The sequence below is a fragment of the Salmo trutta genome, chromosome 24 (genome assembly GCF_901001165.1).
Source record: "Salmo trutta chromosome 24, fSalTru1.1, whole genome shotgun sequence".
Classification (NCBI taxonomy): domain Eukaryota; kingdom Metazoa; phylum Chordata; class Actinopteri; order Salmoniformes; family Salmonidae; genus Salmo; species Salmo trutta.
In genome coordinates this window covers 31,069,135-31,199,799 of record NC_042980.1, presented here as the reverse complement: position 1 = coordinate 31,199,799, position 130,665 = coordinate 31,069,135, and the positions used below count along the sequence as shown (strand labels likewise).

General features: G+C 44.2%; 9 protein-coding genes across 17 annotated transcripts in view; 7 read left to right on the top strand and 2 right to left on the bottom strand.

Moving 5' to 3' along the window:
• The first annotated feature begins 26,166 nt into the window (after positions 1–26,166).
• Positions 26,167–39,566, top strand: LOC115161100 (hydroxyacid oxidase 2-like). Of its 3 annotated transcripts, none has more exons than XM_029711843.1 (9): positions 26,167–26,357; positions 27,474–27,534; positions 36,073–36,225; positions 36,371–36,522; positions 36,638–36,927; positions 37,244–37,462; positions 37,905–38,063; positions 38,151–38,220; positions 38,614–39,566. In XM_029711843.1, the coding sequence occupies exons 2-9, from the start codon at positions 27,515–27,517 to the stop codon at positions 38,667–38,669; spliced, it is 1,119 nt and encodes a 372-aa protein (XP_029567703.1). In that variant the 5' UTR covers positions 26,167–26,357; positions 27,474–27,514; the 3' UTR covers positions 38,670–39,566. The 3 variants fall into 3 exon arrangements, with proteins under 3 accessions (XP_029567703.1, XP_029567702.1, XP_029567701.1); XM_029711842.1 differs by having other exon boundaries at positions 36,055–36,225; positions 36,638–36,921; XM_029711841.1 differs by having other exon boundaries at positions 36,055–36,225.
• Positions 39,567–40,302: 736 nt separating this feature from the next.
• si:rp71-68n21.9 (kelch-like protein 9) lies at positions 40,303–56,459 on the top strand. Of its 2 annotated transcripts, XM_029711838.1 has the most exons (9): positions 40,303–40,520; positions 41,479–41,532; positions 42,041–42,374; positions 42,913–43,045; positions 50,259–50,455; positions 50,812–51,634; positions 51,760–51,873; positions 54,156–54,364; positions 54,814–56,459. In XM_029711838.1, exons 2-9 carry the CDS (start codon positions 41,528–41,530, stop codon positions 55,099–55,101), a joined length of 2,103 nt encoding a protein of 700 aa, XP_029567698.1. In that variant the 5' UTR covers positions 40,303–40,520; positions 41,479–41,527; the 3' UTR covers positions 55,102–56,459. The 2 variants fall into 2 exon arrangements, with proteins under 2 accessions (XP_029567698.1, XP_029567699.1); XM_029711839.1 differs by lacking the exons at positions 40,303–40,520; positions 41,479–41,532; positions 42,041–42,374; positions 42,913–43,045 and adding an exon at positions 48,163–49,031.
• A 737-nt stretch (positions 56,460–57,196) lies between these two features.
• Positions 57,197–59,064, top strand: hsd3b1 (hydroxy-delta-5-steroid dehydrogenase, 3 beta- and steroid delta-isomerase 1). The gene is made up of 3 exons (XM_029711840.1): positions 57,197–57,590; positions 57,828–57,992; positions 58,141–59,064. Exons 1-3 carry the CDS (start codon positions 57,440–57,442, stop codon positions 58,947–58,949), a joined length of 1,125 nt encoding a protein of 374 aa, XP_029567700.1. The 5' UTR covers positions 57,197–57,439; the 3' UTR covers positions 58,950–59,064.
• Positions 59,065–59,651: 587 nt separating this feature from the next.
• On the top strand, positions 59,652–63,976 carry pla1a (phospholipase A1 member A). Its single transcript, XM_029711833.1, has 11 exons — positions 59,652–59,960; positions 60,169–60,382; positions 60,554–60,731; positions 60,823–60,931; positions 61,390–61,491; positions 61,661–61,753; positions 61,991–62,146; positions 62,583–62,672; positions 62,853–62,961; positions 63,157–63,312; positions 63,409–63,976. The coding sequence occupies exons 1-11, from the start codon at positions 59,891–59,893 to the stop codon at positions 63,497–63,499; spliced, it is 1,368 nt and encodes a 455-aa protein (XP_029567693.1). The 5' UTR covers positions 59,652–59,890; the 3' UTR covers positions 63,500–63,976.
• Positions 63,977–64,174: 198 nt separating this feature from the next.
• LOC115161095 (popeye domain cAMP effector 2) lies at positions 64,175–75,927 on the bottom strand. 3 transcript variants are annotated; one of them, XM_029711836.1, is made up of 5 exons: positions 75,172–75,927; positions 74,277–74,763; positions 73,018–73,126; positions 72,457–72,913; positions 64,175–65,051 (listed from the first exon to the last, which is right to left on the bottom strand). In XM_029711836.1, exons 1-5 carry the CDS (start codon positions 75,173–75,175, stop codon positions 64,957–64,959), a joined length of 1,152 nt encoding a protein of 383 aa, XP_029567696.1. In that variant the 5' UTR covers positions 75,176–75,927; the 3' UTR covers positions 64,175–64,956. The 3 variants fall into 3 exon arrangements, with proteins under 3 accessions (XP_029567696.1, XP_029567695.1, XP_029567694.1); XM_029711835.1 differs by having other exon boundaries at positions 72,317–72,913; positions 74,277–75,927; XM_029711834.1 differs by having other exon boundaries at positions 74,277–75,927.
• Positions 75,928–76,231: 304 nt separating this feature from the next.
• Positions 76,232–78,084, bottom strand: cox17 (cytochrome c oxidase copper chaperone COX17). Of its 2 annotated transcripts, XR_003869172.1 has the most exons (5): positions 77,994–78,084; positions 77,359–77,479; positions 77,137–77,246; positions 77,018–77,058; positions 76,232–76,452 (listed from the first exon to the last, which is right to left on the bottom strand). XR_003869172.1 is itself a non-coding variant. In XM_029711837.1 (4 exons), the coding sequence occupies exons 2-3, from the start codon at positions 77,469–77,471 to the stop codon at positions 77,162–77,164; spliced, it is 198 nt and encodes a 65-aa protein (XP_029567697.1). In that variant the 5' UTR covers positions 77,472–77,479; positions 77,994–78,084; the 3' UTR covers positions 76,232–76,452; positions 77,137–77,161. The 2 variants fall into 2 exon arrangements, 1 of the variants encoding a protein (XP_029567697.1); XM_029711837.1 differs by lacking the exon at positions 77,018–77,058.
• Positions 78,085–85,169: 7,085 nt separating this feature from the next.
• LOC115161093 (potassium/sodium hyperpolarization-activated cyclic nucleotide-gated channel 1-like) lies at positions 85,170–89,723 on the top strand. Its single transcript, XM_029711832.1, has 10 exons — positions 85,170–85,485; positions 85,740–85,926; positions 86,637–86,741; positions 86,842–86,985; positions 87,200–87,361; positions 87,450–87,543; positions 87,714–87,841; positions 87,989–88,135; positions 88,406–88,643; positions 88,965–89,723. The coding sequence occupies exons 1-10, from the start codon at positions 85,301–85,303 to the stop codon at positions 89,138–89,140; spliced, it is 1,566 nt and encodes a 521-aa protein (XP_029567692.1). The 5' UTR covers positions 85,170–85,300; the 3' UTR covers positions 89,141–89,723.
• Positions 89,724–92,764: 3,041 nt separating this feature from the next.
• On the top strand, positions 92,765–97,227 carry ska3 (spindle and kinetochore associated complex subunit 3). Of its 2 annotated transcripts, none has more exons than XM_029711831.1 (10): positions 92,765–93,055; positions 93,176–93,240; positions 93,356–93,527; positions 94,351–94,789; positions 94,961–95,252; positions 95,385–95,567; positions 95,691–95,876; positions 96,072–96,191; positions 96,308–96,438; positions 96,645–97,227. In XM_029711831.1, the coding sequence occupies exons 1-10, from the start codon at positions 92,950–92,952 to the stop codon at positions 96,649–96,651; spliced, it is 1,701 nt and encodes a 566-aa protein (XP_029567691.1). In that variant the 5' UTR covers positions 92,765–92,949; the 3' UTR covers positions 96,652–97,227. The 2 variants fall into 2 exon arrangements, with proteins under 2 accessions (XP_029567691.1, XP_029567690.1); XM_029711830.1 differs by having other exon boundaries at positions 92,774–93,055; positions 96,072–96,163.
• Positions 97,228–112,691: 15,464 nt separating this feature from the next.
• The window catches only part of LOC115161091 (serine/threonine-protein kinase LATS2), a 20,562-nt gene continuing 2,588 nt past the window's right edge, over positions 112,692–130,665 (top strand). The window contains exons 1-9 of one of the 2 annotated variants that reach the window (XM_029711827.1): positions 112,692–112,944; positions 119,948–120,587; positions 126,305–126,437; positions 127,100–128,622; positions 128,995–129,237; positions 129,375–129,714; positions 129,882–130,064; positions 130,170–130,276; positions 130,398–130,665. The exon at positions 130,398–130,665 is cut by the window's right edge and continues 2,588 nt beyond it. In XM_029711827.1, coding sequence (XP_029567687.1) covers positions 120,231–120,587; positions 126,305–126,437; positions 127,100–128,622; positions 128,995–129,237; positions 129,375–129,714; positions 129,882–130,064; positions 130,170–130,276; positions 130,398–130,665 — 3,154 coding nt within the window. In that variant the 5' untranslated portion in view covers positions 112,692–112,944; positions 119,948–120,230. Of the gene's footprint in view, positions 112,945–119,947; positions 120,588–125,003; positions 125,874–126,304; positions 126,438–127,099; positions 128,623–128,994; positions 129,238–129,374; positions 129,715–129,881; positions 130,065–130,169; positions 130,277–130,397 lie in introns of those variants that run through there. The other variant, XM_029711828.1, reaches the window with a different exon arrangement.

The following is a 130,665-nucleotide window of genomic DNA, read 5'->3' as shown; positions in this document are numbered from 1 at the left end:
GTCAGGTCATAAAAGCAGAGACATATTGAAGGCCTACAAGACTTCTACGTCCCACGTCTGCTTGTCTTCTCCTCGGTCATGTCACATTTCATCTGCAAATCTCCTCACTAGGAGAGATGCCTGAGGCCAGCAGGCTGAAGCCCTGACTCCACTCCAGGGGCAGACAGCAAGCCTTGGCAGAACACTACTGCAACTATAGCAACCCATGTCAAACAAGCCTCCACTTTAGATGGTGAAAGATAATAGCTTTGATCAATTCCCAAATGGAGCAGAAGATGTACTGTATATATACAGTAATGCACCATTTATTTCACCGTTATGTTAAAATTTTCCAAAAGCCCCCCAAAATCATTGTTTTCACTAAAATACCAAATGTGACTACTGAACAGAGTAAATATTTCCCTAGTTAAACCTCTACACAATATCTGGCATTCCTGATGACGTGGATGTGGATTAAGGCAGCCTCCCGCACCTCTCTGATTCAGAAGGGTTGGGTTAAATGCAGAAGACACATTTCTGTTGAACGTATTCAGTTGTACAACTGACCACGTATCCCCCCCTTTGCCTTTGCCTTTCCCAATACATGTAATGTACAAGCAGACAGTGTATCTTTCCTGTGTGAAAGGCCTCCGCCTACTGGCCAGACTGAGAAATCCCTCAGAGAGCAGGGCCCCCATCCACCAGGCTCTTCCCTGAGCAGGAGAGACAGAGAAAAACAACGAAGTGTCATGAACAGAGTTAACCATCCATGACCGTTCTGAGAGAGCGATAAGGAATCCCAACGCCGACCACAGTTTACTGGTGAACGAAGCAGAGGCGCGCTACACTAATGGCAACAATACAGAGTGATCAGGCTTTAATGTGTTCTCAACCCAGGTGGATTGAATATCATATTGAGGGAAAGTGTGTGTGAGCGCATGCATGTGTGCGTGCGTGTGGCAGTGTGTGCGTATGCATGTGTGAGGGAAGGAGGGGTGTACTGTATTCAAGAGAAGGTGCATCAAGTGTGACACTACATCTGCGCATCAGCAGTCCCATCCATCCATGAAAACAATCTTCAATCCCGCTAATCAAGGGCCCTGGAAGAAGAGGATTCGGGTCAGGAGCAGTGTAAATGGAGCTGGGTTGCCGTGGAAACCGAATACAGTACATATAAATTACGTGATCTATTGGTGCCATCTGGAATAGATTGGACCTGGGTGCCGTCGCTGCCTTCCTCTCTCTATATGAAGGGATTCATTACTGTATTTATTTGTGCAACTAAACCCTGGTCAGCGAATGAGATTATGTAGTGGGGGATTGAGAGTAAATCCTAAACAAACAGAGCTATTAAAGCTGAATCTCAGCTATATCCTGAACAATAATGCATTTACAAGGCAAGAGTTTTCACTTTTCACAACCTCTCATTTTCCAGAAATTGAAACCAGACCCAGAGAAAGAGAGAGTTCCCTGCTATGTGCACAGTAGGGGGAGGGACCTGGCCAGTTTAGTTATCATAGTTTAAAAAATCTCAAGTGAGGGAGAGCGAGAGATGGAGATGGACAGAGAGAGAGAATACTTACAGAATTAATGTACTTCTCCATACAAGCAAGTTCTGTCAATCTAACTTTTTCTGAGCATTCTAGCTACATTCTTCATTTCATCATCCCTTCGAATCCTTTCTCCTGCTCTCAGAAGAACATCATTCTCTCTCTCTCTCTCTCTCTCTCTCTCTCTCTCTCTCTCTCTCTCTCTCTCTCTCTCTCCCTCTGCTCTATCTCTCTCGCTCTCTCTTTCTCTCGCTCGCTCGCTCCCTCTCTCTCTCTCTCTCTCTCTCTCTCTCTCTCTCTCTCTCTCTGCTCTATCTCTCTATATCTCTCTTTCTCTCTCTATCTCACCTATTTCTTTAGCATCATCTCTTGCTCTTATTATATATGCTGTACAATTCTGTCTTCAGGTTTTTCTGTGTTCCTCTGAACAACTCTCTTGCCTTTCTCATGCCCATCAGTGTTTTCTGTGTTCCTCTGAACAACTCTCTTGCCTTTCTCACCCCCATCAGTGTCATTTTCACTTATTAAAAAACACTCAGGCAAGCAAACTCATGTTAAACTCAATCATCTCTCAGTCAGCAGTAGCTAGTGAAGACTGGCTCTGGATCTGGCCTCCTCTCCATCAACAGACCGGGAGGAATTTTTATCTACTGTTAGTTACTCACTGCATGCTTTTTCCATCTGAGCCGTGTCCAGAGGCCTGCTGTACTGTACTGCTCTCTGCTGTGAAGCCTCCTCCAGGGCCTCTGCTCTGTGTTCAATTCTCCAACCTCTACCTGAGCAGAGCCAGCTATGCTGTCCATCATGTACTGTACCGTACTGTACTGTCCATCATGTACTGTACTGTCAATCATGTACTGTAGTGTACTGTACTGTCCATCATGTACTGTACCGTACTGTACTGTCCATCGTGTACTGTAGTGTACTGTACTGTCCATCATGTACTGTACCATACTGTACTGTCCATCATGTACGGTACCGTACTGTACTGTCCATCATGTACTGTACCATACTGTACTGTCCATCATGTACTGTACCATACTGTACTGTCCATCATGTACTGTACCGTACTGTACTGTCCATCATGTACTGTACTGTCAATCATGTACTGTAGTGTACTGTACTGTCCATCATGTACTGTACCGTACTGTACTGTCCATCATGTACTGTACTGTCAATCATGTACTGTAGTGTACTGTACTGAACTCAGCTACACACATCTGTGTGAGATGTACAGTATGCTTTAAAAACATGTGCGTATTGTATTTCTTCATGAGATATATGTGAGTTTATATATGTGTGTGTGTGTAACAGTGCAGTAGGCCTAATGCTCAGATGTATCTTTACATTCTTGTGTTAGTCTTGGGAGTGTAAGTCAGGTCCTGTCCTAGCCCTGTGAGTGAGACTGGTGATATCCTTGACCAGCTCTGAGTGAGTGAGACTGGTGATATCCCTGACCAGCTCTGAGTGAGTGAGACTGGTGATATCCCTGAACAGCTCTGTGTTTGTTTCTGATTGTAGCGGACCGCCAACCTCAAAGCCTTGTTTCCATGTGTGTATCAGCGCCAGGAAGGACCAATCAGGGTGTTGATCAGGAGCGAGGGAGAAAACTGCCAGCTATCACGCACACACTCAAGATGACAGGCCCAGATCGCAGACAGGAGATAAGAGGGAAATAAAGTGAGACAAAAAACTGGACCGAGGTAGCTACACCCCCACCCCTTTACCCCACCTCTATCCACACCCCCACCCCTTTACCCCACCTCTATCTACACCCCCACCCCTTTACTCCCACCTCTATCTACACCCCCACCCCTTTACCCCACCTCTATCCACACCCCCACCCCTTTACCCCACCTCTATCCACACCCCCACCCCTTTACCCCACCTCTATCCACACCCCCACCCCTTTACCCCACCTCTATCCACACCCCCACCCCTTTACTCCCACCTCTATCTACACCCCCACCCCTTTACCCCACCTCTATCCACACCCCCACCCCTTTACCCCCACCGCTATCCACACCCCCACCCCTTTACCCCACCTCTATCCACACCCCCACCCCTTTACCCCACCTCTATCCACACCCCCACCCCTTTACCCCACCTCTATCTACACCCCCACCCCTTTACTCCCACCTCTATCCACACCCCCACCCCTTTACCCCACCTTTATCTACACCCCCACCCCTTTACCCCACCTCTATCCACACCCCCACCCCTTTACTCCCACCTCTATCCACACCCCCACCCCTTTACCCCACCTTTATCTACACCCCCACCCCTTTACCCCACCTCTATCCACACCCCCACCCCTTTACCCCACCTCTATCCACACCCCCACCCCTTTACCCCACCTTTATCTACACCCCCACCCCTTTACCCCACCTCTATCCACACCCCCACCCCTTTACCCCACCTCTATCCACACCCCCACCCCTTTACCCCACCTTTATCTACACCCCCACCCCTTTACCCCACCTCTATCCACACCCCCACCCCTTTACCCCACCTCTATCCACACCCCCACCCCTTTACCCCACCTCTATCCACACCCCCACCCCTTTACTCCCACCTTTATCTACACCCCCACCCCTTTACCTCACCTCTATCTACACCCCCACCCCTTTACCCCACCTCTATCCACACCCCCACCCCTTTACCCCACCTCTATCTACACCCCCACCCCTTTACCCCACCTCTATCCACACCCCCACCCCTTTACCCCACCTCTATCCACACCCCCACCCCTTTACCCCCCCCTTTATCCACACCCCCACCCCTTTACTCCCACCTTTATCTACACCCCCACCCCTTTACCCCACCTTTATCTACACCCCCACCCCTTTACCTCACCTCTATCTACACCCCCACCCTTTTACCCCACCTTTATCTACACCCCCACCCCTTTACTCCCACCTTTATCTACACCCCCACCCCTTTACCCCACCTTTATCTACACCCCCACCCCTTTACTCCCACCTTTATCTACACCCCCACCCCTTTACCTCACCTCTATCTACACCCCCACCCTTTTACCCCACCCTTTTACCCCACCTCTATCTACACCCCCACCGCTATCTACACCCCCACCCCTTTAACCCACCTCTATCTACACCCCCACCCCTTTACCCCCCCTTTATCTACACCCCCACCCCTTTACCCCACCTCTATCCACACCCCCACCCCTTTACCCCCCCTTTATCTACACCCCCACCCCTATCTACACCCCCACCCCTTTACCCCACCTCTATCTACACCCCCACCCTTTTACCCCACCCCTTTACCCCACCTCTATCTACACCCCCACCGCTATCCACACCCCCACCCCTTTACCCCACCTCTATCTACACCCCCACCCCTTTATCCCCCCTTTATCTACACCCCCACCCCTTTACCCCACCTCTATCTACACCCCCACCGCTATCCACACCCCCACCCCTTTACCCCACCTCTATCTACACCCCCACCGCTATCCACACCCCCACCCCTTTACCCCACCTCTATCCACACCCCCACCCCTTTACCCCACCTTTATCTACACCCCCACCCCTTTACCCCACCTCTATCCACACCCCCACCCCTTTACCCCACCTCTATCCACACCCCCACCCCTTTACCCCACCTCTATCCACACCCCCACCCCTTTACCCCACCTTTATCCACACCCCCACCCCTTTACTCCCACCTCTATCCACACCCCCACCCCTTTACCCCACCTTTATCTACACCCCCACCCCTTTACCCCACCTCTATCCACACCCCCACCCCTTTACCCCACCTTTATCTACACCCCCACCCCTTTACCCCACCTCTATCCACACCCCCACCCCTTTACCCCACCTCTATCCACACCCCCACCCCTTTACCCCACCTTTATCTACACCCCCACCCCTTTACCCCACCTCTATCCACACCCCCACCCCTTTACCCCACCTCTATCCACACCCCCACCCCTTTACGCCCACCTCTATCTACACCCCCACCCCTTTACCCCACCTCTATCCACACCCCCACCCCTTTACTCCCACCTCTATCTACACCCCCACCCCTTTACCCCACCTCTATCTACACCCCCACCCCTTTACCCCACCTCTATCTACACCCCCACCCCTTTACCCCACCTCTATCCACACCCCCACCCCTTTACCCCACCTCTATCTACACCCCCACCCTTTTACCCCACCCTTTTACCCCACCTCTATCTACACCCCCACCTCTAGCTACACCCCCACCCCTTTAATCCACCTCTATCTACACCCCCACCCCTTTACCCCATCCCTATCTACACCCCCACCCCTTTACCCCATCCCTATCTACACCCCCACCCCTTTACCCCATCCCTATCTACACCCCCACCCCTCCACAGCTTCCACTCTACCTCTCCAATCAACACCAGAGGAACAGAGACATCGATGGAGAAGGAGAGTGAGCACAGAGTCTTTGGAACCTGTCCACAACACAGCTCAGTGGATCGGGCATGTCAACACCATCAGTGTAACATCTAAGGTAAGTCCTAAACACGGGCCTGGGATTCTGAGCTGATTTCGATTATCAATCTAGAATCCAGACAGAGACCAAGAGAGTTAAGGAGAGTCTGTTTGGAATAGATACAGATTATCAGCACTGATGATTTCTGTTGTCTCCCTCCCTCTCCTCCTTGGTTCTCATCTGGTCTTGATTTTTCTCTCTGCATCCTCCTCCTGTCTCTTAGTGCTGCAGCGCCTTCCCAGCCAGCCAGGAACAAGCCAGGAACCAGCCAGTCAGCCAGCAACCAGCCAGCCAGGAACCAGCCAGCCAGGCCAGACCCAGGGAAAGTCGAGAGGAGGCTCTGCCTAATTGGGCCTCTTCCACAGAGCCAAGAGGAAGTGGAGCTGCCAGGTCCCCTTTCCCTCACGATCCCTTACCCTGGCTGGGCACAGTCCGCCCGGGGCTGGGCCCCTTCAATCTGGAGCTCTCTCCAAATGCGAGGTGCCAGCTCCAATCTCCCCGATTTCTCGTTCATCAATGCTGGGATGCCCTCACCCCACTATCTGGGGTTCTCACTGTGGTTATCCTTCCCTTTCTGTCTAAATTAGTTGTGATTGGGTCTCCTGTCTTGGGTTACGTGTTGACTTGTTAATGTAACTTTTTTAACAAACAGAGATATGCCTAGGAGTGCAGCTGCATCTCAATGGTTGAACGACACACACACAAACACACTATAGTACATTCCCATACAGTTCACACACTGACACGCACATGCCTGACAGACTCCCGAGGCAGATCGATGTCCACATGAAGCCGAGCACCCCGATACTCAATGTGCTGTACAGATGTGTGTTACCAGAGTTAACAGTTCAGCACAGCATGAGAGGTGTTCCCATTTCTATCTGAGACTGTGGAGCCGTATTTTACTGGCATATCTGACACTTTTGTGAAGTTTACCGTCAAGCTCGAAGACTGAGATGGCTCAGGATAAGCAGAGGATCAAAACATGAAACATATCTGAGGTCTGGTAGATACCCACACTTACCCTGTTTGTCTGGTCCATATTCTCTCTCTCTCTCTCTCTCTCTCTCTCTCTCTCTCTCTCTCTCTCTCTCTCTCTCTCTCTCTCTCTCTCTCTCTCTCTCTCTCTCTCTCTCTCTCTCTCTCTCTCTCTCTCTCTCTGAGACATAGTTAAAGTGTTAGTTTGTGAACCAAGTCCAGGTCTCTCTACTTCCCCTGGAGGTTTCCGTCGCTGGCACACACACCAGGGGACCCCTATGGAGCAGTCGCCACAACAGAAACAACACTCTGTCATGTCTGTGTGGGTCCATTGTCTTTGTACATGTGTGACCCATACTATAACAACAGCAATAACACATGGCTGATATTTTGATATCATATTAATCAAAGCTGTACTGGAGTATGTCTTTAACGGCATGTTTTGTAGAGCTACACACACACAACGTGTTTCTATATCGTGCCAATTAAGGGTTATGGCTTGTAACCATAGCAGATCCCTTGTGCCTTCAGGCACACGTTGGTCCCGTGTGGCTCAGTTGGTAGAGCATGGTGTTTGCAACACCAGGGTTGTGGGTTTGATTCCCACGGGGGACCAGTATGGAGAAAAAAATGTATGAAATGTATGCATTCACTACTATAAGTCGCTCTGGATAAGACAGTCTGCTAAAATGTTTTAAAAAATTCAGAAAGTATTCACACCCCTTGACTTGTTCCACATTTTGTTGTGTTACAGCCTGAATTTAAAATGGATTAAATTGAGACTGTCACTGGCCTAAACACAATACCCCATTATGTCAAAGTGGAATTATGTTTTTATATGTTTTTACAAATTAATAAAAAATGAAAAGCTGAACTGTCTTGATTCAATAAGTATTCAAGCCATTTGGTATGGCAAGAATAAATAAGTTCAGGAGTAAAAATGTGCTTAACAAGTCACATAATAAGTTTCATGGATTCACTCTGTGTGCAATAATAGTTTTTAACATGATTTTTGAATGACTACCTCATCTCTGTACCCCACACATACAATTATCTGTAAGGTCCCTCAGTCAAGCAGTGAATTTCAAACACAGATTCAACCACAAAGACCAGGGAGGTTTTCCAATACCCCTCAAAGAAGGGCACCTATTGGTAGATGGGTAAAAAAACTGAATATCCCTTTGAGCATGGTGATGTTATTAATTACACTTTGGATGATGTATCAATTCACCCAGTCACTTCCTTCCTAACTCAATTGCCGGAGAGGAAGGAAACCGCTCAGGGATTTAACCAATGAGACCAATGGTGACAATAAAATGGCTGTGATAGGAGAAAATTAAGGATGGATCAACAGCATTGTAGTTACCCCACAATACTAACCTAAATGACAGAGTGAAAAGAAAGAAGCCTGTAAATTGGCATGAAAATCTATGGCAAGACTTGAAAATGTCTGTCTAGCTATGATCAACAACCACCTTGACAGATCTTGAAGAATTTAAAAAAGTATAATGTGCAAATATTGTACAATCCAGGTGTGGAAAGCTCTTAGAGAGTTATCCAGAAAGACTCACAGCTGTAATCGCTGCAATAGGTGATTTTAACATGTATTGACTCAGGGGTGTGAATACTTATGTAAAATTTATATTTCAGCATTTTATTTTCAATGAATTGGCAAAAATGTCTAAAAACATGTTTTCACTTTGACGTTAAGGGGCAAAAATATCGATTCAATCCATTTTGAATTCAGGCTGTAACACAACAAAATGTGGAATAAGTGAAGGGGTATGAATACTTTCTAAAGGCACTGTATAACCATTTTTGAAGGTTCTATAAAGAACCATGCTCATAAGGTTTTAAATAGAACCTTTATGATTCTATAAAGAGCCTTTATAAAATATTCTATAAAGCACCAAAAAAGTGTTCTGCTATTGTTGCAACCTATTTTGGGGCTATATTGAACCCTGTTTTATTGTTCTTTAAAGAACCTTTGTGCAGAATGGTTCCATAAAGAACCCTCAATCTCAAAGGTTCTTTGTAGATCCTTTTGAAGAACCATACAATGTTTTTTATTCTGGTTAGCCATATTATATTGTTAAATTCCTTAGGCGTTATTGTTGTATTAATTCAGTTGAATCAGGTGTGCTGGCTCTAGAACACCTGGGGGTTCCTGAGGAGAGATTTGAGAACAACTGATTTAGTCAACAGTTCTCGATTGACACAAGGCCTTACAAGAGTCTTTCACGAGACACTGTCACCGACCATTGAAAATTAGGGAATTTATGCATTGAATTAATTGTAATGAATAAATGACAAATAAATACATTTCTATTACATAGAAAAAGTGCATCAGCCCAATGGGCGCAGCCTACATGGGGTCAATATTTTAGCCCGCATTGGGCCCACATCATGTCAATGTGGGTGGCAGGTAGCCTAGTGCATTGAACCACTAACTGAAAGGTTACTGGTTCAAATCCCTAAGCTGACTAGTTGAAAAATCTGTCAATGTGCCCTTGAGCAAGGTACTTAACTCTGGCTAAAAGCGTATGCAAAATGACTAAAATGTAAATGTTTGCAGGGAAAAGATGGGCTTATTTCAGGCAAAGTGAGGGATGCCATTCACCAGATATGAGCTGGCCACACTGGAACAATTCCTTGGGGGCCAATGTACAGCTGATGCGCATTGGCCCAATGTTGGCAGCTTAGACATGGGGCTAATATTTTAGACCGCATTGGGCCCACATCGTACCAATGTGGACATGTTTGCTGGGTTGTTGGTATGAGGACTGTTTGTACCAAATCTCCAAGTCTGTCAGCACCCATTTTTGACAAACACAGTGGCTTCACTCCAGTCCATTCTACGTCACCATACTCAGCATCAGGCTAGCAGAATACCAGAACAGCAAAGGCTCTAACCAAGAGCTAAATGGGGATAAAGATAAAGATGAAGAGGGGAAGAGCCAGGAGGTTCAGGACATGAGTATCTCTGCTCTAGAGGAGCAGTGGAGAGGTTCTCTATCAAAGACGCTTTTCCTTCCGCTCATAAATACCAAGTCAATGAATAATATCCCTCACTCCAAACGACGGCGGGCATAGAGTCAAAACCTCAGATCTGGTCAACACATGAGCTCCATCCCCCCTCACTCTCTCCCAAAGAGAAGTCCAAATCTTTCTCTGAGTATTGAAGACATTCAACATTTACTTACCCACAGTTCCTTTCCTAAGTCAGGCTTTGTGATCATTATTATTATTCATCAGTATAAAAATGGACCAGCTAGTCAATTTATAGTAAGTAGGATTCTGTCGAAGAGCAACAATGAAAGTCAGTGGCTCATCTGGCGACCAGTAGTGATGCGTGGGTAAAATCACCGGGGAAGCAAAGCCATGGGGAAAAAGCCATATTACAACCTATGTGTTGGGATAATTGTGTTGTTTATTCTACAACCTGTTAGTTCATATGCTTTGACATCGTGATATATAGGTCTAAGGCCGAGACAATCAGAAGACACAGTGGCAGAATAAATTCAACCACACCTTTGTTTCATTAGAGCAACATCTGTCCGGTGAAGTCCACAAAACATATTGCATGTAACAAACAGTTACATGACCTACAGCATGGTCAAGTAAGTTCATGTTTCCCACATTTTCTGACCACTAAACAACTATTGATTTTGAACCACGAAGAGTTACTGCAAGTCGCAAAGAAAACAGGCGCTGTCTCCACTATTCCAGCACCATTTCAACTTCAACATTTCAACATCATCAAATCACTTATGCTTAGTCTAATACTTTGACAACTAAAAGATACCAAAAACGATTTAGTCCAATCAATGTAAGCTAAATATGATGTGGCTGTCCATGGTACTGATTTGTGTGTGTGTGTGTGTGTGTGTGTGTGTGTGTGTGTGTGTGTGTGTGTGTGTGTGCGTGCGTGCGTGCGTGCGTGCGCGTGCGTGCGTGCGTGCGAGTACAGAAACAAGTTGACTCACCCTACTTGTAGAGAAACAAAATGTTTTATTTAGTAATTTAGCAGACACTCTTATCCAGAGCAACTTACAATAGTGAGTACATACATTTTAATTCGTACTGGTTCCCCTTGGGAATCTAACCCACAAGCCTGGCATTGGAAGTGTCATGCTTTACCACCTAAGCCACACAGGACCCCTATGCCAAACTCCAATGCCATCCTCCTCTTTCATGTTTCCTAAATGGTCTTTGACTTTGTCATGCAGTACACACGTGTCGTTTTTGTTGTCCTAGACTACATGGCTAAAATGCTTGCTTGCTATCCTAATTTCCTGTAATGGGCAACGATGCACCAGGCCAGCTAGTTAACAATAGCGTACTAGCTACATGTTGAGCTTCCATCCACTCAGGCTCACAATGTATGAAATTATGGTTGGATCAGAATCACCGTTATAATCATTGGTCAGTACTGAGAATTATGTAAAACTGCATGTCCTAATCCCTATCTCCATCCATGGATAATTTAGGAAAGGACGATTTTAGCTAGCTAGCTAGTCACTGGAATACAATGACACAACCAGATGCAACAATTAATTTTCTGTCAATGACGTTTGGCTTCTGATGTGATGTGATTGGTGTGAAGCCAAATCCAAAACTGGCTTCACTTGACACTTTTTTTGGTGAGCCAGGACCCTTCACAGCTGAGCTCACTCAGTTTAGCTCAAAGCTGATTGGCTATTATTTTATAATTGTTTTATCAAGGGAGGCCAAATGTTCGCTGGCTTCCCTTCTATTCAATGCTACGGGTGAAAACAATGTCATACTCTTTTTGACCAGACAGCATCAGAAAGACGGGCTACACATCCCAGCGCTGTTTCGTTCGCTGGGATGCTTTCTCTGGTGAGATACATTCAGCCTCTTGTGAATTTAAGTACATTTATGAAACAGAGAGATGAAAGATGAATGGGGAAGGCTTCCCTTGGCATCCATCAACACACGCCACTCCTAGTGACTCTATTTCTATGCTAATGACATAACCAGGATGTGGGATCTGACAGACGGAAGCTGAGGTCACGCCTGACTTAGTGCAGCTCTGGCTGCAACCCCGGGGGGCTCCAACCAACCACCCAACCTCTGTCTCTCAGAGTCTGAGGAGGGGAATCCTCTAAGACGTCTTAACCAGACAAAGAGCCCAGTGGCCTTAAACACTTCATCTGAGGATTACCCCAGGATGCTCTCTGGCTGAGCCAAGACCACGGAGAGGGGATATATTGGCCTCAAACAACCCTGCTGCTTCCTTTATTCTGTATCCTGTCTTTATCACAGAGCCAGGCTGAATAGGAGGAGCAGATTGGATTGTTTTTCTCTTTGGAAAAACGGAGCGGGTAGATGGGAGCTTTCCTTCCTTCCAACAGAGATTCAGCGCCGAGGACTTTTGCCAGCGAGCAGCGCTTTGAAAGTGAAACACTAGAGTGGTAGATCACAGAGGCCAAGAAAAATGATATTCCTCTCGTTACGACTCCCCCAGCCGATTCCTTTGTTGTGGGGGCTTCTGCTTTTAACTGGAAACAGGTCTTCCTCTGCTGTCCTGTGTTTTGGAGCAGCTAGCACAGACACACACACACACCATCATCATCATTTCTCCATCTTCTAAGGCCTAGTGACAGCTTGTTAAACCTGATGCCACATGCACGCTCTTTCTCTCTACAGGAACTTTGTCCTCACTTGTCAGTGAGACGTGGGGTGGTGAGGTGGGGGCTGTTGACTGCCATAGTAGGCAGCTGGTTGGGGGACATTGATTGTAGTGTACTGTATGAGATCCAAGGGAGGTCTGACCAGGTAGATCTGCTGCAGCACAGAAGGTGAGGAGAGGGAAACCAGAGAGAGAGAGAGACAGAGAGAGAGAGAGAGAGAGACAGAGAGAGAGAGAGAGAGAGAGAGAGAGAGAGAGAGAGAGAGAGAGAGAGAGAGAGAGAGAGAGCGAGAGAGAGAGAGAGAGAGAGAGAGAAAATATAACATCCCTTCTGAGCGTGTTAACCTGTCAGCGCCACTTTTCTCTCTCCACCTGTTACACACCATACTGGGGACTGGTATTCAATCAAACACAAGTTAAATTTGTTCTGGGATATGTCAATGACACATTTTCTTTACACTGCACTAATGCACTAATGCGCTAATGCACATGTGGGTTCATGTTCTCATCAATACCACGTTTAGAGTGTGAAACTCAAAACAAGTTCAACTGCATATTCATTCCAAGAGCATTGATGTGTCCTCTACAGAGCAACGTGGCATCTCATTTTCACCCCCAGCAGCCTGGCGCAGGGTGCTTCTGGCTGCCTGTTTTATGGCTGAAGCTGAGCCTTCCTTTCGGCTGTGTGACGGCGTTGGGAGGCCCGTTACTAACCCAATGGTTAAATGAAACACCCGTTCTCTGGCTCGGTATGGTAGACCATACCAGAGCACTGCATCCTTCCACAAGTCCATCCTCCAACACTCTTTAACGCTCATGTTTTTGATTTGCCATCTGATATTGTTGATTTGGGGAATTTCATGCTTTGTTTAATAAAACAAAAAATTGTGTAAAGCAAATCTGGCGCCACTTTCTATTTGGCAAATATTATTTTGTCTCTGTCACCCTGGTTCTATTTTCTGGAGGGGAGAGATCGGCAGGCTTCAGAGGCTGTGCCGAAGCCTGTAGCGTATGAGTGTGTAGCGTGTAGCATGTGATCGCTCATCTTTTTAGCATTAAAGGAGATTGACAGCTTTTGGTGGAAGCCGGAGGGTGGGATTTGGGACCACTTTTGGTTTAAAATACACACACACGAAACATCGACTCCCCTGTTGAACCCAAAGCGGCACAACAGATTTGTCTTCATAACAAAACAGCTGTTGACTCATTTCTTTAGAAATTTCGGGGGGCCATAACCAAGGTCCCAAACTCACATCATCTTGAAAATCGCTGAAACGCTGCCACTTTGACCCCTGACCCTTCAGTAAAGGTCACAGGACTCGTTGGTTCCTTGTCATTAGTTTTTCACTAACAGGGCCATCATAAAAGCCGGAGTTCCCATGCCTTTCCTCCACATCTGCTGCATATTGTTAAACAGAGAAAACCAGTAAAACATATTTACTTCCCTCTGCCTCTTTGAGCTAAATATACTTGTGGAGACGTGGGAGTGATTGGGCTCTGAAAAAAATGGCCTTTCTGTCTCTGTGTGCAGCTGTAACAAATTGACTGGCTGATTTTCATCAGGTGGGTTTTCTCTCAGTCCTGTGATAAATTATTGTAGCACAACATCGCATCGCAACGCAACACGTGAACTGTGCTTGAGATTGATGCCTTCGCACCGCCATGAATATAAAGCCAGAGATATTCAATTGCTAGAGTATTAGGGAATGAAACGACAATGAGCTCTGTGCTTAGAAATGGACTAAAAACTCAATCAAGATCAGATTGTTATATCCCAGATGACTGCGTTCTCTCAGAGGTAGTCAGACTTCAGAAAACATTGGCAGCTCCAGCTTAAGCACTAAAGATCCCAGACTAGCCAACATGCTGGGCCAAATAAACTGTAGTTGATGCAGTCAGACCTGGGCTTGAGACTGCATCAATAATCCAGACCAAAAAAAGACCAAGACAGCTGTGGACAAACAGAGCACATCACTTGTACAGTGTATGAGTTGGCAGAGGGCCAATGAGTCAAATTGTCCAGCGTATCGCATAGTATTTTGCATAATGTGTGAGTGGAGTGCACACAGAGAGTTGATTAGGGGAGATGTCAAAGTGGATTCAGATTTCAGCAGCAACTGATTAACCCTGAAGCCTCCCAAATTAGCACAGAGGACATGGAAAGTCTTGGAAAGTTGGAGAGAGAAAGAGAGAGACAACGACAGAGAGACAGAGATAGAGACAGAGAGAGAGATAGAGATAGAGACAGAGAGAGAGACAGAGAGAAAGAGAGAGACAGAGAGAGAGAGACAGAGAGAGACAGAGAGAGAGACAGAGAGAGATAGAGACAGAGAAAGAGAGACAGAGAGAAAGAGAGACAGAGAGACAGAGAAAGAGAGAGAGAGAGAGACAGAGAGTGCTGGAGCGTTGTTATCCTGCTCTTATTTCATAGGCATACTAAATCAAAAAATTGGGATTGAAACTTGCTGGATTTTGGATGATCTGACAGATTCATTCCAGGATATTTACAACGAACGCCAAAGTTATAACGAGTCAGGCGTCATCATGTCTTTCAAGTCGTTCATGTCTGCTTTCATCCTGTCTGTCTCTAGAGGCACGCACAAATATTCACCCCAGTAAAAAAGTGGACTAAGATAAGAGGACATAAAAGGTTTATTGTCGGCTTTATACTTTCACTTTGGATAAGGAGAGGCAGACAAATAGATTTTAATCGAGTAGAACTATAGGGAGATCTGTTCTATCTGATTTATATATAGAGGCTGGAGTAAGGCTGATGTTCAGCGTGGATAGATGCTGGCAGGACTTTAGAGAGACTCTGGCTCTGGGCCTTTGGCTCTCCTGTAAAACTAACTGACGTGACAGAGAAGTCTCCCTTGGTGTCTCAGACAGATGGCATTAACACACACAGGCCTGACAGACAGGCCTGAGAAACACACACACACCTACGGAATACACTGTACTACTTTTGTCCAAAGACATTTAAAAGTTACCCCTTGTCCCGCATGAGACCTGTCCAGAGTGCTGAACACTACCAATCAACCTTTCTTAGCACAAGAACATCAAAAGAACCCTGAAAACAACCTGAAAATATTGTGACAGCTTAGGGAGCAGTATGAACCCAGCTAGCACATAACGTTCTGAGAACCATATGTTTCTGATATCTTGATGAGAGCGTGGTTGTCCTATGGTTATTTTGCATACAACCTTCCCACAATGTTCTGGGAATTGTTCAGGATATTTGCTTGGCTTTGGAACATTCTCAGCACATTTAAGGAACTTGACAAAAAAATCGTTTTTTTCTTGGTGTTTCATTACTTTAACAGGACTTTTCCTAAAAGTTCAAACACGATTACATTTAATTTCAATTTTAGGTAATAGTAATGTTCTAAGAATGTTCTCCAACTAGTTTGACATTGGTAAGGTTCCGAAATAGTTCAGAGAACGTTAACAAACAACATTCTTCTGTGGGAATTTCAGTACTTCAGCATAATGTTTCCTACAGGTTTCCTCAAGGTTCTATTTAAAGTCATGTTCTCAAATTGTCCCAAGAACGTTAAGACAACTTTCCATGAAAACCACAAGAAAACTTTAGTAACATTCAGAGAGCGTTCTAAGAATGTTATTTAAAACATATACAGTACCAGTCAAATGTTTGGACACACCTACTCATTCCAGCAAAGCTGTCATCAAGGCAAAGGGTGGCTACTTTGAATAATCTCAAATGTAAAATATATTTTGATTTGTTTAACACTTTTTGGGTTACTACTTGATTCCATATGTGTTATTTAATCGTTTTGATGTCTTCACTATTATTCTACAATGTAGAAAATAGTAAAAATAAAGAAAACCCCTTGAATGAGTAGGTGTGTCCAAACTTTTGACTGGTACTGTACATTCCATTTTCAGCATCAACAAAACTCTCACTATCCTCTATCTTGTTAAGTGTGATTAGGTGTGTTGGTTCTGCCCACTAATTGGCCACCCCTGATCTTAATGAGTGCTTGTTTCCTTTGAAATGGGGTCTGTTTGAATAGACTAAAATGAACAGCTTTGTATGTGTAACAAAACATGGCATGCTATATCAATCTTGGTGGCGCAGTGGACTCATTCCACGGATAGAGAACAGAATATTATTTGTTTGACTCTCACTGATATCGAGTCACAATAAAAACAATTATGTGTTTGCGTTAGGGCTGTCCCCGACTAAAAAAATATATTGGTCGACAGAAAGTTGTCTGTTCTTTCAACCAATCAATTGGTCAAATTCTTTAAATGTGTATTTTTCCATATATAGACACACCCTATGTGTTTTAATAAAATCAACGATATGCATTGACCTTGTCTGATGGTTTTACGGTTTGATGAATAAGACAAATGCCTCAAGAGGGCGCCAGAGATCAAGATAACCAGAAGAAGAAAAAACTTCACCTGACCCAACTGTTCTCCTCCCGCTCCTGCTGGCTTTCGCAGATTCTGCCATTACTCTCCTGTCATGTGGTTAATCACAATTCTATGAAAATCTAAATGAAAATGATACAAACCTAAAAAGTAACTTCTATTGCCATTGACAACTATGTAAAAATAGCCTACATAAAGCCAACAAATAAAAACATTGCAGCTTGCAGGTAGAAAAAATAAATATCCTATAAATCACATTGTCTACTTATGGCCTGTCTGCAACGAACTTGAAACATTATATCAATTATTAACTGGGGTCCGACCAGAAGCTTGCCCTAGCGAACTAACAACATTGTGTAAAATATGCAGGGCCCTCAGAGTTTCCTGTGCCAGTGAGCTCGGGACAGACACAGCTGTAGGCTATTTCCGCAAGGGATAAGAAGCAGTGCTTGACTTGGGCAGGAGCTCACCAAAGCTGAGTACCAGCACCTCAAATGTTCTACTGCTTGAGCTCCTGTTCCTCTTATAGAATATTAGCTCAAAAGTATTGTGGAGCTCCTGCACCTAAATATAGACAGTACCAGCACCCAAAATGAGTACAGGCACCTATTTCAGTCCAAGTCAAGCACTGAAAAGAAGTAATCAGGTAGGCCTGTTTTATGATGTTTCCACTGGATCAGAGCATGACATTTTTCCCTTTCACGCTGAGTGATTATTGAAAGGGAGAGAGCTGGAAAGATTTTTCAAAAATATTGAGGAACTATTGCAATTATCAATGGATGTAAAAACAGACTTTGTTTTCTCTATGTGTTTACCACTATGACAAGGTAGGTCCCCACTGTATGTGTTTAGCACTATGACAAGGTAGGTCCATATCCGCCACGCTGATCCTCAACACGGGGGCCCCTCAGGGGTGCGTGCTTAATACCTTTGTCTACTTCCCTGTTCACCTACGACTGCGTGGCCAAGCACGACTCCAACACCATCAAGTTTGCTGACGATACAACGGTGAGACGGCCTATAGGGAGGAGGTCAGAGACCTGGCAGTGTGGTGCCAGGACAACAACCTCTCCCTCAGCGTGAGCAAGACAAAGGAGCTGATCGTGGACTACAGGAAAAGGCGGTCCGAACACACCCCCATTAACATCGACCGGGCTGTAGTGGAGCGGGTCGAGAGTTTCATGTTCCTTGGTGTCCACATCACCAACAAACTAACATGGTCCAAACACACCAAGACAGTTGTGAAGAGGGTACAACAAAACCTATTCCCCCTCAGGAGACTGAAAAGATTTGGCATGGGTCCCCAGATTCTCAAAGTTCTACAGCTGCACCATCGAGAGCATCCTGACTGTTTGCATCACTGCCTGCTATGGCAACTGCTCGGCATCTGGTCCCGTGTGGCTCAGTTGGTAGAGCATGGTGTTTGCAACGCCAGGGTTGTGGGTTCGATTCCCACGGGGGACCAGTACGGAGAGAGAGGAAAAAAAAAAATTGTATGAAGTGTATGTATTCACTACTGTAAGTCGCTCTGGATAAGAGCGTCTGCTAAATGACTAAAATGTAAAATGTAAATGTAAAAAAACATTACTTTGAGAAGCTCCACAGGTCATTAGTCGTGGTGCGTTAAGCCAATCAGAAATACTATCAGATCCCCAAATGTACACATTTATATGCCTATGTTTAGCCTATGGGCCTACTTCTATGCATGTGCGTCCTTACTCGACATTGACAGGAGCGCTGCAAACAAAAGATAATGACTAAATTGACAAAACTCGTAAATGGAATTAAATAAACCAAAACTTCTTCCTCACAAGTGTAGAATAGGTTGTACACTTTGCAAACAATGTGTCCACTCTGACAATGATAACAGGAAGACTGGAATAATAATATTGAGTGCATTAACAGAAATTCCCCTAACCAAAGTAACAAACTTTGTAGATGAGAACTGATAGGAATTAACAGTAAATGTACTTCTGGTGATATATGTAAAGGGAAATTGATATACACTAACAATCAAATGCAAACAATTCACACAATGATGTTATGAAACAATGAATGTGCACAAATTGGCGGGAGAGAGCGCATTCTGGAGAGAGAAGTGCATTTTTATTTTAATTTTAAATTTATTTTTTCACTTTTATTTAACCAGGTAGGCTAGTTGAGAACAAGTTCTCATTTACAACTGCGACCTGGCCAAGATAAAGCACAGCAGTTCGACAAACACAACAACACAGAGTTACACATGGAATAAACAAACATACAGTCAATAATACAGTAGAAAAAAGAAAAATCTATGCACAGTGAGTGCAAATGAGCTAAGATAAGGGAGGTAAGGCAATAAATAGGCCATGGTGGCGAAGTAATTACAATTTAGCAATTAAACACTGGAATGGTAGACGTGCAGAAGATGAATGAGCAAGTAGAGATACTGGGGTGTAAAGGAGAAAGATAAATAAATAAATACAGTATGGGGATGAGGTAGTTGGATGGGCTGTTTACAGATGGGCTATGTACAGGTGCAGTGATCTGTGAGCTGCTCTGACAGCTGGTGGTTAAAGCTAGTGAGGGAGATATGAGTCTCCAGCTTCAGTGATTTTTGCAGTTCGTTCCAGTCATTGGCACCAGAGAAAGGCAGCCAAAAGAGGAACTGGCTTTGACCAGTGAGATATACCTGCCGGAGCGTGTGCTACGGGTGGGTGCTGCTATGGTGACCAGTGAGCTGAGATAAGGCGGGGCTTTACCTAGCAGAGACTTGTAGATGACCTGGAGCCAGTGGGTTTGGCAACGAGTATGAAGTGAGGGCCAGCCAACGAGAGTGTACAGGTCACAGTGGTGGGTAGTATATGGGGCTTTGTTGACAAAACAGATTGCACTGTGATAGACTGCATCCAATTTGCTGAGTAGAGTGTTGGAGATTATTTTGTAAATGACATCGCCGAAGTCAAGGATCGGCAGAATAGTCAGTTTTACGAGGGTGTGTTTGGCAGCATGAGTGAAGGATGCTTTGTTGCGTAATAGGAAGCCGATTCTAGATGTAATTTTGGATTGGAGATGCTTAATGTGAGTCTGGAAGGAGAGTTTACAGTCTAACCAGACACCTAGGTATTTGTAGTTGTCCACATATTCTAAGTCAGAACCGTCCAGAGTAGGGATGCTGGACGGGAGGGCAGGTGTGGGCAGTCATCGGTTGAAGAGCATACATTTAGTTTTACTTGCATTTAAGAGCAGTTGGAGGCCACGGAAGGAGAGTTGTATGGCATTGAAGCTCGTCTGGAGGTTAGTTAACACAGTGTCGAAATAAGGGCCAGAAGTATACAGAATGGTGTCGTCTGCGTAGAGGTGGATCAGAGAATCAGCAGCAGCAAGAGCGACATCATTGAGAGAGAAGAGAGTCGGCCTGAGAATGAAACCCTGTGGCACCCCCATAGAGACTGCCAGAGGTCCGGACAACAGGCCCTCTGATTTGACACACTGAACTCTATCAGAGAAGTAGTTGGTGAACCAGGCGAGGCAGTCATTTGAGAAACCAAGGCTGTTGAGTCTGCCAATAAGAATGTGGTGATTGACAGAGTCGAAAGCCTTGGCCAGGTCGATGAATGCGGCTGCACAGTAATGTCTCTTATCGATGGTGGTTATGATATCATTTAGGACCTTGAGCGTGGCTGAGGTGCACCCATGACCAGATCGGAAACCAGATTGCATAGCGGAGAAGTTACGGTGGGATTCGAAATGGTCGTTGATCTGTTTGTTAACTTGGCTTTCGAAGACCTTAGAAAGGCAGCGTAGGATAAATATAGGTCTGTAGCAGTTTGGGTCTAGAGTGTCTCCCCCTTTGAAGAGGGGGATGACCGCGGCAGCTTTCCAATCTTTGGGGATCTCAGACGATACGAAAGAGAGGTTGAACAGGCTAGTAATAGGGGTTGCAACAATTTCGACAGATAATTTTAGAAAGAGAGGGTCCAGATTGTCTAGCCCGGCTGATTTGTAGGGGTCCAGATTTTGCAGCTCTTTCAGAACATCAGCTGTCTGGATTTGGGTGAAGGAGAAATGGGGAGGCTTGGGCAAGTTGCTGTGGGGGGTGCAGGGCTGTTGACCGGGGTAGGGGTAGCCAGGTGGAAAGCATAGCCAGCCGTAGAAAAATGCTTATTGAAATTCTCAATTATCGTGGATTTATCGGTGGAGACAATGTTTCCTAGCCTCAGTGCAGTGGGCAGCTGGGAGGAGGTGCTCTTATTCTCCATGGACTTTACAGTGTCCCAGATCTTTTTTGAGTTTGTGCTACAGGTTGCAAATTTCTGCTTGAAAAAGCTAGACTTAGCTTTCCTAACTGCCTGTGTATATTGGTTCCTAACTTCCCTGGAAAGTTGCATATCACGGGGGCTGTTCAATGCTAATGCAGAACGCCACAGGATGTTTTTGTGGTGGTCAAGAGCAGTCAGGTCTGGAGAGAACCAAAGACTATATCTGTTCCTGGTGCAATTTTTTTTTAAAGGGGCATGCTTATTTAAGATGGTGAGGAAGGCACTTTTAAAGAATGACCAGGCATCCTCTACTGACAGCATTGTGCATCTGGACGCATGGTCAATCCGACGTCTGCAGGGGCCGTATAGCATTTACGATGATACGGCCTCAGCAGAAGTCAGGGCATTCATACTTCTTGCGCTTCGCGGAGCAGTGCTGAGCTGTTGTCAAAGAAGTGAGTTTGTGTTTTCTACCGTCAGCCAATCATGTCAATTCGGAGCTATACAGAGCCCTCCAGATTGTTACAAAATTTGGGAGGCGCATGGCAAAGCCATACGGAACTTGATTTGGCTTCTGCATGCCTCTGGAGGCTCTGCAATCGCATCACACCCTCCATATGGAGCCTCCGACCACATTTTCGGATCAAGCATAAATTGGCTTTTAGTCTAGTTCTCCACAATGGATTAGTTCACTGAGATGGGCGCAAATATATACAGTATATATTTATTACTGCTCGACTAAAACAATCGAACTGTCACGTCCTGACCAGTAAAAGGGGTTGTTTGTTATTATAGTTTGGTCAGAGCGTGGCAAGGGGTGTTTGTTTAGGGTGTTTCGGGGTGTTTTGGTTTCTGTTCTATGTTAGTGTATTTCTATGTTTGTTCTATTTGTTCTATTTCTATGCGTAGTTTATTGGGTTGACCTTCAATTGGAGGCAGCTGTTCCTCGTTGCCTCGAATTGAAGGTCTTATTTAATAGAGGTGTTTTTGTCATGGGATTTGTGGGTAGTTGTTTCTCTGTATAGTAATTTTGTCCTTACGAGACAGTTTTTTTGTCGTTGTTTTGTTTAAGTGTTTTGTATCACGTTTCTTTATAAATAAAGAAGAAGATGAGCACTTACATTCCCGCTGCGTTTTGGTCCACTCCATACGACAAACGTGACAGAACTACCCACCACCAATGGACCAAGCAGCGGAGGATGGAGCAGCAAAGGTATTTGGAATCGTGGACATGGGAGGAAATTTTGGACAGGGCAGGACCTTGGCACCAGGCTGGGGAGTACCGGTGACCTAAGAAGGAGCTGGAGGCAGCGAAGGCGGAACGGCGTCATTATGAGGCATTATACGCACAGATTGGCAAGTGTGAGAGGCAGCCCCAAGAAATGTTTTGGGGGGGGAACACGGGAAGAGTGGCTAGGTCAGGCAATAGACCTAAGCCAACACCCCGTGCTTATTATGGGGAGCAGCGGATCAAGAGAGCACCGTGCTATGCGGAAGTGCGCACGATCTCGCCCATGCACACGCACAGTCCGGTGCGAGTGATCCCAGCCCCTCGCAAGTGCCGTGCTCGAGTGAGCACTCAGCCAGAAGGGGTTGTGTGCTCCAGACCTCCAGTGCTTACTCATGGCCCAGTGTATCCAGTTTCCGCTCCTCGCACTAGCCTTGTGGTGCGTGTCCCTAGTCTGGCGCCTCCAAAGCCAGCACCACGCACTAGGCTTCCAGTGCGTCAGTCCAGTCCAGTACATCCTGTTCCTGCTCCTCGCACTAGCCTTTTGGTGTGTGTCTCCAGTCTGGTACCTCCAGTACCAGCCCCATGCACTAGGCTTCCAGTGCGCAGTCCCCGTCCAGAACTTCCGGCGACAGTTTCCCGTCCAGAGCTTCCGGTGACAGTGCCCCGTCTAGAGCTTCCGGCGATGTTCTACAGTCCGGAGCCTGCAGAGGCGGCCCACAGTCCGGCGCAGCCAGAGTCGGCCCTACAGTCCGGAACCGACGCAGCCAGAGTCGCCCTCCAGTCCGAGGTCTCCAGCGACACCCTCCAGTCCGAGGTCTCCAGCGACGCGCCTCAGCCCGAGGTCTCCAGCGACGCGCCTTAGCCCTGAGTCTTCAGCGGGGGTGGACAGGTTAGGTTGGGGACTAAGGCAGGGGCCTGAGCCACCTCCGTAGTTGGAGGATTGGGGAGGGGGGGTGTAGCACGGGAGCCGTCAGTGATGGTAGCCACCCTCCCTTTCCTCCCTTTAGTTTGGGATTATTTTTTGTTTGTTTTTGGGATTATTGTATTAGGTTTTGTTTTGTTGTTTCAGGTGCATCCGGGGTCTGCACCTTGGGGGGGGGGGGGGGGGGGTACTATCACGTCCTGACCAGTAAAAGAGATTGTTAGTTATTATAGTTTGGTCAGGGCGTGGCAAGGGGTGTTTGTTTAGGGTGTTTCGGGGTGTTTTGGTTTCTGTTCTATGTTAGTGTATTTCTATGTTTGTTCTATTTCTATGCGTAGTTTATTGGGTTGACCTTCAATTGGAGGCAGCTGTTCCTCGTTGCCTCGAATTGAAGGTCCTATTTAATAGAGGTGTTTTTGTCATGGGATTTGTGGGTAGTTGTTTCTCTGTATAGTCATTTTGTCCTTACGAGACTGGTTTTTCGTCGTTGTTTTGTTTAAGTGTTTTGTATCACGTTTCTTTATAAATAAAGAAGAAGATGAGCACTTACATTCCCGCTGCGTTTTGGTCCACTCCATACGACGAACGTGACACGAACAACAGCCTAACAACCAAACAATTGACCAGTTGACTAATTGGGGTCAACCCTAGTTTGCATAATTAATGCTTAAGGAAATTAATTGAAAGTTTCATGTGAATTTTCATGTGTCCTTGGAGTTCAATAAAGTGTACCCAAAATAAGCTAGCAGTGTTATGAAAAGTCTAATTGAAACATTCAGTGAAAGTTATTTAAAAAACCTCAATAGTGTTAATAAAACCTCCATGGAAAACTTTCAGGAACCATAGTAAAACATTCTCAGAACCTCCCTGCAACCAAAAGATTAATGTTCAATTTTCACTTCCGTTCTCAGAACGTTAAAACTATCAGTTTTACCAGTCAGGAAACGTATAGCTTTATTCCCAGAACCAATTGGAAACCAAAAATGTACATTCCCACAGCTTCCAAGGAACCAAATGTGCTGGCTGTGGAAAGTCTCCCCTGCAGTTACTGTAGATGAGAGGAGTGAGAATACAGAGTATAGATGAATCATGACGGCTCATTGTCAGTTAAACTGTGAGTTATGCTCCCTGTCTCTCCCAGGCATTAAACACTGGAGACATCCATCATTCATTCAGTACATGACATTTACAGCAACTCGTGTGTTCACTTTAGGGCTTTTTCACTCTACTGTTCACTCTACAGTAGAGAAGCAGAGAAACAACTACTGTATATCTGTGCCTGTGTAACAGATGGGGCTTACACCTGCTGTCACTGCATTGTGGATTTCTGTATAATGTGTTTATTTTGATTGCCGCATTAGAACAGGTCTCCAATTTTTTAAATTTTTTTTATCAGAGTAAAAAGTTTAAGAACTTTTATTGGCCTAAAATCTGACCATCTTCTGTTCCCAACTTTTACCCTCACAATTTAGTCAACTGCATGTACAGTTCACAACGCAATCTGTTGGGTGGGTAATCTGCCACACATTTGACTCCTAGTCCCTGGTCACATACTGCTTTCCCCTGATCTAAGAACTGTGATCAACAGCCAGCCTTATGGCCTCAATGCAAGGTGGAATGAAACAATGAGACGCAAACACCTGAGACTACAAACCTATGTAATTTAAGAGGGCAACTTTGACAGAGGTATAGAAAGAGTTGAGGATGCTTGCCAGGGCAGGAGAACACCTTAACAATTCAACAAACATGTTCTGGACTAGCCAAGCAATAGCCTGAGAGAGAGACAGCATGTGGAAGAGGTTTTCTCCCCTCCTCTCCTAACGTGTCTGAGGAGTTGGGAGCGAGATAGACGCAGTGATAGGCATCAGAGCCAGCTGTGGAATAACACAATTTACACGTCACTTAGAGCAGGTAACAGAGCCATGGCCCTCAGAGGGGCCGCCAACGTGTGAGACTTGGCCAAAGCTTTGGAGTCCCAACCCCAGTCTCAACCCCCAGCCCCTGGTCTGCACCTTCACAGTCTTCGAATTAAAACAAAATAAAACACTCAGCAAAGAGCTGTTTTAAGAGACCTGGCTCTGTTACTGCAGCGGTAAAATTGACTAAGAATAAACCGAATTCCAAGGTAGTAATGAAATAGAGAGACAAAATCTAATTTAGCACCACTACACCCACTGCTGTTTTAGAACGCTTGAACAACGTTTCAGGGAGTTTTGTTACGTTCGTGGCAAGTTCAGACACAGTGACATTTATTGAATTCACTCTTATTTTCTCACTCTCTCTCTGTGTCAATCAATCTCTGTTTCTCTCTCGCTCTCTTTCTCTCTACTCCATCCTCCTTTCTATGTAGTGAAAAGATGTGTAGTGTGGGTATACAGCCTCCTTTGTAGGACATTTCCAGAGGACTTTGACAGTAATGATTTACAGTCAGCGGGGTACTGTGCACATGAAAAAAATAAGACAATAATGAATCAAGAATACAAAAAGCGGTAGTCATTCAACTGTAACCAGGAGGACAGGATATACATGAATGCACACGCACACTGTCTCGTAAGTAATGTGACTGTCGGTCACTCACCCACTCACTCTCACTCACTCATTCAGTCACCCACCCATCCATCCATACACCCATCAATACAATTGAAGAGAAGGGTTGCTATGCTATCCTATCTGCCCCCCTTTATCAGGCATGTACAAAGAGAGAACAGGGGCCCCATACTGCTGACAGGGGAGGTTAGTATTGAGCCAGTGTGTGTGAATGAGTGGTGGGGGGCGGTATCAAAGGAATTCTCCCAAATGGAGTGAGTGGAGCTAGAGTTGCCCTGCCCCTGACACTGTCCTGCCCTGCACACTTGTGTCATATGAGAGGTGACAGGCTACGAGAGCAAACTAGGACAGGTTAAAGGACAAGGTAAGACACCTCACATTTTCCTCCTGTGTGGTTGCCCCCAGGGCCTTTTTACATCAGCTACTGTAGGACTACATCTATTAACATAGTAGAGACAGGGAGAGAGAGAGAGGGAGAGAGGAGAAGACACTGTAAACAAAAACCAAAACAAGATGTACATTGCTCAGTAACGACATCACTGCCTGTATCTTTGGAAACTGATATGTAGCTGCTTTCTTTGATAAATATCAAAACATCTGAAGTCATAGTTATTTACATGTCATGTGATCTACAGTAAACCAAACCTTGAATTTTTTTCAAAAGGTCATTTTATTTTCTGTTATATGTATGCTATTTTCCATAGACGTTTATTATAATACACACAGCTGCTCTTCTAGAAATGTACCATAACAATGTGCTTTGAAGTCCCATTGAGAGTGCCGAAATGACCCACATTGACAGGTGTATAGAGGGAGGTAACTTATCATTCACAATCTATAGGACACAGGTTAACATTCATTTAACATCATGTTCATCGAACGTGACTGATATTTGTGGAGAAACATTACTTTAGAACTGATCGGATCTGAACCTTACCTGCAAGTCTATCTTGCAAATTCTATAGAAGACATAATTGAGGGGAAATAGTATGATCATTGTTTAAACAACTCATTTAAAGGTTTTTGATGTCAACTCATCTAAAGGTTTTTAATGAAGGCCTCAGAATTCACAGTAGGCCGCTATGCATTTGAGATACAGTATTATGTCAACAGCCATTTTCATTTGAATGGCAGCTCAGTATACAGTATACTGTTGCTGAACAGTAGGTATTGTACATGTCATGTTCTCTCGTTGAATGTGTGATAGCCTGGCATATTATACAGGTAGAGATTGAACAGCTCTGTTTATAATCCCTTTACTCTGTATTGCACTGCCCTCAGGTGTTCATAGATCACATTGTTGTCAATCACAGCATGGGAGTACAGCATGTACAATCAAAAATTACACACACCGCATAACAATAAGCATAATTGAGTTTTTATGATTTGTGTTTTTTGGCATTGTTTTATTGAAGGTTGACTATATTTTTTTTGCTTTTCAATCTGGGGAAAAATAATTAGTATCTTCATTTTCTTCCAGGTTATGACTCTGCCAGGAGTATTGAAGTTCATTCAGAGACAATGAGCACCAGCTGTAAACGGTGAGTGGTTCTCCATGGATGGTTACTCAGGTCAACAGGTCAACTCAGTGACTGTCAGATACAGTGACATACAGTAAACTCAGATAAAACTGCACAATAAAAACCTCTGTCAGGCAAACTCAAAGATAAACCAGTGTCAGTTGAGGAGTCACTAACAACCCTGTGATAATTTGGTATGTAGACTACAGTAGTTGTTCAGGTTATTGTGTGCAATGTACTCCAGGTCTGTGGTAAGTCACTGACCACCCTACTATACATGTACTGTAGTGCTGTGTGTTACTGACCATGCTGCGGCTTGCCACATTCTGTGTGTTTTATGTGTAGGCCTAGTATGTATGTCCCCATCTGTGCTGTAGTATGTAACGTGCAACCCCCCTCCCTTCTCTGTGGCTTGCTGTGCCATCAGCACAATTCCAGCCTCTGTAAGCACAATAACGCCAAAGGTCACGGCGGGGTCACACTCACTGCCAGTGTTAATCTCTATGATAGTTTTATTTAACTCACACAAAAGCACACAATCACACAATTGGAATAGATCTAACTCTGAGCTGCATTGCTCTGTTAACCAGACATTCCCGAATGGATTTGTGTGTGTCTATGTCACTGAGGACTAGAGTGATTAGTTGTATCAGAATGATATTAGTAGACCCTTCATAATGTCATTTGACACATTGCTGTGTGTGTTGCATTTCAGCTGTTTTGCTCACATGAGCACCTCTATTGATTTTTTTTCATTTTTTTTCGCAGATTGACATTTCATGAAATGACAATGACTAGATGAATACATTTATTTAAAAAAATGTATACTGCCTGTTAAATGTCCAGACCAGTCTAAATCCACTTTTTCTTACTAAAAGTGGATGGCCAGAACTTACCCATGCTGTTGCACAACGATTTAAATCAATGAGTCATCGTTTTAGTCAAAGTATGATATATTTTCGCTTTAAGTGACAAATCCGACCTGAACACTTCCTGCAAATCCATGTGAATGCAGTGTTTTTTCTTATGCTATTATATCCAAATTCTTTTCAGCCTACATTTAGTTTCAGGGCTGAGTTTAATTTGAATGTTACCATCCACCAGCATGGTGTTGTTTATTAATCAGAAACAGCTGCAAAGTTCTTCCCCTTCATGACTGAGATGAGCCAAACAGCCTTGTGTCCACTTGGCCGCCTGAGCCATGGAGAAAATTAAAATAGTGGGTGCAAACTTGTGTTTTTGCACTAGGGCTGTTCTAGTCACAGTATTACCGCAACACCACAGTCATGAGTCAACACCACAGTCATGAGACCGCAGTAAAATTCCATGTGACCATTGAGTCACAGTAATCTCCTGTTATGCACTCTGGACATGCATTGGTAGTATGTACCCAACTTGCTAACTACCATCAGGTCCTAATGGCCTGGTACTCAGCACTCTATTGTCCCTCTAACCACTCTGATGTCAATGCAAATGTTATCAAAAGTCACATCAATCACTTGTCATCAAAACAATATCACACATTTTTAAACTCACCCCACTGTGATGATCAATTTGAAGAAAGAAGTTCAACAGCAGGTTGAAACTGAGTGTAAAACATGGTAATTGTGAATGTTGTTTTCAAGCCTAACTCAACGAAACAGATTTGACTTTGACAAATTAAGCACTGGGTAGATGCAGGAACAGGGTTGGAGAGCCCATGGTATACAGTTTGGGCGGAATATAACCTGTCGCGCAGAGCATGCTCCTCACACAGTAGTTGATGCTTGGATTTAAATAAGTGTTCTCATATCTATTTGTCAGCTTGCTAATATTAAGCACATGATCTGCTATAAAACCGAAGTAGCCTACCAGGCATCATTGAAAAACGGACGGCGGGAAAGCTTGCTGCATCCATTCTCTATTCCAGTGCATACAGATGACATGCATTTTTCCTTTGCCCCTGTTCCTGACCATTTAAATTGAGAATAGTCCTTTGCCCCTGTTCCTGACCATTTAAATTGAGAATAGTCTGATCCAGAACATTCCAAACATGCTCAGTGGGTGACATTTGCAAGCAGGCCATGGAAGAACTGGGACATTTTAAGCTTCCAGGAATTGTGCACAGATCCTTGCGACATGGGGCCATGCATTATCATGCTGAAACATGAGGTGATGACGGTGGATGAATGGAATGACAATGGGCCTCAGGATCTCATCACGGTATCTCTGTGCATTCAAATTGCTATCAATAAAATGCAATCGTGTTCGTTGTCTGTAGCCCATACCATAACCCCACCGCCACCATGGGGCACTCTGTTCACAACGTTGACATCAGCAAACCACTCGCCTACACGATGCCATACAAGGGGTCTGTGGTTGTGAGGCCGGTTGTACATACTGTCAAATTCTCTAAAACGACGATGGAGGCCGCTTATGTTAGGGAAATTAACATTAAATTCTCTGGCAACAGCTCTGGGGGACATTCCTGCAGTCAGCATGCCAATTGCACACTCCCTCAAAACTTGAACATTTCAGTGTGGCCTTATACTGTCCCCAGCACAAGTTAATGATCATGCTGTTTAATCAGCTTCTTGATATGCCACGCCTGTCAGGTGGATGGATTATCTTGGCAAAGGAGAAATGCTCAATAACAGGGATGTAAACAAATTTTGTGCACAACATTTTTGAGAAAAAGCTTTTTGTGCGTATGGAACATTTCGTGGATCATTTATTTCAGCTCATGAAACATGGGACCAACACTTTACATGTTGCGTTTATATTTTTGTTCAGTGTATATATATATGAGCATTTTATAAATGGTATAATTGGGTGAAATGATCCCGCCGTCACCCCAAGATTAATGGTTTTGACCACTAAAGTTTTGCTTCACTATTCGCTCCCCTGCTTTGATTGGTGTAACAGCTAGAAACGACAAGTGTGTAAAGGGTGAAATGGCACCATTGAAAGAAAATTCAAGGAACTTACCGTATATAGTGCCTTCAGAAAGTAGTCATACCCCTTGACTCATTCTATTTGTTCTGTTACAGCCTGAATTAAAAATGTATTTAAAAAAAATCACACACATAATGACAAAGTGAAAACATGTTTTTAGACATTTTTGCAAATGTATTTAAAATAAAATACAGAAATATCTCATTTCCATAAGTATTCACACCCCTGAGTCAATACATGTTAGAATCACTTTTGGTTGTGATTACAGCTGTGAGCCTTTCTGGGTAAGTCTAAGAGCTTTGCACACCTGGATTGTGCAACATTTGCCCATTATTCTTTTCAGAATTCTTCAAATTGGTTGTTGATCATTGCTAGACAACCATTTTCAGGTCTTGCCATAGATTTTCAATCAGATTTAAGTCAAAACTGTAACTCGGCCACTCAGGAACATTCACTGTCTTCTTGGTAAGCAACTCCAGTGTAGATTTTGCCTTGTGTTTTAGGGTATTGTCCTGCTGACAGGTGAATTAATCTTCCAATCTCTAGTGGAAAGCTGACTGAACTAGGTTTTCCTCTAGGATTTTGCCTGTGCTTAGCTACATTCCGTTTCTTTTTTATCCTGAAAAACTCCTCAGTCCTTAACAATTACAAGCATACCCATAACATGATGAAACCACCACTATGCTTGAAAATATGGAGTGTGCCCCAAACATAACACTTTGTATTCAGGACAAAAATGTATTGCTTTGCCACATTTTTTGCAGCATTACTTTAGTGCCTTGTTGCAAACAGGATTAATTTTTTGGAATATTTGTATTCTGTACAGGCTTCCTTCCTTTCACTCTGTCAATTAGATTAGTATTTGTAGAGTAACTCAAATGTTGTTGATCCATGCTCAGTTTTCTCCTTTCACAGCCACTAAACTCTGTAACTGTTTTAAAGTCTACATTGGCCTCATTGTAAAATTGTCATGCCCTGACCTGAGAGAGCCTTTTTTATGTCTCTATTTAGGTTTGGTTAGGGTGTGATTTGGGTGGGCATTCTATGTCCTTTTTTCTATGCTTTGTATTTCTTTGTTTTGGCCTGGTATGGCTCTCAATCAGGGACAGCTGTACATCGTTGTCGCTGATTGGGAGTCATACTTAGGCAGCCTGTTTTCCTTTGGGGTTTGTGGGTAGTTAATTTCTGTTTAGTACCTGACAGAACTGTTTGGCTGTTGGTTTCTTGGGTTTTTTTGTTCAAAGTGTTCTATCTTTAATAAATTCATGATGAGCACTAACCACGCTGCGCCTTGGTCTACTCTCTTCAACAATTGCCGTTACAAAAATCCCTGATCGGTTTTCTTCCTCTCCGGAAACTGAGTTAGGAAGGACGCCTGCATCTTTGTAGCGACTGGATCTATTGATATTCCATCCAAAGTGTAATGAATGACTTCTCCATGCTCAAAGGTATATTCAATGACTGCTTTTTTTACCCATCTACCAATACGTGCCCTTTGCGAAGCATTGGAAAACCTCTGGTCTTTGTAGTTGAATCTGTGTTTGAAATTCACTGCTTCACTGAGGGACCTTACATATAATTGTATGTGTGGGGTACAGAGATGAGGTAGTCATTCAAAAATCATGTTAAACACTATTACTGCACACAGAGTGAGTCCATGCAACTTATTATGTGCCTAAGCACATTTTTACTTCTGAACTTAATTAGATTTCCCATAACAATAGTGTTGAGTACTTATTGACTGAAGACATTTCAGCTTTTCATTTTTAAACTTGTAAACTTTTTGAAAAACATAATTCCACTTTGACATTATGGGATATTGTGTGTATGCCAGTGACCAAAAAATCTAAATTTAATCTATTTTCAATTCAGGCTGTTGTAACACAACAAAATGTAGAAAAAGTCAAGGGGTGTGAATACTTTCTGAAAGCACTGTAATTACTGAACATGTCATTTGCGGCGTTCATGAGCAAAGTCATTGTAGTCTATCATTTAACTTCCCCTGTAAGAACCATGAGCATGGGCTTGCTTGGTGCCGTGTTGCTCAGTTAGTAGAGCATGGTGCTTGCAATGCAAGGGCTGTGGGTTTGATTCCTACAGGGACCAGTATGAAAATGTATACACTGTTGCTCTGGATAAAAGTGTCTGCTAAATGACTAAAGTATAAAATGCTTTACTGCAGCCTACCTACCAAAGGTTGCACCATGTCCATTACAATGTAGAAAAACACGTATCTTTCAATAGTTATCAATATGACCAGAGTTTCATCTTATTCTTTATAACTCTTTCAATGGCAGATTCACGGCTGCAATTTATGGAGGATGCCAAAACTTAAAATAGCAATAGATGGCAAAGACAGCGCAGTGGTTTCCATCTGTGGGAAGTTTTCCCTATGACAAATCCAGCTCTAGAGCCAGCTGGCTAATCTTTTGAAAAAAACACAGCGACAACAGAACATTAGCTAGCTAGATAAGATTAGCAAGACAGCTAGCTAGCTAGGTTTAGATTAAATTTATTTGCACCAAAGAAAATAAGTGATATACAACAATACAGATAAAAACAAATACATTAAAAAATGGTGTGCAGGTGGGTTTGGAAGCCCAAAGGCTTATATAAAAACCACAAAACAATATACAATACATAAGTACAACAAAACCCACCAATCATAAATGTACAAATAAACCGATTAGCAATCACAAAAAATAATAAACAGTATATGTTTTGTTGAAATGTGTGTGAGTGTGTGAGAGTTGGGCTATATGGAGGAGATTACTGAGTAGTTTGGTTCATCAGGCTGACCCCCAGTCTTCATTATTGAGGAAATTTTGGCAATGTGAAGATAAGAATTCCAGAGTATGGTATCTCTGTATCTGAGAGAGAATTGACTACGTGAGGTGTGGCAGAGGGGAAGGTGAAGGTTATCGCAGCGTCTTGTGTTATATAGATGGATTTCAAAATTAACCTGGAAGAATCCATGGAAGGGGTTAGGTAAACTGTTTTTGAGGAATGAGTATTTGTAGATGAAAATGCATAATTGGCGTACATTGATGTCGTATATAGACAATATTTTGAGTTTCTTAAAGGTGCAGATAGAGCCAGGTAATTAGAGGAGGTGGCCAGTCTTGCAAATTTATTTTGTAAGATGAGTAATTTTTGTATGTAGGAGGCATATGTACTGGCCCAGACAATATAACAGTAAATGAGATATGGGTAAATTAAGCTATAGTAAGGAAGCAAGACTGATGAACCAAACCATTAATCTTCCTGATGACACCAACAGATTTCATCACTTTGCTGCAGACCAACTGAATATGATCTTTCCAGGACAACTTTTCATCAATAAGAACTATGAGGAATCTAGTGGGTGTGACTTGATCCATATCAGTCCCACCAATTGGGATTCTGGCTTTTTCTTTTTTACAATATTTCTTGTTCTTACTAGTGAATACAATAAAGTTAGATTTTTTTGAACATTTAAAGATAATTTGTTTATCTGAAACCATTGAGAAAATTTGGTCATGCCTGAGTTGGCTTCATTAATTGGTGAATCAAAATTCTTGTGTGATAAAATCAAATTGGTATCATCAGCAAAGAGAATGGGAAGTAAGACATTTATTTTGTATGAATTTTTTATTGAACCTTTATTTAACTAGGCATGTCATTCTTATTTACAATGACGGCCTACCCCGGCCAAACCCGGACGGAGCTGGGTCAATTGTGCGCCGCCCTTTGGGAAATAACTATATAACCAATTATATGTATAATCAGCTATATACGGTTAGCATGCTAGCAAGCTACACTGACAGCTGTCAGTGCCCTATTTGTTGATGTTTATCAACTCCACATGAAAATTCCAACACCTAATTTGTGAATATGTATAAATAGCCTTCGTCATTCTTCGGAGATGAAACCTAAATGTGCATTTCCTCTCTAGGACATTACATTGAAATACTGGCGTACACCCTATCCTATCCAATGCCGTAGAGAAAGAGATAGGTGAAGTCAAACTAGCCCGGTTCATTGGAAAAGGTACATTGCTAATATTTTGTGGTAGCCAGGCTCGGCAAGGGAAGATTCTGCAAATGGAAAAGCTTATTTGGAAGAAGATTAAAAGCCATGTCCCTTGTGCTTATGCTAGCTTGAGGAGAGTCATCACTGGGGTCCCAATATCTATGTCCATAGATGATATTAAAGAACATGTGAACGGAGAAAGAGTGATAGAGGCCAAAAGGTTGAGCTGTAGAAAAGAGGGTCAAAGAAGTGAAAGCTTATCAGTGCTGCTGAGGTTTGAAAAGGTTTTACCTGGAAAAGTACAGATAGTTTCAATGTCAGAGAATTTGTCCCATCCCCATGGCCGCGTTTAAATGCCAAAGAATGGGTCATGTAGCTGTTCAGTGTAAAGGAAAGAAGAGATGTGCCAAGTGTGGAGGGGAACATGATTACGGTGAATGTGGAAGCAATATGAAGGTCAAGTGATGTAATTGTGGGGGGAACATAGTGCAGCATTTGGTGGATGCCAGGTGCAAAGAGAGGCTCAGAGATATAGAATCATTCATGATGTATCATATGCAGAGGCTGTAAAGCAGATTGGTGGAATGAATGTGCTGTGTCACTTTGACACTTTGGTAGTGAACATAGTTTTCATTGGTAAGGTTATCAACACGACTCGGTTTGTGGAAAGCACAAATGCCAGGTTGAAGGTTATAGTGGATACGACAAAATAGTTATTAAGGGTAACATATGTTACTGTTGAAATGGTAGAAGTTAGTAGGGATTTATTTGGTCTTTAAATGTTATTTTCTTAGTAGTACAGAATTAAGCAGACCATGATTGATTGCACACTCCAGCAAAGTAGGTGGCGGCATGCACCTTAAACATTTGTTTGTGGACCGCCATGATATCATAGAAGAAGAAGAAGAAGAAGAAGTAGTGGCGTCAGCTTCCTCTGGGGGGGTCTATAATAGTTAAACTACTCAAATTAAGACAATGAGATTCATAGGCTGCTGTAATTATTTTTTAGAAAAGGAAAAAGATGAATATGACTGCACTGTTATGTTTTCTGGCATTTTGATTGTGTAGATTTTTTTCTCTGTTGTGATAATTGCTTAGTATTGTACTAGTCCAGTAGGCATATTTGCAAAAAACGTGTGTTGACAAGTTGGCTAGTTATGTATTGTGTCCGTAATTAACTTTAGGTTATTTGAGGTCATCTCTGTGCGTACAGACCCAAGCCCAGCTGTATTTCCAATGCAGTGTGTAATGCAGTGTAGCTTAGTTTTATTCACCATCCCAGCAGCGCAAAAGACTCGCTGTTGAGCCAAAATCATTTGGGTCGAAAGTTCCGAAAGCCAGGTTATGGTGACACCACAAAATCTTCCACACTGTATTCTTGTGAAATATGCACCAGAAGCTGTTTGCAGTTATTGTATGTGTTTCAATTGCACAATTTACAACTCCTTTCAGCTCACAACAAAGTACAGTGTTTTTACTGTGTTAAATCTCCATCAATGCCATAACTATTTCTCCAGTTCTGCTTTTAATACAGGCTTACCTGATAGTGTAATTGACATATTGATAACATTGCTTTACATCTGCTGTCCCTGACAGTGATCATATATCCCACAGAGAGGGGATCCGCTGTGCTGAGATGGCTATGGTATGTCTCACAGACTTTGAGGAGTATGCCAAAGAGCACCTCTCCAAGGCAACCTGGGACTACTACGCAGCCGGAGCAGACGAGTGCTGCACCAGGGACGACAATCTGCTGGCCTACAAACGGTAGGTACCTCTCCCTGTCCTGTAAACTACAAGACATACAATTCAATGTCACAAAAACCACTCAACAACACCACACGTCAAATTGGAGTGCTAGGAAGATCTAGTAACAATGTGACTCAAAATAATCAATTTGTCTCTGTCCCAGGATCCGTCTGCGACCACGGATTCTACGGGACGTGTCAGTGAGTGACACCAGGACCACGGTGCAGGGCACAGAGATCAGCTTCCCTGTGGGCATTGCCCCCACTGCCTTCCATTGCCTGGCCTGGCACGAGGGTGAAATGGCTACTGCCAGGGGTGAGCACTAGGAGGGGTTTAACAGCTGTAGAGGTTGAGCTCTGCAGGTCAATAGCTTTGTTGTCACCGAGTATCCTAGCGGTGGTCAACTCAGAATCTCTCTCTCTTTCCTCAGGTACGGAGGCAGTGAACACGTGTTACATCACCAGTACCTACTCCACCTGCTCTGTGGAGGAGATCGTGGCTGCAGCACCTAACGGCTACCGCTGGTTTCAGCTCTATGTGTACCGGGACAGGAAGCTGTCTGAGTCCATCGTTCACCGTGTGGAGGCCCTGGGATACAAAGCCTTGGTCCTCACCGTCGACGTGCCCTACACTGGGAAGCGCCGCAACGATATACGCAATCAGTTCAAGCTCCCGCCGCACCTCAAGGTCAAAAACTTTGACGGGGTCATCCAGGTAATGGTAAAATAAACATATTTTTTGCTTTCTTTTCAAGATCAAATATTTTTAACAGTAATGATTTATCCGTAAAATCATATTGGGACCATTTCTCGGACAAAGTTTAATCATAATTTTGGGCTAAGAAGCACTTTCAATGAAGAATCTCTATTGAACATTTAGTCCTTTTTAGTCCAGGACTAGGCTTAATCTGTGTCCAGGAAACTAGCCCATAGTGCGCATAGTACAGAGACAGTAGCTGCATTTCCCCTGAGGCGTCCTTCTGTGTGTATATGTTACTGTACTGTATATGTTTGTGTACTGCATTTTATGTCTGTAGGAGGCTGCGAGTTCTGAAGAGTATGGTATCCCTTCCAACACCCTGGACCCCTCCATCAGCTGGAAGGACGTATACTGGCTGCAGTCTCTCACCCGCCTGCCCATCATCATCAAGGGCATCCTGACCAAGGAGGATGCTGAGCTGGCCGTGGAGCACGGCGTCCAGGGTATCATCGTGTCCAACCACGGAGGACGCCAGCTGGATGGAGGGCCCGCCACGGTAAGAACGGGGACAAATTACACCACCTCGTCCTCATGTCCCCTCTATTTCACTCTACAATCAGCAAGCCAAACAATATTTAGTTCATGAAATGGTGATATTAAAGGACAGTTAATATGAGGCCTCCTACTGTACAACAATGGAGGTTGAACTCTAAGGGAAGATCTCAATTGCATACTTCTCACATCCTCTCTCCTTGTCTCCTTCTCAAAACCCATTGGATGAGATGCCAGTTCCTCCTCTCTGACCTTCTTCAATGGGTTTTGAGAAGGAGGCTAGGAGACTAGGAGAGAGGACGCGAGGAGTATGCAATTGAGATCTTCCCCTAGAGCTTAACCTCCATTGTTGTACAGTAGGAGTCCTCAAATGAACTGTCCTTTGTGTCATGGCTAAGTAGGATTTTCTTCTCTACCTCCCTCTGCTCTCTCTATCTACCACACAGATAGATGCCCTATCTGAGATCGTGGATACGGTGCAAGGGCGTATCGAGGTGTATCTGGACGGGGGGATTCGCACCGGTAGTGACGTGTTGAAGGCCGTGGCTCTGGGAGCCAAGTGTGTGTTCATTGGGAGGCCAGCCGTGTGGGGCCTTGCCTATAAAGTAACTATTAACGTTTTGTGTCATCGACCTATTAAGTTAAGATACTGAGAGTAACGAATGTCTTGCTGCCTGTGTTTGTTCCCTCAGGGTGAGGAGGGAGTGAGGGAGGTACTACAGATCCTCAACGATGAGTTCCGTCTGTCAATGGCTCTGTCTGGTGAGTGAGGAACAAAACTTCTTACATATAAATGAAGGATATTAATTTGAGCCAGTTTGCTACAACAGGAAAATAATTCTACAGCAATAGGAAATGTGAATTATTATGTGGATTATAATTAATGGACATTGTTGTAGGGGTTGATATATTTTTCGTTAGAAGAAATCAAGTCTGAATTTTCAAAGTGGAAATGACAAACTTTTGAAGCCTTTTTAAACCTCAAATACACTACACATTTGCATTTCCTGCTGTGCAAGAAAATTCTTAGCAACAAATTAAGATTCTACATCTGTAATTATATTTTTCCAGTCTGAGATTAAAAATCCTTAGCTATCATTACATCAACCTCATAACAATGCAACACTAATGTTTTGTTGGTCTTTCCTCCCCCAGGATGTAGGAACGTGGCTGAGATCAACAGGAACCTCATCCAGTTCTCTAAACTGTGACTTGACAGCAGGGGTCGCCAGAACCAGCCTGACGACTATGACGACGCAGCAAAACGGAGCAGTCTTCTCAATCAGTATGACTTCGAACTAAACTGGAATTTGGGACAACAAAACAATACCTGTCACATGAATCATAATGAACTGAAACTGAATCTGACATCAATCTAATACATCCTCAACTTTAATAGTTGAATCCAATGTGGCTGCCTGAGTTCTTGTGGGGAAATGACTGGTCATTTCAATACAAGCAGCTTCCATATGATATAACCAGCAAAATATGGTTATCACTCAGCTGAGATATGTTGACATGATATAGATCATGCCGTTTAACCTATTCCTAACTCTCAATGGCTGCAGGCCCAGTGTTAACCCATGTATGGGTGAGAGAGGCCTGATATTGTGTCTCTGATATGGTGACTAAAGTTTAGTGAATTGTGAAGGTGGTCTGCTTTTAGATCAACGTCTAACAGAGATCCCTCAGTCAAAGCAGATCTGAGGGTGAAATTATTGATCCCTTCTGGTTTGATTGTAATAACTGTTCTGGATGGTGAAGTGGAATACGGTTGTGAATGCAGCAGTGAGAGGAGTGTGGTTGATTGGTTGATAGAGTGATGTAACATGGCCGTTTGGCATTCCAGTTCCTAATCCTCTGAGAACAACAGTGTGATTTGATGTAGAACACTGGAGACACAATGACATAAACTCATAGAAATAAGAATGAATAGAATGGACTTGGAAGCGCTAACCCTGGCAATTGACTGGTAAACTCATGGGTACACTTGCAATGGCTGCCTGGTGTTATGATACAATAATTTCCATGGTATTTTGGAATGTTCCATCAACTGATTCTGGAGTGCTGTGATAATGTAGAATGTTCATTAAAATGATGCTAACTGATGTGGCTCATGCAATGGAGTGTATTCTTATAATGTCAGTTGAGTTGACTCAACAAATCACAGTACAGATTGAAGGGATTCTTCCTGATTTTACATCCTGGCATGGGTACACTCAAAATGGCTGCCAGTCCACCCATTATGCCATCATTGACTTGAATTGAGATGCCCTTTTATGCCCACTACTGTAAAACCACATAGAGAGTAAAATATCATATTTTAGAAGACTTTATGCCTCGTATCTTTCATTCAGTTTGATTTGATACCAAAAAATGTTATGGTGTTTGTTATTTGTTTCCCCTTACAATTGAACTCACATTTCTTTAGACACTAATTACTTGAAACATGAGATTATAATAAAAAAAAGATTAAAAGAAATAAACTTAAGACACTGTAGTGCCACATTTGACACTAAAGAAGTACAGTATAGGAGTCTCTGGAGTTTGAAAGGATGAGGAACAAGTCATTGTATACATCTGTCAAAGATGGTGGTTAAATGAAGATGTCCCACTCAGGTCGTTTACCGTGAAAAATGTTTTCAGTTTTGGTCTGCTTAGGGGGTGGCTCTCCCATATGCACCAATGCATTAGTAGCTGAGTCTGGTCTGCTTCCTTCATTGTCTGTATATGAACCAGAAACAAATTACATGTGCGATTTCTCGCTTTCTCTTCCATCTCTACATCTGTCTTTACAACACCTAATGTGTCAAAATAAGGGTGGGGAGGGTTAAACGAAATGAGCGAGAAAGAGAACTGACACAGGAAGTGGCTGAGCTCTCGGTTAGCTGTGCTGCTGTTTACCACGCTTTACATAACGGTTCCACTCTGCATCCAGCTGCTGCAGGAAAACATTTAGTGATCTGTAAAGCATTAAACAGATTGCTGTAGGTTGGTTATGTGTGTATCCCGGAAGAAGGCCGTCCGGTTAGGGAGAATCTGTTGAAAATAATAACTTCAAGGTAGGTTCCTTTCCTCTCATGTTTGTTAATGCAGGTGTAAAGTGTGTACACTTGATATAGAGCACAAAGTCTTGCACAGAAACTTCCATGATCCAAAAATAGAATATAAACAGAAATTATGAATATGTAGTGAGGTGTAAGTTCAGAGTTCAGAGGCTACTGTTAGATGTAAAAAAAATACTATGGTAATCCACTAGAAACATCAGAAAATGTATTGAAGTTACACCATAGCAACATACTGCAACATAAATGTTGTGTGAAGTTACAGGAATGTCTTAACATTTACAGCGTACACGTACATGTACACACTAACACAGAGACAATATGGTAACGATGTGATCAAGAAAGCCCCACATTGCAAACATGCACCTCTAGCCCTGGGCCTGATCTGATGAAGTGAGTCATACTATACAGCATTGAGTACCAGACAACCTGTAATGCTTTAGTTAGAAGAAGTGTCAGAGTCAGGCGCAGGACACATGGATGAGTGTAAACAATAACGTGTTTACTAAAATCATAATCAAACTTCTTCCACATCCAAAATACAGGGTAGGAGAAAACACCTCCAACAATCACAAAACAGGAAACAATCACGGACAAGACAAACAGGGAAGCCAGAGGGTTAAATAATGAACATAATCAGGGAATCATAAACAGGTGTGAAAAATAAAGACAAAAGCAAACGAACAGGGAAACATAGATCGGTGGCAACTAGTAAGCCGGTGACGTCGACCGCCGAACGCCGCCCGAACAAGGAGAGAGGCCGACTTCGGTGGAAGTCGTGACACAACCTATGTATGAAACAAAGACATACTCAACTGTTTCATTTCCCAAATTGTAGCTTGTTCAGAGTGAAGAGGCTTTGAAAGAGAGAATAGAAAAGTATATTGTACTGACAGACTAAACATGAATTTAATCCTGACCTGTTTTAGTTTTGTCTCATGTCTCTGTTTCTAAGGAACCTTTCACAGAGGGGCAGCAGGAAATCCAGCAAGACACCAACTGAGATGGGGTAGGCTGATCCGAATATTTGTCATTTTTAGGTTTAAGTATTTTTGTCAGGGGCACAACTTTCACTGGGGACGGGAGACATGTCCCCACCACATTCTGAAATTGCATTTTTGTCCCCCCCAGTTTTATAACTGGAATGTGATACATAATGAGGCAACGGGGTGCTTTAGGGCCATGCAGACGCCTCCGAGCGGTCGGGTAGGCTGTTTGGAGCATTTATCCGACTGGATAAAAAAATGTATTATAATTATGCCCCCCCCCCACTTCTAAAACCAAAGATGCGCCCCTGATTTTTGTATATGAATCAATGTGAAAATACAAAAGACTAGCCACTGTAAACCTTTATGTAAACGGACAAAAATCCAGTATATGCACTTTCCAGCACTGAAGATATGAGTTTATGTGAAAAACAATGTCATAGAAAGATTAATGTGATAAAGGGTGGAGTTAACTTATACTGTAGCTGAGGATGATACAGCAGCTCTCAGACCCCTGTCGTTTTGTTCCAGGGGCAGTGGAGAGGAGAAGGAGAGCGTGCAGGGGAGGTTTCACAGGAGACTGTCTCGTCTGGGGAGCAGAGGCTCTCTCAGAGAGCCACCCAGACCTCCACCCCAACCTGTCCAACCCCCAGCCACATCTCCGCCCCCAGCCCCGGCCCCAGCCCCGGCCACAGTTGACAGTCCCACTCCCCCAGCAGCAAAACCTCCAACCCCTACAGCCCCAGCCCCTAAACCCTTGGAGCTTCCCCCAAAACCCACTGATATAAGCCTGAAGCCAAGCCTCCCTCCAAGGCCTCTAACCAGGTGGTTCAGCAGCAATGAGCATGGCACCACAGTCCTACAGGTACAACCCAACCAGCCCTCATACACCAGGCAGAGATATTAAAGGTGTAATAGGGTTATCCCACATAACAAATACTACATTTTACTATAGAATACTATAGTACTTACTATAGAATTCTATAGTATCCTTTAGTAAACTCTAATATACTGGAAAATACTATACTATACTATACATTGTAGCATCCCTCAATCGTGTAGTGCTTATAAATATAATTTTGTGGTATTCTGTAGAATATTATACTACACACTGTCGTATCCCTTGATCGTGTAGTGCTTACTGTAGAACAAATACACTACAGTAAATACTACATTATACTACAGTCATATCCGCAAAAATACTGCAGTAAATACTACGTATAAAAATATTACAGTATACTATAGTCTTTTTTTCGTAGGATTATTTAGCTGTGAGGGTTGCCAAGATGTATAAGAATCCAAGGACGATTATTTCAGTAATCTATCTGAATGGTTGCTAACACCATTAAACATGGAGCGGATCGAGACCATTGATGGAAGATGAATGTTATTCTTCCTTCCAGGGGTTTGAGTTGTTCCGTGGTGATGAGACTCTGTGTGATGTCATCCTGGTGCCTGGGGACAGCAGTGACACCTTCCCCGTGCACAGAGTCATTATGGCCTCTGCCAGCGACTACTTCAAAGCCATGTTCACTGGTTAGTCTGTGATAAATAACATTCAAAGAGGGCTTTCAATTTGTGCAATACGTCAATATATTTTTATATGCCAAATTATTTCACTGGTGATTGTTTTAAAATGAGAAAAAATAAGGAACCCGCACACTGCTCTTGATAGTATCACTGCTCTTTAATAAGCTTTACGTATCGGCCTCACGGCCTTCTCAGAGCTTTGTGAGTTTTTTAAATTAGCACCCTCAACCTAGCCCCGCCCACATCCGTTCCACGCATCGAATGGGGTTGGAGTCAAAGGAAAACAAATAAATGCTACCAAATATAACAATATGCATTTCGTAAATATTCTAATAAAGTGTGGACATAAAACCCGTCTGTAAAACCACATTGAGGACATCGACCTACCAAGCAAGTTTTCATAAATCATTGGGTACAGCGCGAGAAAAACGTCAGAGTAATCTGAAAGCAGCACAACAAGGCTCCACGAAGGAAAAGATGTAGGAGAGGCAAGTGGTCAAAGAGTGGACCAGGAACACAGGCTGTGGACAGCTACAGCAGAACGCGGTCATTAACCTCTCCAAAAAGGTCTGACGTGCAAATCTCAGTCTTATCTAAGGGCCTCTCTTTTGTACCTACATGTACAGACAAACCATTTGATACGAAAGTATATCTGTTTATATTCTTTCGCAAGAAGTAAACTTAAGCACGTGTTTTCTCAAAATACTGTTTCGTGCCTAGAAACTCAACAAAGAACTGGTACCCATTTTAAGCCCAAATGCAAATTCTGTCCTATGGTTAACAACTCCTCAATTATAGTCGAACAAGATGCCATGTCAGTGTAACAGTTTAGCTTCCGTCCCTCTTCTCGCCCCTACCTGGGCTCGAACCAGGGACCCTCTGCACACACCAAAAACAGCCACCCTCGAAGCATCGTTACCCATCGTGCCACTAAAGCCGCGGCCCTTGCAGAGCAAGGGGAACAACTACTTCAAGGTCTCAGAGCGAGTGATGTCACCGATTGAAACGCTATTAGCGCGCACCCCACTAACTAGCTAGCCATTTCACATCGGTTACATCAGTATATACAAGAAAAACATACATTCAGAAGAACCTCACTAGAACAGAAGAACAGGCACTTAATGAACTAATGAAAGACTCATCTTTGTTTATTAAACCTGCAGACAAGGGGGGTGCTGTTGTCGTTTTAGACTATGAAAAATACAAAGAAGAGATTCAGAGACAACTCCGTAATGAACGTTTCTATAGAAAACAAAGTGTTGATCCCACACAGGTGTTCCAAAGGGATATATGCTCTAATCTGGAGCAAGCCCTATTAAATAACCTTATCTCAAAACCTGAATATGAATACCTTTGCTGTAAATGTGCCATACGTCCATGCCTGTACATTTTGTCGAAATTACACAAACCTAAAACACAACAAGGCAATTATCCAGGCAGACCAGTGGTTGCAGGAATAGACTCAATGCTAGAGCGATTGTCGAACTTCGTAGACTCTTTTATTAAAATGAATGTGCAAGCATTGCCATCATATGTGAAAGACTCTGTAGACTTCATAAACAAGATTTCATAATAACGGGTTTAACAGAAGACTGTATTTTGGTCACATTAGATGTCGAAAGTCTATATACCAGCATTCCCCATACTGGGGGGCTGGCAGCCCCAGCTCATTATTTGAGAGACAGAGATACTAACGAATACCCACCAACAAATGTTATTCTAGAGCTGGCTGAATATGTTTGATGTATAACTATTTCAGGTCTGATGATGAACACTATCTCCAAACGAATGGAACATAGATGGGCTCCACATTCGCTCAGAGCTATGCTAACCTTTATGTACCGAGGTAAAGACAGTTTCAGGTTGGATATTCAATGGATATTCGCGCTTTCAAGCCTGAATAGCTTTCAAACCACTTGAGCCACAGACTCCAAATAAGTGTCATGATGTTGGAAAAATTGCGCACAACATTGCACAGGTCTTATTTTCACTAATTGACCCTTAAATTAGCTTTGAAAAGCTAATAAACATGTGGAAATGTGAGCACCATTTTGTATTGCTAGTTGAATTAGAGAACGTAAAAAAAGTACAAACTTTTTTTATATTTGAATTTCAATAGCTCCATGGTCATGTGACCTACTGACTTCAAACATGGTTCAGAATGTCCACTGACTACCCTTCTATATTGCACACCCTTTAGTTTGTCCATTTTCATCTCACACGTTTTTACATGATTTTTTTAAACTTTAGAATTTCAATTGCTTCTTGGTCATGTGACCTACTGGACTCAAACAAGGTTCAGAATGTACACTCAGTGGGCCTACATATTTCACACCCTTTAGTTTGTCCATTTTCCTCTCAAGCAATTTTACATGAATTTTCTATCTTTTTCAATGTTTCTAATTTCAATAGCTCCTTGGTCATGTGACCTACTGACCTCAAACAAGGTGCAGAATGTCCCCTGACTACCCTTCTATATTGCACACCCTTTAGTTTGTCTATTTTCATCTCGCACATTTTTACATTACATTTTTTTACTTTCTAATTTCAATAGCTCCTTGGTCATGTGACCTACTGACTTCAAACAAGATTCAGAATGTACACTCAGTGGGCCTACACATTGCACACCCTTTTGTTTGTTAATTTTCATCTCACACGATTTTACATTAACTCACACACCTATTCACTTGGGACTTCTCCCTGGGGCCTTCCTGACCTCCAGGCAGGCCCCCATTGACCTGGTGACCTCTGACTCCTGGCACCTAGGCCTACACTCCCTGCCCGCCTGCCTGCCCTCTCCTTGGGCCTGAGAGTGTATAGCTTACTCCCTGGAACTACAGCCCTTCAGGCCTCCACACCTACTCTCCCTACCCGGTCAACACCCCTCTCCCTTGGCCTTAGCGTATAGCTTACTCCCTGGAATTACTAAAACGTCTATAGTCCCGCTGTCAGGAACCACGTGCACCTGGTAACCCGTAACAGGCTCTGTGCTCCTGGTGACCCACCCTCTTTTTTCTGCTCACAGACTAAGTCCCGACTCCAACATCCTTGGCCTGAGTGCTGCCCCCAACCCCTGAGTCCGGGCTGCCCCTGCTCGGACTCTGAGTGCCCCCTGGCTTGGGATAGGCCTCCTCGTGCGTCCTGGCGTCGAAACGTCCTGGTGAACGTTTCGACTTCCACAGCGAGTTCCAACCTGATTCACTGTCCCACCAGAGGTCTGTGCATCACTAATTAGATAATGAGGCATTTGGCTACCTCTAGACTCTTATTTATGTCCCGCCGTTTACCCCCGCTTCATCAAATTTCCTCACTTTGACATAAGTGGGTCACAGCCACCCCGAAGGTGGTTTGAGTGCGAATGTGAAGGGTTGCCTGCTACGGTCAGATATCATCAAATTTACATCCATTCGAGTCACGCCCGGTGGTATCATCAGAGGCTTTTCTGTCTTACAAACTGGACATCAGTTGCCGCTACTAACCTTCAGCGGACTTTAACTGGGTTTTTACACCCAATCAACATAAAGTGCCAGCGCAATACTTATAGGCTTGAGAAGAAAATACCCCTCGCAGTATCTAGCGGCACCATCAACCAGGTGTCGGAAGAAGCAACAGAAAATAATCATCCCCTTTAAATAATTTGCTTGCCCAGTCAGCTCTTCGGGACAGAGCCATAGCAACCACCTTCACCAGCGCTTCATCGATATTCCTCACTTTGACATGAGGGGGTCACAGTCACCCCACGAGTGATTTGAGTGCGACCGCGACAGGTGGGTATGCTCCTTTGAATTTCATCAAGTTGACATCCAGTGATCCGTGCCGTGGGAACCTAGGCTTCTTCCGTCTGTTTTATGGTTCCACAGCAAATCAATGGGCGTGGATGGTACTACCCATATCAGATGTAGGCCTCCCTCCCCAGACAAGCTGGAGATATCTCTCCCCACTTCGTAGGGCATGAGCCAGATCCATGCAATGCCCTATCACTGTGGGACCAATGGGTTTAGTCTCCGCCTCAAGTCTAGTGAGTGTAGAAGAGACCTCCCCACCTACAATGTGTGGGGCCGGCGAGCGCCGTAGCTAGGGAAATCCGCGAGAAGGGCCCGGCATGTGTCCAGAGTTGCCGCCGCCAACCGCCTGACCCAACCCCCCGCCGGTCCGCCTTCGGCCCGCCAACGGACACCACCCTGACGAACCCCCATACGCAGTCCCTTGCGAGACCACACGAGAGACTGTGAGATGGGCCCGAACAACAAACTTCCAAAGGTGCTGAGAGGAGGGCAACGGAGCAACTCCCCTAGCCGCGGCTCGAGCCCTGCCCCGCTTCGCACCCCAGCCCGATCAACCCAGCCCTTAGAGTCAATCCTTATCCCGGAGTTACACGTCTTTTTTGCCAACTTCCCTTACATACATTGTCATAACATGCCAGAGGCTGTTCACCTTGGAGACCTGCTGCGGATATGGGTACTGCCCGGCGTGAGATTTGCACTTCCTCCCCCGGATTTTCAAGGGCCTGGGAGAGCTCACAGGACGCCGCCGAAACCGCAACGCTTTCCAGGGCTTGGGCCCCTCTCTCGGGGCGAACCCATTCCAAGGTGCCCTTCACAAAGAAAAGAGAACTCTCCCCGGGGCTTCCGCCAGCTTCTCCGGGATCGGTCGTGTTACCACACTGGATGACTCGCGGCGCCCATCTCAAACAGTCCGTGGACATTCTGAAAGTAGTTTGAGGTCAGTAGGTCACATGACCAAGGAGCTGTTAAAATTAGAAACATTGAAAAACATTGAAAATTCATGTAAAATTGTGAGAGATGAAAATGGACAAACTAAAGGGTGTGCAATGTGTAGGCCCACTGAGTGTACATTCTGAACCTTGTTTGAAGTCAGTAGGTCACATGACCAAGTGTAACCGATGTGAAATGGCTAGTTAGTTAGCGGTGGTGCGCGCTAATAGCATTTCAATCAGTGACGTCACTCGCTCTGAGACTTGAAGTAGGGTTTCCCCTTGCGTTGCAAAGGCCACGGCTTTTGTGGCGCGATGGTTAACGATGCTTCGTGGGGTGTCAGTTGTTGATGTGTGCAAGGGTCCCTGGTTCGAGCCCAGGTTGGGGCGAAGAGAGGGACAGAACCTACACTGTTACACAAGGAGCTGTTGAAATTCAAAAAATAATAATAAATTATTTAAAATAGTGTGAGATGTAAATCGACCAAAAAAAGTGTGTGCAATGTGTGTCTATGCCATCGGGTTAGCTAGAACCAGTTTTTAAAGTTTTAGGAGTAATGGTTAAAGAGCTATTAAAATTTGAAAAATTAGATTTGTCACTATGTTGACGGTCCCTAACTGCTGTTGGTGGACGTAAGGAAAACTACAGGCGAATATCCGTCGAATATCCAACCAGAGTCCGTGTTTACCTCGGTTCTTTATGTGGGTCTTTTTGAAGAACGTTTTGTTAATAATGAAAACGAAGTCCTGAAGTGGTATCGATATATTTACGATTTTTTTGGGCATATGGGGAGGAACGGGAAAAGAGCTGTCAGACTTTATGGCATTACTCAATGACATTGACCCCAATCGCAAATTCACTATTGAATGTGACACTAAACGTGTTCATTCCCTCGATATGTGGATTGAGAAATCAAATGGAACCCTGTTTACAACTCTGTATAGAAAATAAACGGAAAGAAATACTATATTACAGGGGGACAGCTTCCATCCTGAGCCATTCAAAAGAGGACTTCCAAGAAGCCAGTTTTTCAGACTGCGCCGTATATGCCACTCCACAGAGGACTATCTAGAAAAAGCAGCGGAGATGCGCACTAGGTTTCTAAGAAGAGGCTATTCTCCACAATGTGTGGATGAAGCTCTTAATTTGGCATTGGGGAAAACACGAGATGAACTGCTACAAAAAAGACCAACAAGAGCTAAAGATTGGTCCATGCCAACTGAACTGCCAGCCACAAAAGAAAATCAGCCAGGCTCTTTTACGCCCTCTTCCGAATGGTAGCTATAAATGCAGAGGATGCGCACAGTGCAACAATATGATGAAGTGTGAATATTTCTGCCACCCACATACGGGAAAACGGTTCCAAATAAATGACATTATTACATGCTCCACCACCCATGTTATCTGCATTATTAAATGTCCATGTGGGCTGTGCTATGTAGGTAAAACCTCTTGTTCTTTCAAAGAGAGAATCATTAAACTTAAACGTTAAATTAGGAGAAACGACAGGGATTATCCAGTCGCAGTACATTTTAATGACCTAAAGCATGACATTTCTACCTTTAGATTTTGTGGTATAGAGAAAGTTAAGATATCAGATAGGGGAGGTGATATTAATAATACTCTGAGCAAAAGAGAATGTTTTTGGATTTTCACCCTCCGGACATTATTTCCTAAAGGACTTAATGATGAAATGCCTATGTATGTTATGTTGTAAATTTGAACATGAATTATGCCCCTATTTCAGATTACGCTGACGTTTTTCTTGCGCTGTACCCAATGATTTATGAAAACGTGCTTGCTAGGTCGATGTCCTCAATGTGGTTTTACAGACGGGTTTTATGTCCACACTTTATTAGAATATTTATGAAATGCATATTGTTATATTTGGTAGCACTTATTTGTTTTCCTTCGACTTCAACCCCATTCGATGCGTGGAACGGATGTGGGCGGGGCTAGGTCTACATAAGGGCGCTAATTAAAAAAAAACTCACCGAAGCTCTGACGTAGACCGTGAGGCGGATACATACAGCTTATTAAAGAGCAGTGATACTATCAAGAGCAGTGTGCGGGTTCCTTATTTTTTCTAATTTTATTCAACTTTTACCATGCACCTGCAAAAAAGAGAGCTCAGATGTGCGAGTGACTTTTGAATTACTGGTGATTGTTTTACAATGTGTGGTGGAGAGGATTTGTCGACGGCATAAGCTCCCAAAGGATCAATGATCCTAAGTATGTAAGATTGTTTCACGGATGAGTTCAGGGCTGAGCTAATGAAAAGTCTCCCTCTTACTGTGCTTGCGCTTATCACGTCCACTCAGACCAACCACCATAAAGGGGAAATGTGGTAAGGAACAAATTCCAGAGAAAGACACTGACACCTTGACTTAAAACGTCATATTTTTACATCTCACTATGTTAAAATATACTTTCACTCTTACACCACTAACTGTAACAGCATCCACCCTCTATATCTCTCCCTTTTCCTCGCTCCCTCTCTCTAGGGGGTATGAGAGAACAGGATATGAGGGAGATTAAGCTCCGTGGGGTGAGTAAAACAGGTCTGAAGAACATCATAGAGTTCATCTACACATCCCGGCTGAGTCTGAGCATGGCCAACCTGCAGGACACTCTGGAGGCTGCCAGCTTCCTCCAGGTCCTCCCCGTCCTCGGCTTCTGCAACAAGCTGCTCAGCACTGAGGTGAGTGAATCCGGTTACCTACTGGTACTGACATTTTGTACATTTTTCATTTAACCTTTATTTAACTAGGCAAGTGAGCTAAGAACAAATTCTTATTTACAATGGCGGCCTATCGGTGAACAGTGGGTTAACAGCCTTGTTTAACGGCAGAATGACAGATTTTACCTTGTCAGCTCGGGGATTCGATCCAGCAATCTTTCGGTTACTGGCCCAACGCGCTAACCACCTGCCGCCCCACAAACAATGGGCAGGTAGATGGGTGGATTGAAGACACAGTGGAAAGTTTGGTCAATGTAAAGACAGGAGACCCTTCACAAGTTCATCCAGTCTTGTCTGTTTACCTGTTTGTGTGGCAGATCACCATTGATAACTGTGTGGAGGTGGAGCGCATCGCCGGGGACCTGCTCCTGGAGGATGTACAGGCCCACATTGGGAAGTTTGTATGTCAGAACCTGTCAGCGCTGCTACAGTCTGGCCGCTACCTGCAGCTCTCTCAGCCCAGCCTGGCCAATGCCCTGGCCAGCGACAGCCTCAAGGGCTTCTCTGAGATTGAGCTGTACCGCATCGCCCGCTCCTGGCTGGACCACGACCCCCCCACCCGCCGCTCCGCCGCCTACTCCCTGATGCGCCAGGTCCGCTTCCCCCTCATGACCCCCACTGAGCTGCTCGAGATCTCCCAGGAGGATGAGGGGCACGATGACGGCGGAGCAGCCATGATGCGCTCGGACACGGCCTGCGTCAATCTCCTGCTAGAGGCCAGCAACTACCAGATGATGCCCTTCCTCCAGCCTTCCTTACAGACGGAGCGCACGCGCATCCGGTCGGACGCCACACACCTGCTGGCGCTGGGCGGGGTGATGAGGCAGCAGCTGGTGGTGAGTAGGGAGCTGAGACTGTATGATGAGGAGATCGGCCATTGGAGGGCGCTGAGGCCTATGGAGGTTCCCCGCTACCAGCATGGCGTGGCCCTGCTCGGGGGCTTTCTCTACATCGTAGGTGGCCAGAGCACCTACGACACCAAGGGCAAGACGGCGGTGGACAGCGCCTACCTCTACGACCCGCGCTTCGACCGGTGGCTGCAGGTGGCCTCGCTCAACGAGAAGAGAACCTTCTTCCACCTGAGCACCCTGAAAGGGAAGCTGTATGCTGTTGGGGGCCGGAACGCCTCAGGAGAGATCGGTGAGTCACTAAGTGTACTGGATAGGATTTTACTGCAATCTTTTACACAGAAATATCAATAAATTGCAAGGGATTATGATCTTTAAGGTGCATGTTGAGTGAATTTATGTTTTTTACTCTTTCAGACACTGTGGAGTGCTACAACCTCAGAAGGAACGAGTGGACATTCGTGTCGCCCATGGTCGACCCACACTACGGGCATGCTGGGACAGTCCATGGTGACCTGATGTATGTCTCAGGTGAGTTTCTCAGACCACTGGTAGTTAGAATACAAACTTACCAAACTGTTAACCTACAATGTGAAGGCCTGAATTGACTGATTGTTGTCCTGATAAAATCAGCTCTGACTGGAGAGGTGAGTTAATTAATTCAAACAAAGGCTGTGTTGTTGACATGTTTTAATCCACTCTTGTCAATTAACAGCTTTGATAGACTTTAACAAAACATAGTAGTTCTGGAAGGTTCTCATTCTCATCTTGGTCGATTTCTTTGTCGGTCTCTTAGCAACTATGAGGGCCAGGAAACACAAAGACCTTTGGTTGAAATGGGTCAGAGTAGACTTATTTTCCGACGAGGTTAACCACAGCTCTCTGAAGAGCAATTGTGTAAATTTCTTGCACACACACAGACAGCCAGAAAACAGCTTATTCTGAACACATGTTTTGAAAGTGCATGCAGAAAATGTATCATTTTTAATCTGCAATCATTTAAACAGTGGCTTAGTAGTTTGAGCCCAAAAAGCAGGTGGATTCCATTGGAGGTGTTATGGAACATGTAGAGGATGGTGTAATGTGCAGAGGAGGCTGGTGGAGGACCTATAGGAGTACGGGCTCATTGTAATGGCTGGAATGGAATAAATGGAATGTAGTCAAACGTGGTTTCCATATGTTTGATACTGTTCCCTTTATTCCCTTCCAGCCATTACAATGAGCATGTCCTCCTATAGCTCCTCCCACCAGCCTCCTCTGGTAATGGGTTAATGGCATAGACATTAAAACCAGTAGATAGTGATAGCACTGACGCCATCCATGTATTCCTATGGAAAATTCCCGATGGCGCATAAAGGAAGTATTTGAATTTGAAGCGCACCATATTGCTGAATGGGGCTGAATCAGTGGAGGCTGCTGAGGAGGGGTTGGCTCATAATAATGGCTGGAATGGAGCAAATCGAATAGCATCAAACACATGGAAACCATGTGTTTGATGTTGTTAATACCTTTCCACTTATTCCGCTCCAGCCATTACCACGAGCCCGTCCTCCCCAAATAAGGTGCCACCAACCTCATGTGTGCTGAATGGCACCAGAAAAATCGCAAAGGATCATGGTGAAAGTGGCCCTAGCAAGCAAAGGATCATGGTCAATGTAGTCGTTTTCATCCTGCCTGAGAGAGTCAACCGGGAGTCTCCTCGTAGCCTGCCAGCCCGTGATTGTTCTGTTTCAGCATGTGGTCCTGTGTGACACCAAATGTAGTAGTCAGAATGGATCACCATTTAATTAAATATCTTGATTTCTAGAGAACTTTAAAATAATTCACAGTGGGGATCGAACTTGATCATAATAAACACATTTTAGAGGCCAAAACGGTCGTCTACATTTTGTTTGGCTGTTCTGGCAATCGTAGTTTACATAGGCTTTCTAGGGCAGACTAGGGCTTTCGGCATTGCTACACAGTAGCCGACTAGCAGAGCTCGTGACTTCACACTCCAGACCGGACACTGGGAGCCTGGGTAATGGCCACAGCTCTCTGCAGCACCAGACCACGTCCTTCCTGTTCAGACCCAAACATTTCTGGATTTCACATTACTGCTCCTATCCCACTCTACGCTGGTGGTTGACAGTATGTGTAGGAAAGCATCTGACCACCGGCTCACAGTTCAGTCCCCTACACAATCATTCTTTCCTTCTCATGGTCCATCCTTCAAATTTACTACCAAAGTTACACTGCCTTCCCCTTGAACTCCTTGGCTCTTTTGAAGTCAGGGGAAGAGAGCGGAAGTCAACGACCTTGGTGGAACTTCACATGATTATGCATAGTATTGACGTCAGACGGAAGCACCGAGGACACCGATCGTGTGAAACAGTGTGTCTTCCTAATGCTGTGAGACTTTCTGTTGTTTACAGAACACTGGTGCTGTGAGATTAGAATATCAGGGCCTGCTTAGAAAGTAGGAGAAAAAATGAATGGCTGCAGTATTGCCGTTGTGATGCATGGAATGTATTCTTATTTTACATTTATGGAGTTCTGTTCTTGTCTATTAATGCTCTGTATTATGTCCTGTTTAATGTTTTGTGTGGACCCCAAAAAGAGTAGCTGCTGATTTAGCAGTAGCTAATGGATCCTAATAAAATACCAAATACAAACTCTCTCTGACCGTGGTGTATGGATTGAAATTAAAATGTTGTCTTATTAAAACCATAGTATACTAGTTTGTAGACATGAAATAGTATTTTAGTAAACATGTTGTCATAGTATCTACAGTATCTAATAATGAAACCAATGTCAATTCACTGATCCAACAGGCGGAATCACACGGGACACGTTCCAGAAGGAGCTGTTGTGTTATGACCCTGAGACTGACGCATGGAGTCGCCGTGCCGACATGATGGAACTGCGTGGCCTACACTGCATGTGCACAGTGGGCGACCGGCTCTATGTGATGGGAGGGAACCACTTCCGGGGCAGCAGCGACTATGACGACGTACTTAACTGTGAATTCTACAGCCCTGAGGTGAAACAAGGCAAAGGCCCTGATTTTGGTTCCAACAATATAAGCAATTTTACCACTAAGTCCTGAGTTTGATGGTCAGGTAGCCTAGTGGTTAGAGCATTGGGCCAGTAACCAAAAGGTTGCTGGATCGAATCCCCAAGCTGACAAGGTAAAAATCTGTCATTCTGCCCCTGAGCAAGGCCGTTAACCCACTGTTCCCTGGGCGCCGACTACTTGGATGTCGATTAAGGCAGCCCCCCGCACCTCTCTGATTCAGAGGGGTTGGGTTAAATGCGGAGACACATTTCAGTTGAATGCATTCTGACTAGGTATCCCCCTTTCCCTTAAAGCTTTAGGAACTTTCTGGGTGGGCGAAAATGACGACCAAACAAGGAACCAATGGCATTTGGAGAAATGCGAAATTCTGAGACCATTTAGAGCTCAGACCTGCATTTTATATCTTTCCTCAGGTGGACCAGTGGACGGTGGTGGCGGCCATGCCACGGGGCCAGAGTGATGTAGGGGTGGCCGTGCTCCAGGGCCAGATCTACGTGGTTGGGGGCTACTCCTGGAACAGCCGCTGCATGGTGGACATCGTGCAGCGCTACGACCCAGAGAAGGACGAGTGGGACCGGGTGTTCAATGTGCTGGAACCCCTGGGTGGCATCCGGGCCTGCACCATGACCGTGCATCTGCCTGAGGGTGCCGTGGACGACGGCCAGATGCAGGAGTGCCCGCTGGACACCGCCAAGAACTGAAAGCTGAGATCAAGAACATATAAATGTAGCTTCTCTGTGTTTGTGATGCTGGAAAATGTGACTTTTTTGTGGGAGAAGTGGAACATGTGCAGTAGAATTTCTCGAATCGGTCCCACCAGGGGTTGGAACCGGTTCAGGGAACACAACAGAAAACCGGAAAATAACAAAACATTTCAAAGAACAGAAACGGAACCGGGAACGAAAGTGATCCATACTGTTCCGGAACTGAACTCTTATTTTTTTTAAAGGCATGGCAACCGGTTAATAACGTTATTTTACTTTCCTGGCATTTATTATTTTTTTTGTCCCACAAAAAAATGCAACAGTGGCTATGCAAAGCCCTCACTATATATTCCAGTGTCTGCCTGAAAGATAAATCTTTGGCTGTGATTTTGAGTGTTTAGGCTACCTGCCCCTCCCCCCTCTGAAGCATAGGCTACTGTACTGACGTTACAAGTGTGATTCAGAAGACGGGGAGAGATTTTTTTAAGTTGGAGAAGAATGGATTATCTTTTTCAATGCTAGTTAAGGATACTATAGACCCAGTTAGCAAGTTTCATGTTGGATTTATTAACTACAAAAAGGTAAGATGTTTTTTATTCTGGTGCCGCTCTGCGCACACGAGTTTGTTAGCTAACTAGCTCAAGCTTGTTAGCAAGCTAGCTCAAAGGACAGTCAGTTTCTCCGTACAAGCCGCTACTCCTAGGTATAATTCTGTGGACCTAATTCAGATAATGCATGTCATAACAAGATGCCCAGATCTTCAAGCCTCCTCCTCAACCCTCTTTCCCCACCCGTAAAATATCAGTTGCATCTTCCGCTATAGGCTACATTTCTGTCCATCACGCATGTAAACAACTAGTTTGCCTGTTCTATCTACACTGATTGGTGAAGTAATTTAATGAGCTAAATGTAAAAAAAACTGTTGCTTTCACAGGTTAAAAAAGGAACAGAAAGGAATGATATAAACCAGTACTTTTTGGGAGGTTCAAACCAGTTCAGAACTTTATTTTTGGAACGGAACAACAACAAAGTGGTTCTCTTCAGAACAAAATTATTGGGAAATAATTTTGGTTCAAATCCCTGGGTCTCACTGCCTCCTTAGCTATGTGGTTGACTGACTGTACATGTAGTTGACTGACTGTTGGTTTCCACTCCTTGAGTCTATTTTGTTGGAACTATCTTTGTATCTGAGCGACTTCTGCTATGCTCTTTAATGTGCAACACTTATGTTTTTAACTTTTGGCATTGTATTTTCAAACTTTTTTGATGGCTTAAATTTATGTTTGATAAAATAGTATTTTGTATTGTATATGAATGACTAGTGTATTTTAAGAAAATAAAATGAATACTATGAATCATCCTTTTCAAGTCAAACCAAACACCACACAATCTAACATGTCATCCCACTAACGAGTCTAGAGGGATTGATTGAGTTGAAGGGATGTGGGTTGAACATGGAGGTCTTTGCATGTTTCAGTTGTGGCCTTGGCACAGTGACATTATCCTTCATCCTCCAGATAAGACAACAGAGAGGGAGGCCCTAATACCAGACCAAGGTCTACTAACACGTCTGCTATCACAGGGAGATTATGAAACTGGAAACAAACTCAGACACCTAAAACCATCTTTTTAAAACCATCCCATAACAGACATGTCCAGTGTGTTACTCTAGAATCTTAAGCTGTTCAAAATGTCACAAAACCACCTGCAATCACATACATTTGACAGTTTATGAGAGGATAAAACTACTTCAACATATGCTACACATGACCAAGCTGATCCTAATGCAAATCCAGATTAGGTTTAAAATCTAGAATAAATGACAGGATGAATATATAGATGTTTTATAGAGCATGTAGAATCAGTGGCAAAGCCTGTCAAAATAAACCAGCCAGAGACACTAAATCTGATAAACTGACTCTGGTCAGTTTATCACTGTCAACAGGAGACAAAAACAAATTGTTAGTCAGACGTCGCCTTGACATTCAAGTCTTCTGTTTTCCATGGCTGGTCTGGGACCTGTAGCCTTGGCGGCCGTCCTTGGCAGATACTGGGGAATAAAACATCCCTGTCCTCCCTCCTCTCTTGCGTATGCCTGCCTGTAGACCTTGCCTCACTTCTCACCCCAGAGTGGCAATTACTGGCACTTCTAGCACATTCCCTCAGGCTAGAAAAAGGGAGTTTTCAGAGAGTGGTGTTAAGTTAGTGTCTGCCATGCCCTCGGGATAGCAGAGGAGTTTTAGGACGGGACAAAATCCGGAGCATTGGTCATTCCCAGTGCCTAGGAAAGGGAGTTTTCTGAAAGGGGTAGTAGGTTCAGAGTTTGGACTGGGCCATGTCTCTGCAAGGTGATGTGTGTGTGGTGACAGGAGCCTGTGGGTTCCTGGGAGAGAGGCTGGTCCGGCTGCTGCTGGAGGAAGACAAGCTCACAGAGATCCGTATGCTGGACATACATGTCCGACCACAACTCATACAGTGTCTGGAAGGTAAATGCATAAGAGCGTCTGCTAAATGACTAAATGACTTAAATGACTTAAATGTAAATGTAAATTAACCAATTTGTAAGTCGCTCTGGATAAGAGCATCTGCTAAATTACTTAAATGTAAATGTAAATACTATACCAGCTCTCCTTTTTTTCTCTCTCACTACTAGGGTTAGTGTAAATATTGATATTTTAAAACTTTTCTTTGGTTTGTTTCTTCTCTGATTGGTTTGTTGTCAGAGATCAGAGGGGACACGCTGGTAAGTGTATTTGAGGGGGACATTAGTGATAGTGAGCTGCTGAGGAGAGCGTGCAAGGGAGCATCGCTGGTCTTCCACACTGCGTCCCTCATAGACGTCACCGGGAAGGTGGTCTACAGTGAGCTTCACAGGGTCAACGTCAAAGGTATGATCAGATTTTACTGAAGCTTTGGGTTGGGATTGGCAGCAGACCTGAGTGAAATACACATGTCCAATACTTTCAAATACTTGAGCTGCACTTGAAAACGGAATTGACCCTGCTGATGTACTCATTCATCTGATATCTCCCACAGGAACCCAGCTCCTTCTGGAGACGTGCGTCCAGGAGAATGTGGTGTCCTTCATCTACACCAGCAGCATCGAGGTGGCCGGCCCCAACGCCAACGGAGACCCCATCATCAACGGTGATGAGAACACACCCTACACATGCTCCCTAAAGTTCCCCTACAGCAGGACCAAGAAGGAGGCCGAGCAGGTCACCCTGCAAGCCCAGGGTGAGGTGCTCCAGAATGGGGGCCGGCTGGCCACCTGTGCCCTCCGACCCATGTACATCTATGGAGAGGGCTGCCGTTTCCTGCTGGGCCATATGGGAGATGGGATTCGGAACGGGGATATGTTGTACCGTACCTCCCGCCCGGAGGCCCAGGTGAACCCTGTATACGTGGGGAATGCGGCCCTGGCCCACCTCCAGGCCGCCCGCGCCCTGCGAGACCCACAGCGGAGAGCTGCCATCGGAGGGAACTTCTACTACATCTCAGACGACACGCCGCCTGTCAGCTACTCTGACTTCAACCATGCTGTGTTGTCGCCGCTGGGCTTCAGCATCCAGGAGAAGCCTATCCTGCCCATCCCAGTCCTCTACCTCCTCTGTTTCCTCATGGAGATGCTGCAGATACTGCTCTGCCCCTTCAAGCGCTTCACACCGCCCATAAACCGGCAGCTCCTCACCATGCTGAACACGCCCTTCAGCTTCTCCTATCGGAGGGCTCAGAGGGACATGGGGTACGCCCCACGGTACAGCTGGGAGGAGGCACGCAAGCGGACCATGGATTGGGTGGCTTCCCAGTTACCCAAGGAGAGAGAGAGAATAAAGGCTAAATAATTGCCCCACAATCTGCTAATAACACATAACATATAGCTCACCATCCCCAGTCCAAGTGTCTAATCCTCATTACTGCACTCTGTAAAAGTTTCTATTAAAGTTGTGTGAAAACCAATCTCTGAACATGTTCTTTCCCGGTCTGTTCTCACTTATGACCACTCAGCCTGACCCGTTTGATTTAATCAGAAATGGATGGAGACTGACACTATTCTCAATCCCAGACACAATAGGCCTACATGTCCTTGACCTAGTTCTCCAGAGAGGAGGATTATTTTCTTAAATAAAAGCTGAACTACTACAGTCTGATTTGAGTTGCAGGTCTATCTCTATAGTCACATGGATGAGTATAAGGGTAGACTAGTGTGAATCCATTGCTGAAATGAATTCACCATGAGACACAGTGAGAATGTCACCCTCAGACAGCCAGAGTTTAGTATTAAAACAAACAGGCATTGATCACCAGTGAGGTCATGGATCCACGACCCCCCATATAGACTAAGCACTGGGTCCTAAACAATACACTGACGAACGACTGGAGCAGGAGAGGTATGTGGGTATGTTTTCATAAGGCTGGTTTACTGTGCCAGCTGAGCTTTGCGAGAAAGTAGGGAAGGAAATTCTCCCAACCCCCCATCTCTGTTACTGTGTAACTAACTATTTCAATGCCAGGCATTGTGAAATAACGTTGTGTTCAACTTCATTCTCTTAAGTAGATTCCTGCCCTTTTGTGGCCACTGTTGACCAGTAGAGGGTTGAATGACATTTCTAGAACCAAAGTGAGCTACAGGACTATAACATAGTTATTGCATAGCTACAAGGACTGCTGAGAGAGAAAAGAGAGTTTCCAAAGTTAAGGATCTGAGGCACAGTTCACCAACACATTTCACCAACTTAACTGGTAAAGCCAAGTTACCATTCTTGATACTCTTTCTTTCAAGACAATGGGCTGGAAACTGAAAACAGTGCAAACTATTCTCAGTATTGTAGCCTTCTACATTACATCTGCAGTAGGTAAGTACAACTCTCTATTGCAGAAGCTTCTACCTAATACATTTCTATTAAATGAATATACTAACCTTCCTCTAAGCATATTTATTATAGCATATGCCATGTCACTGTAGATGTAAAGAAGATGTTTTGTGTGCAAATGGTGCATCTGTCATTGTTGTTGGTGTTGTTCTCAAGGTTCTTTTTGGACATTTCTCCTCTGAACCTGCAGGGGAAGATGAGGAGCCCAGATCAGAATGTGCTGACTTCAACAGCACGACCTGGCTGGAGTACCGTCAGCAGGGCAGCAAGCTACAATTGCAGTACCTGCTCTTGACACGCAAGAATACAGACTGTGCCAGCCTCTTCAGTCAGGAGTCCCTCAGCAACAACACCTCCTACTTCAACTCCTCCCAACCCACCAAGATAATTGTCCATGGATACAGGTGAGGAGAAAGGGAGGGAGGTCAAAAACTTGGCAAGGTATATTCATACTCTACATATAAAACGTATAAGCTATCTCTCTCTCCCTCCCTCCCTCCCTCCCTCCCTCCCTCCCTCCCTCCCTCCCTCCCTCCCTCCCTCCCTCCACTTCCCCTTTCCTCCCTCCCTCCCAGGGCTCTGGGCAGTAAGCCGTCCTGGGTGAAGCAGCTGGCCCAGGCTCTGCTGCGGGTGCAGGATGCCAACGTGGTGGTGGTGGACTGGGTCTATGGGGCCTCACTCGCCTACAACATGGTGGTGGAGAACTACAAGGAGGTGGCCATCCAGATCTCTGTCCTCATCAACCAGCTCCAGGTTAGGGCCTCCTCATTTGTTTATGTTTACACTGACAGCAAATTAAGTTAAAAGTAATGAAAATAAAGGAGGTCTGATGTCTGTCCCACAGAACCATGGATGCAAACTGGAGTCATTTCACTTCATTGGGGTTAGTCTTGGGGCACATGTGTCTGGATTCGTGGGCACCCTGTTCAATGGCAAGATAGGAAGAATTACAGGTGAGCTCCATCTGTGTCTGACCCATTAACAGTTCCACGGGGCACCTTCTGTCTGCAGAACAAGGCTCAACAGGGCCAGACAGAGACTGGTCACCACAAAGCAGGGCAGTCACTCACAGACCCTCTCATCTCTGCCAATCTGACTGAATTAGGCTTTCAAAGAGAGAGACAGCTCCAGAAAACAACAACAGCTGACATTGAAAGGCAGTGAGCTGAATTTGTGAAAGAGGGAGACGTTACCCTTCTGAAGTCGCACAACGACACAATAATACATACGATTGTCTATCGCTGGTGTTTTTGTCTGAGTGGAGGCCTTCAGCGCTGTGATATGAAATTGTCTGAATGCTTTAGTGCAGTAGTTCACAGGCGCTCTGTGTGTGTGTATTTGTGTTTGTCATCCCTGTCGCTGATGCAGTACTCTATCTATCCCCCACTGACCTCTGTATCTCCTGCTGTAGGTCTGGACCCGGCTGGACCCATGTTTAAAAGAGCCGACACGTTTGACCGTCTTGACCCCTCAGATGCACTGTTTGTGGAGGCCATCCACACTGACTCCGACTGTGAGAGAATAGGCTACACACAAATAATCATTGTTATTGCAAAGAGATTTCTGCTATCTTTTCCTCTTAGGCCAACTCTATTTCAAAAGTCTCACTGTTCACTGGAATGACAACATGACAATGTCCTGGTATCAGCCAATCGACATCAATTATCATCCTTTTCTGTCAGATTTCGGCATCTCCATCCCTGTCGGCCATGCAGACTTCTTTCTGAACGGCGGGATGGACCAAGCAGGTTGCTCACGCTCCAGGTTTTCGTCAAGTAAGTACGTGTTTTTGCCGCCAAAATGTTTCATTGGCAAAGAGGCCTAACCTAAGTGTGTATGAATTTCAATATAAACTTCAGACATGTCTTTCAACTTAAACAACTGTTGATGTTTTTTGATTATTCACTAACTAAACAGTAAGCACTATGTTTCCTAGCCTATAGGCTATTTAGTGGTAAGCTTCTATCTACCTGAGAATCTTCGTTTGTGATCAGTTCTTGTCTACTTTCCAGTGTATCGCTATGTGATCTGTGACCACATGAGGGCGCTCCACGTCTACATAAGCGCACTGAACGGGACCTGCCCACTGACTGGCATCCCTTGTTCCAGCTATGAGGACTTCCTCAAGGGGCGCTGTTTAGGCTGCCCAGGCAGATGTCCACGAATAGGTAAGGACATCACCAACATTACACTATTTCCCCAGATATTATACCAACCTGCTGTCTGTGAGTACGTTGGTCATGCAAATGTAAATATTATAAATAGCCACCTTTTACATGTAGCCTAGAGTAGACTATGCACAAACGATTTTGATCACGTGAAACGTGTTTTCAATAGGATATTTTGGTAATATTCATACTTCCCAGCACACTTTCCATGTTCACTTTAGTCAGGTTTCACTCAATGAGAGATAGGGCAACTGTCTGACCTAGCTAGTGTCATGTCTGGTCTGGGCACACTGGTCTGGGCAGTGACAGACTTATACAGATAAACCAGTAAATGTACTCTGGAGGCCTTTCATCTGTCATAACTGTGATAGGAATGGCTACTTTACATCTTATTCTCTCTGTCTTTTGTATGTGCATGTGTCCTTGTGTGTTTCAGGGTTATTGGAGAACAGTGGTTTAACAGTCTTTCCTCTTCCTCAACTAAAGAAGCTTTTCCTCCTGACAACCTCTGCACCTCCCTTCTGTGGTGAGTAGCCAACATTTACCTCTATGTAAAAACACAGACTGGCTGTCCATCAGACGATTGTTGGATGCTCATTATGACACATCTCCACTACTTTGACCCCACAGTTGATAGGTTAAATACAGCAATATCTCATGTGATGATGATCAAGTTTTCATCCCGTCCCCTCCTCCCCTTCCCCAGCCCATCACATCCTGGTGCAGCTGGAGGTGTTCCTCCTGGACAAGAGTGCTGAGGTGCAGGTGATCCTGAGGACTGGGGGACATCCCGAAACAGAGCAGAGACTCAGGCTGTAGGTACAACCACTAACCCTCACTGTTAGAGACAGAAATGTATACACAGCATGATTCACAGCTGTTCACAGTATGATACGTAAACATGGATTATATTCTCAGTAACAGGCATGGTGTGTGTGTGTGTGTGTGTGTGTGTGTGTGTGTGTGTGTGTGTGTGTGTGTGTGTGTGTGTGTGTGTGTGTTTTTTTCAGACAGACAGACGGCACCATGTACAGGAGGGTGATAGCCCACCCAGGGCCACTGTGTGAGATAGACTCCATCCAGCTGAAGAACACTGGAGCGCACTTCTACAGGCAGGGAGACATCCACGTCGTGTCTGTCTGCATATCAGAATTCCCCTCTGTCGGGTATAAGTCCTTTCATCTATTTAACACACATACTACACCACACACAAGATTCCTGTGCATGCATATGACACTGTAACTCATTTGTTTCTCTTTCAGAGAAGTGGAGCCATTGTGTGTGAAGAAGATTGATGTAAGGCGAGGATCTCCATGGAACCATGATTTCGTACAGCTGTGTGAGAATTACTGATGTAGTAAACACACAGAGCCTATGAACCAGCATGTTTCATTCTCTCTGGCAACCTCCTAATAGTCTGAAACAGTGTCCTTTCCTCGTCTCCTTTCCTTCATCATCAATGATGTGGAATGCTTTGATAGGTCTAAGCAGTAAGGAGGAAGCCTATCCTTATAGTTATCATTGGGCATGAAGGAAAGGAAATTAGAAGAGTTTTACTGGGACTAGCTCATACAGAAACACACACATGCAGCTAATAGCTCCCGTTGCAAACAGCTACACACAAACTTTGCCATCCTATAACCCTAGTCATATGTTACTGACGGACCATCTACGGCCAAACAGATTCCAGAACAGTTCCAAACTACTTCTTTACATTTCTTCAGTATATTCTAACAGCATTAGTATTGATGTACATAATCATTCCGACACAGCTGAATGTTACTTTATTCAGAGCTTCTGTTGAAGCAAAACAATAAAAGGGTAACTCTGGAAGGTGTGAATTTTGTCTGTACTCAAGGGCTTAACTCTCTGAGTTCTGAGAAGCAGGGGTGAGCAACATATTCAGCAACAAATGTGCAACTGTGATAACTGATTTTGAGTGCCTCGTGATGATAAACCTGGAGACAATAGTATTTCTGACAGAGGATGAAGGAGAGAGGAGACAGACAAAAAAAATACAGGAATGCATTTTCACCAAGAGCTTTATCAAGAAACATTGGCCCCATGAAAATACATGTATATGTAGTCCCATTTTTCTTTACAAAAACAAACACTCCTGTTCTATGTTAATGACTAAATACATGTACAATGTGTGAGACATCTCACATTCACATAAACAAATGCCTGTTCAATTTGGAATCATGTTTTGGAAAATGTGAGTATGAAGATAAATCCCTTTCTAGCATGCTGTCTGTCAAACTTTATTCTCTCAGATTATGTCTGCACAAACAAACACGATTAACATGCCCCTAGCTAGCCAACCCAACCTCGGCTGTTAAAAAATGAAATACACATGATTGCTTTAATGTTGAATCATAATCCTATCTAACACAATATCCACATCAAAAGGCTTTCCATCCAGATGAATGGGAGACATGTGAGTGACATAATAAAAAGAGGTCTGTGACCTTAACTAATAAATTCAGTTTTATAACATAATTCTGTTCAGTGTCCAGGGTTTCACTCTTTCCTATATTGTCACGCACAGATGACACCAGAGGAAGCGAGGTAAGGTGAGAGAGTGGGATTTGGTGTTGGGTAGGTCTGATTCCACCCAGGGCAGTGATGGTTGTGTTCCAGGTCATCTTTTTGGCAGTCGCACTGCTCATCTCAGAAGAATGCTATATGTTAATGTGGTTCCTGAGATGTTAAACACTTTGCCAGGTGTTGTGACATCTGATAATCTGCATAGACTGACTGTAAAAATACTTCCTGGAACGTGTCCACTGTTTCCAATCCGGGTGAAACCATCACAGCATAGAGGTGTCCGTGGGGGCCAAGGGAGCTCTCCCTCTCTGGTATCGCATTGGTAGAGTCCCAGTGGTTTCCTCTCCTGTGGAATCAACTGAGAACACCTGTCATTGACAACTGGTCGGTCTATCATGAACTGTCAAGAAACACAAGCTGAACTGTTACTATGGCAACAAACCAAATGGCAGGCAGTTCATATTCACCTTGTCCAAGAATAGAGTGTTTAATCTTCACCTAAATGCTATGTACACGCCTTACAGCTCAAATACAGTATAGTGTCGGGATGCAAGATGATCTCACAACGAAAGCTCCCATTGGTCGAATTACATTGGCATAGTCCTCACATTCCTGACACCCGAACTGGTTAACAGTGAGAGATGAGGGATATATTGACCTGTGATGTGACACTTACCTGGTTTCCATCCAACCATTTAATGCAAATTAATTACTTGACGCATGAAAAAAGTCACAACCGGGCTGATGGAAATAGGAAATGCCGATACAATTTTATAAATGTCGACAGAATTTGTTCGTTCAACATGGTGGGATCTTTTTGCGTAAGTAAAATTAATTATGCGAGAAATGGCTACAGATGAAATCAGTTATGAATTTCACAGCCAACTGGGCACAGACGTCAGTTCAAAGTCTAGTTTTGATTTACATTTGGTTGAGTTGTCAACTAACGTGAATTCAACATGAAATCAACAAAAAATATCACCATGTCATTGGATTAAGATTAAAAGTTGGGTGAAAAAAAAAATGAAATGACCTCATGTTGATGACTTTTTGCAAATCCAATCAGTTTTCGACATTGATTTCATCTTTTTTTTTTTAAATGACGTGGAAACAATGTTGATTCAAGCATTTTTTGCCCAGTGGGAGGGTGGTTAAAGTGCACGGTGATGAGCTTGATGCTCCTTTCCAATAAATATCGAGGGTCTTATTCTGGTGACATAATGATCATGCTTGGCTGCCATTTGACAAAAAAAAAATTATATCGCTATTATCCATAATAATCTCATCATGTAAGTAGCCTGCCAGCACTTTATCTGCTAGCTGCTGGATAGAGCACACGTGTCAAGACCAGAGTGGGCATATTTGCTATATAACAACAGTTTTTGTGACAAAACCATCAGCAGAGATAAAAATACAAATGGAAACCCATTTAACTTGCATTTTTTTTATTTAATACGCCTTTTATCCACAATAAGTTTTTTGATGGAAACATCTCTGGTGGGAGAATCCTTTATGCAGATTTTAGAATATTCGCATGAAAATCTGTCGCCAATTGGATGGAAACCTAGCTAATGGTAGTGGAGTGATGGGCTGTTCTCTAAGCGTGTCTGGTCTCTGCTTTCACATGATCCATATCCCTCTCCCCTCTTTCATACCTCACCCCTGTCGACCCTCACCCCTCTGCTTGCCGTAGCCACTGGCTAACCGACCATAGACTGTACATGAAGGTCAGCAGCTATTACAATGACAGCAGAGCCAGAGCCCTCCACCCGCTATCCAACCCCCCCCCCCTCCGCCCGAAACACGATCTGACCTGCGATTGGGTCAGGGAGGATTTTGGGATCACTAGGGAGGGGGCAGTGGGTAGGCACGTGGATTAAGTGCATGGCACTGGATCTCTGGCTGCCAGGATATCCCAAAAGTTTCCAGCAGGCTCTAATCCTTGTCAGACAAAAACACACAGCTGACTGCCAGCATCCCACCCCCACCCTGCTGTCTCCCCTTCCTGTTCCAAACTACAAACCTCCAACATACATACAGATGGTACCCCATCTGTCTGAACCAACATAAGCTATCAGGGTCACTGTGAGGTAAACGGCTTTGTAAACGGTTTCATAAACTGTAGCACAAAAGTATCTTTCATTTGGCCTGAATCCAGGCGGAAAAGGGCAGTCTAACCTAGGTAAACGAACACAATCCAAACACACACATACTCTCCACCCATCCTCAGCAGGACGTTAGCTACTAAGAGGGCAGGCCACACACTGAGAGAGGAGTGAGGGAGAAGCTGCAATATACACACCCCTATGTATTTATTTGGACAGTAAAGCTCAAACTTTTAATTTGGCTCTATATTCCAGCATTTTGGATTTGAGATCAAATGTTTTCTACTGTGTGTTCGGAAAGTATTCAGACCCCTTGACTTTTTCCACATTTTGTAACGTTACAGCCTTATTCTAAAATTAATTACATAGTTTTTTCCCCTTATCAATCTTCACACAATACCCCATTATGACGACAAAAAAAAAAGATTGTTTGAATTTTTTTTGCAAATGTATTAAAACCTGTTGGGGCTAGGGGGCAGTATTTGCACGGCCGGATAAAAAAAGTACCCGATTTAATCTGGTTACTACTCCTGCCCAGTAACTAGAATATGCATATAATTAGTAGATTTGGATAGAAAACACTCTAAAGTTTCTAAAACTGTTTGAATGGTGTCTGTGAGTATAACAGAACTCATATGGCAGGCCAAAACCTGAGAAGATTCCATGCAGGAAGTGGAAATCTGATTTGTGGAATCACCTTCAACACTTTGCCTATGAAACACACCATGAGTTAGGATTCATTTAGCACTTCCTAAGGCTTCCACTAGATGTCAACAGTCTTTACAAAGTGGTTTGAGTCTTCTCCGGTAGAAACCGACCGAAAGAGAGGCTTGGAAAGTTGGTCATAGGGGGAGGGCCATTACTACTATGACGCGGGCGCCCATGGGTACCCCTTCGTTACGAAATGTTTAGTAAGACAATGCAATCGTCCGCCTTGAATATTATTGAAGCTCTGATTGAAAAAGGCCCTAAAGATTTATGTTATACAACGTTTGACATGTTTGACCGAACGTAAATATATATTTTTTGCACATTCGTGACGACAAGTCCAGCGCGCCTCGTACATTATGAGTAGCCTTCGGAACGCGCTAACAAGAAGGAGCTATTGGGACATAAATTATTAACTTTTTCGAACAAAACTACATTTGTTGTGGACCTGGGATTCCTGGAAGTGCCTTCTGGTGAAGATAATCAAAGGTAAGGGAATATTCACAATAGTATATTTGATTTTAGATGGTTCCAAGATGGTGCTAACCTGCATCGCTAGCCTATTTTTCTGAGCATAGCACCTCGTTTATTGCAAAGTGTGATTTCCCAGTAAAGTTATTTTTAAATCTGGCAATGCGGTTGCATTCACGAGATGTTAATCTATAATTCTTTGAATGACAATATTACATTTTAACAATGTTTTCGAATAGCAATTTTGTAAATTGTAGCGCTGATTCACCGGAAGCATTTGAGGGAAAATATTTTCTGAACGTCACGCGCCGATGTAAAATGCTGTTTTTATATATAAATATGAACTTTATCGAACAAAAAATGCATGTATTGTGTAACATGATGTCCTAGGAGTGTCATCTGATGAAGATTGTCAAAGGTTAGTGCTGCATTTAGCTGTGTTTTGGGTATTTGTGATTCATGCTAGTTGCTTTGAAAATGGCAGTGTGATTATTTTGGGCTGGGTACTCTCCTAACATAATCTAATGTTTTGCTTTTGCTGTAAAGCCTTTTTGAAATCGGACAACGTGGTTCGATATAGCATTTATGAGGTATTTGTATTTCACGCGACGCGATTCCACTGGCTGTTGACTAGGGTGGGACGCAAGCGTCCCAGGTTCTCAGACAGGTTAATAATAACTGAAAAAATACATTTACATAAGTATTCAGACCCTTTACGCAGTACTTTGTTGAAACACCTTTGGCAGCAACTACCACCTCGAGTCTTCTTGGGTATGATGCTACAAGCTTTGCACACCTGTATTTGGAGAGTTTCTCACATTCTTCTCTGCAGATCCTCTCAAGCTCTGTCAGGTTTGATGGGGAGCGTCGCTGCACAGCTATTTTCAGGTCTCTCCAAAGATGTTTGATCGGGTTCAACTCGGGGCTCTGGCAGGGCCACTCAAGGACATTCAGAGACTTGTCCGAAGTCCACTCCTGCGTTGTCTTCGTTGTGTGCTTAGGGTCGTTGTCCTATTGGAAGGTGAGCCTTCACCACAGTCTGAGGTCCTGAGAGCTCTGGAGAAGTTTATCATTAAGGATCTCTCTGTACTTTGCTCAGTTCATCTTTCCCTCGATCCTGAACAGCGTCCCAGTCCTTGCCGGTGAAAAACATCCCCACAGCATGATGCTGCCACCACTATGCTACACCATAGGGATGGTGCCAGGTTTCCTCCAGACGTAACGCTTGGCATTCAAGCCAAAAATAGTTCAATCTTGGTTTCATCAGACCAGTGGGTTTTCGGAGGACGCGATGCTCCAGATACTCAACTAGTCTAAAGAAGGCCAGTTTTATTGCTTCTTTAAATCAGAACAACTGTTTTCAGCTGTGCTGACATATTTGCAAAAGGGTTTTCTAATGATCAATTAGCCTTTTAAAATGATAAACTTGGATTAGCTAACACAACGTGCCATTGGAACACAGGAGTGATGGTTGCTGACAATAGGCCTCTGTACGCCTATGTAGACATTCCATTGAAAATCAGCCATTTCCAGCTACAATAGTCATTTACAACTTTAACAATGTCTACACTGTATTTCTGATCAATTTTATGTTATTTTAAATGGACAAAAAATGTGCTTTTCTTTCAAAAACAAGGACATTTCTAAGTGACCCCAAACTTTTGAACGGTAGTGTACGTAAATAAGGTATTTCTGTTTTTTAATCTTTTATACATTTGCAGACATTTCTAAAAACCTGTTTTCACTTTGTCATTATGGGGTATTGTGTGTAGATTGATGAGGAAAAACAATAATTTTATACATTTTATAATAAGCCTGTAACGTAATAAAATGTGGAAAAAGTCAATTGGTATGAATAGTTTCAGAATGCATTGTATGAGGCGACAGTACAGAATGTCACCATTTATTGGAGGGTATTTTCATATGTATCTGTTTACCGTTTAGAAATTACAGCACTTTATGAATATTGTCCCCCCCTTTGAAGGTGTCATAAGTATTTGGACAAATTCACTTATAGTGTATTACATTTAGTCGAAAGTTTGGTATTTGGTCCATATTCTGAGCACACAATGACTACATCAATCTTGTGTCTCTACAAACTTGGATGCATTTGCAGTTTGTTTTGGTTGTGTTCGGATTATGTTGTGCCCAATAGCAATAAATGGTAATAATGTATTTTGTCACTTTTATTGAAGCAAAACATGCTAACCTCTCACGGTTACCAATAACAGGGTCAGTTAGCATTTTGGGGGATTATATAGATTGTTTTCAGCCATCTACACACAATACCCCATAATAACAAAGTGAAAACAGGTTTTTAGAAATGTTTGAAGAAAATGAAATACAGAAATATCTTATTTACGTACGTATGCACACCCCTTTGCTATCATGCTCCAAATTGAGCTCAGGTGGATCAAATTTCCTTTGATCATCCTTGAGATGTCGCTACAACTTGATTGGAGTCCACCTGTGGCCAATTCAATTGTTTGGACTAGATTTAGAAAGAAACACACCTGTCTATATAAGGTCCCACAGTTGATAGTGCATGTCAGAACAGAAACTATACCATGAAGTACAATGTCTGTACCGCTCCGAGATAGAATTGTGATGAGGCATAAATCTGGGGAAGAATATAAAACAATTTCTAGAGTCCTGAAAGGTTCCAAGAGCCCAGTGGTCTCCTTCATTGAGAAATGTAAAAAAAAATATGGAACTATCCAGACTCTGGTTTGAGTTGGCCGTACGACCAAACTGAGCATCTGGGCAAGAAGTACCTTGGTCCTTGGCTGAGATGGGAGAACCTGCCAGAAGGACAACAGTCTCTACAGTAATCTGGGCTATATAGGAGTGGACAGACGGAAGCCGGACAAGGACCCCAAGTTTACAGCCCAAGCAATGCTGGAATGGCTTCAGAACAAGAATGTGAAAGTCCTTGAGTGGCCCAGCCAAAGCCCAGACTTAAATCCCATTGAAAATCTATGGAAAGACTAAGATTGCTGTTCACCGCCACTCCCCAACTATCTTAAGAGCTTGAGAAAATCTGCAAGGAAGAATGGGAGAAAATCTCAAAATCAAGATGTGCAAAGCTGATAGACACCCAAGACAACTCAAAGCTGTAATCGCCGCCAAAGGTGCTTCTACAAAGTATTGACTCAGGGGTGTGAATGCGTATGTAAATAAGATATTTCTGTCATTAATTTTCAATATATTTGTAAACATTTCTTAAAACATGTTTTCACTTTGTCATTATGGGGCATTGTGTATAGATGGGTAAGGGGGAAAAAAATCGAACCCATTTTGAATTCAGGCTGTAACAAAATGTAGAACAAATCAAGGGGTATGAATACTTTCTGAATGCACTGTTTGCCACTAACTTTCTCACGATTAATGTATTATTATCCGTAATCATGGTAGCATCCACATTAATGTAGAGGTGTTCAGAAACATATTATATTCTTATTTACACTAAAAGTGACTCAAATGACAACATTATTTACCATTCATTTCTATTGGGCACAACATAATCCAAAAACACAACCAAAACAAATTGCAAATGCAGCCAACAAGTTTGTAGGGTCATGAGCTAGATGTAGTCATTGAGTGCTAGGAATATGGGACCAAATTTAATACACTATAAGTGGATTTGTCCAAATACGTATGACACCTTCGAATGGGGGGACTAGATACATAAAGTGCTTTCATTTCTAAACGGTAAAACAGATATGTATGAAAATAGCCTCAAATAAAAGGTGACATTCTGTACTGTCACCTCATAAAACATTTGATCTCAAATCCAAAATGCTGGAGTATAGAGCCAAATTAAAAGTTTGCGCTTCACTGTCCAAATAAATACGTAGGGGAGTGTACATGTAAAGAATTAGAACAGCTAACGTTTTGGGGGTGGAGAGTTTGAGGCTTCAGATCTACATTGAGATGGAGTGAAGGTAAACTTTAGAAACAAGAGACAGAGGCCTTTGGGGTTGGTTGGGTGGGTACCCAAGAGGCGAGGTGTCCCAGATCTGCCAACTCTTTGATCAATCCAATGTTCTTCCTCTCAGGCTCATTAACTTTTACCAAAAAATGTATCGATTTTACTAACTCACTCTCTAAACTTTAATATAATTTTAGAAGGCAAAAGAGCAAGCAGTGCATAGCCTCTGTATAAGAGAGATTGAATATGTAAGATAACAAACAGAAAATCATTGCAAAGTTGAAATGAGGTTCTTTACCACATGGCATGGCCAGTTCAAAGCTGGATTAGTGAGTGTGGACACAGCAAGCAAAACACACACGCAACCCCTGCCCAGCCCACCCTCTCACTGCACACAGGTGTACTTACATGTATTTTAAGTAGTGGCCCAGTGTGTTAGCTCCAGCAACCTGCCATCTACCTCAAATAATCCCTCTCACTCCCATAATCCATTAAGGACCCGGTCATATCCGCAAAGTCTTCCAGGACCAGGCTGGTAGAGTCCTCACCAGATGGCATTTCCATGTCTGAGGGCTGGGATGGTTGGCAGGGGGTTGGCCGAGATGGGGTGGGGGTCTTCTCTCGGCTCTGCAGCCGGGGGGTCGGGGGTGTTGGAGGCACTGACCTCTGGTAGGCTGGAACCGGGTCCACATCCACCACTGCTGCTTCCTGCTGCTCCACTGGGGCTACCTGGTCCCTGGCACTCCCACTACCGCTACAGACCTCACCCTCGCTGCCCAGGGAGGAGGGGGCCAGGACGTGGTAGAGGCTGGGCAAGCGGATGTCGAGGCGTACGCCGCTCTTTGCGAAGAGCTTGTCGTTGAGTGAGTAAAGCTTGTCGGCGATGTCGCTGCCCAGCATGATGGAGAAGAGGCGGGCAATGTAGCGCTCCTTGGACAGAAGCATGTAAAGGCGACACCGGCGCCATGAGATGTAGCGGCAGTCCGTCTCCGCTGTCAGGGTCACCTGAGGTTCAGGGTGATAGATGGTCAGGGAAGAGAGTGAAGGGAAAGGCTGAATGTTCATAAATCAATGAATGACTGGATGAATGGCGAGCATTTGTCCAGTACCTGAAAGTTCCCCTCTTCGTTGGGTCGGAGAGACTCCCACTCAGGAGAGTCCAGGAACTTGTGGGGGAAGATGTAATGGAGGAACTGTCCATCCAGAGACACACGGATCCTACCAAGGAGAGCAGGAAAGGACAAGGTTAGTAGGAGAGAAGGAGAAGGGAGAAAGCATGGATAGGTGATGATGAGAGGGAGGGAGAAGATACACATCACTAGACTTGATCCAAAACCTTGAAGCAAGTTAACGTGAATATCTCTGTCCTTAACCTCAAAATTCAAGGGAAGTGATCCAAGAGAGAAAAACATCTATTATTGGTTTACAAGTCACAGACATTCCCTCGGTGCTCTTTCAGGTATGACTTCATGTTTATGGCATTCGTTTGAAGTCAGTGAAACCTGGAATTGCTAGTCATAAAAATGGCATAAACAGACGTCATCTTATAACACCAAATGTTATTTGCGAACGATAGTTAGCTAATCCGGTGTACGAACATTTAATTTTAGAGGTCGTATAGGAGTTAGTTTACTGTGTTGGTACACAACCTCAGGAGAGCACCAAATATAAAGCTATCACAACAACTTAGCAGCAGCCACCAGACCTGGATCAAATACATCATATAGTTTAAATTACTTGAACAGCGCTTCGTTTAATTTGCCTGGTACCAATGGAATAGTCCCAAATGAGCTAAATCAGGTACACCTCAAATACTTGAAAGTAAAGTATTTGACCCAGCTCTGGCATCCTGCCACTAAGGGGAGCAAGTACACCATAGTCAGTGACACAAATACTCTGTACTTTACAACGTCTGGGGCTCGGATAATATAACCACACCTTCCCAAACCCAACTTACACACACTAAATTCAATCTTAGCCAACAAGCAACAGAGTCACTCCTTAGGACACATGACCTCTTGAAAGTGTTCCATGTTTAATTATATCGTTGGTAAGTAATATCCCTCTCTCAGGTTTCCATGAGCCCTAGTTTGGGTCATTGTCGTTGTTTGACAGACAGATGAAGAGATAAAGCACTAGGCGGGGAATAGAACACTAACCTCACTCAGAACATTAACTAGGATCACTCACAACAACATGACAATTGCAATCTGACATCAGCAATTTAACTAAACTACAATTTACTGATACTCCAGCAACTTAACTAAAACAAGACTCCCGTCTTTTCCAATATCTACAGCAGCATACTACCAAGAATGAACACTGGAATTGGGACTTACACTGGAATGTACACCTTTCCCTCACTCACCTCCCAGACAGCAGAAAGGAGAGCTGGTCGATGGGCGTCTTGCCCTCCACCGCATACGTCTCCTCTACCCCTAGTGCTAGCACTTTGTTCTCACAGGCACCCACAATGTCTTTGAACACCTGTACGGGAACGTCCAGAGGCTGGTAGACGGCTGAGTAGAGTGCCAACAGCTCCTCGCTGGCCAGGCCATCCTGTTGCAGCCTGTATACGAGGTGGCAGATCTGGAGCACACAGGCCACCAGCAGCAGCAGGTTCCAGGTGAACACGTCCACCCCACACATGGTCATCCAGCCCCACAGGGCCAGGCAGGTGAAGGCAATCGTCAGGAAACCAAATATGAACAGGCAACCATAGTTGCCGCTGCCTCCCATGTACCCAAGGAACAAGACGGTGTTGCCCAGGTGGTAGAAGGCCCCCTCAGTGTTGTTGGTCCAGCCATCGCATGGTGGATGGCCGTAGAGAACCACCTCCAACAGGGTGGAGTTGTCTGCACACATGGTAAAGGAGGCTGTTATTCCAAACCAAACATCTAGTTGTTCAATAAGTAAAAAAAAAAACTGTTATATTCCAAAGTTTACAAAAGATACCAGAGGTCAAAGCTGGTAGAAAAAGGTTGTCCTCCACTGAAGCTTGAAGTTTTTGTTGTTTTATCAGTGAGACTAAACAATTGTCACTGGAGTTGGTCTATTTCTCAAAAGTTCAGTCAAAATTGAGAAAACATTAAAAAAAAATTGTTCCCTTTTCCCTTACATACAGCTGGAGTACACAATGTGTCTTTATTCGGTTATTACACCATAAACACAATTGGAATGGATTTCTCACATTGTGCGTCTCTCCCTCCCTCTCGTCCCTTCAATGATTTGTCTGTCTATAGATTTTCTTTATTTCTCCTCACCCATTTGTTTGCTCTGGAGCGCTCACAGTTGGCAGCAGAGAGAGAGAGAGGAGAGAGACCCCTAGAAGGATAACCATGTTAGGAATTGAAACCCAAGGAGTAGAGCCACAGACAGAAAGCAGACCCGCTACTTAACATAACACTGCTGGAGAGGGAGGAGTGAGAAGTGACAGAGTTTAGTCACGTGTGCAGAGCAGCAGATGTAATTGCAGGGTACAGTGAACATTTTATGCTCCGGGCTCTACTGGGTGCATATAGAGCAGCTCTAGTCATGCGTCCAGGTATGTCACACCAAGAAGAACTCTCCCTTCTGCCAGACCTAAACAACGTTTTCACCAGAATCACTATTTACCCATAAACCTCACTGGGCCAGAGACGGGCTCTGTTGGGTGCATATTTAGAGATTCTGAAATAGGTAGAATAACAGAGTAGATCAGGTTTACATAATGAACCCCCTTCCCCCATAGTTGACATACCATGCCCCACAAGTCAGAGGACTAGTCCAAGTGTCACTGGAATAGGGGTCGGGGTGAAGTGAGTGGCTTTGATCATACCCCTTGGGATATCGCGACACAAAAAGTTGTCAGACTAGAACGTGCCTTCACACCACATAAGATGTGTCCATTTGCTCTGACCTCTGCTGTTAAAAAAAATACATTAAAAGGTAAAGAATTTCACAGAGTGGACTTTCCCTTTCTTTAAATATATGCCTTTTGGAATCCAGCACCCAAATACTTTCTACCACAAACATTTGAGCACACCAATTCCTTTTAAGAATTCAGATGTGCCAAGTGTTGGCTGGAGCAGAAGTTATTATAAGCCAAAGTGCATACCAGAGCAGTTGTCACCAGTCAGCCTTGAACAGTAAGGAGAACATCAAAGGACCGTCATACCAGGACGTTTTTGCAGGGTGACAGGGAGTATAGCCGGGCCTTTTCTCATGTATAGTTATGTCTATGGTTCAGCATAAAATTAGGATAGTATTGCATCCTTAACACTTTGTACCTATACAATTCATTCAATTGCATTTCATCCTGCCATATAAAATCAAGTACTCGAGTCAAATTGCATAGGATATTTATGTCACTCAAATCAGCAGAACAACATTCACATAATTCTGAAACTCAGAGCATTAAAAAACACGGCACTCCATCATGACCATCTGTGCAGCGATCACATCTTCCTTTCATGTTGAGGTATAAATAAAAAGACGATGAATATCCCAGGTCCCTTCAACACAGCCAGCAACACAGCCAGCAACAACACAGCCAGCCAGCAACACTGCAAGAGGAGAACAGTAGTGTCAACCTTAACAGAAATAAACTAGGAAAGGTCATGAATACTGATCAGAACAGAGAAAAACAATGGTGATATACACAAGCCTGTCCCCATTCCTGATGCAAGCATCATTTATTTAATTTACATTTAAGTCATTAAGCAGACGCTAAGAGCGTGATACAGTAGTGAGTGCATACATTCACACTTTTTCCCCCTTCCATATTGGCCCCTGTGGGAATCGAACCCACAACCCTGGCATTGCAAGCACCATGCTCCACCTACTGATCTTCACGGGACCTCCTAGAAGTCAATCCCAGAGAAACAAGTCCTGCACCAAAAGTTATTTGCTGCCATCCATAAATAATAAAACACAACAGCAGTTCACATCAGCAGTTTGATCAACTTTAGCAGAAAAGACATCAAAAGGTAACATGACCCTACAGAGGACAGTGAAAAACATGCAGAAGACAGGTCTGCAGTCGTTGAGTCACTGCAAGCTGAACTGCAGCATACAAGTAAAACCACTGGAGGATCCATGATAAACCAGACAAGCAAATTCAATACATACCTCTCTAGTGCCACACCCACTCCTATTGCATTGAGCTGCATCTAGGACATAATGTTCTTTTCACAACACAAGCATGGCAAAATTAATATGAGAGTTCTGCTCCAGGGCATGACACTTACCAATGACTCATTATATAAAGTTATATTAAATCTTGAATCCAAGCGCCCTCATACAATCCTTATGTGCCTCGATGAGATCTGTGCAACTTTCTTCGCCCTTCTCAATGATGCTGAAACATAGGAAATGGTCATCAGCAATTGCATAGTCCAAAATCAAAAAGTTCACGAAAAACGTTCACTTTACAAGAATGCAATTCAAGTTCAAAGACATTGTAAACATACCACGCATCCCTAACTTTCTTCGTCTCTGGGCACGCACAACAGGGCTTCAGTGGTTTCTTCTCCGTGCCCTCAACTGCAACCGCCTCGACGCTGGCAGCAGATATGGTGGACATTTTTCTGGCTGTAACAAAGTGAAAATGGAGAACAATGAGCGGGGCAACAATGTAGCGAGTCAGCGTTGCACAAGGGGATACTGATACATGCGTTTAATATATTCAGGAATGTTAATTTTAGTTGCTCCCAATTTGATGGCAACATTGTAGCTAGCTATAACTCAATACTAACACTTTCCTATAGTAGCTGTCAGTTTGTGTTAGATTAACTAGCTAACTATTATATTACGTTGAAGTTAAAGTTCCAAAATCATAGCCAACTAAGTTAGCTTTTTGCTAGGAAACCCCAAACCATCCAACCTGTGAAAGAATGGGCTCTGGCTTATAAAACAACACACGTCAGTGATGCTAGCTATAGCCCACCAGCTAACTACTGTTAGCTAGATGTTGGAAAAATATCACTCGTACTGAAAACTCTTAGTGTTCTCCCACAACGTTTATTAACGAACAGCGCGCAATGAAACATTCACGAGAGAAACTATTTAACAACACACTAGTGGAAATAACACTTATGTAACATACTTAACTAGCTGGTAAGCCTTCTTGCACAGCGACTCCGATTCACGTATGTCCTACTCTGTCCTTCCTTATACAACGTGGTTGAACCAGGCATGTCTTTAAATGGTTGCGCTAAGTTTCTGGGACATGTAGTTTTAATTTCCGAGCTGCAACAAATTCAATTGACAAGTGTAGGCCATTCTACACTTACCATGTATAAATATCCCAAATGGAATTCCATGGAATTGGCGTGTATTATGTGGTGTTGACGTTCTCATGCACAACTATTGTGGAATGGTTTAGACTTAATTTTCCAATGAGGAAATGTAATCTAATTTAGGCCTACATGCTTTACCTGGATCGCGTTCAGCAGGACGCAACATTTTGTTAAATTCAGATATAAATATGCTATGTACAACAAACATGCCACTATTCTATGACATGTAGAGTAAGGAATCACGTCCATTGCATGTATATCTACAACGTTCCAAAACATTTTCGTACTGAACACGGCTCTGGCATATGTGTGTGAGTGGCTGTGTTGGAAAGCATCAAAACTGTATAGAGCAGCACAGTGGAGGTGTCGTAATACCCATAAAACCTAGCGGTCAAACAGGGAAATGGTTCCAATCCTTTTTACACCATTCATTTTTTCCATAGGCGATTTTAGAAGTACTTAAAATAAGGTCTGTGTTTTGTGTAGGCTTACCCTGTTTGAAAATGATACTTAGCACTGAAGTAGACATCATGCAAGACTACAAATCCCTGCAAGCTCCTGCACGTCATCTCTAGCTGAAACCTTTGCTAAAAATGTATTGTGTCAATTTAAAACTGGCATAAGACAGTTAACAGAATTGTAAATTAAAAGACATTTTGCCAATTTATCAATTATTACATTTAGCTAACATTAGATAGTTAATCCAGAGATTCTAACGTTTGCGTCGCTTCAGCAGTCTCGTCCAGATCACCATGGTATTTGGAGTTCTTTATGATAGCCACATTAGCAGCTAAATAGCATATTTATTGGGGGGGTAAATACAGCCGAATATATTGATAAAAGTCACCTCGTTCTACAGAGATTTTGCACAGTTATCAAAACGTCATGGCAGGGTAAGCCTACACGAAACACAGCCCTTATTTGAAGTGTTTCTAAAATCCCCTTTGTGGAAAATGTAAGGTGGAAAAAAGATTCAAACCATTTCCCTGTTTGACTGCTAGGTATTATGACTATTATGAACTGGGTGGTTCGAGCCCTGAATCCTGATTGGCTGACAGACGTGTTATATCAGACGGGTATGACAAATAATATGAGACAAATAATATGATCTACAAATAAAAATGAGTAGTTATTTATGGTGCAAGGTGATTTGTAGATCAGTCAGTTGGCAGTTGCATTCACTATCGGCTGCAACGTCGAACAAGCCGTGTGTGTGTGTGTGTGTGTGTGTGTGTGTGTGTGTGTGTGTGTGTGTGTGTGTGTGTGTGTGTACACCTTACTGGTAGCCAACGCTGCAGCCATGATTACACACGTAGATGCCTCTGCAAAGGCCTTCAAGGACAAGGTGTTCACTGAAGAAATAGTGTAAAACGAGGCATGGACAGAACAATGATTTCAGTGGATTTATCAAGGGTTGTTGTCATGTCCTATCATATGCAGTATTTCACAGGTGAATCATCTGAAAGATTACCTGTCCTACAGAAAGATTCCCAAGGACCTGAGGCTTCGCATCACTACTACATGGAAGGAAATGGTTTGACGAGAAGGACACGCTATTTGGTGTCCAAGTCTTTGAAAGAGGTAAAGGTGTACAGTATGTCTATAAAGTACCAGTCAAAAGTTTGGACACACCGACTCATTCAAGGGTTTTTCTTTATTTGTACTATTTTCTACATTGTAGAATAATAGCGAAGACATCAAAACTATGAAATAACACATATGTAATCATGTAGTAACCAAAAAAGTGTTAATCATATCAAAATATATTTGAGATTCTTCAAATAGCCACCCTTTGCCTTGATGACAGCTTTGCACACTCTTGGCATTCTCTCAATCAGTTTCACCTGGAATGCTTTCCCAACAATCTTGAAGGGCCGGCTGGTAGCCTAGTGGTTAGATTATTGGACTTGTAACCGAAAGGTTGCAAGATCGAATCCCTGAACTGACAAGGTAAAAATCTGTCATTCTTCCCCTGAACAAGGCAGTTAACCCACTGTTCCTAGGCTGTCATTGAAACTAAGAATTTGTTCATAACTGACTTGCCTAGTTACATTTTTTTAAACATTTTTTGTCATTTAGCAGACGCTCTTATCCAGAGCGACTTACAGTAGTGAATGTATACATTTCATACATTTTTTCCCCGTAGTTAAATGAAGGTAAAATAAAACATTTTAAAATGAGTTCCCGCATTGGCTGCTTTTCCTTCACTCTAAGGTCCAACTCATCCCAAACCATCTCAATTGGGTTGAGGTCTGGTGATTGTGGAAGCCAGGTCATCTGATGCAGCACTCCATCACTCTCCTTCTTGGTCAAATAGCCCTTACACAGCCTGGAGGTGTGTTGGGTCATTGTCCTCTTGAAAAACAAATGATAGTCCAACTAAGCGCAAACCAGATGGCATGGCGTATTGCTGCAGAATGATGTGGTAGCCATGCTGGTTAAGTGTGCCTTGAATTCTAAATAAATCACTGACAGTGTCACCCGCAAAGCATCCCCACACCTCATCCTCCATGCTTCACGGTGGGAACCACATGTGGAGATCATCCGTTCACCTACTCTGCGTCTCACAAAGACATGGCAGTTGGAACCAAAAATCTCAAATTTGGACTCATCAGAGCAAAGGACAGATTTCCACCGGTCTAATGTCCATTGCTCATGTTTCTTGGCCCAAGCAAGTCTTCTTATTGGTGTCCTTTAGTAGTGATTTCTTTGCAGCAATTCGACCATGAAGGCCTCATTCACACAGTCTCCTCTGAACAGTTGATGTTCAGATGTGTCTGTTACTTGAACTCTGTGATGCGTTTATTTGGGCTGCAATTTCTGAGCCTGGTAACTCTGATGAACTTATCCTCTGCAGCAGACGTAACTCTGGGTCTTCCTTTCCTGTGGCAGTCCTCATGAGAACCAATTCCATCACAGCGCTTGATGGTTTTTGCAACTGCACTTGAATACATTTTCAAAGTTCTTGACCTTCATGTCTTAAAGTAATGGACTGTCGTTTCTCTTTGCTTATTTGAACTTTTTTTGCCATAATATGGACTTGGTCTTTTACCAAATAGGGGTATCTTCTGTTACTCACCCCTACTGATTGTCCACAAATTAACAAGGCACACTGTCACGGTCGTCGTACAGAGCGGACCAAGGCGCAGCGTGAATTGAGTTCCACATAATTTTAATTCACAGTGAAACAACAAAACATCCAACGAACATGAAGTACAGCAGGAACATTGGCACTAACTGAAACAATATCCCACAAAGCAGGTGGGAGAAAGGGCTTCCTAAATATGATCCCCAATTAGAGGCAACGATTACCAGCTGCCTCTAATTGGGAACCATACAACTCACAAACATAGAAATAGAATGACTAGAACACCCCCCTAGTCACTCTCTGACCTCAACACCATAGAGAACCAAGGGCTCTATGGTCAGGGCGTGACACACACCTGTTAATTGAAATGCATTCCAGTTGACTACCTCATGAAGCTGGTTGAGAGAATGCCAAGAGTGTGCAAAGCTGTCATCAAGGCAAAGGGTGGCTACTTTGAAGAATCTCAAATATATTTGGATTTGTTTAACACTTTTTTGGTTATGTCATGGCTGTCGAAAGGAGCAGACCAAAGTGCAGCGAGGTTGTAGTTCCACATTTTATTTAATCCGTGAAACTTTGCAATACATAAATAACTGAATTGCCAAAACAACAAACCGTGATGCAGCGAGAAACAAACCCTACTCAAAATATAATAACCCACAAACCCCAGGAAGAAAAACCCCTACTTAAATATGATCTCCAATAAGAGACAATGAGGACCAGCTGCCTCCAATTGGAGATCAACCCAAAAAAACATAGAAATAGAAAACTAGAATTAACATAGATATAGAACAAAACACAAAACACCCCCTGTCACGCCCTGACCTACTCTACCATAGAAAATAACATCTTACTATGGTCAGGACGTGACAGGTTACTACATGATTGCATATGTGTTTTTTAATAGTTTTGATGTCTTCACTATTATTCTACAATGTAGAAAATAGTAAAAATAAAGAAAGACCCTGGAATGAGTAGGTGTGTCCAAACTTTTGACTGGTTCTGTATATAAGTATAAAATCATTTCTGGGTGATAATTAAGTATCTTACTGTAATAGTTTCCCATTAAAATTGACAAAAATAGTTTTGTCAAGAAATACTTTTGCTGGGACTGACTGGGAGTGTTCTCGGTGGGGAGAGAAAACTGAAAACTAGTTGTTATTGCCAGAGAGTTTTGGAACACTCTTTGTTATTGGTCTATTAACCAATTTACCGCTTGGTGCCAAAACTCCTGCCCATGCAAACATTCTGATTAGAAGGTCCTATGTAGATTGTATTTTCAACCAGCAGATATCACTGATACATTTTTTTTTGTTTCATCAGCTGTTGTACAATATAATACAAAACACAGAAAACCTGAATTTTGACTGCACAGAGCCTTTAAATAATGATGGAAAGTCATTGTGACGTTGTAAAGCTAATTGGCTTTTCTTGTTGTTTTGTGTTATCCAGGAGATCCTGACAGTGATGTGTGCAGACTTGATGAACAACATGCCCATGTTGAAGAACCTAGACGTCAACTTCCTGAACGCCGTTCTCACCCAGCTGCAGTTCGAGGTCTTCCAGGAGGCTGACATCATCATCAGGCAGAACACGTCCGGAGACCGCATGTTCTACATCGAGCACCGCCAGTTCCTGGTGAAGACCGACTTCTTCCAGAAGGAGCTCTATTGAGGGAGACTACTTTGGAGGTGGGCTGGGAAAAAGATACTTGGACATATGTGTCTGTCTCTAGAGTTCCATTTTCTTCATAGAGGAAGACCATGATTAGCTGAAACAGGGCTGGAACAAAAGCCTGCACACTATAGCTCTCCAGGACTAAAGTTGGTACAGCTGCTTTGAAATGTGAGTCAGACTGGTCTGACTGCAGCGACTCACTGCTTTGTCTGTCTCTGTCCCACAAAGATCTGCCTCCTGACCAAAGGAAGCGTTTGGCAACAGTGCGAGCTATGACCATCTGCCAGCTCTTATCCCTGCAAGCAGACAGCTTCCAGCAGGTCCTACAGGCCTTCCCTAACGTCAGGAAAGATCTGGAGATGACTGCCCAATAGCGCCAGGAGGACCTGAACAGTGAGACCCTTTTATCTTCATTAAAGTCCCTCTTCTGCTGCTTTATGTCTCAACAAATGTAATACTCACTCTTTATTCGAAATATATATACCTTTCTTCTTTTCAGAGGCACAACAACAGAGTGAATCCAAACCTAAAGATATGCAGAGGGAAAACTGAAGGGGCCTCGCACAACACCATTCACTAACACTTAGTTTAAAAAACAATGTAGAACCAAACAATGTTACACATTTTTTGTAAATAAAATGAACAGATACTGGTATGCTGTATATTGTAAACTGTGGATTAATTTCTTACATTATACATTTATACTTTTTTGGACAATATAATAAAAACAATATGAAGAAGAAAATGCTATATCCATTCATATTGTAATGGAAGATTAAAACGAGACTGCATGTAAAAACAAATCCAACATTCTTCTTGTCACGTCCTGACCATAGTAAGCTGTTATTTTCTATGGTAGAGTAGGTCAGGGTGTGACAGGTTTTTTTTCTAGTTTAGATTTTCTATGTTGTTATGTTCTAGTTTTGTATTTCTGTGTTGGGCTTTGTTTGGGATGATCTCCAATTAGAGGCAGCTGGTCATCGTTGTCTCTAATTGGAGATCATACTTAAGTAGGGGTTTTTCCCCACCTGGGTTTGTGGGAGATTGTTTTTGAGTACGTGTAGGTTAACGCTTCGTCACGGTTTGGTGTTTTTGTTTATTCAGTTTATTGTGTATGTCTTGCATAGTTTCACAGTTCAATAAAATATGTGGAACGATAATCACGCTGCACTTTGGTCCACTTCATCCTACGACAACCGTGACACTTCTTGTATACTAAAATAACTTTTTCATAAAGGCAAACCAACACGAGAAAATTCAGTGTAACTTTGGATGTGGCATGTCTTGAAATACATTTTTGATATACTCAGCAGTGGAGGCTGCTGAGGGGAGGACGGCTCACAATGTCTGGAACAGAGTAAGGGAATGACATCAAACACATGGAAACCATGTGTTTGATGTATTTGATACCGTTCCACCGATTACACACCAGCCATTACCACGAGCCAGTCCTCCCCTATTAAGGTGCCACCAACCTCCTGTGGTACTCAGGTTGCATCAAAAATAGAATGCATAAAAATACATTAGGCCAGTCGATTGATATCGACCATGTTATTTGGAATGAGTGTAATTTTGTCTTGTGTGACCTTTACATGAAATCGGATTGGCAGGAGTTAATTCCTTTTACCGGTTACACTAGTAAGCTTTCATTTCTGACAACACTGACCTCATCTGACAGTCATAAAGCATTTACTGGGAGCTTAGCCAGAAGACATGGCATTGTAATATAATATACAGACATACACAGATCCCATGAGATAGCATCCCAGATAAGTATGTATGCACAAAATATGTTAAAATACCAAAACCAACAAAAAACAAGAAAGTTGTTAGCCTATAATTTATAACACATTTGCTATTACAGTTTTAACATGTAACTATTGTCCTGGTTAAATTACTATTTTAATTATTCAATAGTCTACTGTTACCTTTACTAAACCTCACCCTGTGCCCTGCTAGTTGTGTAGTTCAGATGACAATAATTGTGACATTCAAAACCACCCATTGTATTCAGTATTAATGTGATCCAGCCTTGTCTTTTGACTGGGCTTGATTCATGCTTGCATGAAGCGGAGATACTGAATAGTTGATGAGCCGGGAGGGAGAGAGAGAGAAAGGATGAGGGGGGAGAGAGAGAGAGAGAGAGAGAGGGAGAGGAAAGTCTGGCAGCCGCTCTCCTCCCACCACACCGCCTCAATAAGCCCCGTCCACAGGAGCTGTGATGGAAAATTACCCTGTGACCAAAAAGACAGGTCAGTTTAGAGCAAAGTTAGACTCGACTCTTCAGCAGCCCAGAGAAGGATGGCCAGCGCAGTCAGCTGAACAGAATAACCGTGTGCTGCTTCTGGCATGGAGAACTCTCAAGCCCCTGTCGGCAGACGCACAGCCAGCACCTGTGGTTGGAGAGCTGTCTTTCTGCCTCAGCTGAACAGGCAGTCTCTATCTGTGTACGGCAGCGAGATAGCTGTGGAGAAGGAATGTATACGCCAGCTGCAGAGTGGAGTCTGGGTCATCCACCCATTCAGCCCCATAAGGTATTCTTCTCCGGCTACTGTTTGTGCTGCCTTGGCATTTTGTCTGTCCTAGAACAACACAACAAAGTTAGACCTAAGGGAGGTCTTGGCATTTTTGTCTGTCAAAGAACAACACAGCAAAGTTAGCAAAAACAGCAAAGACCTTAGGTATATGCCAAAGAAAACACTAAAGGGTGTTTCTAACAGTGATTCTAAGAAATGCATGTGTGCATGACTTTAATCATGTACATACCCTTTGTTATTGTGTCTTGTAGGAGTTACTACATCATGTGTATGGTTGCCATCACATTCCTGAATTTGATTGGGATCCCCATGGAGATAGCTTTCTTAGACGGCTACAGTGGAGTGGGCTGGGAAGGTTTCAATGTCTTCTCAGACACTCTGTTTCTGATGGATGTGGCTCTGAATTTTCGCATGGGTATCATCTCTGAGGACAGTGAGGTAATGAGGAGCTGACTTTACTCTATTTTCAGACCAGACCCAATCTGCGATAGTTGTATAATCCCTTTCCACGAGCATGCAAACCCAATCTGCCCTTTCTGTATTCGTTTCAGTACATGTAAAGGGACAGATTAATTGAAACCCTGGCCCATGTGCTAAACCTGCAGCTGTTATTTGCAAGAGCGAATAGATATTTTTTTAAGATAACGATTCAGAGATAACTATTTAAATAGATTAGGTTTGCTTTTGTGTTATATTCTCACATGAAAATAACAGGCACAAACTTTACTGGGGAGCAAGATGCTTAGTAAATATGTTCTGAAGTGCACTGTGCACAGATGATGAAACATGATGAAACATGACTGTGGACCCTTTTTATTTCATAAAAAGCAAATATGCATGTAAGGGGGCTGATCAAGCACCAGGTTGTGTCTTATTCTGTTCCAATTTCATGCCAAACTGGTGTAAAATATTAATCTGAAAGTTTGGCCAATTGACGACCCTGTCAAGTTTATATTAATGCAGTTCTCTATTAGTAGCTTCTGACGTACATTCTGGATGGCATCACTGTCTCGTTTCATTTTGGCCAGAATCCCAAAACATTGAGCTTCAGTTGCATTGTTGAAGTATTCATTCATTTGTCTGAGGAATGCTGCCAAGTACTAATAACAATCAACTGAAAATCTACTGTCTGTTTTTCAATTCCGTAGGTGGCTATACTGGATATCAAAAAGATCCGTGTGATTTACCTGAAGAGTTGGTTCATACCAGATGTGATTGCAGCATTCCCAATTGGCTACATACTATTAATCGCGGTAATGATAAATTATGATAAATCCAGCAGTAGTTCCAGTCTATTGTAAGATCAATACATTTAAAAAATATTTTTTTATTTCTGTATTTTTATTGTGACAGGAGTTACAATCTCACAGTGACACCTCCACCTCAGGTTCCAAAGCCAGTAGAATGGTGCGGATCCTCATGTTTGTCCGAATCATCAGCCTCGTCAGGCTCCTCAGAGTCTCTAGGCTTGTCCGCTTCTTCAATGAAGTTGAAAAGGTAAGTTCTGGTATGCTACCATCTCCCCATGCTGAAAATACCACAAAGTCAAACCTCGTACTACAAATACATTTTGCTAAAAATGAATTCAAAGAAGGACAGGAGAATAACTTTTGATTGGTGTACACATTACTTCTAGATTATCTTTGCAGTCCAATCAGTTCATTTTTATTTCCATCATTTTAATTGAGTGCCTTTGTTTCTTTCTCCGTAGGTTTCAAATGCCAACTTGGAGTACGTTCAGCTGTTCTTCCGCATACTGTCTTTGTTTATGATGATGTTTCTGCTGTGCCACTGGAATGGCTGTATCCAGTACTTTGTCCCGATGCTGGAGGAGTTCCCATCTGACTGCTGGGTCAGACAAGAGAAGCTGATGGTAAGCCCCACACCTACTGAGACGTGTAAGGGTTTGGCTGCATTTAAAGGGTTAGTTCACCCTATATAAACAATGTGATATTTTCCAGAATGCCACGGTTGGTGAGAAGTATTCCTTTGGAGTGTTTCGTGCTCTCTCTCATATGATCCAAATTTCCTATGGCTCCAACGAGTCACCAACAAGTAAGGACTGCTGATAACCTGTTGATATTCTGTTGACACAATAGAGCATGTCTTTCATATATACTCATACAGTATATTAGACCTGTGCTATTCCAAGACTGTAGTGCCCAGAGTTCAATATCCAAGTATTACACTGTATTTATGTGTGTACCGGGTGTTTTGCTCCCTAGATGAGGTGGAGCTGTGGGTGGTCATGACCAGTATGCTGTCTGGGGCTCTAATGTACACTGTACTGGTGGCCAACGCTGCTGCCATCATAACCAACGTAGACCAAGCAGCAAAGGCCTACAAAGATAAGGTATACTACGTATAATGGAAATGTAATGCCTTGGCTTTAACACCGACGACTCGGCTTCAAACTCCATCACATAAGCAAGGAACTCTATTGATATGTCACTTTTGATTGTAATTGCATGTAAAGTCCACCACATCTGACAATCCACAGATGAATCATCTGGACGACTACATGACCTTCTTGAAGCTTCCTAACGACCTTCGACTTCGAATCCAGAAGTACTATGGGGCCCGCTATGGGGGGAGATGGTTTGACGAAAAGAACTTTCTAATTTCAGTCTCTTCAGCTTTGAGAGAGGTACTTGAGTCGATCACATTCTATTTTATTCTATGCAATTTAGGTCCTACTGTACATTACACAGACCTTATACAACAGTTACACAAATGTACCACTATAAGTATAAGTATGTAACTACATTCTACTTACCTATGGTTTCCTTTGGATATCACACCTTTGTTTAGTAGTGGGACCTGCCTGTCTATTTGTGGAACTTCTGTTTGTCAAAGTTCTATTTGTGGAACTTTATTATGAAACGATCTGAAAAGAATCTCTGTGTGTGTGATACAGGAGATTCTGACAGTGATGTGTTTGAGCCTGCTGAACAACGTACCCATGTTCCAGAACCGAGACGTCAACTTCCTGAACACCGTTCTCCTCCAGTTTCAGCATGAAGTCTTCCAGGAGGATGATGTCATCTTCCAACAGAACGCGCCCGGAGACCGCATGTTCTTCATCGAGCATGGCCAGGTCCTGGTGGAGACAGACTCCTTCTCGCAGGAACTGGCTGACGGAGACTACTTTGGAGGTCAGGCTCAGATCCGAGTAGCTCAATCCAGCATCATTCATTTATTCCTTCATTCATTTGTCAGAATATCATTCTATTCATCACACAAGAGATTGGGTAATCTGGAAATTCTGATTGTCAAACCTCATCCCCCATCCATTTTCTTACATAATTGAAAAAGACCCAACCCCCCGCACTTGTTATTCTTATTCTCCTGTTCTACATTGTTTTGCTGATTTCATCTCTTGGGACTATGCAGGATATGACAAGGAACAGTGGGCTTAGCTGATATGCTGTGTAATAAATGTATATTGTGTTGTTCTATACCGTACTGGTTTACAGAGACCTGCCTCATGACCAAAGGAAAGCGTTTGGCCACGGTTCAAGCTCTGACCACCTGCCAGCTCTTCTCCCTGTCCTCAGAACGCTTCCAGATGGTTCTACAGGGCTTCCCTGATATCAGGAGAGACATGGAAAAGTTTTCACAGCAGGACAAGGAATATGTGCTACATCTCTAGTACAGTGTGGCCATTTATCAACAGTAGTGGTCACTAAGCCTCGTTCTGGAGAGGTACAGGATGTGCAGGCTTATGTTCCAGCCCAGCACTAACACATCTAATTCTGTTAGTAGAACTAGGTGTTTTAGTCCTGCGCAGCCTGGAGCTCTCCATGACCAGGATTTGTGACCACTTATGTATTGTGTAGCTCAGACTTGGTATTGTGTAGACTGGTCTAAAATTGTATTATACTTTATATATATATATATATAAAGATTTCATTGTTATTTATTTGTTAAACTGTGCATCATACAATCCTTAGTCTGGATTACTAATAGTTATACTCTAGATCCCCTCTGGGTGGATACAAAACAGTATATGATATTGTTGCTTTAACTAAGAGTGTATTTCAGGACATGTAATGATTAAAATATTTGTTTTGTTTTTGAAAATGTATTTATTGTGAAGAAATATTATTCTAACTGTTTTTTGTTTTTCTAATTTCCTTTATTGTGAAGAAATGTCAATTACATAATACAAGGGCAATTTGATTATGAAACTACCGGTATGAAACAGCAGAAATAAAGAGGAAAACATGGTTTCAGTTGACTGTGAACATCTGGAGTTTTTTAAAGTAGTGCATTCATGTGTGTCCAGCCTCAGCAGATGTAGCACTGCAGCAGCTGAGCCTCAGCCCGCAGGCCTAGCCAGACCCCCTTTCTCTTATCCAAACACACACACGGTGCCCGAGGACAGCCTGTGTTTGTACCCGTACAGGTAGTAGGATGCTTGGAGGAAGTTACACTTCATCTCCATATTGTCTGGCACCACGTGGACATCCACCGCGGAGCACAGCCCCTCCTGCAGCTTCTTCAGCATGCGAGAGGCCATGTACCATCTGGCCTTCCCCGGGTCTCCCTCGATAGAGGCGTACACCTCTGGAGGCGGGTTGGGGATCTTTCACTCCAGGTCCACGATCAGCTGGTGGATGCAGCTCTTATCCAGCGAGCTGGGCATGTCACGGTAGCAGGCCACCACATGAGGGCAGGGTGCCTCAGACAGCACGGACAGGAAGTGACTGGGCTGTAGAGTGGTCCCCCGGACCTGCCCCCGTCCTCATCCAAGGGCCCCACGGCACAGTGCACCATGACAGCCCAGCGCAGCCAGTCGTAGTTCTTCTCCAGGGTCTTAAAGATGCCGGCTGCTGCCTCCTCGGGGGCTGAACGCCTCTGCATGACCTCCTGCAGCTGCTGACGCACATCCTTCTTCGCCTGCTGCAGGAAGTAGCCCGAACAGCGCCCCCTAGTAGTCTTCATCTTCCTGTAGAGGGCGCCAATGCGATCAGACCAGGTCTTCATCAGCATGGCCTGGTCTCGGCCTCAGCAAGGCCTGGGTGAAGAGGCACAGCAGACCCGTGCCCAGGACAAAGTTCACCTGCAAGGAAAGGGAAGAGAGGCTGATAGAACAAAACCCAAGTTCTATGCTGTGACTATATGACTCATGTTCAGTTGATTCAAATGGTAGAATGTTGGCCCACTTGGATGATTGGTGCTCTACTATACTGAACAGACTGCATTTTGTAGAATCAGCATTTGGAGAAGCATAGCACAAAGCTATTTATGAATTGAAAAATCTGCTGCAACAGCAGTGGCTGGGATGATTCTTCAAGATCATAGAGTGCCCAAAATAGCAGGTATTTAATCAGTATCATACATCATACATTTTGCTGCTATGTTTGTGCCTGATAAGTTAGCCAAGGTTAACATAACAGATGTGGTTGTATTTTTACCAAGGTGAAATAAGGTTTTCTCTCTACACACATTTTCTGCTCGCTAGGAGAGGAATGCAAACTGACATCTGACCTAATTCTGCGGTGTGACGTACCAAGTGTTGGACTAGATATGGGTGAGCTTTGGATATGCAACTGCATTACAATTATCGCTATATATTTTCAATAACAACACAACCTGTAACTATTTTAGGGTAAAACATTTAGGGTTAAAATCATTAGCCTGAGTACCAGTCTGTTTGTGCTATCATGCCAAAAATGTTTGGCTTGACAATGACAGCAATGGAGTTGGCAAGAGCACAAACATATTTGGGACCAGGCTAGAAAATCATTAACTTCAAGTCTATTTTATAAACTATTTTAGTCTGACAGTTGGATAAAGCATGGCTCCCAGGCAAACAATTTTGTTCTTTGAACTTCGTGTCTAATTTTGTTAAACTCCATACACTGTGTGCAAATGATTTACACATTCAATAGTTAGAGATATTGAGAGTTGAACATAATGATAACTGTTGCCTGTTGGGCATTGTGTGCTGATGGCTGACCACGCCCTGACCCCCACTGACCTGGACACAGAACTCCCTCATCTCCCAGCGTTTGGGCTTGTGGCTCTGGACCAGCTCCTCCAGCAGGGTTGGCTGGTCCGTCAGCGCCGACACCCCCATCAGCCTGCTGTGGAGCATCATCAACTACCTCTCCAGCCGGTGCTCCTGGACGTACTGGAGGACACCTCTGTCTCCCGCTTGGTGAACTCCGGCTGTGCCCTGACGGCCACGCCCAGCTGGTAGTAGACCACGGCAGACTAAGGCACTGCCACCCAGGTAGGTACAGATGCCCTCCACCAGGGTCCTCATGGTCTGCATGTAGCCCACCGGCTCCAGCACCTTGCCAAACATTGCCATGGCTAAAACTAGATGGGTTTACTTAATAAATATATGTTCATTGTGAAGCAGTCAACTGATTCTGGTGCGGAGGAAAGAAGAGGCATATCTAATTATAGGCCTATACTCCACTGTAGTTGATACAGTAGGCCAATATCCACTAACTAACCATAATATCAGCTTACCATATCTACTGTACATACCTTTGATATTCAGAATAACTTGTAAACTTGCTGTGCTCCATTACTCACCTGTCAGAATGTTTCTTAGTGCATGTCTGTGGTGACCTTGACTGTTTCCTAAGTATTTATACACTCTCCAGCATAATCAGGGATCTGATAAGGTCCCTCCACCTCCCAGCTCTAACCTTCCTCTGCACTCATCCCCATATTGTTTTTATTTACTTTACTGCTCTTTTGCACACCAGTATTTCTGGTTGCACATCCTCATCTGCACATTGATCACTCCAGTGTTAATTTGCTAAATTGTAATTACTTGCTACTATGGCCTATTTATTGCCTTACCTCCTCATGCCATTTGCACACTGTATATAGACTTTCTTTTTTCTATTGTGTTATTGACTGTACACTTGTTTATTCCATGTGTAACTCTGTGTTGTTGTTTGTGTCGCACTGCATTGCTTTATCTTGGCCAGGTCGCAGTTGTAAATGAGAACTTGTTCTCAACTAGCCTACCTGGTTAAATAAAGGTGAAATAATAAATAAAACAATAAATAAGCAAAGGAAGTGAGTCTAATGTAAATTTAAAGAGGTATAGAAAAATTGTTACTCATGGATGTTACACATTTTCATTTGGAAGTGTATTACAAACTCTTGGCTTTGAAGTTTGCTTATTGATTATTTTGTGAGTCCACCACACAACTATTCTAAAATGATCTTGACCATATCGTTAAAAAAAAAAGATACTGTATATATCGAAGTCGTCAAGGACGGCAGGTGGCAGAATTGCATTTAGCTCGAGATGCTTTCTCTTCTTCGGTCTTGAGAGTCCTGAATAAACCTACTTCCGTTAGATTCCGGATGTGGCGCCAAATTTGAAAAATATTCCTGTTTCAATTTGTATGAATGTAAACAAACAGCGAAAATTGATTAAATTGCCGTTCAAGATAATACTACTTTTAGAAACATATCTGCAAATAAATGGACTCGTCGGCACGTTTTTTCGCCAAGTTGCGAAACCTAGCCGTGAATTTGGAGACCGAAACTGCCAGTCTTCAACAGGCACACCAGAACTACGACGATGAAGGTAACTCTATGAAACGGACTTCCACTCAAATTTTATTTCGGCTAACGTGTCTAGTCAGTCAATGCACCACCAATGACCAGTGACTAGTGTATTATTGTATACTGTAAAATTGTGTTTCAGATCATAGCACTGAGGGTGCGGTGCGAGTTCTGCAAGAGCTGCACTCCGAGGTCAGGGGACTCAAGGTAACTGTCAATTTAGCACCTGCTGAGCTGTTTGAACAGCGCTGTGTAGCTTATATAGCTATGTGATTCATTAGTATACAGATATTTACATAACTGGCTTGTTTTGCATGCCCAGGGCCAGGTGAAGGAGCAGCTGGTGCGCCAGCAGGCAGGGGAGAAAGATGTGAGGAGCTTTATAAAGACGTGTATGGTGCTGAAGCAGAGGACCACAGAGGACATCCAGAGACTGAGGAGACACTATGAAAAATATGGCTACAGAGTGCCTAAGCGCACACAGATACAGTCAGGTAGGAAAGTATCTCTATTTAACACTTCACGTAGAATGTCAATCATTCAGTATTTGGTTTGGTTTACTTGATATGCACTCAGTGTACAAAACATTAAGGACACCTGTTCTTTCTATGACATAGACTAACCAGGTGAAAGCTATGATCCCTTATTGATGTCACTTGTTAAATCCACTTCAATCAGTGTAGATGAAGGGGAAGAGAGGTTAAAGAAGGATTTTAAAGCCTTGAGACAACTGACCCATGGATTGTGTATGTGTGCCATTCAGAGGGTGGATGGGCACGACAACATATTTAAGCGCCTTTAAACGGGGTGGTAATAGGTGCCAGGCACACCGGTTTGAGTGTGTCAAGAACTGCAATGCTAGTGGGTTTTTCATGCTCAACAGTTTCCCGCATGTATGAAGAATGATCCACCACCCAAAGGACATCCAGCCAACTTGACACAACTGTGGGAAGCATTGGAGTCAACATGGGCCAGCATACCTGTGGAATGCTTTCGACACCTTGTAGTCCACACCTGACAAATTGAGGCTGTTCTATGCACAAGGACTTGTAACAATTTCCACAGAAAATTTGACATAAACATATTTACTTGAACAGTGCAGATGCAAAGTTAGGTAACAGAATGACGGCACAAATTAGTCCTTATGCGTAGCGTTGTATGATTTTTAACTTTGCAATCATTGGTTTTTGTTTGACATTTTAATGTGTAAAATCTGAGTCTCAGCATCAATCTGTTACTGTGGAATTGCCCATTTCTATCTGAATGTTTTCCTCCTGACCTGTTGGTTTATCTAGATATCTTGTCTCTCTCCCACAGAGTCGAACGGCCAGGAGGCAGAAGCTTCAGAGAAAGAGGATGAGACCGAGGGAGGAGAGGAGGACCAGGAGGAAGGTGAGGGATACCTCACCTCAGTGACCCCTCTGAAGATGCCCCCTCCGCCCTTCATTGACCCTTTGCGCACCCCCCAGCTCTCTGACTTCGGCCTGTCAGAAATCCACCTGAAGAGGGTGTTGGGTGGCACAGTGTTTTCCAGCACTGAGGCCCCCATGCCCACGATGACCCTCCCTCTGCCATCTCTAGTCCTAGCCATGCAGCCGCCAATGCCCAAAACGCCCAAGTGCACCTTGCGTATGGACGAAGATGACGACCTCCTGACCCCCCGCATGGTCGACTTTGGCCTCACGGAACACACTGTGTGTCTCAACAATGACTTCACCATGGACCTGCAGCGCAAGAAGCCCACAAAGCCTCTCAGGTGTGTAGTATAATACTGTTCTGTCTGGCTCTGATTGACTCTCAAATCTACTACTTGGCTGGTTAACAGCTTCCAAAGTTTCACTCAAGTTTCTACAAAAATTAATAAGTCAGCCTTCTTAAGTAGAATGTCCTGTGCAAGGTCTTATGAATGGTGCTGTTTTGTTAACAGCTCAGCAGTGTCCTTGGGCTTGGGAGCAATGTCACAGAGACCGGCACATGTCCTCTCTACCCCACCATCAAACTCCATGATGTACAGCCTGGCTACCATGGAGTCCCCCGAACCGCCTGTGTTTTGCACCCCAGGTCTGAAGATCACAAAGTCTCAGCGACACGCTCTGTCCCCTCCTCTGCAGGGAGAGATTGACCCAGAGTCCCCCTGTCGCCTTGGCAACCACCAAGCCACCCCTGAGGTCCCAGCATTTGAGACACCATACATCAACAGACTCCTTAGCACCAGAAAGGTGTGTGTTACTGTCAGTCGGTCAACGTGTCTGTTTGTTTATGCATTTATTTATTTATGGATGCATATGGACCATAGACCATAAACTACAAATTGCACTCAAATATAGTGAGTAACTGTAATGTTGTTACAGGGTGAGAGAAACACACAGGCAGATGAAGACCAAGATCACTCAGAACTTCCAACCTCCAATAGAGGCTCCAATCAAGCCTGGTCATATAATGTGTCAGAGATCTCAATCATTGGATGTACAGAGGAAAAACTTACACCAGAGATGCCAAGCCTAGAGTCCTTTCTGGGCAGCTCTCTACCCTATGTAAGCTGAAACTGCTATAAAGGCCCTTGAGTGCTTACTTTCCCCCTGTTGCTGAGGATGTTGGTATAGTTAAGTTTGAGTGTATATATTTTGCCTCACTGTCTCTCATCTCCCTGACTGTAGAGGGGTGGTGGTGGAACCAGTGGAGAGCAGACTATGGGATCAGGAGAGCCCCCTCTCTCTGTCCTGGATCAGGATGGTCCCACCCAGACATTCAACCTGGGGACCCCACGGGTCAGAGGGGACTACCCCGAGCCATCCACCCCTGAGATGCCGGACCTAAGCTCTGTCACACAGGACATCTTTAAGGTGAGTGGACTGGAGACTTGTGGGATTCAGAGTATGGAGTAGATATGGGAACTGTGCCTTCCCTGTCCACAGACAGTGGGGAAAAATGCTTTATTGTCTGTACTACTAAGTGTGAATGTTTGAAACTTTTAGATAGCGTTGTGATTATAACTACTGTGCTGACTGGTTCTGATGGGTTTGTCTTTCATCTTGCAGCTCATTTCCCAGAGCAAGAAGCTCCCCACAGCAGTAGTTCAGCCACACCTCAAGCCTTCAACCCTCCACACTGCAACAGGGAAAGAGAACAGGTCAAATCTTACGGTGTCAGCAAAGAATGTAGAATATGGTTATTATTAACGTATCTTCAAAAGCTAAACTGTTCCCAATATCAATAAATTACTTCACTTGAAATTACTAGTCATACCTCTGCTCTCTCTGTGTTGTTCCTCCAGGGCTCAGAGTCTGGCTGTGGTGTCAGAGAGGGAGTTCCTGAGTCTTCCAAGCTACCTGAGACAGATTCCTCTGTCCAGCCTCAACCAGGCCATTCAGAAGATCAACGGTGCCAAAGAGGAGCGAGGCCACAGTCAGTCACAGCTTACTGCTTTTGTAAACCATGTAAAACTTAACTCACTGAAATTATGTTTTCATATCTCAAGTGGAGACACACAACTTTGCCCTCTCAGGATGCCACTTAATTATTTTTTCATTGCATTCCATGCCACTCTCAGGAACTTAAGTGACTGTCCTTCTGAAATTCATCTTATTGTGACGCTGTTGCTCCTCCTTCAGGTGGTGATGCGGGCCCTGCATGGTTTCTGATGGAGGAGCTGAAGAGGATCACGGGGGTGGGCACCAAGGCCCCCATGTACTTCCTGTGTCTGACTGAGTTAAAGAGGCTGGAGCATGTGCAGGGAGTAGGAACCAGCGCCATGTACAAGGTCCTGTCAAAGACACGTACCTGATCTGAAGTACAATGACATTCCCTACCTTCTTAAACCTCCCAAAGGGCTCAACACTACTGAGTGAGGTCCTATATATTGACTCCGCTGAATAGGCCTGGGTGCCAGTCTGTGTAGCTATCATTCACTCCTTGCCACTCCTGTCATGCTAAACATTGGCATATGACAGAGTACAAGAGTGAAATGTTAGCTAAACAGACTGGTACTCAGGCTAGAATAGGCCCAAAATTGATTCATTATTTTATTTTCATCTTTGAGAACTGTACATATGTTTTGTCTTGGTATTTTTAATTGCGTAGGTCCTTCTGTTCACAATGCATGAAAACTCAGAAAACTCCGAAAATGCTAAATCAACTATGTGTATAATTGGTCTGTATGTAATCTCACTAATAAATACATAATTATGAGCATGATGGCTTAGTTCAGGATTGAATGATCTTTTTAACAATATAGCAGTCAATTATAACAATTGAGCATTATAAAATGCATACACAAACTACAAAAAATCCCAAAGGAAGACATGGTAGTATGGTTAATTTCTACATAACAATTTGATGCTTTAAAAAAACGTCAGTAAATAAAATAACACTGATCTCCTACTTCTATGCAATTTGGGGACATGTTGAATCCCAGGCAGGCCTTCTGGTATCAATAGGGTCTCATGTGCCCCAGGTGAAGGGGGTGATGGCGATGTAGGTAGTCTCCAATCTGAAATCGCTGGGACTGTAAGGTCATGGCATCATCTGGACCCTTCCATCCGGACAGTGCGTTGCCTATATCCTTCATCCTGAAACAAATCAATAGTAACAATATTTACAGTGTTGACTGTGGCTGTTCATTGATATCACAGGGCAGCTCTGAATGAAAATCATCAGTTACCTGTAACCTTGTCGTTTTAGGGTCTGTGTAGACTATAGCAAAGCCAAAATATGCTCTTTGTTTTTTTTTTGCTTCAGGGTTAGACCTTTCACAAGACTTTCAGTGTGGCGTCTAACCTGAATTAAATGAAATACAGTTTCATAAGCATACAAGGGAGGGACAGATTCTGAATGTAATTTAAGGTATTCTGACTGACCTTTTCTAGTGTCTATTCTGTACAGCTGCGGTGTATTCATTCCGCCAAACAGTTGCAACTAAAATTTGTTTCTATTGGACATTCAGGTAGGTCCCTCTGTTTCGTTCTGCTTGCTTAAGAAATGTTTTGCAACAGAATTGGCTGAATGAATACAGCCCTGGTGATAGTTAGTCTTACCAGGTATAAATCTGGAGCTCAATCGAAGGAATGTTCCCATATGGCGGATGGCGTTGGAGAGGTTGTCCAGGGAGAAATGTTTGGAGAACGGGAGCGATTTGGAGAAGATGGCGGATAAGGAAGAAAGTGGAGCATATTATGAATAAACATGGAGTTTGGGATTACACAGGCCTTCTGTAAGATCTGGTGAAGGACAAGATAATGGACAAGGGAAAAAAGGAAACTGGAAATGGTTGAGGGAATATGGAATGAGGGATTTTACAGAACTTTTGGTAGAACTTGAGGAAATGGAGAGTGAGGATGAATTAGATGCAGTGGCAGGTGCAGGGATAACTGTTGAGAAGAAGTTGAGTGTAGAGGGAAGCAGTGTGTAGAGGAAGGTTGGTGTCAAGTGCAAAAAGAGGGATACGTGTTCCAGTAGGTCAGAGATGGAACCTGACTAGACTGGATGAAGATCCTGCAGTGAGAACCGCCGAGGTCGGGCCTTGGTCCGAGGATGTAAAGGATGATTCTGGCCTAGTGGGAGTAGAATTTGTGGAGAGAATGGATCCTTGCATTTTGGCTGATCCGTATGTGGTGGTTGGGTGGAGAAGAGGTTGGGAACTGTTGAGTTGGTGAAGGTAACTAGGAGTGGACTAGTGATGATTTATTGTGTTTCTTCAGCCCATAGGGAGCGGGCGCTCCGGATTACGCAATTAGGGACAAGAAATGTAACTTGTTTTGCTCTCCAGAGCTGGACACCGTTGAAAGGAGTGATAACGTAGGTGGCATTAAATGTTGAGTAAGATCAGTTGAAAGTGAAGATTCCCGGGATCTGTGACGATTCCCGGTGTACGGAGCGTAGGTGTTGGTAATGTTCTCTAGTTGTGCTGTGATTGGCTCAGTGTTCTGTCTAGTGGTGATTTTAGAATGTTAATCTTGGTGGGGCAAACAAAACAAAAATGTGGGATGCATGCCAGCAAAGCTCTACACTACACAACACTAAACAATACATTAATTGCACTATAACGGTGACAAACGGTGCCCACAAACTGTTAGGACCTTCATAAAGCTGTCCCAAAAGCAGAGTCCCAACAGCAGTCCCAACACCTTACCACTGCTACACCTGGCTATCAGCAGAGCCTTGTCTGATAAGAGGCAATCTATAATTTCAATTAAGACATTAATGAGCGAGCTAGGATGGACGTAGTCATTACAACTATTTGTTCAGCACTTTTGAAATTTACAGCGACAGAATTCAGAACATGGGCCGTTCTTACAGTGTTCTCCCTGTACACCAAGTCAGAACCGTAGGAAAAATAAAGGGGGCATTTCAGCAGACAATGAAAGCTTTTACAATATTCAATGATTACATTTCTCAAAAACAGATTATAGGCTACATGTGCACCACCAAGTCAGAACAGTAGGTGAAATTAAGAGGTGAAACTAGACAAAATTATTAGGGTGAGGCACATGGGCTATTAACAGCTTACTACACAACATACACTTAGTATTACTTTCTTAGCTACAGTACACATATCTCCCTGGCATATTACATAATTTATGCAGCAGCATACAAGACATTTCTGGACTCACCTTGTTGTGCTGTGCTCACAGCTGGCGTGGGGGTACTTCGTGGGCAAATTTTGTCATCAAAGTCTAACATTTTCTGGATTTATGGTGCTTTCAACACAACTGGGAACTCAAAAAAAAATGTAATCATGACATCAGTGATCTTCAGAATGAGTTCAATTGTGCGCCGCCCCATGGGTCTCCCGGTCGTGGCCGTCAGAAACAGAGCCTGGACTCGATCCAGGATCTCTAGCGGCACAGCAAACACTGCAATGCAGTGCCTTAAACCACTGCGCCACTCGGGAGGTCCCTGCCTGTCATTATTTAAACCCTGCAACAATTGCTTCTTGCAGGACAATAAAGATGATTGAATTGACTTGAACCAGCAGGGGGCATCTGTGGGGAGCAACACTCTGAAGTACCTGATAGGGAGGGTTGGGGAGTTATGGATTACATGTAATCTGTTACATGTAAGGGATTAAAAACCCCAATAACTGTAATCCGTTACCTTACCAGCAAAAATATTTGAATCAGATTACAGATACTTTTGAAAAACTAGATGATTACTTCGAGGATTACTTTTAAATTCAGAAAGGACATTTGCGAAAAAAAATCTTTGACACTTTTTGTGCATCCCAGAGTTGCCAGCATCCCGGAGTCGCCTCTTCACTGTTGACGTTGAGCTTGGTGTTTTGCGTGTTCTATTTAATGAAGCTGCCAGTTGAGGACTTGTGAGGCGTCTGTTAATCAAACTAGACACTCTAATGTACTTGTCCTCTTGCACAGTTGTGCACCGGCCCTCCCACTCCTCTTTCTATTCTGGTAAGAGCCAGATTGCGCTGTTCTGTAAAGGGAGTAGTACACAGCGTTGTACGAGATCTTCAGTTTCTTGGCAATTTCTCGCATGGAATAGCCTTCATTTCTCAGAACAAGAATAGACTGAGAAGTTTCAGGAGAAAGTTATTTGTTTCTGGCCATTTTGAGCCTGTAATCAAACCCACAAATGATGATGCTCCAGATACTCACAGTAAAGAAGGCCAGTTTTACTGCTTCTTTAATCAGAACCACAGTTTCAGCGGTGCTAACATATTTGCAAAAGGGTTTTCTAATGATCAATTAGCCTTTTAAAATGATCAACTTGGATTAGCTAACACAACGTGCCATTGGAACACAGGAGTGATGGTTGCAGATAATGGGCCTCTGTACGCCTATGTAAATATTCCATTCAAAAACAGCCGTTTCCAGCTACAATAGTCCATTTCCAGCTACATTTACAACATTAGCAATGTCTACACTGTATTTCTGATAAATTCTATGTTAGTTTAATGGACAAAAAACATGCTTTTCTGTAAGAAACAAGGACATTTCCAAGAACCCCAAACTTTTGAACGGTAGTGTAAATATACACACACTGTATATATACAGTACCAGTCAAAAGTTTGGACACACCTACTCATTCAAGGGTTTTTCTTTATTTTTACCATTATCTACATTGTAGAATAATAATGAAGACATCAAAACTATGAAATAACACATATGGAATCATGTAGTAACCATAGAATTCTTAAACAAATCAAAATATATTTTATATTTGAGATTCTTCAAAGTAGCCACCCTTTGCCTTGATGACAGCTTTGCACACTCTTGGCATTCTCTCAACCAGCTTCACCTGGAATGCTTTTCCAACAGTCTTGAAGGAGTTCCCACATATGCTGAACACTTGTTGGCTGCTTTTCCACTCTGCGGTCCAACTCATCCCAAACCATCTCACTTGGGTTGAGGTCAGGTGATTGTGGGAGCCAGATCATCTGATGCAGCACTCCATCACTTTCCTTCTTGGTCAAATAGCCCTTACACAGCCTGGAGGTGTGTTGGGTCATTGTCCTGTTGAAAAACAAATGATAGTCCCTCTAAGCGCAAACCAGATGGAATGGCGTATCGCTGCAGAATGCTGTGGAAGCCATGCTGCTTACGTGTGCCTTGAATTCTAAATAAATCACTGACAGTGTCACCAGCAAAGCACCCCCACACCATCACAGCTCCTCCTCCATGCTTCACGGTGGGAACCACACATGCGGAATTGATCCGTTCACCTACTCTGCGTCTCACAAAGACATGGCGGTTGGAACCAAAAATCTCAAATTTGGACTCATCAGAGCAAAGGACAGATTTCCACCGGTCTAATGTCCATTGCTTGTGTTTCTTGGCCCAAGCAAGTCTCTTCTTCTTATTGGTGTCATTTAGTAGTGGTTTCTTTGCAGCAATTCGACCAAGAAGGCCTGATTCACGCAGTCTCCTCTGAACAGTTAATGTTGATCTTGATCTTGAATGAGTAGGTGTGTCCAAACTTTTGACTGGTACTTTATATATATACATCGTGTATTCGGAAAGTATTCAGACTCCTTTACTTTTTCCACATTTTGTTACGTTACAGCCTTATTCTAAAATTGATTAAGTTCCATTTTTTCCTCATCAATCTACACACAATACCCTATAATGACAAAACAAAAACAGGTTTTTAGAAATGTTTGCAAAAAAACAGAAATAAATACCTTATTTACATAAGTATTCAGACCCTTTGCAATGAGACTCGAAATTGAGCTCAGGTTTCTACAAGTTGATTGGCGTCCACCTGTGGTAAATTCAATTGATTGGACATCATTTGGAAAGACACACACCTGTCTATATAAGGTCCCACAGTTGACAGTGCATATCAGAGCAAAAACCAAGTGATGAGGTCGAAGGAATTGTCCGTAGAGCTCCGAGACAGAATTTTGTCGAGGCACAGAACTGAGGAAGGGTACCAAAACATTTCTGCAGCATTGAAAGGTCCCCAAGAACACAGTGGCCTCCATCATTCTTAAATGGAAGAAGTTTGGAACCACCAAGACTCTTCCTAGAGCCGGCAAAACTGAGCAATCGGGGGAGAAGGAAACAATACCTCTCTCATCGTCACTCAATGCCTAGGTTTACCTCCACTGTATTCACATCCTACCATACCTTTGTCTGTACATTATGCCTTGAATCTATTCTACAGCGCCCAGAAACCTGCTCCTTTTACTCTCTGTTCCAAACAAACTAGACGACCAGTTCATATAGTCTTTAACCGTACCCTTACCCTATCCCTCCTCTGTTCCTCTGGTGATGTAGCGGTTAATCCAGGACCTGCAGTGCCTAGCTCCACTCCCGATCCCCAGGCGCTCTCATTTGTTGACTTCTGTAACCGTAAAAGCCTTGGTTTCATGCATGTTAACATTAGAAGCCTCCTCCCTAAGTTTGTTTTATTCACTGCTTTAGCACAATCTGTCAACCCGGATGTCCTAGCCGTGTCTGAATCCTGGCTTAGGAAGGCCAACAAAAACCCAGAAATTTCCATCCCTAACTATAACATTCTCCGACAAGATAGAACTGCCAAAGGGGGCGGAATTGCAATCTACTGCAGAGATAGCCTGCAGAGTTCTGTCTTACTATCCAGGTCTGTGCCCAAACAATTTGAGCTTCTACTTTTAAAAATCCACCTTTCCAGAAACAAGTCTCTCACCGTTGCCGCTTGCTATAGACCACCTTCAGCCCCCAGCTGTACCATATGTGAATTGATTGCACCCCATCTATCTTCAAAGCTTGTGCTGTTAGGTGACCTAAACTGGGACATGCTTAACACCCCGGCCATCCTACAATCTAAGCTTGATGCCCTCAATCTCACACAAATTATCAGTGAATCTACCAGGTACAACCCCAAATCCGTAAACACGGGCACCCTCATAGATACCATCCTAACCAACCTGCCCTCCAAATACACCTCTGCTGTCTTCAAACAGGATCTCAGCAATCACTGCCTCATTGCCTGCGTCCGTAATGGGTCTGCGGTCAAACGACCACCCCTCATCACTGTCAAACGCTCCCTAAAACACTTCAGCAAGCAGGCCTTTCCAATCGACCTGGAAGGATATAGGCCTCATTCCGTCTGTAGAGGATGCCTGGTTATTCTTTAAAAGTGCTTACCTCACCATCTTATATAAGCATAACCCATTCAAAAAATGTAGAACCAGGAACAGATATAGCCCTTGGTTCACTCCAGACCTGACTGCCCTTGACCAGCACAAAAACATCCTGTGGCGTACTGCATTAGCCTCGAATAGCCTCCGCGATATGCAACTTTTCAGGGAAGTTAAGATTTAATATACACAGGCAGTTAGGAAAGCAAAGACTAGCTTTTACAAACAGAAATTTGCATCCTGTAGCACAAACTCAAAAAGATCTGGGACACTGTAAAGTCCATGGAGAATAAGAGCACCTCCTCCCAGCTGACCACTGCACTGAGGCTAGGAAACATTGTCACCACCGATAAATCCACGATAATTGAGAATTTCAATAAGCATTTTTCTACGGCTGGCCATGCTTTTCACCTGGCTACCCCTACACCCGGTCAACAGCCCTGCACCCCCCACAGCAACTTGCCCAAGCCTCCCCCATTTCTCCTTCACCCAAATCCAGACAGCTGATGTTCTGAACGAGCTGCAAAATCTGGACCCCTACAAATCAGTTGGGCTAGACAATCTGGACCCTCTCTTTCTAAAATTATCTGTCGAAATTGTTGCAACCCCTATTACTAGCCTGTTCAACCTCTCTTTCGTATCGTCTGAGATCCCCAAAGATTGGAAAGCTGCCGCGGACATCCCCCTCTTCAAAGGGGGAGACACTCTAGACCCAAACTGCTACAGACCTGTATCTATCCTACGCTGCCTTTCTAAGGTCTTCGAAAGCCAAGTTAACAAACAGATCAACGACCATTTCGAATCCCACCGTACCTTCCCCGCTATGCAATCTGGTTTCCGATCTGGTCATGGGTGCACCTCAGCCACGCTCAAGGTCCTAAACAATATCATAACCGCCATCGATAAGAGACAATACTGTGCAGCTGTATTCATCGACCTGGCCAAGGCTTTCGAATCTGTCAATCACCACATTCTTATCGGCAGACTCAACAGCCTTGGTTTCTCAAATGACTGCCTTGCCTGGTTCACCAACTACTTATCAGAGTTCAGTGTGTCAAATTGGAGGGCCTGTTGTCCAGACCTCCGGCAGTCTCTATGGGGGTGCCACAGGGTTCAATTCTCAGGCCGACACTTTTCTCTGTATACATCAATGATGTCGCTCTTGCTGCTGATGATTCTCTGATCCACCTCTACGCAGACGACATCATTCTGTATACTTCTGGTCCTTCTTTGGACACTGTGTTAACTAACCTCCAGACGAGCTTCAATGCCATACAACTCTCCTTCCGTGGCCTCCAACTGCTCTTAAATGCAAGTAAAACTAAATGCATGCTCTTCAACCGATTGCTGCCCGCACCTCCCTGCCCGTTCAGCATCACTACTCTGGACGGTTCTGACTTAGAATATGTGGACAACTACAAATACCTAGGTGTCTGGTTAGACTATAAACTCTCCTTCCAGACTCACATTAAGCATCTCCAATCCAAAATTACATCTAGAATCGGCTTCCTATTTCGCAACAAAGCATCCTTCACTCATGCTGCCAAACATACCCTCATAAAACTGACTATCCTACCGATCATTGACTTCGGCGATGTCATTTACAAAATAGTCTCCAACACTCTACTCAGCAAATTGGATGCAGTCTATCACAGTGCCATCCGTTTTGTCACCAAAGCCCCATATACTTCCCACCACTGCGACCTGTATGCTGTCGTTGGCTGGCCCTCGCTTCATATTCGTCGCCAGACCCACTGGCTCCAGGTCATCTATAAGTCTTTGCTAGGTAAAGCCCCGCCTTATCTCAGCTCACTGGTCACCATAGCAGCACCCATCCATAGCACGCGCTCCAGCAGGTATATTTCACTGGTCACCCCCAAAGCCAATTCCTCCTTTGGCCGCCTTTCCTTCCAGTTCTCTGGTGCCAATTACTGGAACAAATTGCAAAAATCACTGAAGCTGGAGACTCATATCTCCCTCACTAACTTTAAGCACCAGCTGTCAGAGCAGCTCACAGATCACTGCACCTGTACATTGCGCATCCAACTACCTCATCCCCATACTGTTATTTATTTTGCTCCTTTGCACCCCAGTATCTCTACTTGCACATTCATAATCTGCACATCTATCACTCTAGTGTTTAATTGCTAAATTGTAATTATTTCACTACCTCGGCCTATTTATTGCCTTTATTACCTCCCTTATCTTACCTCATTTGCACACACTGTACAGTGGGGGAAAAAAGTATTTGATCCCCTCTCAATCAGAAAGACTTCTGGCTCCCAGGTGTCTTTTATACAGGTAACGAGCTGAGATTCGGAGCACACTCTTAAAGGGAGTGCTCCTAATCTCAGCTTGTTACCTGTATAAAAGACACCTGTCCACAGAAGCAATCAATCAATCAGATTCCAAACTCTCCACCATGGCCAAGACCAAAGAGCTCTCCAAGGATGTCAGGGACAAGATTGTAGACCTACACAAGGCTGGAATGGGCTACAAGACCATCGCCAAGCAGCTTGGTGAGAAGGTGACAACATTTGGTGCGATTATTCGCAAATGGAAGAAACATGAAAGAACTGTCAATGTCCCTCGACCTGGGGCTCCATGCAAGATCTCACCTCGTGGAGTTGCAATGATCATGAGAACGGTGAGGAATCAGCCCAGAACTACACGGGAGGATCTTGTGAATGATCTCAAGGCAGCTGGGACCATAGTCACCAAGAAAACAATTGGTAACACACTACGCCGTGAAGGACTGAAATCCTGCAGCGCCCGCAAGGTCCCCCTGCTCAAGAAAGCACATATACATGCCCGTCTGAAGTTTGCCAATGAACATCTGAATGACTCAGAGGACAACTGGTGAAAGTGTTGTGGTCAGATGAGACCAAAATGGAGCTCTTTGACATCAACTTAACTCGCCGTGTTTGGAGGAGGAGGAATGCTGCCTATGACCCCAAGAACACCATCTCCACCGTCAAACATGGAGGTGGAAACATTATGCTTTGGGGGTGTTTTTCTGCTAAGGGGACAGGACAACTTCACCGCATCAAAGGGACGATGGACGGGGCCATGTGCCGTCAAATCTTGGGTGAGAACCTCCTTCCCTCAGCCAGGGCATTGAAAATGGGTCGTGGATGGGTATTCCAGCATGACAATGACCCAAAACACACGGCCAAGGCAACAGAGGAGTGGCTCAAGAAGAAGCACATTAAGGTCCTGGAGTGGCCTAGCCAGTCTCCAGACCTTAATCCCATAGAAAATCTGTGGAGGGAGCTGAAGGTTCGAGTTGCCAAACGTCAGCCTCGAAACCTTAATGACTTGGAGAAGATCTGCAAAGAGGAGTGGGACAAAATCCCTCCTGAGATGTTTGCAAACCTGGTGGCCAACTACAAGTAATGTCTGACCTCTGTGATTGCCAACAGGGATTTTGCCACCAAGTACTAAGTCATGTTTTGCAGAGGGGTCAAATACTTATTTCCCTCATTAAAATGCAAATCATTTTATAACATTTTTGACAGGCGTTTTTCTTTGTTATTCTGTCTCTCACTGTTCAAATAAACCTACCATTAACATTATAGACTGATCATTTCTTTGTAAGTGGGCAAATGTTCAAAATCAGCAGGGGATCAAATACTTTTTCCCCCCACTGTATATAGGCTTTTGTATTGTGTTATTGGCTGTATGTTTGTTTATTCCATGTGTAATTCTGTGTTGTTGTTTGTGTCTCACTGCTTTGCTTTATCTTGGCCAGGTCGCAGTTGTAAATGAGAACTTGTTCTCAACTAGCCTACCTGGTTAAATAAAGGTGAAATTAAAAAATAAAATAAAAAAAGGGCCTTGGTCAGGAGGTGACCAAGAACTCGATGGTCACTGACAGATCTTCAGAGTTCCTCTGTGGAGATGGGAGAACCTTCCAGAAAGACAACCATCTCTGCAGCACTCCACCAATCAGGCCTTTATGGTAGAATGGCCAGACGGAAGCCACTCCTCAGTAAAAGACACATGACAGCCCGCTTGGAGTTCGCCAAAAGGCACCTAAAGGACTCTCAGACCATGAGAAACATGATTCTCTGGTCTGATGAAACCAAGATTAAACTCTTTTGCCTGAATACCAAGCATCACGTCTGGAAGAAACTTAGCCCCATCCCTACGATGAAGCTTGGTGGTGGCAGCCTCATGCTGTGGGGATTTTTTTCAGCGGCACGGACTGGGAGAGGATCGAGGGATAATGAATGGAACAAAGTACAGAGAGATCCTTGATAAAAACCTGTTCCTATGAGGTATGAAAGTAAGACCCAGATGCATTCAACATCTGCCTGGGCGCATACCTGGTTGACCGGGGTGTCAGCGGTGGAAGTCGGCGATGAGGGCTGGGTCCAGGATGTCTCTAGCGGGGACCCAGCACCTCTCCACCGGGCCATAACCCTCCCAGCTAACCAGGTACTGGAAACCCCTCGTGATCCAACACTCAGGAGGCATCTCACCGTGTATGCCAGATGGCCATCGATGACACGTGGAGGAGGGGTGGGCCTGGAAACAGAAAACAAAGGGCTGTGAGACACTGGCTTAATCCTAGACACATGGAAAGTAGGGTGAATACGGAGGGTACGGGGTAACAAAAGATGAACAGCAGTGGGGCTAATGACTCTAGAGATGGGGAACGGGCTGATGAAACAGTGGGAAAGATTATGGGACTCCACCCGGAGGGGCAACTCCCGGGTGGAGAGCCGTACCCTCGGCCCGAGCCGATAGCATGGAGCAGGGGTCTGGTGGCGATCCGCTTGTCGCCTATACCTGGAAGTGGTCTTCAACAGAGAGGCCTGGGCTCTCTTCCAGGTACGGCGACAGCGGCGGATGAACATCTGGGCAGAGGGATTGCTGACTTCCTCCTCTTGCTTGAGGAAGAGAGGAAGCTGATATCCCAAGGAACACTCAAAAGGCGAGAGACCTGTGGCAGAGCAAGGAAGGGTGGTGCGAGCGTACTCAACCAGGTGGTAAGGTAGCGAAGAGTCGTTTCTAAGTCCTCGTTGGCTCGCGGCAACTGGCAGACTGGCCGACGACCCAATGAGCGTGCATAACGCCTTCCAGAACTGGGACTAGAACTGTGGACCCCGGTTGGATACCATGTCCACCGGGAGTCCGTGGATCTGGAAGATGTGCTGCACCATAAGCCGGGCCGTCTCCTTGGCCGAGGGTAGTTTGGGGAGAGGAATGAAGTGGGCGGCTTTGGAAAATCAGTCGACCACAGTCAGGATGGCAGTGTTGCCCTCAGACGGGGGGAGACCTGTGACGAAATCCAGGGATATATGGGACCAGGAACGGTGAGGGACAGGCAGTGGTTGGAGAAGACCAGCTGGAGATTGCCGAGGAGTCTTGTTCTGTGCGCAGACCGTGCAGGTGGCAAAAAACACGGCAACATCCGGAACCATAGTAGGCCACCAAAACAGTTGCACGAAAGCCAGGGTCCGACGAGAGCCCGGGTGACAGGCAAGCCTGGAGGAATGAGCCCACTCCAGGACCGTAGAGTGGACAGTGTAAAGCACAAACATCCGGTTTTCTGGGCCCCCCCCAGAGTTCGGCTGGGACCGCTGAGCCTCCTGGACCAATTTCCCTATTCCCCAGCAGAGTGCCGTCGCCAGGCACGAGGTGGGAAGGATGGTCTCGGGCTATGGGGTGGTAACCGTGGGGTTATAGCAGCGAGCCAGGGCATCCGGCTTGACGTTCTTGGACCCCGGCCGGTAGGAGAGGGAAAGGTTGAACCGGGGAAACAGCAGGGCCCATCTCGCTTGCCTGGTGTTGAGGCACTTGGCGGTGCGGAGGTACTCCAGGTTTTTGTGGTCGGTCCACACAATGAACAGATGTTCCGCCCCTTCTAGCCAGTGCCTCCATTCCTCCAACACCATCTTCACCGCGAGAAGCTCCCGATTCCCCACATCGTAGTTCCTCTCCGTGGCATTGAGGCGGTTGGAGAAGAAGGCATGGGGCTGCAGCTTAAGGTCCAGGGCAGAACGTTGGGACAGAACAGCCCCCACTCCGACATCCAAAGCATCGGCCTCCACCACGAACTGACGGGAAGGGGTGTGAGTAAGGGAAGCAGAAAAGTTCTCCATATGGCCCACCAGAGTACTTGCTCCTACCGGTGAGCCTGGTCTTTTACCGGGCAAGAGGACACAAAATGACCAAAAGCCCCCAATACAGACAGCTCCTTGTGTTGATCGTGTGTTACCGTTCCGCTGGCGACAGCCCAGCTCTGCCTAGTTGTATAGGCTCGGGAAACAGTGCCTCTGCCGTCTTCGGTGACTCTCGAGGAAGGTCGAGAAACCTTGGGTGCTCTTGGCAACGGGACCATCTGGGATTTCCGGGATAACTCGGAGGCGAGGTGGAATCCCTGGATGTGCAAGCGAAATTGAATTTCCTCTCCATCCGTCATTCCCACAATCGCCCATCGATGCGGATGATCAAAGCGATGAGGGAGTCAAGATCCGTGGATAACTCCCGAGCTGCAAACTCGTCCTAAACCTCCTCCGAGATGCCGTGCAGGAACATGTCGAACAGTGCTTCCTGGTTCCATGCACTCTCTCCTACCAATGTGCGGAAAGCCACCGCAAAGTCGGCCCCTCTGGAGCTGGATTAGATTCCTGGCAGCTTCTCTCCCGGAGAATGGGGCATCAAAAACCTTCCTCACCTCTCCCACAAACCCCTCCAGACTCACTCACATGGCCGGCTATTGTTCCCATACGGCGGTAGCCCAGGTGAGAGCCCTTCCAGACATCAGCGTGATGAGGTAGGCTATCTTGGAGCGGTCCGAGGGGAAGAAGGAGGACTGAAGCTTCGAAACAGAGGGCACATTGAGCTAAAAATGCTCAAAATGCTCGGCTCACCATTAAAGTGTTTTTGGGGAGGTAACTGGGGCTCCCGGGAAGGTGGAGTGGCCGGTGGGGCGGCGCTGCTAACTGCCGAGTTACTGAGGGGAGGTGGGGTTACCACCGTGGCAGTCTGCCCCCCAGAAAACCTGCGGAATTGCTCCAGCAGCATGTCCAACGCCCGATCATTGTGCTCAGCTATGTTTGGACCCCCTCCATAAGACCACGAAGCAATTCCTCATGCCTACCAATTGAGTCTCTTTGGGAGGAGATGGCATTGCGCAGCTGGCCCGGTCTGCTTGGTCAGTCATGGCCAGTTCGTACTGGAATGTGCGTTTAAGAATGTGACATTTCAGAATAATAGTAGAGAGAATGATTTATTTCAGCTTTTATTTCTTTCATCACATTCCCAGTGGGTCAGAAGTTTACATACACTCAATTAGTATTTGGTAGCATTGCCTTTAAATTGGTTAACTTGAGTCAAATGTGTCGGGTAGCCTTTCACAAGCTTCCCACAATAACTTGGGTGAATTTTGGCCCATTCCTCCTGACAGAGCTGGTGTAACTGAGTCAGGTTTGTAGGCCTCCTTGCTCGCACACACTTTTTCAGTTCTGCCCACAAATGATCTATAGGATTGAGGTCGGGGCTTTGTGATGGCCACTCCAATACCTTGACTTTGCTGTCCTTAAGCCATTTTTCCACAACTTTGGAAGTATGCTTGGGGTCATTGTCCATTTGGAAGACCCATTTGCGACCAAGCTTTAACTTCCTGACTGATGTCTTGAAAAGTTGCTTCAATATATCCACAAAATGTCATTTCTTATGATGCCATTTATTTTGTGAAGTGCACCAGTCCCTCCTGCAGCAAAGCACCCCCACAACATGATGCTGCCACCCCCGTGCTTCACGGTTGGGATGGTGTTCTACGGCTTGCAAGTTTCCCCCTTTTTCCTCCAAACATAATGATGGTCATTATAGCCAAACAGTTATATTTTTGTTTCATCAGACAAGAGGACATTCCTCCAAAAAGTACGATCTTTGTCCCCATGTGCAGTTGCAAACCGTAGTCTGGCTTTTTTATGGCGGTTTTGGAGCAGTGGCTTCTTCCTTGCTGAGCGGCCTTTCAGGTTATGTCGATATAGGACTCGTTTTACTGTGGATATAGATAGTTTGTACCTGTTTCCTCCAGCATCTTCACAAGGTCCTTTGCTGCTGTTCTGGGATTGATTTGCACTTTTCGCACCAAAGTACATTCATCTCTAGAAGACAGAACACATCTCCTTCCTGAGCGGTATGACTCCAACCTAAATGTATGTAAACTTCCGACTTCAACTATATATATATATATATATATATATATATATATACATTTTTGTTGTTAGACAGAAGACTATACAATTACCAGGAACTTTGTGATTTTAATTGAGGAAATCTGTTCCCAAGTATCTGTTCCCAAGAGGGATATGTGAACGTATCCCAATGTAATCAAGGCTTTGTTAACTACTATATCTGTTTTTTTGGGCTTCTTGCGGTCAAGTTGCAGTGTAGGCCTACAAATTATTTATAATTATGTTCCAGCCCGACCATCCTCTCAAGACAAAATTGGGGACACTTGCCCTAGAGGCACTAATTCCTCCAATTTTAAAGTGCGTTGGACATTCCACACATAAGGTGCAAAAAAGAAAAGCTGATCTACCCAACTCTGATTGAAGGGATCTCTAGAGTTAGCCATCTCTGAGACCAGGTCTGGTATCTGGTACATCTAAATAGAAACTCTGAAACAGCCTGGTCGACCTTGGGGGCAATAGCATACACCATGTTTTGCAGATAGACCAACATTGTTTATATAGACAGTAAAATGTACAGGACCTAAAACCGACCCCTGTTGGACACCTTTCACCTCGTCCATACCAATTGCAGACAATCTTTGAATCAATAAATAGTGGTTAACAGTATCGAAAGGCCTTCCATGATGCAAACTGTCAGCATCCTGGCCTTTGATGTCAAGGGTTATTGGTTGTGTTTATTTGACTATGAAAATAAAATATATATATGAAATAGTTTTGAGTGTTCGGATTCTGCATAAAAATGTACACATTTTGTTTTACAGTGGTTTTGCCATAGACATTAAAACCAGTGTTTTTGCTGGATGCAAGAATCAATGCCAAGTTTTATTAGGAAGCTCCGCCTAGAATATGTGCGGTGCTGACGTGCATTGGTCCCTCACGTGACTCCAGGAATGTTAACAATGCAGTAAGTGTCCAACTTTGTACTGCATTCTAATTCTGCCTGTAGTTGGGAGAAAATGGAGTCTCTTCTCATGATATTTACTCGGGCCTACCGTTGAGGAAGTTCGATACATTATCGTATGGATTGTGCAACAAAGGATTGGATATAAAGTTTTCCCGAAAAGCATATTTGGTTGGATTCTTTCTCGGATTAAAGCTGAATGATACTTCTATCACATGGTAAGTTCAAATCTTCATCATATTTTGGGAAAGCCTAACTATTTTGATGAAAACACAAAGATAAATGTTCTTTTCAGTACTGACATTTATGTAAATTGAAGATAAAGCCTCGGATTTCTTCCAACGCGACTAGCTTTCGGCCAGAGGAAGAGACTGCTGGGACTGAAATTCTCCCTACATTGGAATGTCGGGCTGCTCCAGGCTGCAGAGTTGCGCTCCGATCGGCCGATAGATCTTAAAACTTCCAGCGCAAAGTTGAGAAGGCCCCACAATTTTTTTCAGTCTCGAAATGTTCTAATTAATCACAACCTTTATAAGAAAACCCATGACGTCATCAATGTGTTTAGGATATTGAAACAAATTTCATTTTACAATGGTTTTGTTTTCACTAAAGCCTAGGATGGGAGGGGGTCTTAAGCGTGGCAAAATAATATTTAAATGACGTGTTAAAAGTGTTAAGATGTACCTTTGAAACACGAATGTGCCTTAAAATGTTTCTTTGAGATGAATATGGATTCTTAGGATGTTTCTGGTTGCATTAAATGTTTGGTGAATTATTAAATTCCATAATCGTCTCTCATTCTGTAAACGGGCAGCAAATAGTCTGTCTTTTTGTGTGATGTGCACCATTGTTCTTAATGTCCAGATTTTTGTTATGATGCTGTTTGATAAACTTTTGAATAACAGAAACTTCTCACTGATTGTTTATTAAGTTTGGACATTTTATTTCAGTAACTTATAATGGAATAACTTTCTAGATAAATACTTGTTTTAAACTGCCACAATTTAACTGTTTTAAGAGTAGTTTGCGTAGTGTATCCCAAATTATCAGTCCAGTACAGCAGGCTAATAGATTGGCACTGACGCAACCATGCGTTTCATTCAGGTGTTCAATAACACACGAGGTTCAAGGTAGGATCCTTGTTCTAGCTCTACCTTTAAACAACATAACAGGCACACAAATAATGTTACAAAAATGTTAATATAGGCTAGATAATAAAAAATGACTGTTTTTGCAGGTATTACAATGAATAGCCCATTGGTTTTATTGTGACTGTAGCATACATTTTTAAAAGTCATTCTAACCGGATCAGATGTTATCTATTGGTATAAGCCTGTGAGTATTGATTGTATTGATAAGACTGGCTTATTGTATTACAGTATGTGTTACTGTCTGGGAATCTGACTTGAATTCAATAGAATTAATGTGTAACATTTCATTGCAAACCTACATCTCACGTTAGGAGATCAGGTATTAGCCTGAGTATTTGTTTACATTATTGACTTTTTGATTAAAATAACTTGAATCAAAGTAATCTCTTCAAAATAAATATACTTTCATTCCAACCTAAATCTAGGTTGGCTCTACAGCAACCGCTTCAATGTGATGAGTAGTAGCATTCAAGGTAACTTGTTTCTGTTTTACATGTTTGAAAGGATCTCTGTACTTCTCTGTTACCGTTGTGTGACTTGTGTGTCCACATGTAATCAAATATTGGATCCCAACCACAACCACTCAGACATTAGTATCAGGCATTGCAGACTGAGGACCTCATTGGTAACGACAGGCCAGGGCATTTCCATCTAAAAGGACCTGTGAGCACCAATTGGGTGTCAAATGAAAGCTAAGAGTATACTTTTGAGAAATTATATTTACATTTTTCAACCATGTTCCATCCCAAACATTAGGAAAAGGCAAAGGCTTTGATTTCTGGTAAAACAGGTGTAAAGGGGGTCTTAGACAACATCTACCAGAAATAGTCTTAAAAGGTATCATACATGCATCAACACACAATAATGTTGAAGTAAAGACCCCTGTCACGAATATCAACTCTTATATTTAGTTTTGGAGAAGTGATTTGCCTTCTGTAAGTTTAAGAAACATTGCTTTGTGCCTTGTAATTTTCTCACAAAAACCTGTATCTTTAAGATAGTTTCTAATTTCTCTCCCTCATGAGGAGGGAGGATAATGACATTTTACAGAAGTAACAATTAAAGGTAGGCATACCAATTTGTTAGTATTTTATTTACAGTACCAGTCAAGTTTGTACACACCCCACTCATTCAAGGGTTTTTCTTTATTTTTTACTATTTTCTACATTGTAGAATAATAGTGAAGACATCAAAACTATGAAATAACACATGGAATCATGTAGTAACCAAAAAAGTGTTAAACAAATCAAAATATATTTTATATTTGAGATTCTTCAAAGTAGCCACCCTTTGCCTTGATGACAGCTTTGCACACTCTTGGCATTCTCTCAACCAGCTTCATGAGGAATGCTTTTGCAAAAGTCTTGGAGTTCCCACATATGCTGAGCACTTGTTGGCTGCTTTTCCTTCACTCTGTGGTCCAACTCATCCCAAACCATCTCAATTGGGTTGAGGTCAGGTGATTGTGGAGGCCAGATCATCTGATGCATCACTCCATCACTCTCCTTCTTGGTCAAATAGCCCTTACACAGCCTGGAGGTGTGTTGGGTCATTGTCCTGTTGAAAAACAAATGATAGTCCCACTAAGCTCAAACCAGATGAGATGGCTTATTGCTACAGAATGCTGTGGCAGCCATGCTGGTTAAGTGTGCCTTGAATTCTAAATAAATCACTGACAGTGTCACCTACAAAGCACCATCACACCTCCTTGTCCATGTTTCACGGTGGGAACTACACATGCAGAGATCATTCGTTCATCTACTCTGCATCTCACAAAGACATGGCGGTTGGAACCAAGAATCTCAAATTTGGACTCATCAGACCAAAGGACAGATTTCCACCAGTCTAATGTCCATTGCTCGTGTTTCTTGGGCCAATCAAGTCTCTTCTTCTTATTGGTGTCCTTTAGTAGTGGTTTCTTTCCAGCAATTCGACCATAAAGGCCTGATTCATGCAGTCTCCTCTGAACAGTTTAAGTTGAGATGTGTCTGTTACTTGAACTCTATGAAACATTTATTGGGGCTGCAATCTGAGGTGCAGTTAACTCTAAATAACTTATCCTCTACAGCAGAGGTAACTCTGGGTCTTCCATTCCTGTGGCGGTCCTCATGAGAGCTAGTTGCATCATTAGCGCTTGATGGTTTTTGCGACTGCACTTGAAGAAACGTTCAAAGTTGTTGAAATTTTCCCGAATTGACTGACCATCATGTCTTAAAGTAATGATGGACTGTTGTTTCTCTTTGCTTATTTGAGCTGTTCTTGCCATAATATGGACTTGGTCTTTTACCAAATAGGGCTATCTTCTGTATACCAACCCTACTTTGTCACAACACAACTGATTGTCTCAAACACATTAAGAAGGAAAGAAATTCCACAAATTAACATGGCACACCTGTTAATTTAATTGCATTCCAGGTGACTACCTCGTGAAGCTGTTTGAGAGAATGCCAAGAGTGTGCAAAGCTGTCATCAAGACAAAGGGTGGCTACTTTGAAGAATCTCAAATATAAAATATATTTTGATTTGTTTAACAATTTTTTGTTTTGGTTACTACATGATTCCATATGTGTTATTTCATGGTGTTGATGTCTTCCCTATTATTCTACAATGCAGAAAATAGAATGCAGAAAAACCCTTGAATGAGTAGTTGCGTCCAAACTTTTGACTGTTTATGAATTATTAAGTGATTAAAACTCGTAATTCTGTTAACAAATCGGTAACGGAATTACCAAAATATCAGTATCAGAATTACTGCAACTGAATTGGCTACAATGGGAAATCATAAGTCACAAACCACAGTTGGGTGACCTGCTAATGTCCTCCCTTCCACTGGCATGCTGTTATGTTCCGCTCATAGCGGTTTTCTTACTCTTTCTGCCGTCTGGTGGTAAAAGCAATACTAAAAACAGTCTGGACAACCTCTTTTTCTCTCTCATTGTGTTAATGTCACCTCTGGTTCATACTGACACCTACCATGACACCTAACACCTACCCTCTATCCATTTACTGTAACAAGCATCCTCACCCACTGATCACCGACCAACACAGGACGTCCATGGACATTGAAAAGTGGTTAAAATTTGGTCGGTCCGCCCTGGCCGGACCAAATCTGAACCATTCATAGACATCTATGTTTCACAAGTTTGGACAGCAGAGTAAAGTAGAGAATAGTACAGTCAAGAAAAGTAGAGTTCCCTACGGTATAGTAGAGCACACTAGAGTACAGGGTAGCACTCTATTTGAATAGTTTATCTGTAGATGCTGTACAGACTCAGTAACATTTCAGCATCTACTAACCCTAACCTTAACCCTTATCCTAACCCTACACTTGACGTAACCCTTACCCTAGCCCTAACCTTAACCCTTAGCCTAACCCTTATTCTATACCTGACCATAACCTTAGCAAACAGTTGCTTATCAACAGATAGTTTGTTGACAGTATGACCATCTGTAAAGCATCTACAAATGGACTATCCAGACTATCCAAATAAAGTGTGACTGAGTACTGTATAATGTACTGTTCTGATCATATCTATTGTACTGTATGTTTGTAATGTCCAAACTTGTGAAACACAGATGTCAATGATTCAGATTTGGTCTGGTCCGGACCAACCAAATGTGATCTTTTTTTGGTGGGAGAGCTCATTAGAATAATAGCCAGTGTGTAGAATAATACCCAAACATGCAATAAGGATATTACATATTTCTACCTTTCTGTACCTAGTTAGCATACATCACCATGAAGAGAATGATATTCATGTCCATAATTATGCATTTCTGTATAGTACAGATCAGGGACCCATGATGGAATTTGGTTATCGGATGTAAATCCACTTCACCCACTGTAGTTAAATAACCAGAATATACTTTAAACTCGAGGTGACATGTCATAGCTGACACCATGTTCTTTCTGCAGATATATTTGAATCCTAGTCAATTTTCACAGTCAGTCTCTGTCCAGATGGTTCAGAAATGGACCCCAAACCTTGAGAAATCTGCTGGAGGAGTTGGTCCTAAAAAAAAAAAAAATTTTTCCAAATGAATGGTGTTAGTCATTTCTGCTAGCCATCTACTGAAGCAAGGGGGGGAGGGTCACTTCCATTCTGTGGGGATATTTTTTTGTTGCAGCAACCATTCCAAACGTCAGAGCCAGTTGTTTCTCATAGGAGATCCTGTGTGATTAACAGTACAGGTGTCTCTAATCAGGCAGATAGGCCTTTTGCTTGATAAAATAAAAAAATGATTTTATTATCCTTGTGAGCAAATTTTGTTTGTGGCTCTGTGCATACATAAAAACACATAAGCATAGAGGAGGACATATACAGGTAGAAAAGTGCAGTTCATGAGTGATCAATGATTAATCTGTACACTATATACACTATACACATCAGTACTATGTCAGCTACCATTCTAACTGCTGACCAGAAGCTGGTCCTACTGGTGTTTTTTAAACATTCAGGAGACCATGTCTCTACCCTCCTCTGTCTGTTGTTCTTTAGGGGAAATCCATGTTTCTGTTGTTTCTTTTGGTCCTCTCTGCCCCGTGATGGAATGATATGAGCTTTCTTGTCGTTACTTGTGGAATGGAATGCTCTATGGGTCGACGCGGCGCTCAAAGCATCACAAGAATGGGAACTGAGGCTACAGATTCTGGAGATTGGGCAACTTGTTGTGGAGCTTGGCACTACCGTCCCAAATATGTGTTTGTTTCAGAAAACTCTCTAGACTCACAGTGAGTGCTGTGATTGTGTCAGAAAACGCCTCAAACATCCAAACCCCAAAAATGCCTTTTTCAACCCATGATGAGAGAGTGTGTGTGAGAGTAGTGTCCTGATTTAGATGGACCAAGGGGATGCCGCTGTTCAAAGCTATCCCAGGCCTCAAGGCCTACCAAGCATACTGGTCTGGTGGTCTCTCAGTCCAAGCTAAACAACTCTATATTTGTCATTGTCATAATTGAAAATGTGTAATACGGTGTTGTACACCACAAAAGCTGTTACACGATTACACAGTGATAATGCATTGTTGTTGCCGCTTATTCTACGTGAGTGTGCACAGAGACATACTTAATTCACACCTCCTATATTCTGCCCCGGAGAGTAGCACTGCCACGATAGAATGTGGACAATGTTCTTGAAGATAAAACCGTAAAGGAGTGTTAATATTGGATCACACAGGAGCATTTCACACAGCCCCATACACTACCCACCACTGCGACCTGTACGCTCGCGTTGGTTGGCCCTCGCTTCATACTCGTCGCCAAACCCACTGGCTACAGGTCATCTACAAGTCTCTGCTAGCAAAAGCCCCGCCTTATCTCAGCTCACTGGTCACCATAGCAGCACCCACTCGTAGCACGCGCTCCAGCAGGTATATCTCACTGGTCACCCCCAAAGCCAATTCCTCCTTTGGTCGTCTTTCCTTCCAGTTCTCTGCTGCCAATGACTGGAACGAACTGCAAAAATCTCTGAAACTGGAGACTCATATCTCCCTCAACAGCTTTAAGCACCAGCTGTCAGAGCAGCTCACAGATCACTGCACCTGTACATAGCCCATCTGTAAACATCCCATCTATCTACCTACCTCATCCCCATACTGTATTTATTTATTTATTTATCTTGCTCCTTTCCACCCCAGTGTCTCTACTTGCACATTCATCTTCTGCACATCTACCATTCCAGTGTTTAATTGCTATATTGTAATTACTTCGCCACCATGGCCTATTTATTGCCTTAACTTACCTCATTTGCACTCACTGTATATAGACCTTTTGTTCTACTGTATTTTTGACTGTATGTTTTGTTTATTCCATGTGTAACTCTGTGTTGTTGTATGTGTCGAATTGCTATGCTTTATCTTGGCCAGGTCGCAGTTGCAAATGAGAACTTGTTCTCAACTAGCCTACCTGGATTAAATAAAGGTTAAATAAAAAAGAAATTTAAAAAAACACAGTGGATGAGACGTGTGTAACTAATATGACCCTATGCACCGTGACCACAACCCGACCACACACACCGTACCCTTACAGTGACAATTCAGTAACATTTTCTGTTCTGATCTTGCTCCACAGGCGCAGATGGGAGCCAGAACGGTTTGGGGCAAGGGTACCCTTGTCACCCCTTACATGACTTGGAATAAGGAGGAATGTGACCCCTAAAACACACACACCATGGCACGCCAGTGGGATTCCTATCAGTAGGAGCCAGCCACACAGAGACAAACAGTAATACACAGAGAGAAAGAGGAATCCCAATCTCACATATCTTTGCTCAGTTTAGGAGTGTGTGTGAGTGTGTCAGTTTTTGGGTGAGAATTATTTGAGTGGGTGTTCCTTAGACTAAAACGGGAGTGTCATGAGGCCCAAGACGTTTCCCGCTGCTCCGTACATGGGCAACACGCGCCAGCGCCTCCAGGAGATCAAGGAGGGGCTAAAGCAGCCGGCCAAGCTGATGAGCCAGGCCCTCCACGGGGGCAGCGCCCGGGGCGAGGGGGGCCGCGGGGCCGAAAGCAAGAGCAAAGACCCCGGCAGTCGCCAGCAGCAGCACCGGCCCCCTCAGAAGTTCAACAATTACCAGAATGCTCTTAGGGAGATCCGCAAGTCCCTCATGCCGTTTGCCAACGAGTCTGGACCCTCTTCTGGCTCTGCCCACTCTGCTGGAGATGTCAACCGACAGATGCTGCAGGAGCTGGTCAATGCTGGCTGTGACCAGGTGAGGACTGGGGAGTGTGTGTGTGTGTGTGTGTGTGTGTGTGCGCGCGCGCTTGCTCTTAAGTGGAAGAAACTGCTCTGGTCTGTATTAATGTCTCTGCTTGAATGCTGGTTCTATAGTCACGTGTGTTAGTAGCTAACATACAGTTACTCACTAATGTGGAGGTAGAAAGCCCCATTCACTGTCATAATAATTCAGTGATACACTACAACCTTTCTCTGCCAAGAGTACAGCACAATGGTTACATAATGCGGAGTGCAGAAATATCAGGCGAATTTAACAATCCGCTTGGCGCTGGTTTCTTTATCCTCTTTCGGAACGAGCGAGTGAACATCTTCACACCTGAGAGAGAATAGGAGAGGAAAAAAGAGAGAAGGAGAGGTTAGGAGATGGAAGAAGAGGACAGGTAGTGTTTCCGCAGGAAATTATGTCAGCTCATACATGCTCACCTTTCACCTAAAGAAATAAAGCCTTTACTATACTACTATAGTTCAGATATGGAAAGCCTTATTACAGGAAAATAAGCATATTCTATCATTGATATATATATCAGAGTATTTCCGAATAATACGGATCAGACTGTGCAATATAGTTCAATCGCTCTTTAAACACCCATAACTGGCCTAAGATCAGGTCATTTTTAAAGGGCTCAGCTTTGACTCTGTGTTTTAAAGCTCTTGGATTGGCCAGAGACCGGTCACTATAACCAGACTCAGTACTATGCCTTTGTGGTTGAAGGCTTCAGGACAGGCCTGAGTACAGGCCATGTGATTGCAGTACTCCAGCCCGTTGTCAGAGCTCTCTACGAGAGGTGGGTGTAGGAGTCAGGCGCAGGAGAGGAGTAGATGCAAAAAGTGTTTAATGAGTCCATCCAAAACATACAGGCCCAGGACCTAAATACACAGTCCGTGAACACCCCTAGAAATAACAATCTCGGGAAAAACCTGAATGAATATACATGAACAAAAATAACGTTGCCCAACATAGAAACAGGGAAATGAAAATAAACCCGCACGAAACAAAGCGGGTAGGGAGAAAATAAATAACCACACTAATTAACCTAAACAAGAAACAGGTGCACAATCAAAACAGACAAGACCAAACGAAAAAGAAAAAAGGATCGGTGGCAGCTAGTAGACCGGCGACGACGACCGCCGAGCACCGTCCGAACAGGGAGAGGAGCCACCTTCGGTGGAAGTCGTGACACCCGTGCACAAAACTACTGAGAAACCCTCCTCGGACACCAGCACAGTGGAATTATGAGCTGTTACTTCAGAGAGAGAGGGAGAGCGAGAGAGATGCAAGCCACATCAATAAACATATTGATTTGAGTTATCAGAAAGCTGTTGTGTGCTTGCAGGTGTCCTTCGGTATGGCTTGATCTTGTTCTTGTTAGTACACACAGATTTTTACTGCTCCTGTAGGACTAGGAATGTGTAGATAGTTTGTGTATAGTTAGTGTGTAGTTAGCATGTAGTAATAGCGTAGTTAGTGTGTAGTTACAGTGTAGTAAGTGTGGTTTGGCCTCTAGTTCCTCTGAATGGCTCAGACCGGAGAGAGAGAGAGAGAGAGAAAGAGGGAGCACTGTCAATTCCACCAGGAAGTGGCGATTCAATGGTAGCAGGGTGGAACAGTTCCATCTGCTCCCATCGTGTCGCCACAGACAATCTGGCCACGTTCTCTCGCTGTCTGTCTGTCTGTCTGTCTGTCTCTCTCTTTCTCTCTTTCTCTCTCTCTCTCTCTCTCTTTCTGTCAGTGTGTCTCTGTCTCTCACTTTTTCTTTCGCTCCCCTCTTATCTCTCTGTCTGTCTCTCTTTCTGTATTCTATATTCCATTTATTCTCCTCTCATTAGCTTTATATATTTATTTGTTGCGTTTATAGACACAAGCAGAAGGATAAACTGACAATGAAAATAATTGGACACATTTATGTTGTACAGGCAAAACATTTCTCTCTTTTCCTGCCTACGGATTTTGATACTGTATAGGTAATGGTGTCTCAATGAGCGATGCGGCAGTCACCTGTCACTGTAAGTATGTGTTTGTCCTAGGGCTGTGTCCACTGAGCGGACCACTGAGCGTTGGCCCTTGTTTTCCCAACATTCCACAGCCGTAATGGCCGCCGTAGTGAGTGGCCCATTTGGTCTCAACCCACCTCCACCCCCACGGGCCCTCTGGCCTGATTCTTACCAGACGCGCCGCCTCCTCTCCTCCTCCAGCCACAAGTTACACAACGATGCGGCGTGTTACATAATCACCGTAAAGGAGGGAATGTTTTGGTGGGGAAACGAGGGGGGACCGCCGGAGTGTGGAGGAGCTCTTTCCTCTCCTCTGCCACCTTCCTGGCAGTGTACAGCGGCTCCAGTATTACTGTATTATGGGCCGGCCGGCCGCGCGAAATGGAATGGAGACAGGAATCTTATGCACGCTAAGCGTATTAAACCGCCGACGTATGAAACGACGTGGCTGCCGCGTTTATTTAACAATGGACATTGTGTGTGTGTGTGTGTTTGTGTGTGTGTGTGTGTGTGTGTGTGTGTGATTAATAGAAGGAGAAGATGGCGGAACACTATCTGTTGTTCCACAGGCCTATTGATGTCGCTCTCTCTCGGCCTGTCCATCCAGACTCCGCTCTCTAAAGGTTCTCATATGGGTTTCATTTCCCATAGTGGAATGTGTTGCAGAATTAGGTCAAAGTGAAAACGAATATAAAAAAACAGCCTTCCTCTCAGAGTAAGAGTTGAGTGTGTGTGCATACTGTCAGTGCCGTCCGAGATGTTTTGGCATGTGATTGTGTTTGGGATAACTCCTTGGCTTGTGGCTGTAACCATTATGACAAGGGTGCAAATGTGGCGGAGGATATTGTAGGCTGGAAGCCACATAAGAGTCAAGAAGACAAACATACAGAGAGGAGAGGGTAAGCGAGAGACTGAGAAAGAGAGGAGGAAGAAGAGAAATGGTAGGCTGGACAATAGAACGAGTCAACATTCACCCAAGGCTGAAAAATGGCAAAAGAATGTTGGCTAAGTTGAAACACTAGTGCGAGCCCATAGCAAATTAACGGAATGAAACGTTCGCAGAGCCACTTCTGACTTCTGATGCTTAGAATTCTATTTTGCCTAAATGGCACCAAAAAATGTATCCCTTTTTATTTTACCACTACAATCTGTTCTTAGGACGAAACTGAAATGAACAACTTGTGTAGAAAGTAAACATCCGCACCTCGATGGTGCCAAGTGTGCTTATGTCTGCATAACGAGGAAGTATGGAAAACATTTCTGGTCTAGCGATCGATGACAATGGAGTACGCTGCCGAGCCTTACATAATTAGAAAGAGGAGATTCTCACGATTAAAATGGTGTCCAATTTGAAAAAATCTAAATATACACATTGCGAGAGATACCTATATTTCCCTATAGGAAACAATGGGACGATCTCAGAGTTCAAGGAGTCATTTTTTGTTGTTGTTTGCATTTTAACTACCAGCAACTTGGGCAGTTCTCATTGCCAACAATAGCAAAGCAGGCATTGCAAAATTGAACAATAAGCTGGGAATAGAACGTTCGGAAGGAGAGTTGGTGCCACGGTGCTCAATAGAACTAATCGGAGCTGGCAGGGCGAAAAATGCCCTAAAATAAGGCCTGTTTTTTGTGATTACTTCAAAACTACGGCAAGCAGCTGGGACATATGGTAATATTATGAAACTGGGCTCCATGGCGGATGCAATGAACTCATTTCTATCAGAAAAAAGCATTGTTGAAAATGTAATGTGTCCAGCCTAGAAATGGAAAGTCAGACACCGAAAAATACAGATTTCCAAATATCTGCAATTCTTTGCTTCCTGGCTTGTGGAATGTTGGGAACATCTGTCACCATGACATTGGAGGTCAGAGTTGGAACGCAACGCACCACCAGGCTGTCCACAGCAGCCAGCCTCCACCCAGTTTCGTTCTCGGCACAGAGTAGAGAAGGAGAGGGAGGGAGGGAGGGAGGGGGAGAGAGAAAGGGGAAGAGAAGAATGGGAGGGGGCGAGAAAAGCAATAGACAGAGAGGAAGGGCGAGAGAGTGAGCAAGAGAGAAATAAACTTAGGAAAGGATAAGGGGGAGAGAAAAAGCGAGATGGAGGTTTCTGAGGGAGTGAAGCCTCCACATTAGCATGGAAACCAGGCAGCTAGTCAGCACTCTCTTTTAGCTATGGTGGAATCCAACACACAGACCCAGGCCAGTCACCATAGAGTGACCATGAACAGACATGAATGTTTATATTTGGTTTCCTGTGTGTACGCGTGCATGCACGTGTGTGTGTGTGTGTGTGTGTGTGCTAGTATGTGAGCAGCGCTAGTGGGGGTGTGCAAATGTGTGTGTCTTATGAGTGAGGGAGAGGGAGGGAGGGAAAGAGTGTATTTTGGTTCAGTGGTATGGGCAGGCCCACTCTCAGATGGACACACATACTCACACACATACACAAACACACAGAATGTGTACAATATCTGTGGCTCCAGCGTTTCCTGGCTCTGAGAGCTGAAAGTGCCCACTGTTGCTATGCAGCCCTGTTTTTAAACACATTTATGTTTGACTAAGTTTCCTCCCTGCAAATGAAAGCACTCGGTCGGTCTCAGAATCTGTTGACACGGAATGGCTGCATTATACCGTTTAAACTAGTTTAAAGTCCACTTCAGTCCACTTATGGAAATTGCCTTAGCCCTAGTTTATTTCCTTGATTAATGTATATGTTTTAAACAACAACCATTAAGTAGCCATTTCAGATGAGCAGTAGTATTTGGTTGGAGTTCTCTAACTGACCAGCGGAGGCGGTGTGGGCTGAATGCCTGTCTTGACTGAGGGTCATTTCGAGTGAGGTCATATGCTATTCAGGGATATTTCCTCATGTAGGTGTCTGTCGCCTAGTTAAAGAACGGTCACAGCTTGTGTCATGTTTATTTTCACCTCTCACTCACTGATGTTGAATGACTGTTGTTGTTTGTACTCTGCCTATCAGCCAGTGTGAAAATAGCAGGATAACCTGCATGATCATTATACAAAAACTAAAATAAGTCCTGGAGTATGGTTCTGAACTATCCCTGTAGAAGGTCCTTGTCATATAAATAGCCTACTATTGGAATGTTGAAAGAATGTTAAAGGTTGTATGTTCTCAGCTCTCTGTGTTCTTTGTTGTTGTGTGTGTGTGTGTGAGGCAGGCTCAGGAAGTGGCTGGTGCATGACCCCAGGAGAAGAGGATGCAGGTGCAAGGCCTGCTGGGGGGCTGTTTTTACCGTCACCTGATGTGTGCGTGGGTTACAATAGAAGAGACAATGACAATAGAAGACACTATACACTGTTTAGCTCTAAAATAATAGAGACAATGCAATCTGTTCCCCAAAATGAGATGGACGAGCTTCATCAGTCACATTGATTTACTCAATTAAGCAATAAGGCCCGAGGGGGTGTGGTATATGGCCAATATACCATGGCTAAGGGCTGTTCTTCGGATACAGCCCTTAGTCGTGGTATATTGGCCATATACCACAAATCCCTGAGGTGCCTTATTGCTATTATAAACTGGTTACCAATGTAATTAGAGCAGTAAAAATAAATGTTTTGTCATAACCGTGGTATACCCGTGATATACCACGGCTGTCAGCCAATCAGCATTCAGGGCTCGAACCACCCAGTTTATAATGTCTGTTAGACACCATTATTTGTTGTTTTGCCACCAGGAAATGGCGGTGCGGGCTCTGAAGCAGACGGGAAATAGAAACATTGAGGCTGCTCTGGAATACATCAGTAAGATGGGATACCTGGACCCACGCAATGAACTCATCGTCCGAATTATCAAGCAGACCTCGCCAGGTAACACAACCCATGCACATATATTCTAAATATATGCACAGAGTTTAAATTGCAATAAGCATATTAACTCAAATCAAATTGTATTGGTCACATACACATGGTTAGCAGATGTTATTGCGAGTGTTGCGAAATGCTTATGCTTCTAGATCCGACAGTGCAGCTGTATTTAACAGGTAATATATAAGAGCGTCTGCTAAATGACAAAAAAAAATGTAATTCCACAACAAAACCTAATACACACAATCTAGTAAAGGAATGGGATGAGAATATATAAGAATAAAATATATGGATGAGCAGTGACAGAGCGGCTAAGATTCAATAGATAGTAAAGAATAGATAGTTCCATTTATTAAAGTGGCCAATGATTTCAAGTCTGTAGGTAGGCAGCAGCCTCTCTGTGCTAGTGATGACTGTTTAACAATCTGATGGCCGCTTGGGGAAAGTGGTATTCCTGGTCATTGTGCTGGTTAGTTGAGGTCCCTCTGATATCCAATAGTTCTTCCCGGCTGTATGTAATAACACTTAAGGTTTTTCTGGGCTAACAATGTAAGAAATAATACATTAAAAAACAACAGTTTCCTAAGGACTTCAAGCGAAGCTGCCATCTCTATCGGCGCCATCTTGCCAGACAACTCACTCACCACTATAATTTCTGTCCACAGGCAAAGGGGGCATGCCAAACTCAATGGACCACAGACCACCATTGGAGGGAACAAGTGAGGGTGCCATGCCTCCCTACCACCAGATGGGGGCACCGATGTATGAGGGTGTTGGCTATGGGCCAGAGGGGCCCTACATGGGTGCCCCTCCTGTCATGAACTACATGATCCCCCCCTCTGGCACAGCACAGGGCCCTGCCATGGTTAACCCCATGGGACGCCCACCCAGTATTGGAGCCTACCCTCCATCCATGGCCGCCCAGAACAATCCAGGGAACCCCATGTACCCCCCAGGTGCCCCGCAAAAGGCCTACCCAGGCAGCATGGAGCAGGCCATGATTGGCTACAGTGTCCCTGGCCAGCCCCTGCAGCCCCAGGCACCAGGAGGCCCCATCCCCGTACCCCACTACGACTACGGCCACGGCCGGCCTCACATGATGGAGCCCTCGGGCTACGGCATCAAGAGGAGCGCATCCTTCCAGAACAAGATGCCACCGCTGGCGCCCGACAACTACGTCAACATGCAGGTTAAAGGGGCCATGGGCCAGAACGGGGGAGGGTACCCCCCTAACCTGTACCTACCGCCCCACTCACACCCCCGGCAGTCCAGCCCCACCTCACACCAGGTCCACATGATGTCCCGCTCGCCCGGTGGAGCTGCCGCCGCCATGGGGCCAGACTTCTCTGACCTCCCCCAGGGCCTGCTCACGCCCTCCAGAGCCAGTCTCAACCTGGACCTGTACGAGCAGCACCAGCACCACTGGGCCGGGCCCCAGGGGCCTGAGGGGGCCCCTCCAGCCAGGCAGCCCCAGCCTCAGGGGCCCTTCCGGGGAGAGGTGCGGGTCCCCAGCAGGACCAACTCCTTTAACAACCGCTCAGCGCCCCCCAATAACGTCCGGCCCACTTTGGTACCTCCAGCTCCTGGCAAGCAGGACCCGTCCCTGGGTCCACCCAACACCATCACGGCGGTGACTTCGCCCCCCATCCAGCAGCCAGTGAAGAGCATCCGGGTGATGAGGCCTGAGCCGAAGACAGCTGTGGGGCCGTGTCACCCTGGCTGGTTGGCTGCTCAGGAAGCATCTGAGCCCCTCGCCTACATGCCTGAAGAGGCCTACGCTCTGGAGCCTGCCCAGGAGCCCCGCTGTCCACCACCTCCCTACCCCAAAACCCTGCTCATATCTGGGGCTTCTTCAGAGGCAGGGCCCCTGGAGGCCTCAGACCTCAACACCCCTGCTAGGCCACATGGTGGTAGTGGAGGAGGAGGGGGAAAGGCAGAAGAGAGCCAGGTGAAAGAGAAGACCAAGTCTGGGAAAGGAGAGAAGGCAGTGAAGGACAAGAAGCAGATCCAGACATCGCCGGTGCCGGTGAGGAAGAACGGACGTGATCAGGAGAAGAGGGAATCGCGCATTAAAAGCTACTCACCCTTCGCCTTCAAGTTCTACATGGAGCAGCATGTGGAGAATGTGATGAAGACCCACCAGGAAAAACTGAACCGCAGGCTCCAGCTGGAGCAGGAGATGTCCAAGGTGAGACAGGGAGAGACCTAAAGGTTATGAATCTGAAGAATTATCCCTGAGGACCTGTGTTGTAGACAACAGCTAGATTACCCTAAATACCTAGAACAGCTTGTCCAAAACATTTAGAAAAACATTTACTCAGGGTTCAGTCCTTTTGACCTCCTTTTCAGACTGTTATGAAATACACAAAAAATAAAGCGTTTTATTAGTGAAGTAATATATTAGTGACTTGTTATCTTATATTAACAGTTAATGGAGACATTCAAAACATTAAACACTTCAAGATATATAAAATATAATATCATTGTAATAAGGCACATATACAGGATTTTACCAGGGCAGCGTATCCTCTTTATTTCTACATTCTTCCCCTTCCTCCAGGCTGGCCTATCAGAGGCGGAGCAGGAGCAGATGAGGAAGATGCTGAACCAGAAGGAGTCCAACTACAACCGTCTGCGCCGGGCCAAAATGGACAAGGCCATGTTTGTCAAGATCAAGACACTGGGCATCGGGGCCTTCGGCGAGGTGTGCCTGACCCGCAAGGTGGACACGGGAGCCCTGTACGCCATGAAGATGCTGCGCAAGAAGGACGTGCTCAACCGCAACCAGGTGGCCCACGTCAAGGTAAAGATGAATCCAGATCATCATGCTGAAGAGATGCTTCTGATGATGTTTCCATGTTATGTCGATGTTATTGTGACACCAAAGGCACATTTCTACATTTTGTGTGGACTGGACAATAAAGTGTTTCTAACCCTAAGGCTGAGCGTGACATCCTGGCGGAGGCAGACAACGAGTGGGTGGTGCGTCTGTACTACTCGTTCCAGGACCGCGACAGCCTCTACTTTGTCATGGACTACATCCCCGGAGGAGACATGATGAGCCTGCTGATCCGCATGGGAGTCTTCCCCGAGCCGCTGGCATGCTTCTACGTGGCTGAGCTGACCCTGGCGATTGAGAGTGTCCACAAGATGGGCTTCATCCACCGCGACATCAAGCCTGACAACATCCTCATCGACCTGGACGGACACATCAAGTTGACCGACTTTGGCCTCTGCACCGGCTTCCGCTGGACGCACAACTCCAAGTACTATCAGAAAGGTGAGTGTAACAGTATAGCTTCCGTCTAACTAACTAGCCATTTCACATCGGTTACATGAGCAGGGGAAAGACAAAGGACAAGTTTTTGCACTGTGTATATGCTGTTGTATAGACAGCTTTTACTTGATATGATATGATTGATATGTAATATCCTCTCCTCTCTCCAGGGAGCCACATCAGGCAGGACAGCATGGAGCCCAGTGACTTCTGGGACGACGTGTCCAACTGTCGTTGTGGCGACCGGCTTCAGACCCTGGAGCAGCGGGCAACACGGCAACACCAGCGCTGCCTGGCACACTCCCTGGTGGGTACGCCCAACTACATCGCCCCTGAGGTGCTGCTGCGCAAAGGTGAGGGCAATACTGGACATGGAGGAATGGAGTGGTCATACATTTGATAAATAAAGAAGCACATTGTGGTCTTGTTAGTGAGCGGTTGTGGTCTTATCCCTGCAGGGTACACCCAGCTGTGTGACTGGTGGAGTGTGGGAGTGATCCTGTTTGAGATGCTGGTGGGACACCCACCCTTCCTGGCCCCGACACCCACCGAGACACAGATAAAGGTTAGTCGTCTGTCGACTCACGGCTCAGCTAAACTACATGTGGAAATGCCATGTAACTAACCAATTGCAGCTCTGAAACATACTGTTTCCTCACGGTCTCCCCCTTCCCTTTCTTCTTCAGGTGATAAACTGGGAGAGCACGCTGCAGGTGCCCCCGCAGGTTAAGCTCAGCCCAGAGGCTGTTGACATCATCGGCCGTCTCTGCTGCTCCCCTGAGGAGCGTCTTGGGAGCAACGGCGCCGGCGAGATCAAGACTCACCCCTTCTTCGACCAGATGGACTTCTCCAGCAACCTGCGAACCCAGCCCGCCCCCTACCGGCCCAAGATAGCCCACCCCATGGACACATCCAACTTCGACCCGGTGGAGGAGGAGGGCGGTCCCGGGGCGT

What these genes read in the sequence shown, in the direction of transcription:
- ska3 (XM_029711830.1), top strand. Translation starts at nt 92,950, where the DNA reads ATGGACTCGTCGGCACGTTTTTTCGCCAAGTTGCGAAACCTAGCCGTG. An exon ending in CCAGAACTACGACGATGAAG is followed by an intron (nt 93,056 to 93,175) that starts GTAACTCTATGA and finishes ATTGTGTTTCAG; the next exon opens with ATCATAGCACTGAGGGTGCG. An exon ending in GCAACAGGGAAAGAGAACAG is followed by an intron (nt 96,164 to 96,307) that starts GTCAAATCTTAC and finishes TTGTTCCTCCAG; the next exon opens with GGCTCAGAGTCTGGCTGTGG.
- hsd3b1 (XM_029711840.1), top strand. Translation starts at nt 57,440, where the DNA reads ATGTCTCTGCAAGGTGATGTGTGTGTGGTGACAGGAGCCTGTGGGTTC. An exon ending in ACTCATACAGTGTCTGGAAG is followed by an intron (nt 57,591 to 57,827) that starts GTAAATGCATAA and finishes GTTTGTTGTCAG; the next exon opens with AGATCAGAGGGGACACGCTG. An exon ending in TCACAGGGTCAACGTCAAAG is followed by an intron (nt 57,993 to 58,140) that starts GTATGATCAGAT and finishes TATCTCCCACAG; the next exon opens with GAACCCAGCTCCTTCTGGAG.
- si:rp71-68n21.9 (XM_029711838.1), top strand. An exon ending in ACAAGCTGCTCAGCACTGAG is followed by an intron (nt 50,456 to 50,811) that starts GTGAGTGAATCC and finishes TTTGTGTGGCAG; the next exon opens with ATCACCATTGATAACTGTGT. An exon ending in GAACGCCTCAGGAGAGATCG is followed by an intron (nt 51,635 to 51,759) that starts GTGAGTCACTAA and finishes TTACTCTTTCAG; the next exon opens with ACACTGTGGAGTGCTACAAC.
- pla1a (XM_029711833.1), top strand. Translation starts at nt 59,891, where the DNA reads ATGGGCTGGAAACTGAAAACAGTGCAAACTATTCTCAGTATTGTAGCC. An exon ending in TCCTCATCAACCAGCTCCAG is followed by an intron (nt 60,732 to 60,822) that starts GTTAGGGCCTCC and finishes TCTGTCCCACAG; the next exon opens with AACCATGGATGCAAACTGGA. An exon ending in ACAGAGCAGAGACTCAGGCT is followed by an intron (nt 62,962 to 63,156) that starts GTAGGTACAACC and finishes TGTTTTTTTCAG; the next exon opens with ACAGACAGACGGCACCATGT.
- cox17 (XM_029711837.1), bottom strand. Translation starts at nt 77,471, where the DNA reads ATGTCCACCATATCTGCTGCCAGCGTCGAGGCGGTTGCAGTTGAGGGC. An exon ending in AAGAAAGTTAGGGATGCGTG is followed by an intron (nt 77,247 to 77,358) that starts GTATGTTTACAA and finishes CCTATGTTTCAG; the next exon opens with CATCATTGAGAAGGGCGAAG.
- LOC115161095 (XM_029711834.1), bottom strand. Translation starts at nt 74,773, where the DNA reads ATGTGTGCAGACAACTCCACCCTGTTGGAGGTGGTTCTCTACGGCCAT. An exon ending in ACGAAGAGGGGAACTTTCAG is followed by an intron (nt 72,914 to 73,017) that starts GTACTGGACAAA and finishes CCTGAACCTCAG; the next exon opens with GTGACCCTGACAGCGGAGAC. An exon ending in AGACATGGAAATGCCATCTG is followed by an intron (nt 65,052 to 72,456) that starts GTGAGGACTCTA and finishes AGGTGTTCTCAG; the next exon opens with TTGATTCCACAGGAGAGGAA.
- LOC115161093 (XM_029711832.1), top strand. Translation starts at nt 85,301, where the DNA reads ATGGAGAACTCTCAAGCCCCTGTCGGCAGACGCACAGCCAGCACCTGT. An exon ending in GCTACATACTATTAATCGCG is followed by an intron (nt 86,742 to 86,841) that starts GTAATGATAAAT and finishes TTATTGTGACAG; the next exon opens with GAGTTACAATCTCACAGTGA. An exon ending in CAAAGGCCTACAAAGATAAG is followed by an intron (nt 87,842 to 87,988) that starts GTATACTACGTA and finishes GACAATCCACAG; the next exon opens with ATGAATCATCTGGACGACTA.
- LOC115161100 (XM_029711841.1), top strand. Translation starts at nt 27,515, where the DNA reads ATGAGCACCAGCTGTAAACG. An exon ending in AATCTGCTGGCCTACAAACG is followed by an intron (nt 36,226 to 36,370) that starts GTAGGTACCTCT and finishes TCTCTGTCCCAG; the next exon opens with GATCCGTCTGCGACCACGGA. An exon ending in TGTGGGGCCTTGCCTATAAA is followed by an intron (nt 38,064 to 38,150) that starts GTAACTATTAAC and finishes TTGTTCCCTCAG; the next exon opens with GGTGAGGAGGGAGTGAGGGA.